At 41.1% G+C, this 144,179-nt stretch overlaps 2 protein-coding genes across 7 annotated transcripts; both read left to right on the forward strand.

Moving 5' to 3' along the window:
- The first annotated feature begins 16,393 nt into the window (after positions 1-16,393).
- On the forward strand, positions 16,394-101,055 carry dchs1b (dachsous cadherin-related 1b). The gene is made up of 28 exons (XM_079650656.1): positions 16,394-16,893; positions 30,558-31,397; positions 31,515-31,712; positions 31,838-32,611; positions 76,541-76,729; positions 78,368-78,599; positions 78,721-78,957; positions 80,294-81,352; positions 81,586-81,773; positions 81,952-82,048; positions 82,156-82,313; positions 87,011-87,451; positions 87,861-88,156; positions 88,296-88,411; positions 90,354-90,593; positions 90,916-91,041; positions 91,184-91,393; positions 91,915-92,171; positions 92,522-92,728; positions 92,836-93,232; positions 93,360-93,473; positions 93,619-93,982; positions 94,326-94,456; positions 95,127-95,413; positions 95,932-96,073; positions 96,211-96,382; positions 96,469-96,878; positions 96,988-101,055. The coding sequence occupies exons 2-28, from the start codon at positions 30,576-30,578 to the stop codon at positions 99,033-99,035; spliced, it is 9,912 nt and encodes a 3,303-aa protein (XP_079506782.1). The 5' UTR covers positions 16,394-16,893; positions 30,558-30,575; the 3' UTR covers positions 99,036-101,055.
- Positions 101,056-127,738: 26,683 nt separating this feature from the next.
- Positions 127,739-143,908, forward strand: arfip2b (ADP-ribosylation factor interacting protein 2b). 6 transcript variants are annotated; one of them, XM_079649725.1, is made up of 10 exons: positions 127,739-128,064; positions 131,752-131,862; positions 134,879-134,935; positions 136,479-136,587; positions 137,606-137,662; positions 139,161-139,279; positions 139,461-139,682; positions 140,166-140,323; positions 140,795-140,969; positions 141,083-143,908. In XM_079649725.1, exons 2-10 carry the CDS (start codon positions 131,764-131,766, stop codon positions 141,236-141,238), a joined length of 1,152 nt encoding a protein of 383 aa, XP_079505851.1. In that variant the 5' UTR covers positions 127,739-128,064; positions 131,752-131,763; the 3' UTR covers positions 141,239-143,908. The 6 variants fall into 6 exon arrangements, with proteins under 6 accessions (XP_079505851.1, XP_079505852.1, XP_079505854.1 ...); XM_079649726.1 differs by having other exon boundaries at positions 134,879-134,911; XM_079649728.1 differs by lacking the exon at positions 134,879-134,935.
- Positions 143,909-144,179: the final 271 nt, after the last annotated feature.

Genomic DNA, 144,179 nt, shown 5'->3' on the forward strand with positions numbered 1-144,179 from the left:
TCATGCTCAAGGGTGACTGGCAGCTCACTGTCTACCTTACAGGCACCATTACTGAACTACAGAGAACAGGGAATTGAAGAATGCCACTTACATTTTCATGAAAGGGGCTTCGAAATGGGGAGAATTCTCCTGAAGCACTTAAAATAAGTCAAATGTTGCAGTGGATCAAAAGCACACAAAGGAGGAACTATTCTACTGTTTTATTCTAGCACAATTTCTACAGCAACTTTGTATTGTGTGCAAACACCAGAGCAGGCATTCTGCCCAGTCGTCGAGTTATGCTGAACCCTCCACTGCAGTTTAACTAATAATGATAATGCAGTGTTGTGATGTAAAAAGATATTAGACACACAGAGGTGAAACTAAAACCACTATTCTTGTCCAACAACAAAAATGCGATCAAACGACTCCTCTGCCAAGATGTCAGAGTAATCTTTTCAATCACTTTTTCAAATTTGCTGAACCATGTAACCGCACGTATTATATTCCACGCTCATCTGGAAGAAGGCATGCTGGGGGAAAAAAATGAAAAATTAGCTGCCAGTCCTGGCTTCTTTGGACATTCATATTGATCGCAATCGTTTGCTATTTTTCAAAAGAAACGCTAGAGAAATAATAGCTGTTGGAACTGTAATGTATGTGTATTTACCACACTGCAGAATACCATTTTTTTCCTTTGCAAATATCTACAAGCTCCATACTTTGTGTTGCGCTTAACTGTTCATAAACATGGTGTTATGCACGCTGAAAAACCAAATGTTCTATAAACGAGAAATACGGCTGTAAATTAGAGAATATCTCCCCTGTGGTAGGTAATCACTGGTAGCTCACACAGTGCTCTTTGTGAAGCCTACGGCCTTATTCCAAAAACCACCTCACCACACTGTCGACTCCAAGCGGCCTACCTGAACCTTGAATCGTGCATAAGTAGTGTTTAGGATTTCCTCACCAGTCAAAATCGTTTACAGAGTATATTCAACAAATGTCAGACATGCATCCAAAATGTCTCTCCGTCTGTTTTGAATCAAAGCCATAGGGGACTACACAGTTGTTGGTGGAAAACACTCACAACTCGGCTCAAGATTTTGCAGTCTTTTTTTGGTCTCTGTGAAATAAAGCATAATTGAATAAATATGTCATGTGGAAAGGGTGTTTAGATGGCAGACAGGCACCGTAAATATTTGGCTCTTGCGGACTGCCAAGCTGCGAGTGGACGAGTGAATTAAAACCTCTGAGGACGAACTCACCGGTCAAAGCACAACACAAGCTTAGTGCAGTTTAGTCATGATATCATAATTCCCTAAAAAGCAAGACTATACATTCATTAAATAAGAGTTGATGTGAAGCTATGTGGTCCATTATTAGAGTGTTTCTTACTCTTACTGTATATCCAAGGCATGAACAAGAGTGTTGGTCTAGTGAAGAGTCACAACTGGCAGTAGAAATTTGAAAAACACACACCGCATCATCAGTGGCTCCTGTCCGTCTCCAGCTTTTATCAGTGTGGAGTCTGGACTTAACCTTGTTAACCATGTTTACTATGCACACAAGACTGGACTAAATGCGCTTACAAAATTATGTTCGTCTCTCCCTTCACAAACCATTTAGTAAACGGAGACCTTGAATGATGCAGACTAAACGGTTCAGCCGGTCACATGCCCAGGGATACGCACAGGTCACAAATTTAAATCGCTTGAAATGTATTTGATGAAGAGGAGATGAATAACCCCCTGTTTAGTGGGATAGATTTTAGTAGATATACTGTAATACCAACACTATGCAGTGCTGAGGGGGATTCAGAAACAAAAGTAAATCAATCTCAGCTTGTTATTTATACTGCTGGAACACAATTTTCTTTGTTTTTCTTTGTCATATATTTCGCTCATCCATGCTTTGTTAGTGGCAGTTGAGAAAAGAGAGTCCTTTCTGGAGTCCATAACATATAAAATATGCTTTTGAACAGGCCTCCAGTGATCAGTTTTCATAAACAAGCCCCCTGTACAGAACCTAAGCCTCTTAGGTTTGTCCTGGTTTTCCAACTGTGGCCTCAACTTGACTTCACTGTTGTTCTATATCTTTCTCCAAGTCTGTGTATACTTGTCCATTTGCCAAACTAGCTCAAATGTCCTTATGAACAATAATAAGATGTGCTTTGTTGGAGCCTTTCCATCTCCTGGCCTTAATCCCTCTAAAAGCTAACACTGCCTTCCATAATGTAAACATATTGTGACCTGTGCTGTGTGTGGCTAGAAACCTGCATTACCTTATCTTGATTATTGTCGTACAGCAAGAGATTGATTGGAAAATAAGTCCTAAACTCTTCCCAAAAAACAAACAACAAAACAAAGCCGGAGCAGTGGGAGGAGAGTGGTTTGGAAATAAATCACACTCCAGGAGGGACTCGGAAATATCTCCAGCTCCTGCCCTGGCTCCACAGCTGTGAGAGTTACAGAACAGATCTTTGGGGTTTTTCTTTTTTCCTTTTCCAGGGAAAGATTGGCCTTAAGTTTCTTCTCTCTGATTCCAGGGAGATAGGCAAAGTATTGAGAACACTGTATCATAAAACATTGAATATGATCTTTAAACCCCTTCTGCATGAGTGTAAACTTATACCCTCAACTTTATTGCTTTGGGAATCGTTTTGTATCTTGAAGCCAGTTTCTGTTAAGGTTTATTCAGTGCATGAGAGGTATTTGAAGGCCTCTGTGGAAAATACAAGCAACAATTCAAATCATTGTGGTAATTTATAACACAATGTTAAGGGATTTAATATATAAAGTTGCTTCAATAATCAGTGAAATAAACTGGATTTCTGGATGACTGCTTTTGAGAAATGAAATGGGAGTCGTAATGAACTTACATTTTTGTAATTAATGGATTTAGTAAACGTACTTACAAGATAAAACAAAAACAGCCGTTCAATCAAAATACTGCACTATGAACCAGAATGACGTACAAACTGTACAAATGTGAGTCGGTTGCAGGTCAAGCTGGTCATGTGACGAGGTGTGACGAGATACCGAACAATATGGCATCCGTCGCAGGATGTGCTTCTGTTCCGTCGGAGTCGGAGGTCACAGCCCTGTTATCTTCATGGCACAACACTTCAGGGCAACAATAAACAGGAAGTGGCTGATCCAGAAAGGCAACGTGAGGAAGGACTGATCTCTCTCGACGCACTTGACCCTCTCATCTTCCTCTTCCTCTTGAAGTCTCTGACACACACTTCACAGCCTGAGGCATGACGTCTCATAACACACACGTACACACATAAACAAAAGAGCAACTGTTGTCACATGAAGCTGCAACGTTTCTTCAGGCGAACTGGAAATGAATGGAAGGCAGTGTGTGTATAATTGATTTGCTCTCGGGGTATGAATCTGAATCATAATATTAACGTTCGGCATGCAAAGAAAGATCAGATTAGTTCAAATTATACAATTTAACAAAAAAGCTTTGAGTAAAATAACTCATGTTTCCAGGTCTCTTTTACAGTCCCCCCACAGACACACACTTGATTAACTCTAAATTGGGAATCACGATGGCACATTAATGGCATAATTTCACAACAGTTCCACACAGCCAAACATCTGGCTCGCAACACCCACTAAATCTGCCCCCCCCCCCGCCCCCCCTGTCTCTGAGGCTTTATGTGTGTGGTGAGTGAGCAAGGGGTGGTGTGCAGAGGTGCGACTCGCTCTTTCCCACGATGCCGTGCATCAGCGGGCCAGGGGCAGGGAAGGAAGCAAAGGGGATGGAATGCTAACACACACACACACACACACCCACACACACACACACACACACACACACACACACACACACACACACACACACACACACACACACACACACACACACACACACACACACACACACACACACACACACACACACACACACACACACACACACACAGTGCCCATATAGTGCAGAAGCTGGCCAGTAGATGGGCTTATACAGGAAGTTCTCAGCTTTGGCTACTTCCTGTTTGTTAGACGTTCGTATTAGAAGAACATTGTGGGGTAGGAAAGCCTTTCAGCAGCTATTGACTAAGTGTAATGAACCAGTTTGAGTGTATTTGAGTATTCTATAGCTGATCTTTGTGATTGTCCACTTTCTACAGACATTTAAGAATCGTTTGTAACTATCACTTCAGCTTTCCCTCATTTTTTCCTTATGGATTATACTCAGGTGTTTAATAGCTTTTATATTCTCACCAGTGAAACATAGTAACATCTGCACAAAATCCTTTCCCAATTACAAAATAATTCTGGAAAAGAGTCATTTTTGTTTCCCATTTTTCATGGTCACCAAGGTTTTATAGAAGCCAGTCAGCCAACAGCTAAATAGTTTCCGCACAGCCTGAAAAAAAGAAATAATCTAATGCCGAGGTCGCCCTGATTTAGTGGATCTGCCTGCTGAGGTTATTTGCTTTGTAACAATAAAACATTCTGATAGAGGGAGGAAGGGATGTCTCATTGCGAGATAAATAAGCGGGGAGGGAAATGAGTTTGAAGACATTGCAGGAGAGGAGGATGCAGTCTGCAGGTATTGTGTTAATGTGATGTCCAAGCAAATGGAAATGGAAGGAAGAGGAGAATTATAAAAGGTGTCATCATAAAAAAAGGCCCAAGGGAAGAGATCCACTGTGATACGACCCAAAAAATAGACTACATAGATGAGAGACATTGACATTAAAACCAGCCTCCATTGCGTCCCAATTATTTCCATGGAAGGAAAAAAATATGAATCTTTTGGTTTACCAAGTGGCTTTACTGAACCATACAGAATTGATGATAATGTCTTGTTTTCAACATGAAACAGAACAAATTAATATAAACCAGGCTGATACCTTCAAGGTTATATTCATAAGAGAAATATAGGAGAAGTGAACCAAGGAAAGGAAAAAACCTCAGATCTCACGCATATATTTCCTCCATCGTACAAAACCTGGAAGCTCGTCAGAGGAACTGTTTAATCTCCCTCTCCCATGTCAGCCTGCATAGATACAGAGAGAGTCAGGGGAAATACAACCTGTTAAACCTGGACTGCCGCTTTCCTGTTTTCAATCTTTACCTCAAGATCACTGCTAGAGAAGTTACAACTTTCATGCTTTAATGTATGAGATAAGATTTTCAGTAAATGATCAGCTAATGCTGGGAGGCCTTGTTCAGGTGGAGCTTGCCAAGTGGAAGCAGGCCAGCCTCTGAAGTTATAAAAGTTAAATCAGAGAAAGATGGGTTTTAACATTTTTTTTTACCCTGAGAATATTACAGAGATGACGTAACTCAAGATAAGGCTGAAATATGAAGCTCAGAATTAGCAGAAATCTTCACTGAGGGAAAAGGGTGTTTAATGATGGATTTTGGAAAGTACTTATTTTATGTGTGGGTGGCTGCTATGATGATATCATAACTTTACATTTTTTATGTCCAACATAATTTCCACTTGGATGTGGAACACTTTGTGGGATCTCCTTCTGCTCCGGGGAAGTACTAGCCCTGGGCTCCTAATAACAATGCCCTTTTCCTGCTCTGTCAACCCTGGGTCTATTTATCCTCAGTCCCTCCCTAAAATAGTCCAAAAGCTGCACACGTACATACAGACTAGTTGCATAAACAATGCACGTGCAAAAATCACTGAAATGACTAAAAAGGTCTGGAGGAAACCACACAACCAGCAGGAAATGTGGTGCCAACACCCGGACAAAATGGAAACAGAAAGAGCCTTTTTCCCCTTCTGTTGGCAGAACAAAATCAATTCTCCTCAGATTTATACTTTATACATTTCATGTCTAACTCTTGGTTCCAATTTTGGTGACATCTGTAGAAATGCACAATGTAGTAGCTTTGAAGAAGAGCCAAAGTCATGGGGCCGGTGTGGTTGCATGGTAGGAAGGCTGGCCTAAGAGCAAAGTAAGCTATAATAATCTCCCTAAGAATACCCTTCAGGCACAGATGAAGACAAATACAACTCTATTTGTTGCCTGTGGCAAAAGAAGGCACTTCAGAAAAAAGGAAAACGTTTAGAGAAAGTTTTACAGTGTTCTGAGTAGAGGTGAGGCTATAACACATTTTCAATTAGGTTTTATAAAATCCGGGACATGAATAATGAAACAGGCTCCCTTCTCGCATGAAGATTCAACTTGCTGTTGAATTCAAGCGTGTCATTATTTTATATTTTTCTTTATTTCAAAGAATGAAAATATTTTTAAAAAACAGAGTCTCTCGTCCTCTCACCACTTTCTGACTTTTCTATGGCATTCAGCCCCAAAAGGACATGGCTCCACTTTAAAAAAATGCTAATCATTTCCTGAAACAGTAAATAATGCTTTAGAAAGAGACCACTTTTGGCCTGTTTTGACATATTTGTGCTTGTATTAGCATTTTTCCAGCAGGAGAACCGCATACTGTATGTTCAATTGTTCCAAAATGGATGGTGTCCACTTGCATTGTACTGAATTAACATGTAACTCAGTGCAAAGGTGTTGCTAATGAATGTGTTTTTAATAGATTTTGGACAATAAAGGGCATCTACAGCAGGGGTCCCCAACCCCCGGTCCATGGACCGGTACCGTGCCGCGGAGGTGTTACTGCGAAATAGCTGTGAGTTTATCGTAATATTTGCAGAATTATAAATATATAAACAAAATGTATAAAAAAAAATTCAATTTTTAAAAACATTTTTTTAAAATTTTATACCAGTCATATTATTTCATCCAAAACATACACAATAAATCAAAATTAGTTAGCATAAGGTCTCAGCCTCTCGTGCGCAGAGAAAGTTACAGGTGGTGCACCAATAGGAAGTGGAGCACACAGGAGACAACCGTTTAATCGCTTCACACATCCGATCACCTCTTCATTTCATTCTCTCTACCCCTTTCCAAAAATAACGAAAACACCTGTCCGCCGCAAACTTCGTTCCCTCTCCCCCTCTACCTTTGCCTCATCGGTGCTCTCAGCCCTCCCTTCCTCTGACTCGTTCCAACTCCTGCCTCCAAACTCTGTTTCAGAAACCCTCCTCTCTACTCTCTCAACCTCTCTGTACTCGCTCCGTCCTCTCACATCTCGGCAGGCTCGTCAGTCCCCTCCGACTCCCTGGCTAAATGATGCACTGCGTGCTAAAAGAACCATCCTTCGGGCAGCAGAGCGGAAATGGTGGAAATCCAAACACCATGACGACTTCTTAACCAATCAGGCTCTCCTCTCCTCTTTCTCTGCTTCGATCTCTCAGGCAAAAAGCACTTTCTTTCAAGATAAGATCCAATCTTCCTATTCCAATCCCAAAAAACTATTTTCCATCTTCTCCACCCTCTTGGACCCCCCCAAAGCCCCTCCCCCCTCCTCCCTTCTGTCAAGCGACTTTGTTAACCACTTTGAAAAAAAGGTTGATGATATTCACTCTTCTTTTTCTGACTCAGCTTTACTCACCACTGGCTCACCAGACCCACCTTTCACCCACACACTAACCTCCTTCTCCCCTCTCTCTCCAAGTGAGGTTCTTACCCTCATTACCTCTGCCCGTCCTACCACCTGTCCTCTGGACCCTATCCCTTCAAACCTCCTTCAGACTATCGCTCCTGATATTCTACCGTTTCTCACCCATTTCATCAACACTTCTCTAACTTCTGGTCACTTTCCAAACAGTCTCAAGGAGGCAAGAGTAAACCCTCTCCTAAAGAAACCCACTCTCAACCCATCTGATGTTATAAACTACAGGCCTGTCTCTCTCCTCCCGTTCCTGTCTAAAACACTTGAACGCGCTGTCTTTAAACAACTCTCCTGTTATCTCCATCAGAACAACCTTCTGGATCCGCACCAGTCTGGTTTCAAGGCAGGTCACTCAACAGAATATGCCCTCCTTGCTGTCTCTGAGGAACTGCACACGGCTAAAGCAGCCTCCCTCTCCTCTGTCATCATCCTTTGGACATGTCTGCTGCATTCGACACGGTGAATCATCAGATCCTCCTTCGCACTCTCCAAGAACTTGGAGTTTCAGGCTCTGCACTTTCCCTCCTCACCTCATACCTCAAAGACCGCACCTACAGGGTAACTTGGAGAGGGTCCAAGTCCGACCCTTGTCAATTAACTACAGGGGTCCCTCAGGGCTCTGTTCTTGGTCCCCTCCTCTTCTCCTTGTACACAAACTCGCTTGGATCAGTCATTAGCCCGCATGGTTTTTCATACCACTGCTACGCTGACGACACCCAATTAATTCTGTCCTTTCCCCGCTCAGAGACCCAGGTCGTCGCACGCATCTCTGCTTGTCTAGCTGACATCTCTCAGTGGATGTCTGCTCACCACCTCAAGCTCAACCTTGACAAGACTGAACTGCTTTTCCTTCCAGGAAAAGATTGTCCCACTCTTGACCTAACAATCAACATGGGCACCTCTATTGTTTCCCCGACTCAGACTGCAAGGAATCTGGGTGTGATCCTAGATAACAAACTGTCCTTCACTGCAAATATAGCTGCTACAACCCGCTGCTGCAGATACACTCTTTACAACATCAGGAGGATACGTCCCCAGCTGACCCAGAAAGCGACGCAGGTTCTGGTCCAGGCTTTCGTCATCTCTCGCCTAGATTACTGCAACTCCCTCCTGGCTGGTCTACCTGCATGTGCCATCCGACCTCTGCAGCTCATCCAGAATGCAGCGGCTCGTCTGGTCTTCAACCTTCCAAAATTCTCCCACACCACGCCGCTCCTCCGCTCCCTTCACTGGCTTCCAGTAACTGCTAGAATCCACTTCAAGACACTGGTACTTGCGTACCATGCTGCGAATGGATCTGGCCCTTCCTACATCCAGGACATGGTTAAACTGTACACCCCAGCACGTGCACTCCGCTCTGCATCAGCCAAACAGCTCGCTGCACCCGCACTGCGAGGGGGACCCAAGTTCCCATCAGCAAAAACACGTGGGTTTGCTATCCTGGCTCCAAAATGGTGGAATGAGCTCCCCATTGAAATCAGGACAGCAGAAAGCTTACACATCTTCCGGCGCAGACTGAAAACTCATCTCTTTCGACTCCACTTTGAGCGATAGAACTATTAACAAAGCATTTATATACTAATAAAGGACTGGCTTATCTAAAGCCAGTTGAGTAGCACTTGAAATGTTTTAGCTCCATGAAACCTGATGTACTTCTATGATTCTGTTTTCTTCAAGTTTGTACTTTGTTGGTCGAACGCACTTATTGTAAGTCGCTTTGGATAAAAGCGTCAGCTAAATGCAATGTAATGTAATGTAATGTAATGTTATGTTTGTGGGGGAATGGCAGTGCTTACATTATTTGAGATATATTTCGAACTCGGACTTCATTTTAAGGACATTCCGGCCAGGGGTGTAGAGCTATTTTTTTAATTTGTAAAGCCTCCTTCACTTCATGAAATGGCTGCATCATCAGGAGGCAGCCTCTGAGAAGTGCAGCACCAGCGCGTACACACCGCCTTCACTGTGTTCCCCACTGCAGGCTGCTACGTTTCAACCACACACACCTCTACACACACACACATCGAACGGCCCGATTATTCCCCCTATTACTCGTTGTATGAAGGAAATGTCCGGTCACAAAGGCGTATGATGTGTGTGTATGTGCTCTGCTCAGCTCCGCTGTGTGTGTGTATGTTCGGTGTGTTTGTGTGTGTCCAACAACGCCATTTGTTTTCAAATTACCATGAACAGTAATTTACACAGATCTGGCCAACTCCATAGGTATGTGGGTGTTCCCAAAAGAAGTTAGTTTAATCTTAATCTCAATGTAGTGCTAAATGCTGTCGGAGTGCACCGGAACGAACGTCCCGGTATGACGTTATTATTGCTGGCAAACAAGCCCAGGGGTCTCCCTGACATTTCAGTTATATCAATATGTGTACAGTGGTCCTAATTTGTTTGAATTGTATCCTGGTTTTAAACGGTGTTAATATGTTTTGGATGCATATTGTTCTATTATTTGTTCAGGCTGTTACATACAATTAGCCACTGTTGACACCTATATTAGGCTATATTACATTATATATTATATTAATAATGGTAAAGCGGTCCTAATTTTTGTTTTAATTGTATCCTGGTTTTAAACGTTGTTAATATGTTTTGGATGCATATTGGTATTTCTTCAGGCTGTTAAATACAATTAGCCTCTGTTGCCACCTGCTGGTGAGTAAATATTCAAATCAGTTCAAATTGACAACCGGTCCGCACATTGTTTTTTAATGTATCTGCCGGTCTTTGGCACAATAAAGGTTGGGAACCCTTGGTCTATAGCACCTAGGAACACACAGTATCAGGTTTTGTCTGCACAGACAACAGTCATTTCATTTAGAGAATTGTCCTAAATTGTCTGGAAATATATAGAAAATTGGCAATATTGCCAGAAATATATTTTAAAACAGTGAACTCTTTTGTCTTTGCTCACAAGAGTTACAGAATATTTGTTTAGACTGAAATCCTCAGGAAGGCGAGTCAGTGATATTATGGTCATGGCAAAGGAAGGTCTGATTGAGCCGTTGCTCTTTCCTCTCTTGGCAAAGACTCACTGAGTGGAGCTGTGACCTCATCCCATCCTGCCGCACAGGAAAGGTGGATCAGATAGCAGAGCCGACACCTGCGCGGACACAGACTCGTCGAGGGAGAAAGAGGCAGAGTCAAGTGACAAAAATAAGAAAGTTGATGTATTTGCAGTAGGCCTACTGTAGAACCTTTTTGTGTAAGGAAAACAATGGAATCCAGAGAGATGAAGTGATAGCAATTGAATGTAATAAGACATGGTCGAAGGAGACACATTAAGCCACCTTTGGGAACGAGCTGTCGGGATATACAAAGCTCGGATTTTGTGTTGCTTGCCAGTTAAAGAATTTATTCAGACATCTTTTCCAGACGATTTTGCAGAGTGGAATGTGAAGCTGACCGTTGAGCGGCCCGACCAAGCAAGGAGGCAGAGGCAGAACGTTCAAAATACAACCCGGTGTGGGCATTTATTAGTCACGGCACAGGCACATGACACAGCCTCAATCTCGCTGTTCACGTGAGCACAGTCACAAGGATCTCACACACCAAACAAAACAGGAAACACAGAGCCTAAATACCCACACTAATTAACCCAACAAGACACAGGTGAGGGGGGAGGAGACAACACAGGGCACCAGGTGAACACAATCAACAGCAACAGACATGGGGAAAGGGAACACTTTTCAAAATAAAACACATGTGCAATATACAAAGCCCGAAGCCGTCAGTCCACAGTGACGAAGCCATCTTCGTCACAGGAAGAATTCTTGTTATGTTGCATTTTTCACTAGCTTTTTCTTTTCTGAGCAATGGCATCCGAACATGTCTTTTAGTCCACTGCTCATGTAAACATGCCAATTTGGTTAACTTGCTTCTTTGATTCAAATCACAATCATGTGGTCAACTGTGTGTGTTTGCAAAGGAGCTAGAGAGATACCCAGCCAACAAGTCCGATCATACAGCCAATATAGAAAGGACCCTCCATTAGCCACTAACTATGCATTTCCAATGAACTCCACAGACTTGAGTTGTTAGCTAACCACCATGTCACACTCATTTCTATGGCGTGTTCACGGTGACCATACAGTAGGTCCAAAGTAATTAAAATATATATTGAACATCAGATGATGCTTGAAAGGCTAGATTAAGTTATTCCTGAAGGTTCTCTGGTAATTTAGAGACATGTGACCGCTGGTTAAATCATTTCCGTTTTGAATGCATGGGGTTGGAAGAAATACAAGGGTCATCTACTTGACAGACGATAAATCTGGGAGGCGTGCTAAAGGTTTGAAATGTGGACTGAGGTTATCATGGTTGTGCTGTGGATTTTGGGGTTAGAGGGAGGAACTGACAAACAGGATAGACACAGGAGCCAAATAAATCCTTTGACAGTACTCCATGTTCATGATATATGTTCATATTTCTACATATTTGTGTGTGTTTTTGCGTGTGTATTTGACAGAGAGGCAGAGAGAGATTTGATATCTACGAATGTGTGCGGCAACAATATAAATCTTCCGTTGGTCTCCTCCTTCGTGGGGAGCCCCTCCAAAAGTGTCAGTCCTCAGCCATCTGCTATTGGTTAAAGCTGTGTAATTGCAACTCTGTGGCAAGTTTTCACACAACCAGATCGATGCAGAATAAATTCACTCGCACACACACATACAGAGACAGCCGAGTTAGACACATGCAAACTCAAGGACAAATGCAGATAAGACAGACATTAGATGTTAGAAATAGTAGTATTTATCTCTAGAAGTAATCTGAAGGCTTGTTTCAACAGGAACATTTATTTTATTTATTAATTCTGGTGATATGAGAGAGAAGTTGCAGTCTGATTGACATGTGTTTATAAAAAAAGTCATTAATCAAGAGTTGTGAGATTTCAGGTGTTTCCAACAAACCTGACTTTTTCACAAAAATATAATAATTCCCAGGACATGTATAGGGCAGCCCTCATAACTCACAGCTAACAGGGGCAAAGGCACAATCAACTGGTGGATCATTTTCTATCTCAACTATAAATTACATCTTTCATGTTAACCCTTTGGTATGTTTTCTTAGAAATGCAAGCGTATCGTGAGGCCGGGGGGTTCAGACGGGAGGTGAGAACCAAAGGGTGAGAATAGGAGTTGGATTACACATTTTATCCTTTGGTATTGTTATCTAACACGAGCCATCATCCTAAACAAAATAAGGCTCAACATGCTATGATAACAACAAAGGGCAGGAATCATTAATTACATGTTTAATATTGTTGAGGATCGTGTAGTTGGCCTCCCTTTACCCATCAATAATAGAATGTTTAAAGCTTTGAATATCTTTTGTTTAAAGTGTAAAACGTGGAGATGTCAAAATAAAGAAGACCAACACACTTTCTCAAATGGCTATTCTCATCTCCAGCTGTCACTGATTTCTTTATTCTTTATTCTTTATTTCGAACAGATTAAAAAATAACAAATAAAAAAATAATAAAATGTGAAAAACAGAATACCGCATTGTTAAAATATAGTATCCATCCACATTCATGGTAATATCTGTATTCAACAAAAAAACAAAAAAAGTATGTATAATAATAATAATAAATCATATGTGTCCGAAAGGGCACATATGATTTAGGAAGGAGGAAGCAAATGCTTATTAATTCCCACCCCTTACTTTATCAATGATTGTCCTTTAAAATCACGATGCAAGTTATTCCTACATACATTTACATTTATACATACATATACAATAATTTCTCATCTTCAATAATTTTTCTTCATTCTCATAGTTTTTCAAAAAAGATTGATTGATTCATAGCCAACAAAGCGAGTCTAATTGGTACAGAGTGTGAAAATAAATTATGCTGAGTGAAGAACTATCCAGGCACAAAAAGGTACTCAATAGCCGCTTTCACACCGCAGGACTTACGTACTTCAGTGCCGGCACTGAATCCGCCAGGAGGCTAGTGCCAATCGCATTCACACCGCTGTACTTTCCCTGAGGCAAGATTACGCTGACGTCACTTCGTCTTCTTCTTCTCTGGGTTTACTGGCAGGACGCAAAACCACTTCGCGCCAAGTACAAAAAAAAACGAGAGAAGAAGAACTACACGGGGAGGGGGTATAAAGCTCAGCAGACAGACCGTAGTGCAAAGATAAAGTGTCACATGATTATCTACTTAATAGTGAATTCAGCATCAACTTCACCAAGATGAAGTTCATCCATCCATCCATCCATCTTCTCCCGCTTATCCGTGGTCGGGTCGCGGAGGTAGCAGTTCCAGCAGAGAGCCCCAAACTTTATTTTCCCTGGCCACATCAACCAGCTCTGACTGGGGGATCCCAAGGCGCTCCCAGGCCAGAGAAGAGATATAATCCCTCCATCTGGTTCTAGGTCTACCCCTTGGTCTCTTCCCAGCTGGACGTGCCTGGAACACCTCCCTAGGGAGGCGCCCAGGTGGCATCCTAACTAGGTGCCCGAACCACCTCAACTGGCTCCTTTCGACGCGAAGGAGGAGCGGTTCAACTCCGAGTCCCTCCCGGAGGGACTAAAATACGTGTTACTTTATGTCCCTACTAGAATCCGAGCTCAAATGACTCAAAACCAACAAAATGTCCAAGCAAAGAATCATGTGCACCATGAGGCTGGGTTATAAGGGCAATTTACAAATAAAATACCCCGTTATAACAATGGACTTTATCTTTATGTATTTATTATATATTACCCCCTCAGGCTGATTTTGGAAAAGGAAATTAACCGTTGTTTGGTGTTTTTCCCTTATTTATCTAAAACAAATGACATGATACATTAATTGTGTTTATGTGTGACACGACTTGTGTTTCTGCCCCTGCCATTGCTGCACAAGGTTGCAACATTGTAGATAAATTCAACCACCGACACCTGTCTGCTCTCACATTCTTCTATTCTGCAAATTTGGGGTGGGACACAATAAATAAAGCTTCGCCAGTTTGTTTGTTTTATTGCACAGTCAAGACATAACAATAACGGCATCACGCCGCTCAAGTAGCTTTTGCGAATATCGCTCAAAACATTTGGAGTTGGGAACTGCTTTCTGTAGAAGCTGCTGCATCCCGTCCTCAGAGTAAATTGCCAGAAGCGCCGACACTTCCTCATCATTCCACCACTCCGGTGTTGTAGTACGTGTGGTCATAACTGCTTTAAAGTAGAAAAAAACTACTCGCTCAGGTGTGGATGTGGTTTTGTAGCGAGGAAAAAAAAGGCTGCCTATCAAAACAAATTCAGAGTCTAACGGGGCGTGGTTTGCAATTCGCCCAGCCAATAGAAATAGAATAGAAATTGGCACTCTTTTATCACCAGGTTCGTACCACCTCTCTAGCAGGGACTGAAAATGGCCAAAAGAGTTCCCGGCACTGAGTAGTCCCGGCGGTGTGAACGCGACATTATTGGTACTAACGGAACTAAAGAACCAAAGTACCAGGGAAAGTCCTGCGGTGTGAATACGGCTAATTAAAGGAAGAGCTTTACTGTGTGTTGACCCATTTTGGGGAAACCGTACGTAACTGCTTCCTCTTGCTTGTTGCTCCTCTGGGATTAGATTTTATACTTTGTGTTTTTCTTTTTCTAACCAAACAGTCTTTGATGTAAAATGGGTCTCCTGCAGAGGCAAATGAACCTGTATCCATGGAGTCTGGTCATTATGGTCAATGTGGGTAAAGACCATAGGTAAAGACACTTAGGCTACTCGTGAACGTGTAAATGTGCCATTTCCCTCCACTGACTGCAACATACACACATTCATCGGGCATGAGCTCTCCCATAGCAGGAGGGGAAGGATTGATCGCTGTCCTTGGCCACAGCCTCCAACACCCCTCCCCATGTTCACACCTCCCACCTCCACACAGCGTGCCTCCCTCGCTCTGCTTCAGTGATGCAGGTGGAGGCTTGACCTAAAATCTGGGGTGATAAATGACTCCCGTCTTGCTGATGCTAGCAGTCCAAAGGGGTGTGTGTTTGTGTGTGTGCGTGTGTGTGTGTGTGTGTGTGTGTGTGTGTGTGTGTGTCTCAATCTCAGCCCAGCCTGCTTTGCTGCTTCGTTTCTCAGATTGTAGCCATTAGCTTTTAGATCCATGTATATTGCACCTTGAAATCAACTTTAATAGTAAGCCTACTTTAAATGATTCATTTAGTTATTTATTTAATTAAAATAAATATTGTAGTATTAAATCCCATCTGAACAAAAATGTATAGGCCTATGTTGTAAAATGTGCAGTTGACGAAGGTTAAAAATAAAAGAAATACAACAAAAAACAGTGTTATTTTTTCTCACATGATTATGTACACATTTAGATAGAGATATACTGTATACACCTTATACCAATTTTTTTTTCTAAAAGCAACCACTTACAAATACATAATAGGCACACCAATCCATACTTATAAGAATGATAAGAAAAAGAGGATTTGCATTACTTAAAATATTGATTCTTCAGAAAAATATAAAATCACAAGATAAATTCCAAAATGTCCTTAAATGTTCATACAGGGACTTACATTGAAATGTGTATGGTTATCCTTCTGAATAATATAATAACAGTAAGTCGCCACTAAGAGGGTAAATAAGAATGATGCTTTTAATGACTAATTTCCATACACAATGTGCCATGCTGAGCTCTTTTGATGCTGCATGGTGCACCCCTTTGTTTCAAAGACTACTTCCACTGCACGGAGCTGGGGGGCACCAAAGTCTGCTCTCCAATCTCCTCTCTCCTCTCTCTCCCCACTGTATTCCACAGCCTCCCTCTCATCTGTCCCCCCTTTTGTGTAGCTACCCGAATAAATTAGCAACCCAAGTCGCTGAAGGGAGGAGGAGGGGGAGGAGAGTAGGGGGGCTGGGCCTTGTGGCGGAGGAGTCGGCTTTCAGTCGGTGAGGTGCACGGTGCCCTGAAGCGGCTCTGTCTCAGCGCATACTAACACACGCCGAGTCTGAGTGACTGGATGCTGAGGGGGGAAAAAGAGGAGAGAAACGTTTAAGATCAGCGAAAGAGCCGGCAGAGCACTGCGGAGCCACAGACGGATCCTTTCTTCTGCAGACAGCGAAGGAACCGGAGAGATTCACAGCTGATCTGAACGCGCTCACCTGACACGGGGACCAAAAAAAGACCCTTCACTGGAGGAATAACATAACCTACCCGTCTATCGGATTAGACCATCTGTGGAACTGTCATTTTTTGTGTGGATATTATGTAAAAAGAAAAAAATAAGCCCAGTCCAGCTGGCCAGAGAGGCTCCATTCAAGATTTTTGTCCTGGTGGATTGTGTGTCGAAAGGGGGAATTGGAAACCCGTTTGCATACTAATCAGTTTTGGAGAGGAGATCCAGAGCAAACATCCAGAGCTGTGGAGTGGGTCAGATGAATGTAAGTGACAGCTGCTTTATTTTCATCATGTGCACTGATGCTTCTGATCAATAAGGGGGAAAGGTAGAGATATTTGCTCTTTTTGGGTGGGAGCTTCTGGCTCTCCCTATAGATGGGTGCACCCTACATCTGCACCTTGCATGCTTGAGCTGGTAGCTTGTCCGGGTACTGAGATGTAGGGAAACCATACTACAGAGGCAACAATAGTATTAGATCAATGGATCCTGATGATGCAGCATCGCCTGGTATTGATTATTGATCCATTTTCACAGACAACCTGGCTAAACAGCCAGATAAAAAAAAAAAAAAAAAAAATCTCTTTTCAAAATATATGCTGAACATGAAAGGGAGGTTAGTCAGTAGGCCTGTATATATTGTAGGCGTCTTATTATGTCTTATGGAACTATATGTTGACTGTAAGTAAGTGGTTTCCTCCTCAGGGATTCCTAGTGTGTGTGAATATACTTAATTATGGATTGAGGTCCGGACCACTTTAAGGGAAACAACTATAGTGGACCAATCTACTTAATATTTCCTGGTGAGACCACTTAAGAAGACTGTGAGGTATCACTAGTGGAGAGCATTTTAAATACTGCTATTCACCTTTGAGCAAGGCACTGAGACCATTAACTACAGCAGGGTGCGCTCTGCTGTTGGTGTAGGTTACCATTTTTCTGTACGATTATGAAAACAGAACCAAAAATCGCAGAGGGACTATCTAAGTAGACATTAAAGATCATGTACCTGAAACATACAAATAAGAAGTCCAGGAGGATTTTAAATAGTTTTAATATCCAGCAAATACATTCTGACACAGTTGTACTTATTTTAATCACAAAGTGTATTTATGGCTGCCAGTACTCTCTGTTTACATGGCCAAAAGCTAAACAAGGGAACCCAGGGGCATATTTAAGTGCCTAACCACAATAGTTATTCCAGTCATATCTTGTGTCCGTTGGCATCCACAGCTCGTAGTTTCTTGCTGTAAAGAAGGATACGTATCTTTGCATTATTACACTTTCCACTTACATGTTTCCCATGTGCTCTGGCTCTGTAGTATTCTCAGCCTCTGGTCTGCGTACAACCAGTCAGAGTTTAGTTTCTTGTAGAGTTATGAGGCGTGCAGCAGCAAGACATGTTCTAATAGAAACCATACGGATATTGGTGCGGCTGCAACTGAGTAGAGCTCATGTTTGTACAAACAACTCATAATTACTCACATCAGCTGCTTAGTGGGTCTCCTTTACAAAAGCAGGATTGTAACAAACTCTGGATAGGCTATTTTCTATCGGGGATTGATTCTTAAATATATTGTACATTAAATGGTGGTATGGCAGATAAGGTGTCCACCTTGACCCCTGACCTCCTTCTGATAGACTTATCCTCATACAATAACACCGCATAGAACTGATAGGTCTTGTCGTTCACATTACAAACTGGGTTTCTAACACTATCTATAGTACCAAGTGTGTCAAGGCAGAGAGGTCAATTCATTCAATTAGTGTCAAGTCTTTTGGAGGCGCTTATCAACAAAGTAAACAGTCAGCTGTTTACCTTGCTCTCCATTTGGTTCAGTGCAGCTGAATGGATGAGCATTATACTGACTGCCACTGTCAGTGTATTCTCATCAGGGCTTTGTTCCAAATAAATGCTCTTCTTAGACAACAGCATCCACTGTAAGACAGAAATATTACAATTACTTTTGGGGGAGGTGACTGCAGAGTCCCCTCTACCCTACAACCCCCATCCCTTCATTGTTTATCGGATTATTTGGGGTTCATGTTGGCAGCAACGTGGCATAAGACTTGGCTTGGTTTCTTCATATTTTTCTAAAAAAAACAGATGCTACTATGAATCATGCTGGCAAACATTGTTAAATCTCTGTTTCAAGCTTGAATACATTTTGGCTTTTGGTTAAGAAGAAATATAATACTGCCGTCCACAGCCTTAAAGGGTCTTTTTTTGTTTACTTTAATGGTATTTCTCCAGGGGATGTCCAAGTTGAGGCTTTATTCTTCTCCAAATCTCAAGCAATTATGAGAGTTTACTTTAAACTCTGGCGATATACAGTGTAATCAAACTGCGCCTTCACCACCCACATTGACACTGAAGTCATGCCTGTAATGTACACACTGTTGTCCTCTTTTTGTCTTCCAAAAAACCCAACCCATAACAAGGGAATTTAGTATTTTTAAGTCAAGTTTAATTATGTACATGGATTTCTCTATAACTCCTTTCTCACAGTCGAATGTCTGACTTTTTAATTAAAAATACAAAGACACCACACAAACAATATTGCAGAGAAAACTGTAGAGAGTGAAGGATTTGTTGTAATATCTCCAGCTCATCGAATCATGGAGTACTGCCAGCAGAGAAAAAAAGAGTGAGGGGAAAAAACACAAAGCATCTTCCCACCCAAATGTTGCAGCTCAATCAAAAATCTGTCATATTGTATCCTAGAATAGTTTTTTCCTGGGTATTGTTTTTTGTGTGCAAGAGAAATCAGTACACCAATCGGAAAGTGACTCAGACACTTCCTCACACACACACACACACACACACACACACACACACACACACACACACACACACACACACACACACACACACACACACACACACACACACACACACACACACACACACACACACACACACACACACACGTAAGCATACTCAGAACTGACCTTACTTCACCCAATTATATTTCTTTCTTTGCCCTTACCCAATCCTTAAACTATACAGAGGGCTTTAAATGCTAAATTGGCACAATTAAAAACAAGAAGAGTCAAAATAACCTTTTTGTTTTCAGAGTTAAAGAAATGGAACACACACTCCTGACAGTGTTACATTGGTAGCAGATGACAGCAAACCGAGCAACTAACGATTGTTTTCCTCTTGCTTGGCTCCACAAGTAGCTAGTGGAATTATTTACCCTCCGTCTTTCACTAACTGCACTTTGCTGATGCCTGGGGTTTGTGTTGGTGTCTTTATTTACCTCTCGGACCACCGTCTAAGCCATTACATAAACCCAAGACTCAATATTGAGGGGATTTCATGAAATGTCTGTTTATTAGGCAGCATGTAAACTATAACCAGTGTTAAGCCTCAATATGGCGTGATGGAGTAGCTTTGATTTCCTGGAAAGCCACTTTTGTTTGCATCATCCATCCACATGGTAGTAGAGTTGGAAAATAAGATTCCCATTGATAAGAAATCCCCAGTGCTGATTGCTCCACATTTCATTAACTTCACCCCTTCAGGGCCTCTTGGTTGCCATGGCAGCTACAATCACTAAGTCTACCATCTTGCTGCGATTATTATCATGAAATTTAAAGTAATTCCCCAAATCATATTGTAATTATAATGTGGCTGATCAGGTTGGTTTTAATTACCTCTGTAGCAGACCTTTAGGCATATTGGTGCATAAGCAGAATTTCTTAAATATGTATTACACAAATTAACAAAGATAAAAGCATGGTTTCATAATTTGTATTCTCTCTCTTATCCTCCTTTAGCATTAACCTTTCGGGCTTGTTTCACTTTTCATTCTCGCTTCTGCAACAGAAGGGAGAAAAAGTTTGAATTATGAGGCTTGAGTTCATTCTTTGCAATGTGTTATCAAAGAAACGTGTTAATAATAAATCAACTCTGGCAGAATGAATCAAACCCCGATACCTAATCATCCTGAGTCATACCTCATATTTTCGGACTGCAGCTTTTTCTTTTCCTGACAGTGTACTGTAGCCTTCCCAAGAGGAAACACAGATGTTACCTTTATACTTACAATATGAAGACCCATCTATCTGCTGTTCTGGAGAAGATATTACTGTATGACTGCCTCAACCAATCAAAGGAAATGACTGCACTCCCCTGTCAGATGCAAAGTGATTGACTAGCTAGAGTTTTTAGATGGTGAAATTCAACTTTTGTTTGTTCTGATGCCCAGTTCTGAAGTAACCGCCTTCATCCTTATTCATGATCTTTCTCCAGGCAGTAGGGAATGGATCCTGTTAGTGTAATGATCAGGTCAGCTGAATGGGAAAGACTACAGACACTGGCTAAATATTCAAAAACATATATCTTTCCATTGGAAGGCAGTAGATGCTGTCTGTCTATAGTGAGACTACTTTTGGAATAGTTCCACTTTCCTTCAGATAAACCAAGTCTCCAACGTTTTGACTTACTACAGTGCAATCTTCAAATTTGGATCAAATGAACTGGCCCCGACCACACCTTCAGATTCGGCTCTGGGATAATGACCGTTGGATATGGGTTGTAATATTCCTGGAGGAAGCTGCAGATGGAAGTTCTCTAAAGTGTGGTGTTGTCTCGAGTTTCCCATCCTGTGCTTCTCAACCGTGGGTTGGACCTGTGACATTGGCTCCCGCGGTTGCCAAAGTGTGGCTTAATCTGAGGAACTCTGGGTTTCTCGTTGTTGCTATAGATGGATGGAAGCAGTGAGTTGGCTTCTGTGCATGTATTTTGCACGCAAGGAAGTGTGTGGCCTCTGAATATACTTGTGTAAATCTCATTTGTGGTGCAACCAATGATTCATATCATCAACAGTAAATCTATCAATGACTTTGTTCATTAATATAATTGTGTAAGCTATAAAATGTCCAAAAACAGCAGATGTTTAAAATGTTGGCTTGATTAGTCTCTTAAATGTTGTTTCTCATTATCAACAAATTACATAATTTAGAAATAATGTTAAATCTAATCGGTTCTCATAATCGATTTTGTTATCTGTGTGCAGTATATGCAAACATGTTTTTGAATGAGCTGTTGTATTATTTTCATTAATCTCATGAATATATGAATGTTGGACCGGTTCTGAGTGAAGATGAATGAAATGTGGTAACCGCTGCCCTTCTGGGTTCATGACTGATGATAAACTTCTAAGTTCTGAGGCAAGCAGCGAGAGGAAGAGAGAGCCGGTGTGTGTGTGTGTAGAGTCTCATGTGTTTTTAATGAAGTAAGTGAGATGAGCTTCTGGTGGCTTCAAACACTTGCACAGAGCTGCGAGCTGCATGTAGGGCACCGCGGCTCAGGTACTACAGCGTGTTATGCAAATTAAAGGATTCAGATCCTGGATGTGTGTGTGAGACAAAAGCAGTACAAATAAAAAGTTGGCTATTGAGAAATGTTTTTTGTTTCATGGCATCTTAGAGATTGGGAGTGGCCTTTTAATAGGATCAAACATGTAATTAGTTTGCCATTGATATTACTGTCAGAGAATCAAAGCGCCATTGATCAGTACTGAAGTTAATTGTTGATTTGAATCCTCACACCATCTATCATATCTCTGTATTATTTAGTCATGATTTGCATCTGATGTTTATTGATGTCTGTTTGACTTTGAAAAACAAATTAAAACAAAGACGGACAGACTTAATTCCCAGGCTTAGCACAAGAAATATAATGGAGTAACATGATACAAAGGCTTTCTCTTAGAGAACAGCTGCCGGCGCGCCACTAACTCGAGGGTTGACGGATAATTTTATTACTAATAAGCTAAGTCGCCACCCCATAATCTGAGATAGAGATGCCAGACTGTCTTTCCAAAAAAACCACAGAGTATTTCTGTTCGGAGGATACTGACCTCTTTTCACCCTAAGAAAACTTTGCTCCGTTAACCTTAACTGGCAGGCTGTTCAAAAAATGTTTTATCGCTCTGATTAATGTTTATGTTTTTTCTGCTATAAAACCATGACCTGAGAAAACCTTCTGCCCGGTTTGCTATTAGGCTGTGCCACTAATTATAAAGTTTGCTGGAATGTGGAAAAAGATTAAAGTGTGTGCTTGCCCGTGTTAGTGTGTGTATGTTACAAGATGGATCTACGGTTTCCCTTCTCTTGATCCTGTTTTGGCTATTAGCTCAGTGTTTTGTCTGTTCACTTATCCTCTGTTTGTTCAGTAACACATGCTGTTATTCTTCTGATATAATACTGTATGTGTGTGTGTTATTGTATTCATCAATAGTGGGGACTTAAGTTCTTATTTCCAAATTGGGGACTTACTTCCCATATATCCCCATAGCAGTCCCCGCAAAGTTAAGCATTCAAATCAAGACTTGGTTAAGTTTACGTTTACGTTTTGAGCTATACATTTACGATAAGGATAACCCCACAGGTAATTCAAGTTAGCAAATTAGCTGACTCTCAAAACTGCTACACAATGACAAACGGGAAAATAAGTAATTTAGTATTCATTACAATCGAAATGAAAAAAAACAACAACCCTAGAGTGGTTAGGGGTCATTCACATCAAATTACATCCAAATCTAATCCATTTCATAAAGGCATTTGTTTGAGCCAAATAAGCGTATTTATCTAATTTCACCAGTGAGGTAATGGAGTTGGAGTCAGGGTCTTGGTTCAGCTCGACGTTTGCCCTTGTGGGATATTAAACATGCTCTGATGGGGAGGGGTGAGGAGTGATGGTAGATGGCAGCTGTTGCTTCACCTTCAGGGATATCTTGCCTCACCAATCTTTTTTTCTACCCTGCTGACCTTGTACTCTTTTCTTTTATATTATTCTCTTTTCATATTTTTCCTTAATTTTCAGCCAGTTTCTAAATGTTTCTCTTCAAATAATATACATTCAAAACACACAAAGACTCACTCATTGTAGAAACCAAACCCGCTGCACATTCACTTGGCAGTGTGGCCTTGAAAGTTGAGGGGTTAGTGAATCACCTCCGGCTGTGTTTTCACTTGCTGCATGGCTTCACTGACGGTCCAGAGGGTACATTATTTATGTGGGTGCGTGTGAGTCCGCGTGTGTGTGGGTGTGTGTGTGAGATTCAGCACTCACTCAGCTTATGGTTAACTTATTTATATTCCCGTCTCTGACACCGTGGCAGTGTTTCTTTTAGGAAACCTCATTCAGAATCAAACTTCTCTTCTGCATCTCTAGTTCCACTTCTTCCTCTGTTCCTTCCATCTCTGACAGTCACTTTCTTTCTCCCTCCGCCTGTTGGGAAAAATCTAGGACGTTTTGTCACAGGGGACCTGATGCAGTTTGTAAGCATTATGTGACTGTATTCCAGCCTGACATCCACAGTGAGAGTAAATAAACAAATCTGAGTCATCGCAACAGCCTTGAATTGTCTTGCCTCTGCTACAGAGTCTCGGATTCTTATGCGGTTGTTTTTCCCAAACTCATATCCACATGGAGTTCAGTAAGAACTTTAGTGAAGAGATGCAAGTCTTTCAGAGAAACAAGTTGAGCTTAAGTAGGAGCAGCATAGCGAATTGTGACAGATTTGATAACTTAAAGGAGTCATGATTTAAAAATGTACAACGGCTGTGAAGAGCATTTTGATGATTTTCTTGCAGGTTAAAAACGGGATGCAACAGATGAATCACAGATTTCCAACATGTGGACACTCAAGAGATGTTTCTTTATGGCTGAGGATGAAACAAAAAATTGAAAAAAGTCTGCTTTTATACAGTACATCACTTTCCCATCATCATTTTGAATCCAAAGGAGAGTATAAAGCCAAACAATTAGAACATATCTCTCTATGATACCTTTTTGAATTGGAACAAAACATTTCACATGCACGCAACATTCACTTCCTTATCCCAGAGAATAGGACATGTGTCTTCTAGTTTATTTTTTCTACTCTGCTCTTCGGAATGGAACAAAAACTGCAATATGAAACGAAAGTGTTCAGTCTCAATAGGCACCTGGCACAGAGGCACGCTCTCAATGTGAACTGACCTACTCTCTGAGATGACGTGCCCCCCCCCCCCCCTACCTACGCTCTGTGTCCACTGATGTCACTGACATGGACATTTATGTAGGAAATAAGTAATAAAATAAAACTCTAGAGCACAACTTCAGGGACAGAATTAAACAAAGACTTTCACAGAGTTATGCTAAACTGGGAATGTTCCAGTTTGGTTCCCCGGTACAAGAGATTTTAGTTACTGGAAAACGTTGGATTAGATATTATGATGCAAGATCAAAATATTATAGGACTCTTGGTTATACAAGGGCGAACCAGATACAATTTGTATCTAATGTCAGTTGAGTTTTACCAATGTTTCTTTCACATTCCCCTTTAAAGTATGCATTTGTGGCTGGGTTAGTTTTCACTTTGTATCAGATCAACCAATTGACCTCCGGCGTAACCAAGGAACTCACTTCATCATAATTAATTCAAAAGTGCTTACTTGTATTTTACCCGTCTCCACAAACCAGATACATAGGTTGGGTTTCTCAAGTTGTGAGAGCCTTTACGGCCGCAGGGATCCCCTGGGTGAGGTAACCCAATTGTATGACAAAGCCATGAACTCTCTTGGCACATAGTAGTATTATTATTGAATTATTGATTGTGCTTTAGTGCAGCACGTATATTTCAGTGTGTGTATAAGTGTCCAGACAGTGGACGTCTGGCTGAGTGAGGGGCTGGTGTTACGATACTTTAAGATTTCATTTTGCTTGAGTAAGCTATGGAAATAAATTGAAACTGATATCCAACTTTAGTGTAGTCTGGATGAAGTCTGGGAGGAAGGAAAAGGCAAAAGTTGAACTGAGGAAACGTAGTTATAGATGAATTGAATGGGATTTAAAAACCAACGCACACACACACGACACACATGCATATGGTCACAGTTCTAGTGACAGCTGGTTTTCAAACGGGACGTCTATATCCAGAGATCCGGGATAAGGCGACTCAAGGGGGGGACAGGGGTCATAGTTGTCGTCCCCCCAAACACACACACACAACCCAAACGACATGAAAACTGAGATGCTAAGCATTCCTCCATCCTTTACCCCCCACCAGCCTCCGAGCCCTCCTTCCCTCTTCTCACAAAGCCTGCTTCACCACAGCCTGGCCTAACCTTTTATTCTCAGTCATTTAATGAGTTGGTGTCACTTTAGCCACCCTGTAATTGTACACTTGCTGAGAACTGTCATAAAACTTTTTTTTTTGTTACGCTATCAAATGGCACTAAAACTACAACCATCTCCAATCCTAACACAATATAGGGCACAGGCTTGCAATGGTTTGCAAGAAAGCTGTTGCAATATGAGAACATTTGTTCTTTAAACCTTATCCTTTTTGCTGTTGGGGTTTTCAATGTGTGAAGACAAAGTTCAATCCACTGTCTGGCTGTATTTTTTTTGAATTTCTCAGCCTTTTCCTTTACTTCTTTCCCCTGTCTGACTTTACTGTCAATCATAAGACTTGGCCAATGTTTGTTCTGGGTTACACAGAAGCAGTTGCAGGGCTAAATGAGTGGCTGCCAGCTATCTACAGTCAATGCCAGACCTCTCAACCGCTGAGGAACTAGCTGAATCCAATGCTGTTCCATCAAAGCACAAAAACATGGTTGAGATAGAAGCGGTAGCGAGTGGCCGTTTCTTCCTTGGAACTACGTGACTTTTGGTCCTGTTTAGCTTGGCCCACAGGTAGCTATAGCGTGCCCTACTATATCTGCTTAGTCCATTAGAGGGGACTGACGGAGGGAAGGAGGAGGGACAGACATGGGAGGGATACGGAGATAGAGGGGCCTGCTCAGAATTGGAACTGCATGAGGAAAAGCTATTCCCCACAACTGAGATACGACAAAATGAACACATTCACACACATCCTCGTACACATACTCTTTCAAATAGTCACATCCTATAGAAAAAACACTATGGTTTTCTATTATATGGTTACAGCACTTAGGAGTGGAGGCCCGTGCATTTGAGGCTTTGAGGCTTGCGCACAGCAGAAGGAGATTATGGGGGTGCAATGCCAGATATAATGTGGCTGAGACTGCATGGAGCCCTCCGGGTCTGACCTGCCTGTCAATGTGGTCGCACAGAGATGATGTCACTGCTCGCTTGCACATGTGTTGTGCAGCCGTACAAAGACATGGATGTACAAAACCCCATTCAAGCAGAAAATACAGGTTCAAACTGATTTGTAGTTTATAACTTTGTATTGAAATGAAGTTAGAGATACACACATTCATGTAAACTTTAACATCATCTATCATTATAAGCAGAATGTTATGAAGAGTGCCACTAGAGGGAGTGAATCAGGTGGCTGTCTTTTCAACTTCCCTTCTCTTCTGCCAGTTTCCTTTCAGCACAAGCTATATTTGAGGCATTGCTCTATCCATTCATCATCAGTTAGTGTTTTCCAATGTAAGCACAAGAGTATTACAGCACACGTCAAAAGGGAGATGATGTCATGCACCGACTGCTTAATGACAGATTGCTGCCGTGCGATGTGTTCATCAATATAACCTCTCACTGACACTCAACTGAAGCAATGAGGGAAAGAAGATTTAAAGAGACACACATGTCTCTCCTTTGAATACACCCTTTGTTTCTTTTTGAATCAGCTCATTGGTCCCTAATGACAATAAGGCAGACGAGACAAAGCCATAATCACTCGTCAAAATGTAACTTGTCCAAATCCACTTTTTCCTGCTATCTTTGTCCTCCCTGTTGTTCTCAATGGTTGCAATATGATACTGTATAGGGTATTCATTTTGTCACAGCAGGGTCTCCAAAGGCAGCAATAAGTCTTTCTTAACATCATTACCCCCCTAATTATCTCTGAGGCTTTTCCTTTTTCAACTTTTTTCTTTTCCTCCTGTGCTTATTTCAGAAAGACAGTCACATAGACTCAAACACACACAACTACTCTGACACCCAGCAAAAAACAACAAAGGAGAGGTGTTACGTGCTCAGGCTCAGCTCAGCTTCCCTCTTTGCATAGGAGTTCAGCAACTGTCCGCTGCACACGTCTGGACCAGATGTAGAGGTCAGCGACCAGAGGGGCCAGCCTCAGTGTCCCTCTCTCTGTCCCAGTGGAGCTATAGACTTTATTAATCCCTTCTCCTTGGAGGGCTCATAAACTACCGCAGAAGGTCAGGGTCAGGAGAAGGACTTGTGGAAAGGATGATTGGAGGAAGATTAATAATATATACAATAATGTTTTTCATTTGCTTTTATATTCTGCTCATATATAAAGAATTTAAATATTCTTTCAGGAGTCTTGTACATTTAGAACCTTAACAACAAAATAGTTTTCACTCAATATTGCCAATGCATGTGAATAATGAGGTACTCGTGCAAACATACATGGTTTTTTTTGCACTACAGACTTGAGAATACTTGAATGAAATAATTACATTTATCTGGAAGATGAGAAAATATTTCAGCTTTTGTATGTGTGTCACAATATATAGTAACTAATTCAGTGAATGTTCTTTGACTGCAGAGTGCAACCTTACTCTGATGCTTTATTAGAAAACATCCTCTTGATCTCTTTGGAGTAGAACTCAGTTTTTCCATCAACCTGCAGGAAGGGAAGTGTATGGTCTTTTGTGTGTATGAGGGTGCTACGCTTTAACTCAACGTATGTGCAGTCAGACACTGCAGCCGACACCAGGCTGGCTTTCCCTCTAGAGGTGAAAGACATTCCTAAAGTTAACTGTCCAGACCGTACATGCACTAGGGGAGTGATTGTCTGTCTGAATGTGGCTGGCCAGCAAAGGCCAAAACGTAGAGATGTCCCGATCTGATCACGTGATCGGGGATCGGAGGCAATCACGTGATTTTCAAAAGATCGGAATCGGAAAAAAAATCGGGGATCGGGATTTCTTTTTTTTTTTTTTTTTTAAATACTTTTTTTTACATTTTGTATTCAATGCTACAAAACAAAAATGACCATGTTCAAGTCTTAAAGTCATCCTGAGGCCTTAGTTTTGGTTTCAAATTACACAACATCATGTATGTGTTGCTTCTTTGGGGCTTGTTTTCATAGACCTGGTTGCTTATTTCTCTCAAATCTGGCAACAGAGTGGGCAGGGCGCAGTGTCTAATTGTAGCAGTAAGCTAACGAGTACTGAAAGCTTTATTTTGTTTTGATCCAATGCTGCACAACTGAACTGATCCAATGCTGCTGTGAAAGAAAGAAGCTATATCCATGTTGGATAGAATATCTAATTTAAATAAAAAAAAATAACCTTAAGGGACAACTTGAATGCTTTTTTTTTTTTTGATGCATTGCATAAAGATCGGATCGGGAAAAATCGGTATCGGCAAATTATCAAAATCAAATGATCGGAATCGGATCGGGAGCAAAAAAAGGTGATCGGGACATCCCTAGCCAAAAGCCTCCATTGATAACTAACCTCCTGTCTGCTACTGACCCTTTGCCTGCATCACACATCCATAGTGTTGATCATGTGCACCAAACATGAGCTAATCTAAGCAGGACTCTTTCACATTCCAGAGGGTTTAGGTGTTCAGTGTTGAAGATTGTTAAAGCAGCATCCCTCTGGACTCCAACTGTGATGAATGGGTTTTGTTAGGGCTTGATGGTCCTCCACATTGCAGGATGTTTTCAAGAGTTACACGCTCAATAAATCTTTCCTTGTAAATGGGAGAGGAACATGCATAAACAATTGGTCTGATTTTGAGCACAATGTAAATATTTGTAGACCTCATCAAGGGGTAAAATGAGCCTCTATCTCGTGAGAGTTGGGAGCGGCCATACAGGTTCAATTTGTATTTCCAGAATTATATTACAGTGAGCTAAAGTATGTGTGTCAAACCTGGGTCAAATACCATTTTCAAATAATTATTGGTGTTTGTTTTAACTTGCTGGAAGTACCAGATGGTGGGTCAGCTGCAGGATAATGTTCACAGTGTCAACTGAGTTTTAGATAGCCCTTTAAACTCTTGCGAATGCCTTTCTTGCAGTCAATTTGCCAACTGATGAGGCAAATCCACACTTCTGACACACCAGGAACATAAAGAATGTCTTGCAAAAGAGTTTGACCCTAGATTGATGCATGCCTTTGTGGATACTTACAGCATGTGAATCTGTTCATGATTAGGACCAGCCTATGACTGATAAGATTGATATAGCATTAGCATGAGGAGGAGATTATCTTTATGGATTTGTGCAAGATTTAGAGTTTGGGGAACATAGAGGCTAAGCTTACAGTCTTAAATGACTGCTTTTACCCATAGAGGCTCTTCTGAAGCAGCCATATACTTAAGCTCCCATGCATTCCATGTATTTTTTAAGTATGTCTGTGTTTTTGTGTGTGTGTGTTTAAGGATATTATGCAAACATCAAATCTAAATATTACTAAGGATCATTTCAGTGTCTTTAATGTGTTTTCCCTTTGGATTTCAGTTTATGACCACTCTGGACACTTTAAAATGTTTTCATCCAGTGAATAAGATGTGTTATCCTTCAGCTACATATAGTTTATGACTCTGTCCTCAATGTGGTCCAAGCAAATGTGGATCCTGGACAGATTTAGCCTTCCATTTATGTGCTCTTTCAAATATTCCCAATCCTGCTGAAGAGTTCTTTCCAAACTCTTATTTATATCCATATATATATAATTTTCATTTGTAAAAAAGCTCAAATACATCACACAGTGTCTTTTATAGGTTGTGGATTATTTAAGTGTTAGCACATTGTTATTCAAGGATTACAAATACATACTAAACAAAAATAACAATTTGTTTTCATTTTGTGCTAACGGAGCAAGATCATTTTCAAAATGTATTTAAATAGAGGATAAGGAAAGTAGTTCCTTCTCAATTTACACATCATAAAATATATCTGTAATAATATTTTCTCTAAAGTGTTTTTTTCTTTCTCTCTTGTTTCCGTCTTACAGTTGTAGCAGAGCCCAGCCATGACGATAACCAGTAAAGGGTCAAGACGGAGGGTTTGGGTCAGCGGACCTTGTTTGTGTTCCTGGCGAGGAACGCAAGTCTTTTATTTATGCATGGTCCTTGTTCTTGTTCAGTCTACAACTGTCTTCGGAGCACTGGAGCTCCAGCTGGATGAAGAGCAGCCGGCAGGGACCATCGTTGGTGATATCAGCGCTGGGTTACCACCTGGTGAAATCGGAGGTCTTTACTTCATCTCGGACCATGAGAGCACAGGCGTCAGCAATGATCTCAACATCGATGAAAACACAGGCATCATTACCACTGCACAACGTCTGGATCGTGAGCAGAGAGACCACTATAGCTTCATCGCTGTCACAATGACAGGAGTCACTATTGAGGTGTCGATCACCGTTAACGACATCAACGACCATGCACCTGTGTTCCCCAAAAAGAAAGCCGTTCTTAAAATTCCTGAGCACACAGCAGTTGGCACAAGGTTTTCCCTGGAGCCTGCAACAGATGCGGATAAGGACCAGCTGACCACTCAAGGCTACGCTATACGAGAGGGTAATGTAGGCCAAGCCTTTAGACTGGAGACCAAGAGAGCTGCTAACAAGGTGTTGTATCTGGATCTCGTAGTCAATGGTCTTCTGGACAGGGAGAAGCGCTCATTATACACCTTGGTCATTGAGGCCTTTGATGGGGGCTCAACAAAAAGGATGGGATCCATGACCCTAGACGTCACTGTGACGGACATCAACGATCACGCGCCACTCTTCAATCAGAGCAGATACCATGCTATTATCTCGGAAAGTCTCCCACAAGGCAGCAGCATCCTACAGGTTAGCTCAAGTCTTATCAGGGTTTAGACAGTGATTTGTTACTTCAATAACAGTTCCTGCGCCCGTAAATCCAAATGTTTCAGGGTATTTTCTAATTTCAGTTTCTTATCTTTCCAGGTGTTTGCAACAGATGAGGACGAAGGTGATAATGGTCTTGTCCTTTATGAAATCAACCGGCGTCAGAGTGACCCTGATCGCTCCTTTGTCATGGATATCAAGTCAGGGGTCATCACTTTGAATAGGCCCCTGGATTATGAACTGAAGAGGGTTCATGAACTGGTGGTCCAGGCCAGGGATAACGCCAGCCAACCTGAGGTAATTGCATTATGGGTATTCCTAAGATTCCTAAAAGAAAATAATTAACCGTATTTGTCCTCTACAATAATGCAAAGTAGATTCATTTCAGTACTCACTAACACGAATCATGTGCATTTTCTCAGGTTACCAATGCATTTGTGACCATTCATGTCCGTGACTTCAATGACAACCAGCCAACCATGACCATCATCTTTCTGAGTGAGGACGGCTCACCAAGGATCTCTGAAGGGGCCCAACCAGGCCAGTACGTAGCTCGGATTTCTGTCACAGACCCCGACTATGGAGAGTACGCTAATGTGAATGTATCTCTTGAGGGGGGTGATGGGAAGTTTGCCCTCACAACCAAGGACAGCATCATCTACCTGATATATGTTGACCAGGTCTTGGACAGAGAGGAACGGGATTCGTATGACCTGAGGGTTATGGCCACAGACTCCGGCACGCCTCCCCTCAGAGCAGAGTCATCTTTCACCATTCAGGTGATTGATGTGAATGACAACCCCCCTCTATTTGACCAGCAGGCCTACAGACAGACTATTCCTGAGGTTGTCTATCCTGGCTCCTTTGTTCTCCAAGTTACTGCCAGGGACAAGGACCAGGGCCCCAATGGGGACGTACGATATAGCCTCCTCAAGGGCAAAAACTCTCACTCTGATTGGTTTTCCATTGACCCGGTCACAGGGATCATTACCACAGCGACAGCCCTAGATTTCGAATCAGAGCCAGCACCTAGCGTAACTGTGGTAGCAATGGATGGAGGCCGCCCGCCATTGTCTTCCACAGCCAAGGTGGACATTGTGCTCCAGGATGTTAACGATAACACACCTGTGTTCTCCAGCAACTTCTACAATGCCTCCATAAAGGAGAACACGCCAGCTGGGACCTGTTTCTTGGAGGTAAGAGAAACCATAAATACGTTTTTTTATCATTCCTTCGTTCTCTCTCATTCTTCTTCTAAAAAAATCTCTTTTACTCTTCTTTATTTTGAAGGAAACTTGGCATTTATAATTCTCATGAGGCGCACCTTGTTGGCCACAACACTGTTGTCCTACTTATGCAGCCAAAACCAAGTATTCTCTGTCTCCCCTGTACTCTCATCTCTTTATTCACTCTTTTCTCTCACACACTCCCCTTAAGCTCTCTCTGATTACTCCCCTGGCAACAGCCTGATTTATACATCAATGTAAAAGAGTATTGAAGTCAACATTTTGTCTGAACTGAACATCTGTCTCAAAGTCCTCTTTCAGGAAAGATTGGTGCACTTGGAAGCATGTGATTCATAAAAACTAGGGTATGAGATGAGTAGCCAAGCCATTCTACATGTTCATTTAGGGTTAAAAAGATGTGTAAAGGTACTAGAAAGAAGAAACAGAGAAAAGGAGGCAGTCTATACCTGCATTCCTGAGGAGATTTACTCTGTGCACGTATGTCCTCTCTCTCACCTCATACGGTTGCCGTGGTAACCAAGCCATCAGCGTAGAGTGAGCCCTTGGTATCTCGCGGCAGCTCGGCTGTATTGCTTTTATCTTGATTCCAGCAGCTCTAATATATAAGGAGGACTTCTCTTGAGAAATGAAAAAGGATGACTGGCTGTTTGTCTTCCAGCTAGGTCTTAACTTGGTATCATGCACCGTTTAGACCAACTGTTTTTACGGGTTGGCTAAACCCCTCTGCCGTGACGCGGCTGAGAGGAAAAATAAAAATGTCTGTTTCGTAGCACTTTCAAGAAAGACTGCTGCCTGAACATAACAGTGCAATGGCTCTAATAAATGTCTTTAAACCCCCAATCATACCAACTGGAATTAGATAAATAATGGTGGTTGAATTTCACATTCTTGCAAGTTCATTAAGCATGTATTTGGAAAGGATGGCTGGTATTCAGTGGAAATTGGCATATGGGCTTACTCCTTAGGGAGGATTGGAGATGAGGGAAATAAAAAATATAATCAAGAGGAATGAAGATGATTTTAAATAAGATTATGAGAGGTGGAATGACCTTTGAAAGGAAAGCGGAAAGAAAAAAAGGGATGTGGTTAAAAACGGCGAGGTGTCTTTACAACCACTGATTGTCCATTGCTGAATTATTGAACCCTTTAAATTGGTCATAATGAGGCTCTGTTGAATTATTATGTCCCTCAATCAAGAACCCCATCATGTCAATTCCAGCTGTTGCCACCGTTGTTATAATCAACATTTTCTAATCCTAGCCAGCAGTGATTCTGGCAGTAGGTACATGCGTAATCCCATGCAACACGCTACGGCTGATTCTGATGCCAGAGTGAGTGAATACGGCTTGAATAGCTCATTCCGGCACGTTCCTCAAGGCTCGTTTAAACAGAGCCAAGATTCCCTGGACAAGAGTCTCCCACAGGGCCTGCCATTTACAGGATAATGGTATTTGGAGTAAACTTTTTTCCTGGGCTAATGGAATATATTGCCATTCAGATAGGACACACACACTTATGCTAGACCTTTTCGTTTCAGTTTTGTTCTGTATTTTCTCCATTTGCCTGCCAACCAACTGTCGAGATTGTGGAGCATTTGGAATTTTATTCTGTCAAGATAGTGACAAAGTGAAGAATTGGGTCCGCTGGTCTAGTAAGCCTAGTTTACATTTTTCGGTGACGTTATTTGGCAGCTGCATTCAGGTTGTGAAGTTTCATCACGTTCCTTAAAGAGTCAAGTTGAAGGCACAATGTTCTCAGAATTGTGCTAATATTTACAATAGATAACAATCACATTATACTCTTTTGGCTGGCTCGGTCAGACTTTTGGACACTTTGTGTAAAAATTGTGGAAACTCAGCAAATGTTTCATATCCAAACAAGGAAATATGTTATCAGATGATGTTTTTGAATAACTGGGACACACATAGTAGTTTTTCAATCCTTACGCTCTGTCTCTGTTGTTCTTCTTTATTTTCTCTGTTTCTCTTTATCTTTCTTAATATCTTTTTCATGATGTGTAATTTTATTTCACTCCACTCATGCATACACACATTTATACATGCATCAACAGTTTCAGGAAGTTTCTTATCAGTTGGGCTACTATAGTAATCTGTAATGTGCTGCACTGTTTATACAGTCGCGACACAAAGGAGTTATTTATTTTTTGGTTTGCCTGCTTTCCTCTTCCCCCACTTCCTTAAAGTATTTCCCAGGCAGGAGATGTTAGGCTGCTTCACTCAGTTTATATGTGTGTGTGTGTGTGTGTGTGTTTGTGTGTGTGCCGGCATGCACATTCATCTTATTTGGGTTCATATCCTGAGAAGGTAAGGGTCATGAGAACAGCGCAAATTGCGGCTGATGATGATAAGTGACAAGCATAATTTAGAATGAAGCATTTCCATTGTTTAAAAACTCTTATTTGCAAACATAGCTGAAATAATCTGATCTGTGTATGGACTGATTGAATCAGGTGTTTTTCTTGGATAAAATCTAAGTTTTTCAGAGACTAAGCGTATTTCCTTCCTGTGTGGGTTGTACCTTGCACAAATTAAATAAAACAATGCAAACAAAATGGACAATAACATTTTAAAGATAGCTGAGAACAAGACAGCAAAACGGAAGCAAAAGATGACCGTGTGTGTGTGTGTTATGTACGTACATGTGCATATCTCTGTATGTCATATACGTATGTGTACACTATTGAAGCCAAGAACTATCTTTCAGCAGGTGATGCATCTCCCCTGTGATGTCAGCATGTGGTTTCTTGATCAAGCCTGTTATACAACACTCAATCATCTGAACAGATGTACAGATGTTCTCAAATGGGAGATGTCCAAAAATGTAGAGAATAGCTTTCTGGCATTACCGTCTAAGAGTCGTGGTAGTGCACTGTCTCTAGTAGAATACATTTTTCATTTCAAACCTTTATTTAGTCAGATTGGTCCCATTGAGATCATCGATCTCTTTTTCAAGGGAGACCTGACTTTGACACCACACTTTAAAAATAAAAATAAATACATCAGAAAACATAACAAATAACTGAGTGTTATACATGTTTTGTTATTATTATTTTTTTGATGCCCCATACAGTCCAAGATGGTGGACAGTATATGAAAGACACACTCATAATTATTCTATGTGTACACCTTTGCTTGCACTAGGGATACAATTGTGAAGGTGGCAATAGCAGAAAGGAGCCATAAACTCAGAGAGACTGTCCCCAAAGGAACATGAATACGCCCCAGAATACATTATAAAAAAAGCTTGCAAGCAAATCTGACATTCGGACTTGAGACTTGCAAAAGTGGTTTGAGGAGTATGGAAAATGGAAATTACAAATCCTTAAGGGAGCATCAATGTGCTCACTGAATAACATTACAATATTCCCATTACAATTAGAGACGTCCATATATAGACAATGAATCTCCACAGCTCATTTTGCACCAAGCATCTGGTCAAGGGAAATGTAAAGCTGATGGTAGGGATTTAATCTAACCAATCAAATGTGCTGATACTGTATCTCCCTATGGACTTCATATTTTGACCGACAGTCTACACACAAGAACATGTGAGGGTGGTGTTAAGGTGACTCAAATAGAGCAAAAACATCGGAAAGGAGACTGGTTTCTTTTGACAGGTGGAATTAGTCTGCCTGTACTTCCCTCAAAATCCAAATAAACACAGCGGGTCTGCCTGTTAAAGCAATCAGCCCCTTTTGGTGTGAAGTCCAAAGTTTGAAAACATGTGCCTGAAGTCTATATAGTTCTATAAAAAAAGTCTAATCATATTTATAGCATACACACATGCCTGCACACTGAGACTAATCGCATTTGATGAGATATTGTGATGAATTGAAAACAGGAAGCTGTTCTGCTTGAGCTTCCTGTAACACCGTTCCAGTCTCCTGCTGGTGTCGCACTGAAACCAGAGCCAGAACGAAACCACAGCTTCTGCTTGGAGCTTGCGCACTCTCCTGCAGCCTAAACACACACTCCAGTTTTTATTAAGCTTGAAAATGTGGGGAAAATATGTAATTTATTGTCTGTTTGATGTCTTCCCTCAATGGTTGTTCTCGAACAGTGGCAGCTGTGCTTTAATAAGGCCCCGCTCTGTTGAAACTTTATCTTGTGTGTTTTAATTAATCTGTCAGTGTGTTTTGAAATGGGAGGATCAATAGATGAGTGAAGAAAGACTGCAGGTCGAAGCGATCACTTGTCACCACATGCCTCGGTTGCATCTAACAGGTGATCAGCCTTGACTAATGTTTGGGTTTTCACACTAACGGACATCAGCGAGATAAAAACTGTAGTGAATCGTTTCATGCTGTTAACAGCTGGACCCTGTTCTGTTACGCCTACTTTCTCTCCGGTTCTGTGTTTCTATCTCTTTCTCCCACCGACTCACACATCTCTCAGCTGTCAGCCATGTTGACAGGATGTGTGTGATGATGGTGTCTCTGCAATGCAAAGTATTCTCATAACATCCATCATCACTTACTGTGAGCTCATCACCTGTTGTCTACTGGAAGCTCAGATATCGCTAATAAAATCCATCTTGGTTTTACACAGATGCCTTAAAACAGCTACATAACGAAGTGGGCTTAATTTATTTATATCATAGTGATAATGTTTTTCTTCAAAGAAATACATTAAAAGCTGTAAAGATGGCAACGCTGGTCTGGTCTATCAGTCAGCTACGCAGTTTTGTCGGTCCACCATTTTGATACAAACTGTAGTATCTCACTAGCACTACTGGATAGATTTCCATGAATTCTTTTCCAGACGTTCATTGTGCTGGGAGGATCAATGCAAACTGACTTTAGCAATATACTGACATTTAATCTGGTGCCACCATAAGGTTGACATTAGTTGTTTTGAGAATATGCCCCCCTCCGAATGAATGTAGTGATTTTGGCAATCGCTTAATGTTTGCACCTAGCATCTTCACGTCCAAGTTGTATTATGCCTTGTCTGGAGCTATGTCTTAATTTCGTTATTTTAGATTTAGTGTAGTATGCCTTTCGTTTGGTTGGCTTCAAATTGATACACAAGCAGCTCTTCTTCTGCATTTCTTACTGAGTAGCTCCTCAAAAACTGTTTGCTTCGCCAAGGGGTTTGATAAAAACGTCTATTTGAATGAAACTGAGAGATCTGTATGCGCAAAATGCACCTGGTTTAACCTGAGGTAATGACACTGAAACTGAATGGTCTTTATACTTTTTCTGACATTTCGTTTTTTTGGCATAACCACCAGTTCAGAGTCTGGATCCCTGCTGATCATGAATCCCTCTTCTTGCTAGAATATTTTCAGAAGCAATGAGCTTCAACATGTTGAACTCTTATGCTGACAGATTCCTTTTTCTGCCTGAGTATTTTTCAGCTCTTTGGAGGGCTGTTGGATTGTGGCCCGAGTTGGTTCAATCCTCCTTTATTCTTTCTTTGTCCTCCTAGCAGCAGTAGTTTGGTTCCATATCACTAGCTGTTGGCATATGCTGTGTTTTAACCCTATCAGAGTGTTCATTCATGTGTGATCTGACTGGCTGATGCTCTGTGGAGAGGATGGCCTCACGCCTCATTAAGCCAAATACTCTCTACCATATGGCAGTGAAGGGTTTTCTTCTCACTCTTTCCTTCTGTCTCCAGTCTGACTGGTTTATATTCCAGTTCTTCATCTCATCTGTTAGTGAGTATCTCAATTTCCATTCTTTCTTTTTTCCCCTTAACTTTATACCTCACGTCTCATGGGCATTTAACCTTATGGCTTATGTACTGGTCTCAACTTTATCCTTTCCTTTGCAATTTTAAAGCAATCAATCTCCCATCAGTGACTAACACTATCATGGAAATAATTTATTTATTTGTCTTTTTCTGCATCAGTGGAGCTACACAAATAAATGTTTTATTGCATCAGTTTTGCTTCTCAACGTTCTTTAACCTACCTTACTTTTTATTATTATTGGGGTGTTAAGTCTAGGAAATGCCACAGAATCATCCTGATTATTCATACACAATTTCCCATAGCATCTAGTTGTATATACACATTGTTTATTTTATCCGACCAAATATTTAGAACTCAAATATGTTACATTTATAATCGAATGAATAATCAAACAAAGTGATTTGCGGTTTTGGGTTCAAGATGATGCTACACTTCCTGAGAATCAACAATTATACTCTCTTCTAATGGAAAAAGGTGTATGGAAAAGAATTGTATCAATCAATATGTGCGGCAAGTTCTTACAAGGTGCAGTCAAAATACTGAAACTCCTCTAATCTTAGCGACACACAGATATTAAACAGCTGCAGGCACAGGATCTTCCATGGCTACAGACAAATCTGTAGCCATTCACACACACATTTTCTATCTGTCTCTTCTCCCCATCCTATCTCTCTGTTCCAGCTTTTGCATTGTGTTTCTCTTCAAACGTATCTGCCGTCCAGACGTCCCTCTCTATCTCTGTCTGGGCCTCCATTCTGTCCGTGTCTCATCTCTTATTGCCTCTCACTCCTTCACCGAGTGAAAGGAATACACTCACAGACCTTACACGCACACACACACACACACACACACACACACACACACACACACACACACACACACACACACACACACACACACACACACACACACACACACACACACACACACACACACACACACACACACACACACACACACACACACACACACACACACACACACACACACACACACACACACACACACACACGCCACACGCGAGCGGCAGGTGATCTTGAGGCCCTTCAGAGTTCATTTGGTCACACTAATCTAATTTCATGACACGTTGAGTTAAGTTGGTGTAAATTAGTATGTTTCCTGTGTTTCTCTAAATTGTATTTGCTTTGGGAGGGTTCCTACAGTTTGGGAAAGCAGGTGGTCGATAAGTTAGGGGTGAAGGGCGGTGCAAGTGCTTGTTTCCCAGTGTATCAGATTCTGTCATTTCAGCTTGAGATGGATGATAGATTTGAAGTCGCAATTGGGTGTAACCAAGAGTTTTGTGTCAAAGCCAGCTAAAATGATATGAATGGTTCAATTCATTTAATTCACTTGCCTTTGTTGTTCTTTTTTGCACTCCTCTAGGGCATGACTTTGTTTTTGCGTCTGCGTGTGTGGGTGTGCTTCAATGTTGAAGCAGCTGCCCTGAAGCTATTGTCTGGCTGTGTCTGTTCCTCTGGTGTTGTGTCTGTCCCAGCACTCTTCACACAATTTATGTTTTCCTCTCAGGGGTCAAAGACTGTGCAGCTACAGATATTTGTTTTCTCAAATGAATCATTCATTTAATCATCTCACTTTTACTTTTGACATCCTTTTCACCTCAGGAACTCAAACGCGAAGAGATGCTGAGAGAAGCGGAGAGGGAAACGTTTGTATTGCAGATCTAGTGTTGCGTTCGTGGTGCCAAGATACACAGTATTAAACAATACCGCTGGTCTATATGAGATCACAGAAATGGCACCGACTGACAAAAAGGATTTTATATTCAATATGGTCCATATCACGTCCCTCGCTTTCTTTACATGTCCCAGAGGCATTTCCTTCATGCGTGCACCTCATATTGTCTTTCCTTGGATTTGATCTTTTATAAGGATAGTTCTCACCATGAGTTGTCTATTAAAGGTTAGAGCAAAACCAGAGAGAGTGAAAAAAAAGTTTCCACTACCTTAGAGTGGAATATTTTACTACTTCCCACCTGCCTACTATACCCTCCGCTAACCCCCATTTTCCCTCTTTTTTTGGATTGCTGCCTGGTTTTACCGAGATGTACTATGCATGAGCTGAAGTGGGGCATTTCACTGTAAATACATTATGCACATTTCTGATGATGAAACATAGGATTTAGTAGTATACATCTAAATAAAAGCATATACAGTGCCGCACATACAGTAAGCACAGGATGAAACTGAGGCCCATGAGCTTTATGGGTAAAAACCACAGAAGAGACATTTCCACTGTGGGCCTCCATACATGTGAGCGTGCATGTGTGTTTGTGTTTGTGGTGGCTGGCTGCGGTGTGTCCGACAGGGTTGGAAGACCTAAAGAAGTGGAAATAACTTTACTGTGTGCATGGGCAACTGCTGTGATTTGTTTCGTTGAACTGCAAAAACCCTGAGCTGTAAGGACGACCGCACGACGATGTATGGAAGAGTGATGAAAATAAATGGAGAGGTGATCAGAAAGAGAAGGGAAATGTTGGAAGAGAAAATCAATACACACAATAAACATTGATTAGAGCTTGATTATTAACCTTCTCTTAATCCCTCTGGAGGTTCCTCTGAACTGCAGCCTTCTGGACTCAATGAACCCACGCAGGACGAGCAGAATATTAATTTAATAAGAAGCTTTAGGATGAGTAATAAAGTGTTGCTTGGAGTTCTTAGAAAAGTATACTCTGTTTATCGAGTCTTCTACATTCTTTCAATGTATTGGGCCAAGGTCAATCAATTCAGCACAAAAAGCTGTCATATTTCCTAATATCCACTCGCTGTAATATGTGTAAGGTCCAATGACATTAACACCATTAATATAACTATAAATACATGCCTCTGAGTTTGCTATTCATCAATACATTCTTTGTTTATTTCTCTAAGATCTTGAGTTTAAACATTCTTGACAAGGCGTGTGGCTTTCATACTCTGGTCATTGAAAATGTTGCTTTCAGGGTGGTCTATCTTCTTCTGTCCAACCATACTGTAACTCTTTAGTAAGAAAAGGGACTCTCCATCTTTCCCTTACCGTGCCTTTCAGTATTGCCACCATACAATTAGGACACCGGTCTTATAAGGATGTTTTAAAAAAAACTTTCATAGGATCATGTCTTGCAGTCAGATCATGCACACAATGTTTATGTTGGAGTTGTGTCAGGACTCTAAGATGAATCTATCTCACATGAAACATTGGTCGCTTTGTATTTTTTCAACCTCACACTGAGTACATTTGCAGGCATTTGGCCTGAGCAATAGGTGTTGCCTGAGGTTTGGTAAATCATCTGATTTGGCCTGTGTCCTGTGTCGCTGTTGCAAGTGATTTAACTTTTGGACTAAGGATGTGTCAGATTTATTGTCAATTTAGGAGAAGCAACATTTCTTGTGCATGTGGCCCAAATTCAGCTCCGTGGTTTTGGACCAGATTTACTGCGGCCTACACACGCCGTTTAGGAAGTTCTTTATATTCCTTGGAATACATCTCTTAGTTTTTAATAACATATCCATCCCGCATAATGTCGCAGTCCAAGTGCTACTAGAAGATGTTCTCAAATCAAAGTGCAAAGACGTCAAAAAGGCAGACGACATCTACTTCACTCTAAACTGATGTCGCAAATTCAGGATTTTTGGACACACTCAGCTCCATTTGCTTGAAGATGTTGCTGTGCTCCTACTGCAGGCATCGGAGGAACTGAATACAGCAGGGAGTACACCAGCCATCTTTAAATGTCAACGTCTGTTTTCACAGCAGCAGAGCGGGACTGTTGCGGAAAGTGACAGCAGATGGTTGGTTGGAAGATGAAGAGAGATACATTTTTCATTGAATCTGATCTAGTATTCATTCATTTTCACACAAAGGGAAGAAATACATATTTTGGGTCTTTTGGGTCTTTTCCATGTCATGACAAAAAATGTTTTGAAGACGGGGATATGAAATATTCTTCTCAATGCCAACTCAACTTCATAAAATAAATACATTCAGCCACAAATCACAAGAAATACATGTCAAAGAAGATCAATAAAATAGATCTTGCTTTAAACAAGCAAAACAAAATAAATCATCATAGACTTCAGAAAGCACCGTCCAGAACCCGCCCCCCTTCACCTCAATGGAGAGAGAGTGGAGAGGGTCGCCACCTTTAAGTTCCTGGGGGTTCACATTTCGGAGAGCCTCAGCTGGACAGCACACACCACTGCAGCAGTTAAGAAGGCCCAGCAGCGACTACACTTCCTGAGGGTGCTTCGGAGAAACCGACTGAACAAGAAGCTGCTGGTGTCCTTCTACCGGGCGACCATCGAGAGCGTGCTGTCATACTCCATCTCGGGGTGGTATGCAGGATGCTCAGCTGCGGACAAGAAAGCCCTGCAGAGAGTGATCAGGATGGCAGGGAAAACCATCGGCTGCCCGCTGCCCTCTCTGGAATACATCTCCACCTCCCGCTGCCGCAACAGAGCTAACAAAATAATAAAGGACAGCTCTCACCCAGGTCACAGACTGTTCTCTCTCCTGCCTTCTGGGAGGAGATACAGGAGCTTCAAGTCACGGACAAACAGACTCAAAAACAGTTTCTACCCCTGGGCCGTCAGGCTGCTCAACCACCACACAAAATGCAATAACCGTAACCATTCTTACACATACACACACTTTTAATGCACTTTATATACTATTTTTATATCAATATTTTGAACTATTTATTCCCCCGTATGATTGTATGTTGTCTGTCATATTGCCATGTTTTTTAGTGTTATGTATTTGTTTGTATTTTTTGCACACCGGGACAGAGTTGCACTCTGAATCTCGTTATACTTTGTGTATAATGACAATAAAAGGCTTTTTTAAAAACTTTTAAACAGTATGCATGAAAACATACACAAAATACCTTTTAGACTTTATGTGAATCATCTTACTAGGTTAGTCATTCTTTTTAAATGGTAGTTGTGGTAGCTTCATGTCTACACAGGAACATTACAGGTGGGGTAGGTAATTTTGGAGAAACCAGCTTGAGTGCGCTAGAATTTGAAGGTGGAAGGCTGACAGGCAGGTAGGCCATCCAGTTATTTTAGCCGGGCCGTCTCAGATGATTGGTCGTGCTTTTTACAGTACTACGGCTTCCACAGATGACATTTTTTGTCAAAGCAGCATGTTAAGAGCATTCCATGGAATATAAGAACAAGTGTATCTCGAGCCGGTTTCTCAAACTTACCTACCCCACCTTTAAGGGCTGTATCTTTTGTAAGATGTGTGGAAGAGACTGTGTAAACAGTGTCTGCGGATGATTGTACAAACCATCCTCTCAGGACTGTCAGCCTGGATTGTAAATGGAGAAACCCTGTTCTATTGGTGATGGACAGACTCAGTGTAGCTAGTAGAGGCAGACATTTGTATTGAGGGAATACAGCCTCTCTTGTTCACACATCCAGGACATATACCCAAACACACACACACACGTACCATGTTCCACACAGACACTCAGACACGTGCACGTTGTTAAACGCTCACAGCACTGGCGGGCTGTTGAGAGTTTCGTACGTCGCTCCAGGGGACGATTAAACAAGAGCTGCTTGATTGCAAGAATGTTGGAGTGCCGGATCTGCCGCTCTAATACCGGATACAAGGGCTAATGTGAATCCATAGAAGGGTATTTTCTCCTCTGAAGGGTTTGTTTCTTATCTAAAGACTTGTTCTTTCAAGTCATGCAGACGGATAAACTGAGATCACAGTAAGTGCAGAGCAGATGATACTGCTTAGTTTGTGAATGATGTGTAATGCCATTTGCACAACAATACACCCATGTTGTAATGAGGCTTGCATTGGCTACAATGAAGTGCCAAAGTCTGATCTTGGATGATCAAAATCATGGCTGTTTGGTACGTCACCACAAAATGCAAATGGTGTTAACCTTTTTTTTTTTTTTTGGAAGTTATTGAAATGTCAAAAGGATAGTGAGTAAGTAATCAAATATATTCAGCTTTTAACCGTTATCTTTTTCTATATAGCAGACTAACAATTTCACAAACAATTCTTCCTTTTTCTTTTATCTACTCAACTGATAAGAAAGTAAGATGCATAGAAATTATAAATAAATGCATGTAGAGTTTATGGGAAAACATACATTTAAATGCAGCCTGCTTACAGAGGTTGCTCGGTAGTTTCTTTGCTCACCAAATTATATACAAAATAATGTCTAATGTTTTAAGCATGAACATACATATTTCATTATGATGAGCTGAATATATGGATGATTCAGACACGAAGAGCTATACAAAGAGACTCAGCACATTTCATTCAGCAAGTGAGGGTACAAACATGAAATAGAAGAGAGTGATGAAAAGCATGGCTGCATGTGGTGTGAAAGCATAAATGCAGGATTCAGCGGAGGTGCTGATGGTTACCATGACAATGAGATAAGTAGAAGGAGGGTCAGAGGAGGTGGGGCCGAGCCAATTCATCACCGTTTACTCTTGTGTGTGTGTTGTGTGGCTTCACCTCTATCCGTCTGGGTACGTCCTTGAAACAGGCTATTTCTCACTTTCATACCTTGCTTGCACAAACGTTTACACATTCAGTAATGAAAAAAGTAGAGCAGTGCAGTGGAGAATTGAATGGGAAGCAGAGAGGTAGAGGGCAGACCAGCCAAGCAGGAAGTCTACTACAGTATTTTCCAGGGAGAGAAAAAAGAAGACAAATGATTCCTTTCAGTCGTCTGTCCTTTTAAACAGCCGGCCATTCACTACATTGTTTAAAACACATTATCTTTAAGGACATACACAGTGAGAGTGGTATCACAAAATGCCAAAGTGCTACTGATTAGATGATAATGGCTGCCATGTAGGGTCCCTTTTTGTCTTTGCAAATTAAAACTGCCAGATCAGTGCAGATTGGACTCTGTGTGTGCATGTGTGTTGGGGAGGAATCTTCCATCTTGAGGTATTTTGCATTGCTGTCAGGGGGAGAGCGGGTTCATGTTATTGTAACTGGGCACAGCGAGGAGCAGGCAGACAGTCTTCATATGAACACTCACCTTTGTGAAGGATGATCGCCATTACTTCATACAAATAGCATGTGAATGCTTGCACGTGTGTGGTGGGGGGAAGCTTGATGGTTTTTCAAAAGGTTGGATCCATCGTTCAGCCGTAGCCATGGTAACAGGACTCTCAGGACCACATGGAGGGAAGAGAGGGAAGAAAGGGGGGGGGAAAGAAAGGGGAGACAGAGTGAATAATGGGGAGTAGTGTCAGCGTCTGTCTGAATCTTATGATAAGCGATGATGTAAATCTGCACCTCATAGAGCAAAAATGGAATGCAGTTTATCTAGCCACATCACAAAAGATAGTCACATTTCAAATGTATACCAAATTACATAAAAGGTGTCAGAAATACACAATGAAAACAAAATATACAACCCGAAATTGATGCTGCCCAGGTTATATGTAAGATACATAAAAATAAGGCAATAACTCCACATTCAAGTTGTAAAAGTATGTGTGCTACAGAATTATATGCAACTTTACCTTTTATAACAGCTCCCACAGTCCCCTTTGGGTAAGAAGTGAATTCTTGAGGCCAAAAAACATATAAACGTCTTTATATAACTCTAAGGAAACAGAACCCAATTCTGTGTGTGTGTGTGTGTGTGTGTGTGTGTGTGTGTGTGTGTGTGTGTGTGTGTGTGTGTGTGTGTGTGTGTGTGTGTGTGTGTGTGTGTGTGTGTGTGTGTGTGTGTGTGTGTGTGTGTGTGTGTGTGTGTGTGTGTGTGTGTGTGTGTGTGTGTGTGTGTGTGTGTGTGTGTGTGTGTGTGTGTGTGTGTGTGTGTGTGTGTGTGTGTGTGTGTGTGTGTGTGTGTGTGTGTGTGAGCGCTCAGCCTGCTATTCCAAAGCCTAAAGTGTGACTTAATTTGAGGTTAACAATTCTCAGCCAGCTGAAAAGAGACACCATGTGCGGGTTTTATTTGCAACACCTTTAAATCCCTGTGGTCCGCCGCTGCTTTGAGGTGAACTGAGGTAATGCTTTATCCTCAACTGTAAATACTCCATGCATGAGCCAGCTCCACTGGCACAGCAGTAGGTTAGACATAGTGGTTTGAATTAGCAGAAAAGTACATTCTTGATTAAGTTCATTCTCTGCTTTTTCTCGCTGCTTCTTTTCTTTCTTGCTTATCTAAACTGACGGTTCAGGTTTTTCTCCAGCTTTTTTGTCTGCTCAATCCACAATACTTCCCCTTCTGTCTCTTTCAATTCAGCAGAGAATTTTGACAAGCGCACACACACTTACGCACACAGTTTACTCAGCCTCCAACCGTGGCTCTAAATGGAATCCTTTGTTTTCCTAATTGTCAAATTAAACATGTCACTATTTGAATAGGACACACATACGCCAGCTGCCAGCTCACCAAATGGAGAAATGGGGGGTTTGGCCCTTATTCAATTAAGGCTCAAGCCCCTTCCCCCTCAAAAAAAGAAAAACTACTTGAAATATCTTTCTTTCACATACACATATATGCATTCACACACACACACACACACACACACACACACACACACACACACACACACACACACACACACACACACACACAATGAGGAGAGTATGGGCTGCAATCTTTTGTCTGTCACAGAGTGAGGCAGGATGGATGACCCCCTCATCTGGTAACAATCACCTCGCAGGCCGCCTCAGTCTGTTGCTTGTGTGTGTGTATTTCAGCTTGTGTGGTGCCCATGAGCATGCATTCAAGTATATGTGTGTGTTTATGTGTGGGTTTCTAATCCCACAGTGCCACTCGAAAGCCCCATCTATCCTACTCCTGTCTGTTAAATATGAAGAAGGAGAAACGAGGGATCAGCTTTCAAAACGGAAAACTCACAACATGTAATAGAGCAGGCACTTTCTTAGTTTCTTCTATATATGTTTCCTTCTTATGTGGGTGATTATGTTTTTATATGACTTTGCTCAGTGGATATTCTGTTCACAGTCCAATCAGACATCCTCCATTTTGCACATTAGTCTGGCCTTTCCTCCAGCTGCCTCTCGCTCATAGTGAAATGAAGTGGACCCTGTAGTGCTGTCCAGGCTGCCCCGCAGCTCCATACAATGTTCATCCAATATTTCACACTGCGAGACCAACACTCCTGGTTTTTCCCTGATGAATGCTGCGAGATGTTTTGTATAGGAAGGATCATTTAGCTTAATTAATGTCCTCCTGCTGCACGGCCCCCTGAAGACACATAATTAAGGCTTCGAATTCAGAGCCGTCTTTATTGGTTTAGGATTCAATAGAGCGGGGACTTGAACCTTGGCTTTGTGTGCAATCAGTGGCTCATTTAGTATTTCTGAAACAGGTGTATGTTCTCCATGGGAACGATTTTTCAGGGAGTTAAAGAAAATCTTATTTAAAAAAAGACTTATAAATCATAGATTTGCTGCAAAGGTAATATGTAACATTTTAATCCATATCCTTCAGTTAGATTTACATTTATCCCCAGGGGAAAAAACTGTTTCTCAGATTTTTGAAGGAAAGCTTTTTACTTTCCTAACCACCTTTTGTCACATCATCTTTTTTGGTTGGCTCCAATACCACTCATCCTGTGCACTGTGTAATAAAGTGATTTGGCTTCTTCTTTCCCCTGCCAATTCATCCCGGTGATTTAAAGGACTGTAGTCAGGTCCACATTTTCAAAAGTTTAGTTTTGATGAATAAGACTTCTTCTGGCACAGCTCTCTGGGCGTCTGAGAGATGATCTGTGTGTGTGTGTGTGTGTGTGTGTGTGTGTGTGTGTGTGTGTGTGTGTGTGTGTGTGTGTGTGTGTGTGTGTGTGTGTGTGTGTGTGTGTGTGTGTGTGTGTGTGTGTGTGTGTGTGTGTGTGTGTGTGTGTGTGTGTGTGTGTGTGTGTGTGTGTGTGTGTGTGTGTGTGTGTGTGTGTGTGTGTGTGTGTGTGTGTGTGTGTGTGTGTGTGTGTGTGTGTGTGTGTGTGTGTGTGTGTCTTGCTACTCTCACTTTCGACTTACATTGCCACGGCATGATGTACACCAGAGAGCGTTTGGCTGAAATCCTAAATGAGATACATTGAGTCGCCAGGGAAACAGATAAAAATGATGCTTGAGTTTTTTTTTATTCTTACTTTGAGTGTTTAAAATATACAACCAAAACAAAAAAAGCATACACACACAAAAAGAGAAAGAGAAGAGAATTGAGAGACGAAAATGAGATGGACAGGCGTGCAGGTGGACCTGCTAACAGGCTCATATTCAGCTATGTGCACGATTTCATGGTCTTTCTGTCTCAGTATACGAGGTAATCGCAATGCTGGTGGTCTGCATTCAGTTAGCGTGCTGAGTGTTCCATTAATCCTTCTCTGTTTCACGTTGCCTACTGCAACACACTCACGAGCACACACACACAACGAACAGCAGAGATCTTTGGCCAAGATAGAAGAGAGCTGTGGCAATTATACACCTAATAAATCAGTCATTCACTCATTTTTGGATGAGTGCCTATTTGTTTCTAGACACTGCTGACCTTTACACATACACATGTTCATGCACATATAGAAACTCATATGCATGCAGGCTCACAAATAGAGAATTTTATAATAACATTCATCCGGAGGTCATCTTGGCAGGATTTTGTTCATTTTACACACACAAAAACAAAAATATTTCATAGCTGACAGCTGGATTATGAATTGACTTGACTGTGGTTCCAAAAATGCCACAGTGGACACTACTTTCATTTGTCGGAGGGTTGAACCGAGACCGAGACAGGCTCCTTTGGATTCCATTGTTGGGTGGAGCGATGTGTGTGCGAGACCTGGATCAGGGGCGTAAACATATAGCCTGTTTTAGCCATCAGTCTCTCCCACTTTTGGAAACCTATAAGACGAGGGTTGGGGTCCCTCCCTGTGTCCCGCACTAAGCGAGGGATTGGGCCTATCTGGGCAAAACAGGATGACTGTGTCAAATGTACTGGCGTTTTCTCAGGTGTGAGAGACAAAGGTACATTTACATCCCAACACCTGTGACAGAATTACAGCTGACAGCTCCATCCTCGAGGCTTACCCGCAACATTCCCCACAAATTCATATTCATGTTCGCCAAACAGGGACACACTACAGTATAATTGAAAGAATGCAGCAGGGCAAAGGTTTGACTGACATGCAGGAGTTGCCAGGTTTATTGTCAACTTAAATCTTGCATTGGTTATGACATAGGATGTAGGGAATACGATGCCAGGCTGATATCAGATAGTCTTCTTGACATCTCTCAGACATTGCAGTTTGCATTAATGGCATGCTATGGAAAACGGAAGACTATGCAAAAATTGGCGAGGTAAATGCAGTAAGCAGACCTAGATAGATTTATTGTTATACAGTAGCTTTTAAATCCTTGTAATCACACATGGAACTGATTTCACTATGAATAATTAGTGAAACTGAACTGGACTACTCGTGGAAGTTGACTAATTATGTCGCAATGTTTTCCCATTCTTTGTTTTGGTCCTTGGCGTGGTTCTTTATAGAGTACTAAGAGGTTGTGATACAGTGCCCAATATGGCGCCATAGTCATACCAATGAAAGTGGCTTTTGGGTGCATAAAATGTTTTTCAGGCTTTTACCCATTTTGGATCAAAGCACATGCGCATAAGTCTTTTAAAGGTGAGTGGATTTAATATTTGCACATGAATGACTGTTATATAATTAGAACTTTCGTGGTTCTTGAACCTAATAGCTCAAATTTGAAAAGTACAAAGAGTAAATTCTCTATGGGATCAGATGAGGAGATAACAGCAACTACTTAAACCTTAACAACTGAGGCCCCAGCACATTATGTAATTGTTCTAACCTCTATGGACTTCAATACAAGTGACAACATTTTTCTCCTCTAATGGTGGCGGTGGCCCCTCTATTTGGTGTCCGCACCCCAGTTTTGGAACGACTGCTTTAGGTTGAACGCCACCTTTGAGACATAAGAGGTAGAAGTCAGGTTTGGTTAGCCAACCGACCACAGAGCCAGGACAGAGGTAATGTGAGATGCAGACTATAGCAGACCTATGGAAAGAGAGAGACGTCCGTTTATAGTCCAGCTATAGAGATTTAATCTGTGCTATTAAGCTGGCCAGTGGCGTCTCTTCTGGTCCTCTTATTGGACATTTCAAAGGGAGCTATAACTGTGATTTACTGTGATCATTTCTCAAATAGTCTCTGTTCTTTTTCCTCTTTTTGCTCACCACCCTTACTTAGTCCGTCTTATCGTACCGTTCCTATGAGCCCTGACACACACATGCATTCAGTTTGATAATGAAACCACCATTTACAGTACAGTATGTGGTGTGTTTATACATGCAGTAAACCTCAGAGACTCTGTGTACACACTTGAGTCTGTGTTGTATTTCCCAGCAGGGTCTCTGAGGTTAAGGTCAGGATCTCATGTAACCCACCCCTCCCTGTTTTTAACTTCAGTGCCCCCCTCGACCTCACTTCGATGTCCTGATCAATTACAGCCTCGATAATCACTTGAGGAACCCCCCCTCCTTCCTCACCCCCACCACTTTCCCTTCTCACTCTATCCCCTCAGATCCTTTTGGTCTTGGGGAAGTGAAGCATGAATGTTGGCTGCATATCAACTGAGAGTGCTGCATATCTGGATTGGCACTGTTATTTGTATTGTTGGTACATCACTGTTCTGCTAATCATTGCAATACATGACATCCATTTTGGCACATATCTTTAAGTTTTAAATTAGTCACTAGTGGTATTTGTTAATGGGAACAATTCCCTTTCAAGTGAAGAAACTAATGTGCGATAAGTAGCTGAATATTTTGGTCATCTTTGTCCCATTTTCTCTTTTTTGCTTTTTCAATCGCACACTTGGAAGCAATCACATAGCCACGCGAACACTCCCACATGTTCCATCACTCAGTGTGTTCGTGTATTGAATGGTGGGAAAAAGTGAATTATCAACAATGATCTCAGTGCTTTTGCAGTGTATTCTCCATCTGGCATATGGTTTAATACTGACCACCTCTAGGGTGAGTCATCTATGAGGAAATTAGTCTAATTACTGTTCTGAGTTTGCTGCAAGTAACTGCTGCAGGGACATGGAGATTTGAGGAGGGGATACAAAGAGGGGTTGAGAGGACTTTGATCTGGTTTAGAGATGTTAGAAAACTTGTGCTTATGAATTAAGATTTTCCCAGTTTCTTAGGTCAAGCTTTGTCCCACTACTCATGTCAATCTTGTTCTCCGTCCGTTTCAAACCTCTACATCCTCTCAACCCTTAGGGATGGATTTACCAGATGTATGTCAATATCCACATATGTGTGTCTGGTTTATCCATCGCTCTGATTGGGTTAAGGCCTGTGTCCAGGTCGAAGACTGGGGTGAGAGTTGGGTCTGAGGCCCACTACTCACGCGAGGTGGTGATTTGGGACCCTAAGCCATCTGTCAGCCCCGTCGATCACACATAATGTACACATACGCCTGAGGTTGACTCTGAACTTCGAGACAATAATGCAGCCATTCACTGGAAAAGGTTAAACTTCCGTTTGGTCTTTTTCTTGGATTGCAACATTTGACAGTAATGTGTGTGCTGATTAGGTTTCATGGCTATAAGGCCTGTGTAAACCCATTTAGTCGAGGATGTCATGCATTGGCACTGATGAAATCTAACCCTCTCAAGTAGTAAAGATGTTGGTTTTCATTGGTCAGCAGGCTTGAGGTGAACATGCATCACATTTAGGGCTGCTCTGGTGTTAACAGAGGAATAACAACAATTAAAAAGATGGAGATGGAGGACATTCACAATTAGGACTGGGATTTTGACACCTAAGATGAAGTACGCGCATGCTTTGAGAAGATGAACATGTGCTTCTGTTTCTGTGTCCCTGCTGGAGGGCGACAAAGGGTCATGTAGGTTAAGAGGGTTGGGGCAGCGATTGGGAATTGTGGAATGTGGACTTGGACATGAGCAGTGAGAGGGGTTTCTCCTACTCCCTCTAAATCTGGTTGATTACAACTTGGTATTATTTACATAGTTGTACTGCAAACTTTGTTTCAATTTTTTCTAGTGATGTCAGCTGTTGGCATTTCTGAGCAACTGCTTTAGTGAAATGCTATCATAAACATTTGAACTCTTCAAGTCACCCTATGCTAAACTTCCTGTTGAACATAGATCAGTTTACGTAGTCATAAACACATCCTCTCATGTTACTCCATGAAGTTTGACTCACATCCAGACCCAACGTCCAGTGCCCAGTTGTCATTTAACACCCATAGTAACCTCAGGTCAGCTCTACTTCCGCACAAATGGTTGCATTTGAAGTTACCTGATGTAAACGTGTGTGTGTGTGCAGGGCAAACAGTAAGTGAATGAGCACCGCCATGTTTGGGTTTGAGTTCCTCTTGTGTATATACATTCAAGTAAATCATGTGGAGCCTGGGCTGAGTGGAGTGTTTGTGTGTGGGAGGTGAAACAGTGGTTAAAGGTAATCTCTCATGTCAGCAGTTGTTGAAAGGGAAGCCAGAGTTTGAGCAATGTAATGGTTTATATGTCAACAAATAATACAAAATCTCTTCTGTTTGTGTGTATTTCTGTATAGCCTGTGCGGACGGATAGCATGTTTTTATTGTATTACCTATGACAAAGGAAAGTATTATTAATGAGATGGTGAAAATGAAGTACAGTTTGTCAGCTTATCAACATTCTAATCACTTGCCATCTTAAAAAGATCCATGTAAACTAATCGTAAAATAGTTTTAGGCTAAATTGCTTTGACATTTACAATCTCTCTTCCTTGTTTCTCTTTCTCTCTTCTTACAAACACTGGTGTAGAGTGACTGATAGGGTAGTTTATAATGCTGACTGGCTCTCTAGTGATACTCCCATCCCTAAAACACACACACACACACACACACACACACACACACACACACACACACACACACACACACACACACACACACACACACACATATACAATCCCTCCCTCATTGCGCAAGATTGTGTTTCAGCCTGTCGCTTCAATATTTTATGCCCCTTGTAGCGCCAGTGCTAAAACATTTACAGGCCTATTGATCATGAAGGAATGAAGGGGGCAATTTAGGAGACCACCTTACCAAAACCAGACACAATTCATGAAAGCACCGACCCTGAATGTTTATGTCTCCACTTGCTGTAGCATCTGTCTGTGTAATACAGTGCATCTGCAACGCGTGTGTAGCCATAACCTTGGTGAGTCAAGCACCGGGATTATTCCCCATCTCTCTGAACTTAACCACTCTGGAAATCATTACCTGGAGTTGCTTTTGCTTCAAAGACATTTCTCACTCCTAAACACTGATGACAAATCCACCCGTTCAGCTCCCCTTGGCCTGGGCTGATAGAAGGCCGTAAACTTTTTATGTTTCTGGAGAGTGTTTTCTGTCAGGAAAGTTAAGCATCCTTGTTTTGCCCTGAGAATTCAACAGCAGGAAAACAGAGCTAAATATTTAACTCCGGGAAGTGTTGTTTATTCCAAAGTAAAAATCCGCTGATGCAATGAAAGTTGTGTTTCTGCTTTGTATCTTATTCCTTCTCTTGTTGGACCCATGCTGAGGGAGGCCCTTTGATTTGAAAGTTTAAAAAACTGTGGGAACATTGTAGTTCCTCCGAATAAACGGCTGATGAGTTCGAGAATACTCCAAGCAGTGATAAGATGTTGTATATATTGTGCTATGCATTATAAACAGAGCAATCGAAGCATTTCCCCAAGGGGAGGTGGAGCATAGAGAGGTAATTATACAAGGTTTGATTTATATTACCCACTTCCTCAACTGTATACATGAATAACAACACAAAGGGGTAGAACAAATCTGTATTGATCAGGAAGAAGAGCTCCATTCAAACACCAGCTAGGTTTGTTACAATAACACTTTTTAAATTGTGTCAAATTTCATTTTCACCTTTTATTTTTTCTGAATGAATCATACACCCACATTTCCAATTAGTGTTTTAAACCATGAGGCACCTAAGGGACATAAGACAAACAACCAAAGGACATGTATATTTACCAATAACATCTGATCCAGTTCTCTCCTGTGGCTTTTGTGAGTCAGACCTCTCTCTGTGTGACATCATGTTGCCTTAGTAACAAACAAGGAGACAGCGGATTGACTTTCACCATCATTGAAGCAACCTTTTTCACACAGTTAGCCTCATTACATTATGAAAATAACTGTAAACAAGATGCAGATAAAAGCGGACACACATTAACCTTGAATTCTCCTCTGAACCTCTCTGAGTGGCCAGCTGTCTGATTAAGGCTGAATGAGGAATCCAGATGTGTTCTCAAGTGACTCGGCTCCCATAATGAACAAATGAAACCTATTTCGACTCAGCCTCTGTCTGCAAAGCTTTTCTTCTTTATTATTTCACCCAGCTTTGGTCATGGCTGGTTGAGATCAGTTTTCCATCCTAATCCCTGACGCCTTGTACAGTCTGGCTGTCATTGCCGGGCACTCACACATACTCATACATTTAAACACACACGCACGCAAGCACGCACGCACACACACACACACAATTTGTCTGTCTCTGTGGGTAGCATGCTAAAATGCCATTTAATCATGTTCTCATTGATGAGCATCCTTTTTGTCCTTGTTCATAAAGAGGTTTGCCTGGTGAATACAAATGGCAGAACTGTTGGAGCAAAAGAAAACCAAAGCGAACGACACACAAAGGGAACATGCTCTACGCAGCTAAACATTGGCTAGCTCGAAGCCATTTACAGGCTACATGCTGTGTTTTCTACTAGTCTGCCTGTGTGGATGATTTCTACATTTTAAGCATGGCTCAGATGTGTAAATCAATGATGTGCAACACAGACTTGAATGTAAGAGAGAAACACATTTCTGTCACCGATCGTTTCATGTGTGGGGAGAGAAGAGGAGGGGTGTGTTGAAAAGCGCAGAGTAGGGTGTGTGTGTGTGTGTGTGTGTGTGTGTGTGTGTGTGTGTGTGTGTGTGTGTGTGTGTGTGTGTGTGTGTGTGTGTGTGTGTGTGTGTGTGTGTGTGTGTGTGTGTGTGTGTGTGTGTGTGTGTGTGTGTGTGTGTGTGTGTGTGTGTGTGTGTGTGTGTGTGTGTGTGTGTGTGTGTGTGTGTGTGTGTGTGTGTGTGTGTGTGTGTGTGTGTGTGTGCGTGTGTTACTCCTGGGGCGATACTGTAAAAAGGTCTAATTGAATCTGCGGAGAAGAGGTGTCAAATGCATGTCAGCAAGCTGTAGCAGTTGTTGAATCAGACCAGAATAACTGCCGGGTTGTCATCCTGAATGTGGAGGTTTAAAAAATGTGAACAAGGACATTATTGTTTGTCTGCATGTGTGCTTTTAAGAATTAGCATATGGTGTGAGAAAATGAGAAATCCAATTTGTCAATATACCTGCTCACGACAAGGAGCCCTTCATTATTAACAAAACAAAAGTCTACCATCCGCAGCAACAGTTTGCTTTACTATCACTGTTAAATAATGTTTATTACCATAACATTTAAAAGACACATGTGTAATTCCTTAGCCAGTAATGTAAGTATTTGTTTATGCTTTTTGTACTTTTTATGTGATTTATACATTCATTGTTCTTTAAACGTTGTCATTGTGGTGATGAACTCATGATGGTCTTGTTTGTTAAGTTATGACCTCAGTGTTTCCACCTTGTGCAAAGTGGGTGTAGGTCAGTTAATATTCATTTCTCCATCACTCAACTTCTGCAAAAAAGCAACTATAGAATTTGAAGATGAATATCCACATTCAAAATAACATGTTGAAGTTCTTGGAGTAGGCATTTTTTGGAGTATATACTACCTAAAGCTTAGGGTTATGTTGAGATAGAGTGTGTGAAAGTTAGTGTTTGTGTCCCCATTTGCTTTCTTGTGTGATTTCTGCATAGAAGTCCATTTCCTGAGCATATCGTTCTAAGCAGAACTTCCGTTTCCATTCCTAACAATAGAGGCAACTTCCTGGTTTATCGCATCATTTCCTGTCTCAGTTCTAATACCGTCTCACACCACTGTGTCCGCTGGAAGAGAGACTGGGAAATCCACCCATGACCCACAAAGAAATCAAGGACAGGGTAAAAGTTGAAGGATCCGGCAAAGCTAATCTGATTTCATGAAATTAACGCAGTGATTTCAGTGTTTTTTACCCTATAACTGAAAAACATGTGAACTCTTGTCCTTTACATTACATGTAGCCCAAGGATCATATCTCGTCATCGTCATAGTGTTCATAATAAACTCAAATGCTACATTTATACAACAGCAATTTCTCATTTTTCTCACATTTAAATGCCATGCATGTCAAATTGTGTTTCCATTCATCGGTCAGCTATTTATGGAAAATGGTTCGATAGGAAGGATGTAATGATCTTTTCTTTCATAGAGACACATTTAGAGTTGCCAAGTGAGTGATTTAATATGTGACTTGACAGGATTTTAGGAGGATTAGATTGGAATAAAATAATAACATTTTAATTTACACTAGCAGATGCAAGCTGTACAATCAATATGATGAAGGGCCGTGTTGGCCAAAATTCAAACTCACCTCGCACACACACTACTGAAAACATCTGGCCTTGCACACACACTACTGAAATCCTCTCACATTCACTAGTGAACACCTCACACACACACTACTGAAAACATCTGGCCTTGCACACACACTACTGAAATCCTCTCACATTCACTACTGAACACCTCACACACACACTACTGAAAACATCTGGCCTTGCACACACACTACTGAAATACTCTCACATTCACTACTGAACACCTCACACACACACTACTGAAAACATCTGGCCTTGCACACACACTACTGAAATCCTCTCACATTCACTACTGAACACCTCACACACACACTACTGAAAATTAACCTCACCCACAGACTACTGAAAATTAACCTCACACACAAACAACTGAAAATTAACCTCACACACACACTACTGAAAATTAACCTCACCCACAGACTACTGAAAATTAACCTCACACACAAACAACTGAAAATTAACCTCACGCACACACAACTTAAAGGTGAGTTTGAATTTTGGCCTACACGGCCCCTCGTAGAATATTGATGTGCTTGCTGTGTGTTTGTGTTATTATGCACAAAGGAAGGATCTCAAGAAGGGCTTTCACTGGGATTATCTGCCATCTTCATGTTTTCGCGGATCAAAGGCTTGGGTAGCTGCTCGGGTGGTCTAGCGCGTCCAGAAGAACAAATGAATCTTCTAGTCCAATTTTTAACAGCTTGCTCCTCTCTCTCTCATCTATGGTTTTATTTCAAATCCCATGTTAGGCGTGCATTCAAGAAAACTCAACAATGACAAAACTATGGCGCTCTACTTAGTTGTGTTTCTTCATTGTTGAATAGAGTCATGCCAGCAGGGCTGAATCCCTATAGGGTTTGGACTGGGAAGTTGCTGATACACCTGGCCCAGAGCCTTGTTTACAGCAGCTGCCGAGTGTGATGAAGGCTGCGAGGACTAGCTGTGTGCTTCGGGACATGATGCAGGCAAGTCAGAATGGGACAGGCCGATCTAACACACTGCTGACAAGTTCATCTAGTCTCTGCTCTTCATCCAACACTCGCGCCCATGCCAGTGATGTAGAGAAAACTGAACCCAAGGGTGATGACAAAGACTTACATGTGGCTTATTGTTGCCTTTAAACTCTCTCATACATTACATCTTGCCTGGGGACCCCGTCTAATGAAAACCTTCTTATAGTGCCATGTAGCAATGATTCACTGATTGTTTGTAATCTTCCTGGCTGATTTCAGCCTCCATCATATGTAATCATATCAAGTTTGGCATAAAGTAAATGTAGAACATCTTAGAACATTTGGTTTGGCCATGTATGGGCTCATCAGCATCAAGTGAAGGGCTTGATACCAATATGGATTATACAGTACGCCAAAAAGGAGATGGAATAGAGCTGTTTGTGTAATTCTATAGAATAGGACATTTGTGTTAGCTGGGCTTTAAAACTGTCTTGACTTTTACAATGACTCAACTTTAATTTAAAATCAAAATCCACCTGATAGGAATTACATCCTGCTGTTGCAATGATTTTGGGCAAATAACCTACAACAGCCTGTCCTATGAAAGGCTAAATTAGAGCGTAGAGACTTTTATTGAGGATGTCATTAGGTAAAACTGTTTGCGCCCATTGGCACCGAATTAGTGACTCATAGTGTGTTCATAGTTCAAGTTTCAGAAAAATGCAATTCCTCATAACTCATAAAAAACCTGTGCAGTCATAGCACCATTGCAATTATTCCATTAATTAAAATATTTGTAGTCATACATTTGTGAGAGTGGTGGATAATATTCTTGCAAAATAAATCTTTAAGTACGTTTCATTCTTTGGCATTTGTTTACTGTCAGTGCAGGAGGTGTAAAAGGAGACAAAATCAACTCTTCCAGTCTTGTGTAATTGTGTGCAATCAGAGACAATGGCGATGACGAACTTTAAGCAAAGTAATCAACTTCGCCTGGGTGTGTTTCTAGCTCCACTCAGCCTTTCTTCATTCTTCGTTTTCTGAACCTGACACTGCTCAGTTGGCTTTTCTGGCGAAAGACTGAGCGAGGGGAAACACAGTACCAACTGATGGAGCCAGTTCTTTAATGGGAGGCGCATTGCAGCTGGCGATCTGCTGGTGTAAGCCTTAATATGAGTTGCCCATATGCATTATGCTGATGGAAGGATCAGCTTTTGCCTTATTGTTTTGTCCCTAAATTGTTCTGACGTGAGTAAGTTTGCCATTTTAGAACTATGTATTTCTTTGTGATTGTTATAATCTGTACACACTGAAGCCTGGATCTGTTTGTATTCTTCTCCTTTGTTCTGTGTGTGTGCAGTCCTGTGTGCATGTGCATAGTCACAGCTTGTGTAGCTCTGTGCCAGTATGTGCCACAGTGAGTGCTGAAGATTAGCAAGAGCATCAAAGCGCAAATCAGCGAAGCAGTGTTAGAGCAATGGCTGAGTGTACTGCCCCCTAGCCTTCTGTCATCGGCCACACCTAGTGGGGAACAAAGGGAGCGGAGGCTGGCACTGACTGGATTATGGAGAAATGAGGGAGGAGAGTGGGAAGCAAAAGACAAAAGATCAAAAACACTTGGGATAAAAAAGACCTGGCAGGGATAGGAGTGAGAACGAAATGAAGGCTTATTACAGGGTTTTTCCTGCTTTGAAAGGGATTGTTGGCTGTTCTTCAGATGATGTCACTCGTAAACGCTCATATTAGTAATGGCATGCGCTGCCCCAGTGTTGGGGTAGTGTGCTTTAGAAAGGTAGATTCAAGACATTTCACAACCTTGTTAATGTCATATAGATTGAAGTAAAAGGTCAATGTCACCATTCAAATGAAATAAAAGGCTCAAATGTTTCAACACTTTCAATCTTTAGCTCTGAGGAACAACAGTTGTAGCAACTGTGATACTGGGGCTAGCTACTGCTGAATGTGTGTGGAACCACAATTATGTGAAGAATATATCAAAAACAAAGCTGGATTTTGTGGAAAATCTTGAACAAAGCTGATCATTTCCAGCTGTTCATCACTGCAATCCATTGTTTACAGTATGCGTGCTGCATATGTGTTTTCTCTTTTTGCAACAACAGGAGCTGAAGACAATTTTGGTTTGAGGTTCATTTGCAAACCACTCACCATCCCGTTTCCACTCTCAGAGCTGGGTGCAGTTCAAAAACCTAACACTCTTAAATGCTTGGATTAAGATTAAGATACACACACAAGTTAACAAAAAGACAACAGTGTTTTTTCTCAGGGTCCTGGGAGGTCAATGAAGCTGTGGTTTGGTTATTTCCCAGCTGGGAGGTACCACCATTGCTAAATGGATGTAGCAGAGGAAACACAAGGCATCCTAAAGTAACTAAAATAAAATGAAAATATTTGTTGGGTTCTATTCCTTGGTCAAAACCAAAATGAGAGTTGACCGTACCAAAAAACCTTCAGAAATGAATGTGACACACCCCATCTTTGAAGAAATGAACAGCAAACTGTAACCAAAACTGAAAAAGGAAACAAATGTAAAATGTACATACTTATAATGCCGAAGTATAAAGTTAAAGAGTTAAATGAAGGTATCATAAAACCAGAATGAGTTTAATAAAAGAGAAAAGGGGGAAGGGAAAAGAAATCATTGCAGTTAAACTAAATGTTAACTCTCTGCAAGGAGAATTGCACATGTGGCATTAGGAGTTTAAACCAGTGGGAACACATGTCAATAAAAACTGAGTCAGGAGACTGGATGGGAGCAGACAGAGAGGCCAAGGAGATGAGATTGAATGGACAAGGATCAATACAGAGACTCAAGGAAGAGATGAGGAAATGTTAAGGGAAATGAGTGGCTAAAAAAAGGAAACACTTTTAAAGGAAAATACCCTTTCAGTGCAGAGATGGGCCAACATGGAGGAACCTTGGTAAAGTTTTAGTTGGCCCCAACATACAAGGCACCATTGTACGTCTATAGTGGCTTGCTAACTGGCTTGTTTTTATTTGCCCCTGGGGGAACAATGTGTTTGAGATAGAAATACAGGGGCATTTTGTGTCTACATCATCCAAGAAGTTTCCTTTCTTTTCCTTCAGTGCAATCGCTTCTCATGCTTCACTCAGGAGAGACGCAGGAGGGATATTTATCTTTTTATCCTAGAGTGAAATTGTTTGCTTGCTGGGGGTTTGCTACCAAGTGTGGAATCAAGTCGGTCCATGGACGTTTTTCTTTGTAATTATGAATTCAAGTAAACTAAATCGCTGCTGAATGAGATGCCACAACAGAGGCATATACAGCATGTTCCTGTATGTATTCAGTCAAAATGAGCACTTCATTGGGGGTGTATGCACGTGTCAAGGCAGTGTAGTTAATCCACAGGGGGAAAGCAGTGTGCAGAGTCAACACAGTATCTGTAATGAAAGAGAAAACCAATACGATTTTAAAGACAAGGGGGACCTCCTCTTCCTCTCCTAACACCAAGCTTGGTTTTCCTTCTTACCCTCCCTCATTATCATCCCTCCATCCCTATCTTTCTCTTTCTGCCATTGTGTCTTATCCCTCTTTTGTTGTTGCAGTTGTATCAGTTGTCCCTCTCTCATTCTCCTTTGTAAGTGCTGAGCTGAGCTAAATGTGACCCTGGTGATGGGGAGCTGTGCCTGCTGGCTAAGGTACGAAGCTGCTATCTAAGCCGAGGGGGGGGTTTGGGGGTGAGAAAAACACCATCATGTGGATGCCTCTTGGAGGTCAAGTAAATACATTAAAGGGTAAGCAAATGGAGAGGAAGCATGGACAGAAGCTGTTTTTGGCAGCAGTGCATTGAAGTGGGGGTTGGGGTAAAAAAGGAGGGGGGGCTACGGGATGCAAATCTGTCATAGCAGGTGCATGTTGAAAGAAATGGTGAAAGCTATATTAGGGGTTTAATTACAGAGGCAAAGTAGTCCATCCAAGCTTTTTTACTTAATAATATGTGTTGGAGGTGCGCAATTACTTCTTTGAAACACTGTTTACTGAATCTTTAGATCTCCGCCCTCCCTTCATCTTACACTCTGCCCCTGCTCTCCTCCCACTTCTGAAATCCAAATCCACTCAAACGTTGCTTTGATCTGGGTAATAATCTGCGCCAACCCCAGTCCACCGCCCCCTTTCACCCGTCTCCCAGGCAGCCATGGTGTGACCAGCCATGTGATATCTGGGACCCCATCATTTCCCATTACCGTGTGGCTTAGTGCATCTTAGTCAGAGCCTCCTACCTTGACCCCCTTGGCTTACTGTGCTGGAGGTCTGTTTACCCCGTGACTTCTAGATAATCTCACCTCTAACTCACAGCTAAACCCCTCAACCTTCATCGCCTGTCCTTAGATCTTTTATGAATGAAAACTATGTTAAATGAACCACTCACATCTTAGTCAAACAAATACAATTCCTATTTTCTACAGTGCACACGATAAATCACATTCCGTCATCAACTTTTTTTTGGTTTATTGCTAATTCATCTGTATTCTCTTTGACTTTCTGTCCTTCCCCTATGCTGTAACTTCCTATACACATCTCCTCAACAGCACATTAGTTCAGCTCACTTTCTCCCTCCCTGGCTATCTACCTTTCCTCACGCACACTTCTTATCCTAACAATTTGCACTGCCTCCCCGACGCATATTGTGCCCGACTTTTTCACCTCATCTTTCAGTATCAAACCCATTAGTGGAATCTTTCTATCATCCCTTACAGTCATGACTTCTGTTTACACCTCCTTCTTTTTGGCTCTCTGGAAAGGCAATGACAGGTGCATCGTGATTTACACAGCAGAGTGCAGCTGAACCTGTCCACTGAGATGTGGACTGCATGCATTGGAAAAGTGGAAATAGCATCTGTGTTAGCACTGGTCTCCCCTTTTTCTTAGATTTGTACTCTTCAAAACACATTTTCACATTTAACAAGTAAAATTGACATTACATTTCCCAATTTGGGTTCAATAAAGTAAATCTGACCTAATCTTTTCTAAACATTTCTAGAAACATGTTTTTCCTATGTTCTAAGAAGACAAATTGGCAGAAACGTTCTGCATGAGGTAATCAGTTTAGAGCTTTAATTGTTTTCTTTGCTGAAATGATGTCATGGACGCTGTGGTAATAATTCAGCACAGCATCAGAGACACAGATAACATGAAAGATGGAGTGATGAGGATAGAAAAGTCCCCCAATTAATCAGTCACTGGAGTCTCATTATTTCTTTCTTTGAAGCTAAAGTCTCTCTATGTGGAGACCATTCAGCCCTAAATGAATCTTCATTCCATCTTATCTTCTGCTTCTTCGCCTCTGTTAAAGCAATTAAGATTTCCAGTTTCCCAACACTCAGACAAAGCAACTGTCTAAGCATTCAACATTCCTTTGAATACCTGTGGTGTGCTTTTAAAGTTTTTTATTGGAGACAATGGAGCAATCTGTGGCTCAGGCCTTGTCTGCACAGTTCATGTCTGCATGTTTGTATTCGGGGGTACTACTGTGCTGTACTGTGTTTAGAGGGTCTTTGTGCTGAGGAGTCATTTCCCAGGGAGCTGACTGATGAAGTGCGGACGTGCAGCTGATTTAGGGCTTCTTTCCACACGTCTGTAGGTGTGCAACACTAACCCCCTTCTTTTTTTTTTTTTTCACATTCTGTCTCTTTCCCCTTTTTTTCATCCTGCCTGATTCGCTCACGGCAGGAGTTGGCTGTGTTTCTGACCCCAGGGCTGCATCATGCCTAGACAACCTGTTTTTCTTGGAAATTCCAGTTGGCTGAGCTAGCTGTGGAGGATGGGATGATAATGTGAAGGCAGACTGTGCACATGTGCTGTACTTCTATCACTCATCGATGTCCCTTTAATGGGTGTTCTCCATCACTGACAACCTGGTTTACCAAGTGTGTTTTAGGGTTTTAAGCTATCACGGTGCTTGCTTTAATCTGTTAGATTCCCTGCTGTTTTGCCGAGCCATCACTGTCCAAAATGCCTGTCTTTTCTTTGTGCTGAAATCAAAGGGACGGAGAAACAAAAGCCAATGAAAATCGCAGACCCAAAGGAACAATTAACTTCAATTCTCCCGCAGCAAAATTGTTGAGACGAGATACAAGTGTGAGGACCTAATAAAGGAAAAACAAAAAAGCAACTAAAGTAGCTTCAGACAGAACAGTTTATCCAGAGAATAACTTGGCTGGCTAAATAAGCACTGTCAAAATCAGGCTTTTGGCCCACAGAAACTTTGATTTAACAGGTGCTTTAAGAATCAGGACTGTGTTTCCCGCCACATCCTCATATTCTCCTTATTATGCAGAGTCAGGAAATGTATTTAACAAGTGTGTGTGTGTGTGTGTGTGTGTGTGTGTGTGTGTGTGTGTGTGTGTGTGTGTGTGTGTGTGTGTGTGTGTGTGTGTGTGTGTGTGTGTGTGTGTGTGTGTGTGTGTGTGTGTGTGTGTGTGTGTGTGTGTGTGTGTGTGTGTGTGTGTGTGTGTGTGTGTGTGTGTGTGTGTGTGTGTGTGTGTGTGTGTGTGTGTGTGTGGGTGGGTGGGTGGGTGTGTGTGGGTGGAACAAGGGTTTGGATAGTGGACCTTCAGCAGAATACAGTTAATCAATAGAATTCATTAAGATGTAATTGCTTTGACTGCAAGTAGCAGCAGTTTGTGGCTCAGTATGAGTGCATACTTTGCACGAGTGTGTCTTTGCGTGTGTGGGATAATGACATGTATCTGCTTTAAAAGTACCTAGTGGCCTTTTGAATCTCTAAAGCGTGTAGCAGCTAGAGTTTGTGACCTTTTCATGGGACCAAGTTGTTTAATCTCCTCAACATTACATTTGCTAACTGTGTTTAGTTTCATCCTGCCTTCGACCCTCACGGTAAGGAGTGTTAACGCAGACAGAGGATCCTCTATTTATTTCTCTCAACGGCCATTGAGCAGGTGACCCATCTTTGACTCTGGCTGCGGTTCAGGCCTGGGTCAATGAGAGGCTAATCCAGTTATCATTCATAGCTGCCTTTTACTCCTAACTGCACAATCAACTTAACTCCATTGTCAGTCTAAGGTCTAGTGTTAGCTGCCGTTAAGCTTTGCTGCTTGTTGTTTGACCCTTGTCGTGCACATGACAGCGGAAAATGCACAAGTTCAGAGTCACGTACAGTTACATACAGCCTGAACAGAAAGGATCAGACACGCATGCATGCACATGAGTTTTGGTTACACAACATTACTGTGAGCTGGGGAAGATCTTAACAGATGTCTGCATTCATTCAGAATACAAATATCTGCACATAAGCAAAGATACTGAGGCATAAAACGCATCAGGCAAGAACACCTTAAAAAAATGACAATGCTTGTATCGTGCAAAGAAGAGTTTGACTAATAATGTCACATGGAAATGGATTGTATTATCACATACAGGCTAAGGGTTTATCTTTCACCCTTGTTTAAGTTACTTTAATAATGCTATGTTCACTATATATTCTTACTGAAGTGGATCACTGATACAATCTTTTATGTTTTATTTTAATGTTTGAATTATGCCAATTCAGTATAAATCATAGACCTTTGATTGATTTGGAGCTCTCTGCTCTCTGCAGTCAACAACTACCAGAGAAACCCAACTCCAGATGTCAGCTCAAAGCTTAGAGGGGGTGCTCCTGCTATCCTTTACTATTGTCACTTCACTGAGGCGGGGGTCACTAACTGCCTGACCTCAGGCACAACAAGGGAAAGAGGGAGAGACATGGAAAAACAATATAAATAGTCAAGTTATTTAGGTGTGAAAATCAGAAATACACCAAGATGAGAGAAGACAGAGCTACATAAGTGTGTTCTGTGTGCTGGTGTGCCTTTCTCCAAAACTTCACCCTGCTGAAGTGTGCCACATCATGCAGGATTTGACTCATTGTACTCCAGGCTGCCACACTTTTCCTTTTTGTACAAAGTAACAGGGTGTTGCTTTCTCCAATTTGTTTCAGTCACACATTCGTGCACTATTCATTGTGACATGCTACACACACACAAAAACACACACACTCTAGGGGTCAAGAAAAGAAAGGCACAGCTGTAAGTTCGGTTCACCTTTGACCCTTTAGAACCACATTGATTTGATCATACAGATGTCACACTCATGGGCACAGACTTGCAGTTGGTTTCCTTGTACCTAACCTTGACAGATGAGTTTTGTCTCTTTGTATCATATCTGAAAGACAGAAAGGTGGTTTAGTCTGTCCCCAATAAAGCCTAGCTAACTCATAATGATAAACACACTCTACCTTATTAGTGTGAACCTCCCACATAGCTGCGTGTTGGTTTACAGATAGAGCAATAACATGACTCTGAAACGTAAATGTTTATATGGAGAAAGTCAAATAGCGTGGAAGCTTGTATGCATCTTGAAAAGAAGCCCGCTGCTCCACAGAGGGGGACTTGGTTTCAATCAGATTCACTTAATAAAGCTATGATTTAGTTTGAATTGGAAACATGTCAGTGTAGAATCCTTTAACTCAACTAGATGTATTATATTCTGAGCCCTTAGGCAGTGAAAGTAATAGATAAATAATGTAATAAGTCTTTGAGTTAAAGGCTTCCATCTGGCAACGTATGACAATGCCCTAACCATGGAGTGCCGTAGGCGTAGAGTAGAAGGAGTCGTTGCGGTGGTGACAAATAATTTTGGGAGTTTACCTCTGTGTTTGTATGAGCTTAGCCATTTTTTCCTGCCATGTTTTGAGTTTTTGGTGGAGAGTGGGGAGAGGTAGAAAGACATTTGTGGCTTTTTAGTGAGTTGTGTTTAGGTTCTCTGCTCAAACAAGTCTGAACCTCAGAAGAAAAATGCCTAGTAGCTACAGTCAATTGATAGATCCAAAAATCCCCAAGTTTCTTGAGGTTATACCAGCAAATTACATTTTCAAAATAGCACATTAAAGAAAAAAAACGTTTTGACATAGAAAAACAATTTTCAAATACGTAAGCTAAACCTCACTTTGTGTTGTTCCCCAGCCCAAATTAGTATACAGATGGAAATGCATAATTGTTGGCTTTTTGAAAAATGTAGCTATACTCGTAACTCCACAAATACACAGCGAGGCTGGATTGTGGTGTTAATTAACTTACCCCCATTGTCCTAGTGTTACAGATCACTGTTGACATGGTGACTGACGGGACTATGATGAAACTGTCCCATGCCCTCAGGGATCACATCCAGGAAGCATGCCTAAATGGGCGGAGGGTTGCAAAGGCTTAGAGACATGATTTTGTTTTAGTGGAGCGCAGCCGTGCAATCAACAGGGATAAGCATGGACCTTTGTACAGCGTGTTTAGAAGGTCTTATGGGTATCTCTATTTGCTAATCAACGTTCACCTGGTTGTTGAGCAGGAAGGAGTTTTGCTGTTGGCCACAGATTAAAACACTTTCTTTAATCATCTGTTTGCAAAGTGGGTAATCGTGTTTATTTGAGACTGTAAAATATCAGCTTTATCAGAAAATGCTCACCAACTAAATGTAAACAGGAAGATAACATAAAACCCCTGCTATGCTACTAGTTCAAAGATTTTGTGAGATTTTGTTTTTATTTTTATAATATTTGCCGATGACAGAAACATACTTGTGACATGATTTATGACATTGACTTCAGCAGCTGTGTCATGATAGATTGTTAAAATCACACCTATTGATTTCCTTTTTTGTGAGTTTTTTGCTCTGACAGATGGACTAATCAATACCCATAACTGCTCACCGTGACTGCCCACGAAACACACACGCACGCACGCACGCACGCACGCACGCACGCACGCACGCACGCACGCACGCACGCACACACACACACACACACACACACACACATGAATTCTATTGATTAACTGTATTCTGCTGAAGGTCCACTATCCAAACCCTTGTTCCACACACACACACACACACACACACACACACACACACACACACACACACACACACACACACACACACACACACACACACACACACACACACACACACACACACACACACTTAAATTGGGTGTCATAACACAACATTTACAAAGCCCACAAACTGAATAATGGCCGACAGATGGATCATGTGCTTCACAAGATACCATCTTCTAGTCTTTTATCCTATTCCCTTGACATCTTTTGAAGAAACACAAATTGGTAACAACAATCATCAACGGGACGCTCAGCCCCAAATTCCAAGCGCCTGCTCCCAATGATATATTCTTAAGTGGTCTGAGAGTCCCACACACTTGTCAAAGCGTAAATAAGATCCTGTGGTGTCCCAGTGTAGGAACAGATTCCACACTCTCAGTCTCTTTGTCATGTTTTTATTGGCTAAAGTTAAACCACTGAAATGCCCGACATTTATATATAACACATAGCTGCTCCCATTCTGGAAGAAATGCTGCAGCAGAAACACAGATGCATCTTCCTAAACACATACTGCTATTTTAGCTAGTTAGAGGATTCAAAATGACCCCGAGCGGTGTCCCAGAGGCAACGGTGGGCTGTCAATCATCACTGCTCTCATTCATCCAAAACGCCCAATAGCTCAGACAGTGTCACACAGCTGTCTGAGTTCCAAGGCGAGTCAGCCTGTGTGCTTTCTCTCACTCCTTAATTACTGTTTTCTCTTCACCTCTGGAGATAAATTGCAACTGGAAGACAATAAGTGATAATCATCGCTCACTTTATATCACAGACCTCACTGTGAAAACGTTTGTGTTGTCTCTGTTTGAGCAGCTTTTGCTTCACTTCTGCCACATTTTGATATTTCTGAATACACAAAACAGAACGGTTGTGCTGATCGTCAAACATTGAACATGGTTGAGCCTCATTAAGCACAGATGTCTGAATTTGATTGCTGATGCAGGTTCAGTTACAACGGCGCAATGTTGACTTACCTAATTATGCTTCATGAAAACAAGAGTCTTAATAATTGCGAGCGATATTGCCTCGATCGCGTGCAGACCATTTAATGACCACAACCATGAATATGCAGTTACCATTTTTATATTTCTCTCCATGGGTGGGCAGCAGGCACATTTACCCATCGACTTCGACATCTGACCTCAAGCTCCTCATTAGCTTCTCTGTTAGCGGGTAGCGACAATAAAATGTATGGTATTTCACACATAGCCACGTCTGATGCTGGCAGCTGCTGCACCAACCAGAGTGAGTTTTGCTGATCCCATGGACACAGACAGCGACAGGGTTTAAACAGCTATAAATATTAACAGTAAGTAAAAAATAGGGTTGATTTCTGCGCTGATAAGGCCAGCTGTCACTCAGAGCCCAGGGGATTTACTTTGAAAACAATCTATAAAGGGTGGGTGCCCGGACACACACACACACACACACATAGTGGACAGCACACACACAGTGTTACACTCAGGTTAAGGGTTGCCACATTGCAGGGCTTTGCACAAGATATGATCGCTACCATCTAAATCCCCCTGCGTCTCTTATCACTCCTCCAGAGTCCAGTAAGGTGATGTCATCCCTCATTGTGTTCCCTCTAGCCCTCTGTCCAGCCCTGTAACTAGCTTTTTATCTCCCTCAGACGTCACTTTAAACCTCCATTCACCATCGAGTCCCTTTCCTTTATTCATCTACCTGTTTTCAAAAAAGGAATGACTGCTTGTTGTTGATCTATAGATGTTATAAAGACAACCTTGGTCAAATCAATGGGTTGCAGGGCTTAGGATTGTCTAGATAAGAATGGTTTGCATCTCTGATAATTCCCTTTTCCAGTTAAACATGATTATCCAATAGGTTTTGCCTGTGTGGTCAATCGTATAAGTCGACTATAATACTAGAACCATATAGATACAGGGATGAGAAACAATCTTCAAACATGAATGTGAGATGACTCGACTTGTTTATATATTGCTGAACAACAGCTCCTGTGTCCTTTAACATCAAAACAACATCCTAACACACACCACATGTCTGCGTGGTTGACTCCATTGGCTGAAGCTGTAAGTCTATGGTATAGTTTACTGTTTACGACTTTGAGTGTTGAACATCAAATGTGTCCTGCTCTCTGTGTGCGCGTGAGAAATGTATGGAGACAGAAAGAGAAAGTGTTTTTAGAGAGAGACTTTTTAGCGGTCATCATGTTCATTAATATTATTAGCATTCCTTTTTCCAAATATAGAAGTAATTCTCTCTCGCCCTTTCTTTTTCGCCTCCCTCCCCTTTCTCTACCCTTCGGTGGTTTGATGTTCCTAATCATTTCCAGCCGTGAACCCCACATGAAGGACAACAAGCACTTGCCGTAATAGGGTGGTGAAAGAACGAGCGAGGGAGAGGACAGAAAAGAGGGGAGAAGCTAGAAGAGAAAGGGGAGGTCAAGGGAGGAATGGAGATTGAATGAGAAGGGAGATGAAGCCCCGGTCCTCCTCGTTCCCATTTCAAGGTCTTATGTTATCATTAGCCTTGCCTTTTGTTCCTTTGCCAAACTATTTCCCCCTCTCTCCGACCTTCCCCTCCCTTCTTTTCTTCCCTGCCATATATCTTAATTGTACCCGTAGAGTCTCAACTCATTGGCCACAGAAAGGCAGAAATTGATTTGAAGACTTAAGAATGTCTAATATAAGGAATGCAGCTCACTGGAGAGCAAAGGAATGTGTCAGCAAAAAGAGTAAGAAGTTTAAATGAATGCTTTATGTCTCTCACACACATTATTGCCTTCAAACTCAGACTCCTATTACAGTTTGTTGTTAATAACTTCAGCTTGTGTGCAATTATCTAACAATGATGCATTCCAGTCTATCATGCTCTTGTATGGTCATTGCTGCTGCTTTAAAGGATTATTCAAGTTTATTAGAAAAAACAATTTGGGACTAATTTTCATAGTTTCTGCCATTTCTCATCAGTAATAAAACATATTGTCAATCAAGTTAACTTCCAAGATCTGGTAATGCAGTGACATCCCCTAATATTAATTCAGATAGGTAGGAAAAATGAGCAGTCATGGTAAACGAACAGCTAGGAAGTTGAGTTTAATAATAATTAAAAACCCAAAACTAATAGTTTATGTTTTGTGAGTACTAGTACAGTAAAGTAAATCGAAATGCTGCACCTTAATGTTTATTTTATTATATTTTGTATTTCTTTGAGTGAATACATTATTCACAGTTTAATAATAATTTAAAAAATATATATATATATTTTATGTTTTGTGATAATTTTTTCAGCTGTACCAAAAACGTACCGAACCGAACCGTGACCTAAAAACCGAGGTACGTACCGAACCGAAATGTTTGTGAACCGTCACACCCCTACTAGGAACCAAACTTGAAACATAAAATTAAGACAAATGGCAAACAACTTAAACAATTAACATTATTATTTAAATGGAAAATATCTGAAGCCAGAGTATATTATTTATAGTAGGAGGGCCCGTAGCTGCATAAACGATATAAATGATTGCCAATACTAATAAGTAAGACACAAGTTGCAATAAAATTGAATTATCCTTTGATTCTGCTTCATGGAAAAACATTTGTATTAATAAAAGGCTTCGTCTTGGCCTATTGGACCTCTTGGATGATGATTGCTTCATAAACATGCGGGCCTGGCACCAGTCAGTGGAAGAGTAGTTTAGATTGGGACGACTGTCTGTGTTTTACAGGTTTTACTATTAAAGCCTATAGAAGCCTTCTCACTCTCCCCCTCTCTATCATGAGAAGCTATAAACGTCCAGAGCCACAGCTGCGTCCAAGGAGCCGCGCGCAGACTCCCTCCGACATTAACTGATGTTTTACAGAGACAAACTGCGGAGAACAGCAGGATCCACCTGGACCAGCGCCCACATCTGGAGAAGCTGATAATGGAGGAGAGGAAGGGAGAGAGGAGGTGCAACAGAGCAAAATGGATAAAGTCATGAGTTTAATGAAGGCCAGGATGTGAAGGAGGAAAAAAAAAAAATCCAGTGTAGAAGTAAAGGCCAAATAACACCTGGAACAATTCAGTCTGTCATTCACTGAGGTTTGATAAGATGTGGACGTTACAGTTTAGAAGGTTTGGGTCGGATGCCTACTGGTTTCAGGCTGATTTTAGAGGAAACCAGGGGTATATTGTTTTCCGAAAATAACTGACTTTTACCCATAGAGGCTGCTTTTCTTGTCTCTTCTAAAACTAGAAATCAATGTTGACTTATTTGTAACATAACTGTATGTAAGTAATGCAACGTATGTAGTTATTTTATATTAATTGTAGTTTTTCCCAGACCTAAACAAGTAGCATTGTTCCTTAAGATTCGTGGACATTAGTTGGAAAATCATAACTTTTTTGTAATATATCATGCCAACTGTTGTATAAGGAAATATGCCATTAGACGCTACCTGCTAATCTGCACCACATCTCAGACAGAAAACCACTTCTCTTCAGGATGAAATACTTCGAGTGACTGACACTGACTTTGGGGGATGTGTATGAGCCTTAAGAGGTTTAGATGTGTATCTCAGATTTGAGTGTTCTCTCGTATAGAAGCCTGTCCGTGTTTCTGCAGAAAGAGAATGATTGTGACTGTGGAGCGGAGACTATACGAAGGCTAAGTGGAACGGTAGAGAGACAAAGAAAGGGAAAGAAAGAATGCTTGTAAAGACGACTGGGGCAAATGAATGATGAGGAAGGGATCTTTGCTAATGCTCCAGTGAGTGATTGCTCCTCTATCTCGGGTCCCAGCTGGAGATGAATGGCTCTCTTAGGACAAAAACCTTCAGTCAGGAGTCCTGGCAGAATCCGATACTCGGCACGCTCTTCCTGACTGTTTTTCACATAGCGGATGACTTGTGCGGAGCTACAGTTTGGCTTTTAACAGAGTGGTCGCTCAATGAACTACACGATAGGTAAATCAAAGTACAGCTGAACAATCTTAAGCTGAAAGCACACTGGTTGAATTTATGTTTCATGTATTACAAGTTCAGATGGTTGGCAGATGCTTAACAGAAGTATTTTCTTGAAATGGTTTGAGTTTCCATGATTTTTCCATTGATAAATGTTTTGAACGGCCAATACCTCAAAGTGAACTCCACATCTGGTGCGTCATATAATGCATGTTAGAAGTGATTTTAAACTTTAAATTATCATTTTGTCGTAGGTCAGCTATTGTTAAGAGACATGTTCGAGCCATGTTCCTGTCATAGGATATTTATAACATTTGTTAACATCAGGTGTGATATCAGAGCCTCCACAGAAAAGAACCACATTCGCAGTATTGCACGTCTAAGCCCATTAACTTCAAATTGTGTATACTTAGCATTACTGTAGACCATTTTCCAAAGTGAAACCACACTCCAGGCATTCACCACCTTCCAGGCAACCATCAGTTTCAGTTAAGGCCAATAATGTATGAAAGTCAACTTGCAAAACCACCATCATGACCCTTTAATATAATAATGACCACCATAGGATGTGAATGTTATTTTTTTCTTGACTACATATAAGTAAATCCTGGATCATCCAAAATAAAACACAGCCAGAAATAACTTTAGAGGTTCAGTGGCATGCTCCAGGGCATTACAAAAACAATGGGACCAAACTTTTGACCTTGCAGTTTAAACCGGGCCTTTTTAACGACTAGACCACCCTGCCATTGACGTTTGCATCCAAAAATCTGTGTAAATGCAGAAGATCCCACAAATATCAAGCAGACAAGTAAGCATGTTGTATACTTAAGGGCAGGGGAGATTTAGATGTTGAAAGGCATGAGCTGCTGTCTGTATGTATTGCGATGAAGTTGTGTGTTTATCACAGCAGGAAACCTCCGGAGAGCACGATGAGGAATAGGTGTACAGAGTGGAGACTGGCTGGCTGCTCATGCCTCTGAAAGCAGGCTCTGGCGTGGGAGTAGTTCCCCCTTGGCAAACACCGTCGTCTGGCTCACCAGATCGCTTGATTTAAGAAGACATGTTGCAGTGTGTGTTTACTAGATAATCTTATTGGCTCAACACTCGACTACTTTTTTATTTGAGATAAGTGCTGTAAATGCAGGATACTAAACCTTGGGAAAGGAGTTTTTTAGTAATGGATCGGCATGTCATGTCAGATGGATTGACAGGAGGGAAATGTACCGATGACAGACTTCTTACAAGCTCCTCTTTTTTCAAAGAGGGCTGACAGGACTTTCTCCTGCCATACATTTTCAAAATGTTGTGCTGTGACAAAAACAGTCATGTATTCCAGCCTTGGGGGATTTCTCTGTGTCTTTTTCTGTCCCTCTGCGTTCGTTGTTCTTTTTTCTACTTCAACAGTCACAGAGTATGAAACCTCTAGTTGTATGTTGGAGCAGAAAACCCCAAATCCTTATATATTTTTATTTTATAGCTCCCAAGGTTTCCATTAAAATGTGCAACCTTTGTTTGGGTTTCAACATTTTAGAGTGTGTGGAGAATCAATGTCCTGCTCTCCTTCTTGTTCGCAGCCTATATGCGTTTACCAGTCCAAGCATCTATATAAAAATGTACCCAACCCATTTATTTTCATATAAAACCTATAAATTACAGTCATGTCTCCTTTGCTCCAAGTTAGAACACCAATAACTTAGTCTTTGTTTGTGATCTACAACCGACTTTGTGGGGAAGAGGTGTCGATGAAGTCACTCTACGACCAGGTGGGCGGTCATGGGGCTTAAAGCCTCTTTAATTAGATTAAGTGAAAAGATGGGGTCATCACACAGTATGCAAGCATGTGTATGTGTGTGTGACCATGTACACGATTGTCCAGTTCTCATCACTGCAGGTGGCTAATCCATCACAGACCGTCAGAAAGATATGACGAACACCCAGACATGTGCATAGATCCCAAAAGATTGTATTAGTCTCAACACTGTACTCTGAAGGAAGTCCCAGCAATGATCTAAAATCCCCAGCTGTAAACACTGACCAAAGGCAGAGGTACAGTATGACCCCTCGGAAACAAAACACGTCTAGCCGCGGTAACACTAAGACCTAAAACTCTAGAGGAGCTTTTCTAATATTCCCATCTTTTAATATCCTATAGGATCAACAGCATGAGTCAAGGTGGTTGTGTTTCTGCCATCTGTCTATAGCCAGTAGTAGGTAGGTGTAATGGTGAAGACATGTGTTGGGGGGGGGCGGAAGAAAGGTCATTGCCGGATGTCTGCTGCGGTGGTCCTGTGTTCGGTGGGGTTCAGGCCCAGGGCAAGTTCACACATAGGATACAGACGTTTGATAAAATCATATAAGAAAAAGCATAGGCAAAAGAGATCTGACTTCTTTACGTCTGTCTTTTTCCAATTTAGCCCTTTTTTGTAAATTAGATTCGGTTGGAAAACATTATTGAACGACAAGTAGACTTATATGTACTTTAAACTGTTTCAATATATAATAACACTATATTCGGGTCAGTATTGGAATAGAAAACAAAATGGTGGTTGAGAATATCGATATATAAGAACACAAATATTTTTCTCAACTTATTCTCCTCATATTAAGACTAGTTTTCTTATACTCACTAATTCATGAAATATAACGTTTATTCATAAGATACAAGATACTTTTTTGTCTTTATTTTTGCCTTTCTTTTTAATTGTAATAATCTTTTAATATTCAATTTTTCTATTCTTATATCATTTTCATCATTTTCTAGACCAAGTATGTTATCCTTTTCCTTCAGATAACTAACCTGTCTTTGCCCCTTAAACAATTTGAAACTAAAGGTTTCTGAGACATCACTAAACATATCTTACTGTTGCTGTATTAGAGATGTCAATAACAGAGAGGAAGTGATGTCATGAGGCCTCCTGGATCTTGGCTCGCCTTCAAGACTTCTAGATCAGAGGGAGAATGCTTCTTTAACAAGCGCCATAAACGCCACCAAACAATGTTATGGACCTGTGTAAAACTTCAGTCAGAGGCAGGACCCCATGGAGCACAGAGGGCATTTCCTTTTTGTGTTTTGCAAGGAAATCTTTGTTGTATTATGGGATTTTTCTATGTTTTATTAGATCTGGTTAGAGTTTACAAGTGTGTGCAGTAGAAAGAGGGATTTTGAGTAAATGAGACAAAAAAGTCAAAGGTTATGTCAAGACCTGTGTCTGTTACATGTCTGGTGTTAACATGTTAAAGCCCTTTTGTAGGAGATAGAATGGAGAAAGAATTTATGTTTGAGGTGTGCATTTAAGTGGCAGTCTGTATCTTATTTAAATGCCTTTTTTAGGGCCTCTTTTGACCCCTGAACTAAATTCACAACCTCTGTAAAACTCTCTTCATCGCTGTCAGTTCCCTTTATCTGTATCCATGGTAACCACACCAACTGTCCGTTTTCCACATTCATCATATTGGTGATTTATAAAGGTGAATCACTCTCACAGATGCTTGGTTTTTATAGTGCTCTGGAAATCATAACAAGTAGTGCTATGGTGTGTGATATTTTGACAACTGCAGATGTATGGGAGCCTGTGAAGTTGCTGCATTATTGGACATTATTGTGATAACAGAAAGGCCCTTAGCTCGTATATAATAAGTATGACGCATGTATGGTCCTTTCACGCATATTTCAGAACCTGCTGTGTGTGTTGATGCGATGCGTTCTGAAATCTTTATGTTTCACGGGCAGTTTGGCACCGGTAGACCGTCCATGTCTTAACCTTGCGTGTCTTTTCCCTCAGGTGTCGGCCACAGATGAGGACCGTGGTTCCTTTGGCGCGATATCTTACGTCCTGGGTTCTGGCTCTGGAAGTGCAACACCAACCCACTTTACCATCAACAAGGAGACCGGCCAGATTTGCACCAGCACAGCTCTGGATCGTGATGAGGGACTGGAAAAGTTTGACCTGACCGTCACTGCAACGGATGGAGTAAGACCATTCTTACCTTTTGAAACTATAAAGAATAGTAACAAGTAGACGTAATCTCTAAAACCTTTCTAAGGAATAGTTTTTAATTCGGGAAATAATATTGTTCTAACTCACCAACAGGGCAGACAAGCTTAGTTTAGCACAACGACTGAAGGATAGGAAAAAAGTCAAGAAAAGGAACAAAACTTATATTATATTATAGATTGGTTTTTGGCGATCTTTAGAGTTTCTGGTAAGTGTATTTTTTGTACAGATCCAGCTAAGGGGGACCCTGTTTCAAGTCGTTGTGCTAAACTGAACTACGTGGCAGCTTCATAGATCAGTTGTATCACCCAATTCAAATAAGCATACCCCACCAACAAGTAATTTTACTTTTGCAGTCTTCTGTACAATCAAAGCCTAATTTACTTTGATTACATAAACTATAGAAAAGACCATAACTTCAAAATAAACTAAAGACAAAGGACTTTTCTTTGTGTTGCTCCATGACCAAACACAGTGTGTAATGCTCCTTCTGATCAAAGCTGCAAGCAGAAAGCAAATTAAAGATGTGTAGCGCAGCTCTCGAATAAATCTGATCAAAGAGACATTGGGGGACATGTTTGAAGAAGACAGCATCCTGACTCTAACTGTGTGCCTTAAAAAAAAAAAAAAGAAGAATCAAGGCCACAACAACATGGCAAAGCAATCAGAGCAAACAGAGAGGGAGTGTGGGGATGGCAAAGGTAAAGAAGTGCAACAGATCCATTTACACACACAACTCAAATAACCTTATGTACGATAAACTATTTAAGATAAAGTTGATGCCTAATTTTACCACAATTACAGTCTTTTCAATAGCCTCTTTCTATAGGACACATACACATTTGAAGTATCAATTAATCCCCCTGGGCGCCCTTACATAGCCATTAAAACTTTCGTTAAGAATAATAAAACATTCTTATTGTGTGTGTATTAAGGTTACATGAAGAAACATAATGCACTACCATTGTTTTAAATGTATCTTCATTAGTCATAGAGGCGGCAGTGTTCGTTCTTTGAGTTCCCTTTATTTGGCTCGGGTAAATATCGGGTCTATAATTTACCAACCCCCAGAATGTTTCTTTCCCCCCCGCCCGGCACATTCCCGTTTCTCAGTCTGTTCGCTCTGACTCCACTATCCCTGTTTTTTAAAGCTCTCATAAAAACCAAGCCAGCAGATATAGTGTAATGACTGCAAACTCTTCTCCTCGCTGACAAATGCACACAATGGTTAATTGACTCCATATTTCAGGGATTTTCAACAGAGGACTAATATTTCTGTTTCCCTATGCAGCTGCTTCATCTTTACACTTCGACATAATTCTATTGTGGAAGTTTCAAAACATGAATGTCCTGGATTGTCGCTTTTCACCAAGGGATAAAAACAAATTGAATAATGTCTCCAGGGATATATAGTCCAGGAAGGGAGTGAGGGAGGGAGGAATGTTGTTTAACCAAATAGCTATTCTTATTGTTTAGCCTCCCTTTGTCTCAATAGACCAGTCATTTAAGGACCATAATATCATTACAACATTTTTAGTCTGACCTTGTGTGCTCTGCTTGGATCTTATTTTAATGCAAACATCTTAAATCTAATCTGAAGCATTTCTTTTTCAGGGTGGCTTGAGTTCGGTTGCACGTGTACGGGTCACGGTGTTGGACATCAATGACAACCGGCCCACTTTCTATCCAGTCCTCTACACAGTCAGTCTCAGCACCCATAGCGCCCCTGGAACATCTGTCGTCAAGGTGACAGCAAATGACCCAGATGCTAGGGAAAATGGCCGGGTGACCTATCGCACGGTACCTGGAGGAGGCTCTAATTTCTTCACTCTCAACAAGGATACAGGTATGTGTGTGTGATACTATCAACAACACATGATAGCAAACAGGAATGACCTATTGTGAAACTTTCTTTGGAGTTTTTAAAAACCACAACCATCAATCTTTGATTCTCTTTTCTTCTACAGGTGTGATTTCTCTTTCACGCTCGCTCCACGGTAAAGCCAACACGGTGATCTCCCTGGTGATATCAGCTGAGGACGGCGGTGGTTTGACGGCACCGGTAAATGCCAGGGTGAACGTGAGTGTGGTGGGAGGTTCCGTGGCGTCTCCCGTGTTTGACCAGGCCCAGTATTTCTTCACCGTGTCAGAGGACGTTCTCAGGGGGACAGCGGTGGGAGTGGTCCGAGCTGCAACAAAGACAGGTGAGGACGCATGTGTTGGACGATCATTTTCTCCTTCGCTCTATGTCAATATATGTCCGTGTAACACTTTATATTAAGGTACACTTATTCACCATCAAATAGTTGTTAATTAACATATTAGAGTCAAACTACTAGCTTATTTGTTATGAACAAGACGTCACTTTAAAATAGGGAATTGAGTTATACCACATTTGTTGTTATTTTGACAGACAATTAACCCTTTTAGTTTCATGTCTTGTTACATAAGAATATACCATATTTGTTTGGTGTAATTATGGGAGAATTACTATTTTCGTGTTACTACTGCCTTATTAGACCCATATTGAGCATATTAAGACCAAAACTCATGTACAACAACTTCCTTACAATAAATAAACACTAATTAGACGGTTATTAAGGAAAAACTCTTAACTAATGCCCTAGTACTTGTAGAATATGGTCATATAGAATAAAGCATTAATAAGGGTTTAATACTGACTAATAAAGAGCCAATATACTGCTAATATGTATGTTAATTAACAAGTAGTTGATAGTGAATATGTGTACCTTAATATAAAGTGTTACCTATGTCTGTATACCAGGCTTGTTTTTATCAATTTACCCCGAATGCCATAGGGAAGGTTTCATCTTCCTGATGAATACCAGGACAAAAATGCTCTAATGGGCTGCAGAGTGCATGATGTCTAACCTCTCAGTCCAGCAGTTGTGCAAATACGCAAGCAACAAGAGTATACACTCCATTAACAAACACATCCATCACAGAGTGTGTGCTTTACTTAGGATTATTTTTACTCCGGCCAGACTTTTATTTTCTCTCAGTATTATTGATGGAGAAATGAATTTGGATGGGGGTGTAATTGTGAGTGGGAGTCATAATGAAGTGTTCTCCGTGCTGCAGCAGACAGAGAAACACTTGTCTCTGTCTGTGTAAATGTACAAAGCTTTCCATGATTCTATCCTCTCACCCACTCGGAGTGAATCCAGCTCTTTGTGAAGACTTGGAAAAATAATAAACACACCACTTCCATGTCTTCTTAAGGCGGATATGGATCTGTCATATGAATTTTAAATGTGCCGTGTATGTTTTCATTAAGCTAAAGACAGTGCTTATCAACAGCCCTATACATTATTTTTGAAATGCTGTCCTCCCTTCTAGTAATGAAATAGTAGTATTTGCTGCTTTCAGTTTGTCAAAAAGAATATTTTTCTGCTAGAGTTTTTTAACATTATGACATGCTTGTTCACTTATCTATGATTACAGCTCTTGTCTCTTTGTCATTTTCATTTTCTCAGAGTTTTTTGTTTCTCTTGCTTTCTCCCTTTGTCCTCCATGCAGGTGTTTCAAAGGATATCTTCTACTCCATCTCCTCTGGGGACCCTGATGGTTACTTTACAGTGGACCGTGCCTCTGGTACCATCCGCTCTGCTCTTCCTCTGGACCATGAGACCTGCTCCAGCCTCGACCTGGAGATCCAGGCCCGCTCCGGCTCTCCTCCAGCGTATGGAACCAGTCGGGTACGAATAACCATTTCAGACGTCAATGACAACGCCCCGACCTTCCTCCCCTCCTCATCAGAGTCCCTGAGTTTACCTGAGATCACCAAAATGGGAACTGTTATCTACAGCATTCAGGCCACCGACAGGGACTCGGGTCATAACGGTCAGCTGAGCTTTGACCTGGTCTCTGCTGGGTCTGCAGGCAGCAGCGGACAGAGGACGTTTGGTGTTGACCGAGGCAGCGGAGAGGTGCGTCTGATTGGTAGTCTGTCATACGAAAGTGTGCCACGCTATGACCTGCAGGTGGTTGCCAAGGATGGTGGAGCGCCTCAGCTTAGCTCCACCTTCACCCTCGTGGTCCACATCCAAGCGCAGGATGCACAAGGCCCACATTTCGACACGCTGACATACCGTGTGGAGTTAAGGGAAAACACAGCTCTCAACACACGCTTCCTCCAGGTTCGAGCGCTCAACAGAGAGGCATCAGGGAATGGTAAAAGCTCCTCTTCATCTTCTTCCTTCTCTATTTCCTACCGCCTGAGGCCTGACGGTGATGCTGCCGGTTTTGGCATCATGCCAGACAGTGGGTGGCTGTTTGTTCGCAGCTCTCTGGACAGAGAGGTCAAAGACATGTACCTGTTGACTGTCCTGGCCACTTCAGGCCCCGGAGGAGTGGGGAGAACCGGCAGTGCAACAGTCAGGGTTTCTGTAACCGACGAGAACGACAATTCACCAAGACTGAGCCAGGAGAGGGTGTTCCTGGCTGTCAGAGAGAACCTGCTCGCAGGGACCGGCTTTGGCAGGGTGTCTGCAACGGACAGAGATGCAGGACTAAACGCTCGACTCACCTACAGGCTGCTGCACACCGACAGGCACTTTCAGATCAATTCACAAACAGGTGAAGACAAATCCTAATAAGCTATTCATTGTAATGGAAGAATGCTAATAGTTCACTTAACTCAGTTTGTAGTAATTGTGTCACACCGGCTGCAATGTAGATACAACATTGCGTGATTTCCCTGAAGGAACTAATTACTTTTCTGTTTGTCTTTTCATGAAAATAGTAATCAGGCCTAACTAATTGCAAATAATGCAAGCTAAGGGCTCTGTCTCCTTCCCTCTCTTCTTTAGGTGAGATAAGCACCCGCCTCGCCCTGGACAGAGAACAGCAGTCCAGCTACCAGCTCGTTGTAGTCGTACAGGACGGAGGAACTCCGCCTCGCAGTGCCACCGGCACCGCTCACATCTCTGTGCTGGACGAAAACGACCACGCCCCCAGTTTCAATCACGCAAGGCCAGACAGGGAGCTGCTCCATCAGGTGAGAAGAAAGGGGGATTTGATAAAAGTAATTAACCTATTCTATGTGTCTACCTTTCCTATCACAATAATAAAGTAACTAGATTAGAAATAAGGATCAACGTAAAAGGAAGATAGTGCTCATAGAAAAGGCATTGGAGAGAGACATTCCTGTGAATAACAATCCTTTCTCATTGTAGGTGAAGGAGGGGCTTCCATCTGGGACTTTCATTGGGACAGTGACGGCTAAAGACCCAGACGAGGGAGAGAATGGGACCATATATTACTCTTTATCAGGTGAGTGTCTTAATCCTCTTCAATCACTTCCCTCTGTACGTTCACAGTGTTTCATCATTATGACGTTAACCGTGAGCTGAAATTCATACCTGTTGCATCCTCTGCAGGCTCCAGAGCAGAGCGGTTCTCACTCAACCCGAATAGTGGCGAGCTTAAAAGCGCTTCCCCTCTGAGATGGGCCGAGCGAGCGGAGTACGAGTTTACTGTGACCGCTGCTGACCACGGTACCCCCGGCCTGAGCTCCACCTGCCAGCTTAGAATACAGGTATACAATCTCTAAATGTAAAATATCTTCATCCACCTTACAGCTACAAGAACCAAACATTGTATGTGTCTTTAATTCATTTCTAAGGCATTGGGCTATCAGAAACAATGGTCTACCCGGTGGCCAAAACAAAAGAAATTCTCTTCCTTACATTACCTCAGTCATTTTGCATTCCTTGCTGCGAGTAATTTCCTCAAACTGTGCACAATGTGAACAGTATAACTGTCAAAGGAATTTTAAAAGGAGATAAATAGGAGAAGGAGAGAAGCTGAAGCTGTGCCTGTACAAACAGAATCATCTATTCAATCTAGTGTGTGCTTCCTGCTGCAAAGGTTAGCGGGGTAACCAAAACCCAAGGTGAGAAACCCTGAGCTGCAGGAGGGAGCTGTTCTGGTCTGAGTTATTGTTCTGAACTTTCTGTATGAGGGTCAATCCTGCATATCAGTCTTCAATATCAGGAATTCTACAGCAGCGGGAAAAAAATGGCCTGCCAGTGAGGCATTTAGCCAGAAAAGGGTGGTGGTTTGCTTTGAGCTCAGTGTTTTCATGTGATGTGATTTCAGAAAGGAAAAGGATGCTAATTACAGCGGGAGAGCTTGCCTTAGATTTTTCCTGCTCCGTGCTTGTGCGACACTGAGATTAGACAGAGGGGAAACAGGCACCTTGGAATCAAATGCTCCCAGATGAGATTTGATGAGAGCCAGCTGCATCAAATCACACACAGAGAGAGAAAGGGAATACTCCATTGTACGGTAGCAGGCAGTGATACATACATGCACTCAGGCCCACTATAGCTGTAACGATACATTCAAACACTCTCATGAGGTAACATTTCCAGGTAATGATTTTGAGATAACATTTCATATAGCTGTGGGTAAAAGCAGCCACTGGGATGTTGCTGTACACCACAGGTGCTACAGAACACACACTAGCTAGCGTACTTGTACTATGCGTAAAATCAAAGGATGTGCAAATAGTACAATGCAGTTTCTGACACTTTCTAGTAAATCATCTAATTTGAAATTATGTTAGCCCTTTGGCAAGCGGCTTATAGGGCATTTTAGATGATAATGTCTCAAATATAGTCAGTCTTTTGTTCATATCCCCGTCACTTCCCCCCTTCCTTGCATTTTACGTTTGATGAAGACCAATAACTTGCATATAGACTCTTATTGCACTATTTCACTTTTTTAAACTATTTTTCTTTTTGTATTTACTATTTACTTCAATCAATCAATCAATGTTTATTTATATAGCCCAATATCACACATGTTACATTTGTCTCAGTGGACTTCACAGTTTGTACAGAATATCAGTATGACAATACGACACCCTCTGTCCTTAGACCTTCACATCGTACAAGGAAAAACTTCCAGAGAAAACCCACAGTTTAAAGGGGAACATGAGAGAAACCTCAGGGCGAGCAACAGAGGAGGGATCCCTCTCCCAGGACGGACAGACGTGCAATAGATGCCGTGTGTAAATTGAAAAGATAATACATTTGCAACATAGGTAGTCCAAATGTTTGGAAATGCATGTGTGTATAATAGGAAGATGAATCCATGAGGATATCCATCCAGGACCTATGATCCTGGACCACAGCAACAGGCACAGCCACGACTCAAGATCCAGGGCTCGCAATCCAGGACACAGGACCGCAGCAACAGGATCATCCATGACTCCTGATCCCGGCGTATATAGACACCAAAAAGAAAGACATTTGGGGAAGCTGGGTTAATCGGAACATGAGAGTACACAGGTATAGACAGAGAGAAGGAAGAAGTAAGATGTCCCCCGACAAACTAAGGCTATATCAGCAAAACTAGGGGCTGAATCTAAACAGCCCTAACTATAAGCTTTATCAAAAAGGAAGGTCTTAAGCGCACTCTTAAAAACGGATAGGGTGTCTGCCACCCGAACACAAACTGGAAGCTGATTCCACAAAAGTGGAGCTTGATAAGAAAAGGCTCTGGCTCCCATTGTACTTTTAGAGACTCTAGGAACAACCAACCACCCTGCATTCTTGGAACGCAATGCCCTAGTAGGACAGTAGGGTATAATGAGTTCTTTAAGGTAAGATGGTGCCTGCCCATTAAGGGCTTTGTAGGCGAGAAGAAGAATTTTAAATTCTATCCTGTGTTCTATAGGGAGCCAGTGTAAAGCAGCCAGAACAGGAGTAATGTGGTCCCTTTTCCTAACTCTGGTTAGTACACGAGCCGCAACATTTTGAATCAGCTGAAGCGACTTGACTGACTTCTTGGTACAACCTGATAATAAGGAGTAACAATAATCCAGCCTTGAAGTAACAAATGCATGGACTAGTTTCTCTGCATCGTTTTGAGGCAAGATATGCCTGATTTTTGCAATGTTACGTAGATGGAAGTAGGCGGTCCTTGAAATTGATTTTATGTGGGCGTTAAAGGATAAATCCTGATCAAATATAACACCAAGATTCCTTACAGTCTCACTGGAGGCCAAATGAATGCCATCCATAGTTAGTATATCTTTAGATAATTTGTTTCGTAGATTCTTCGGGCCGAGTACAATAACTTCAGTTTTGGCCGTGTTTAACATCAAAAAGTTTAAGTTCATCCACGTTTTTAAGTCCTTGAGGCAGTCTTGAATTTTATTTAGATGATTAATTTCATCAGGCTTGATTGATAAATATAGTTGAGTATCATCCGCATAACAATGAAAATGTACAGAATGATGCCTTATAATATTGCCTAACGGAAGCATATATAATTTGAACAAAATAGGTCCGAGCACTGAGCCCTGTGGCACTCCATGTCTAACTTTGGCTTACCTGGAAGATTCATCGTTGACACGTACAAACTGAGAGTGCTCAGATAGATAGGACCTAAACCAGCCTAAAGCAGTTCCCTGTATGCCAACTAAGTGCTCTAGTCTTTGCAATAGGATATCATGGTCGATAGTATCAAATGCAGCACTGAGATCGAGCAAGATAAGAATAGAGACAAGTCCTTTGTCTGAGGCTATTAGAATGTCATTGACTCATTTGTGACTTTAACCAGAGCTGTCTCTGTGCTAAGATGTGTTCTAAAGCCAGACTGAAAATCTTCAAATAAATCATAGTTTTTTAAGTAATCACGCAGCTGTTTTGCGACTGCTTTCTCAAGAATTTTTGAGAGGAACGGAAGATTAGAAATAGGTCTATAGTTGGCTAAAACCTCTGGATCGAGGTTGTGCTTTTTAAGAAGCGGTTTTATCACTGCTACTTTGAATGATTGTGGAACATAGCCTGATAATAAAGACATATTCATAATATTTAATAAAGAAGTGATAATTAATCGAAAAACTTCTTTTAACAGCTTAGTTGGAATCGGGTCTAAGATACACGTTGATGGTTTAGAAGAGAGAATCATTGAATTTAATTGTTCAAGGTTTATGGCTGAAAAGCATTCAAATGTATTATCTAGTAATGTAATATTAGAACTTACCTTTCTACGTTTCTAAGCATTTACTTGCACTATATTGTTCTGTTTATCTGTTTTATTGTGTTGCACTATTGGATGAGACTATGACCTAAGATTTTCATCGTCATAACTACACTGTGGCTATGACAAAAAAAAAACCTTGAACCTTGAACCTTGACTCCAGAAAGATGCCTTTTAATTGCAACAGATCTTGGTGGTGAAAGATGATGAAACGAGAGCCTGTTAAAATCAGCTTATTTTTGCTGTCTCCAGGGCTCTTTGATCTGTCCCAGAACTATTTCAAACCCTGAGGCTGTTGCTCAGAGTGCCGAAAGCCCTCTGGCACGTACTTGTTTCCCATCTGACCGGACGGTGCCTTATGGAGGCTGCACTTATTTGCTCTGTACCATTTGAACTGGAGCACCCTTCATTATATTGTCACAGGTCACAAACCCTGACTCTCATCTTGCAGCCAGAATGCCGCAGTGTCAGGATATTTACTGGAAAGATTGTAGATAATGTCTTCATGCACAATGAGAATGCCTGTGAGGATTATTATATTAATAAGCAACACAACAGAAACAGATTACAGCCCAAGGCTATGTTTAGGGATGGGCTTGGGTGAGAGCCATACTGTATGCTACATTGTCTGCAGAATACCAAAGGAAACCAGATCCAGTACAGCTCTCTCTATACTTTTTTACTTACATTTGTGGATATTAAAGGGGGACCTATCATGCAAAATGCACTTTTTCATGAGTTTTATCAGAAACTTTGCTATCAGAAACAATACCGGACATTTTCTGAAGGTAATTTGGACTGTGTTTGTATTAGCAAGCATCGCTAACACTCAGAGCTAACCTGTACTGGAGAGAGTATCTGAAAAAAAGCAGGAAATAAGAAAAAGGAACTCACTTGTGGTAAACTCGTGAGAGAAAAAGCATTTGAGCTCCATACTGTTTCAGAAATAATCCGTGATGTGGTTTGGAACATGATATGGCATTTAATCACGGCAGCATTTAGCTGTATCTCGTAGTATTCTGAGCAGGCACATGCTCCCGCTCCTCTTTTCAGGGCTGGAATAGAGGGGTATGAGGGATGTCTAAAATACATGATCTATTTGGTATTTTGAGCAAAACAGATCATAGACATGTTTTTTATATTTTTATATATCTGAGACCCATAATATATGCCTAAAAATAGCATAATAGGATTCCTTTAAATCAAATGTGTTGATTGTTTTTGTTTTCTTTTGTTCAGGTTCTTAGCTCCTCTCGGTCCAACACAAACCACAACATGCTCTCCATGACCCTGAGTACAGTGGAAGGAGCTGCTCCGGGCTCCATCATTGGCTCGGTCCGCCCTCATGACCACCATGAATCTAATGTGTTGGAAGGTCAGGTGACCTACCTGGTTGTGGGGGGGACAGACCAAGATGGGACTTTCATGGTGGACCGATTAAAGGGCGATGTGTATCTGGTGCGGGAGCTGGACTACGAGAAGGGTTCGAGGTACATGCTGCACATCGAGGTGTCTGACTTCTCCAAGGCGTTTCCCAGCAGCCACCTGGTGCAGCTGGACATCATCGTGCAGGACAGCAATGACCATTCCCCCCAGTTCACAGAGGACCCCGTTACCATTGTGATCCCAGAGAACTTAGACACAGGCGCTTCCATATATACATTCCAGGCTTTGGATCAGGTGGGAACCAAATATGTTACATGCTAAAGAAGAAGTGTGATAACCATGGATTTATGGTTTAAAATCTACTTACAAGTTTTTCGGAAGGAATTTTCTTAGATGTCATCATGTTCTTCCACTGATTCATAATTTTGCTGCAACTCCATCATATACAATGTTGTTGTTTGTTTTTAATCTGTAAAGCCCACTGAGACAAACGTGTTTTGTGATATTGGCCTATACAAATAAAGTTTGATTTGATTTGATCAAATTCTGAGATAAGGATGGAGTATTTTAGGGACAAAATAGAAAAGGAAAATATTTTCTTGAAGACCAAAAACATATTTATCACTTGAGATTTTAAGTCAATTTCTTTGCTGTATCAACATTTCCCCTCACCGTCTGATTTAATTAATTGTATTTTTGACAGGATGGTAGTGGACCCAATAGTGAGTTGCATTACTCAATTGAGCACCACTGGCCTGACACTCCAGACCTCTTGACCCTCGACCCCTCAAGCGGGGTCCTGACCCTGGGGCAGAAGGTAGATCGTGAGTCAACACCCTCCCTCTACCTGGTGGTGCGTGCCACAGATCAGGCAGTGGATCCTTCTCAGAGGCGCTGGGGTTCAGTCACTGCTCGAGTGTTTGTGACGGACGAGAACGACAACGCTCCGATCTTCAGCTCTCCGTCTGCGGTCAGCGTCATGGAGGATCAGCCTGTAGGGTGAGAGACATGTCTAACTGATTATTCATCTGTCATTCAAGGACAAGAACATCCAATAATTGTGCTGAGAAGTCTCCACTGTTATGGCCCCGAGCTAAAAGTGGTCGTGTTAATCTAACGTTTGTATTTCTACTGCCAGGTTTGTGATATTGTACGTGATGGCTCGAGACGAAGATGAAGGAGAAAATGGCCGAGTATCATACAGAATCCAGACAGGGAACAACGCTGGCCGCTTCAGTCTGAACCCCAACACTGGTAAGCTTATTTTTAGCGTGAGAGTTGACTATTCAAAGATATCCTAATGTTCCAATAATATATAAAGGTCTGTGGAAACTGTGGATTTTTCATGAATACCCAATTTACACTCCATCAAGCGATGATTAGGGTAAAATTCACCACATCATTTTGTGCATTAACAATCCTTTGAATGATTTAACACAATGGGAGTAGTATGTGGCCCTCTGCTGTAAGGGTTTTATGATTGATAGATAATCAGCATCCCACCCGTGGAAGCCCCCCTGGATGAACAAAACTTTCCACAAGATCGTAATTACCCAATGAAGTGCTGTTTCTACAGGTTTTCAACTGTTAAAACACTCATAACCCCTTTAACACTCTTTACTAAATGATCTGTCAAGGCCTGAGAGCAATATTTCACTTGAGTAATACTTCAGGGTGTTTTACTTGACGGGTTTCTTCATGGGAACTGATCTTAATTTGGGCTGTGGATGTGGACACCCTTTGATATGTTATATATGTGTATGTGCAATCTCTTCATCATCAGAGCTGATGGAGGCGTACTAAGCACCGGCTGAGATGGGATTAAGAACCATGAGACAGACACTTAATGCAACTTCCAGATGGAAGAAAGTCTTTAGCTCATTACTGTCAAGTGTCTGCTGCATTAGCGGGTTGATTTCACCTCTGGTTTGTTTCTCAGGCTGTGTGTTCTTAAGCTTATTGTTAATAATAGCGGATTAGCATTGTCTTGCACAGACATTTACCAAACTTCTTCGATTATATGAGAGTATCAATAGTATGAATACTGCCTATAAATTGTGTGTTTGCTCTATATTTTATTCTAAATAAGTTTGTTCCATCATTGAAGCCACGTCAGAGCTGCATGGATATAAACGACATGTGCGCAGGACTGCATTAGATTGAAACAATATGTCTGGATTTCTGTGAAATTCAGTCTGATATAATTAGTCTCTCTAGAAAACCTTGAGAACTACTGCAGGACTAAATAAGGGTTTTGTGTGAGTTTGAGCATATTTACTCCAGAGAGTAATAACACCTTTATCGTGTGGTGAATGCTGTATCAGTAACAAAGAATTGGCTACAGAAGAGAATGAAACCGTAAATGTTTTACATCTGTTTGCATTTGGCTAAAAACCAATGGAGCTAGCAAAGCCTCACAGGAACATCAGAGCCTCAGCTTAACACACCAGTAAACACACAATGAATAGGTTTGGCATGCTGCAGCATTAATAAAATACACACATCTTTTCAGCTACATTACACAATGTTGTGTATTGTACACACACTTTTATATTTCCTTTCACTTTGACTGACCATCATTGTATTCAGGGGGGTGACAGTTGTGAGCTGTTGGCATTAAAGGTAGGGGAGTAACTGAAGCCAGAGTCTGAGTAGTGGTGTTTTTTCTCAATAATCTATGTGAACGAGTTACATTAGTAATGTTTAAGGGCTAACAGATACTGCAATTTAGTACAGAGCAAAACAAAAGAGGTACATTTTAATAGAGGTCAAAGGTTGATTATAGTTGGCTACTATGTACTTTCAGGTTGTAGTCTGGACTCTGTGTGTGGTTGCCTGAGTACCTGCACACACAATAATCCTACATGTTCACTGATAAAAAGCTCTGATTCACATTTGTATGCATTTTCAAAGTTCAAGAATTCGTAAGCTTGGCTGTGGTCTCTCACTTACTGTGGAAACTCTCATAAAGCAAAGCTGTAAAGGTTTATTTTTACTAGTCCTTCCAGGCATACAACAACTGCCTCTCTCAGGTAGACACAATTTCACGTTCACACAAATAATCTGACACACATTCAGACCCGAACACACCGACACACACAATTCAAGACCAAGGCATTCCACTTGAGAATAGGTATTTAAAGTGAAGTAATCCAGGAAATGGGGTTTAAAAGAAATCCTCTTTTCTCTTTTGTAGGTTCTCTCTCCATCCTTAAAGCACTAGACCGAGAAGAGCAGGAGGTGTTCAATCTGACCATTATAGCAGAGGATCATGGGATGCCTCAGCTTTCCACAGTTCAGGTGCTGAGTGTGCAGGTGATCGATGTGAACGATGAAGCTCCAATATTCCAGCGGGCAGAGTTTGAGGCCCAGGTGATGGAAAACCAAGGACCAGGAACAACCGTGCTGAAAGTTACTGCCACTGACCGGGACCAAGGTTGGTTTGCAAAAGAAAAAAGAAAGAACCAGGCTCTGTTCACTTACTACTAAAATTCACTGTAGCATTGAATGATTAAAACGTTACAGCTGATTCATATGATCTACATATGCCTCCAGTTTGCCCAGAAGGCCACAGAATGAAACAATAGAGGCACATAAATGGTTCTGTGAACATAATGACTTTAAACCAAACCACATGCTCATGCTAATGAAAATGTGTGGTCACACACGTTCACAGCCTCATATTTCTGCATTGGAATTTGCTTCAAGTTTGCCCTGGCTTTTTTTCTAATTTATGTCTGATTTGTGTTTCAATGCAGGTTCTAATGGCCAAGTGACATATGGAGGTGTGACAGAGGAAGGCTTCATCATCAACCCTATGACAGGAGTCATCACCACTACGAGGGAACTAGATGCAGAGCTCCAGGATCACTACACACTCACTGGTATTATTATATTCATCGTCTCAAACAAATACATTCAACTAGTTATATACTAATAGAGTTCAAGCTCATTAAAGTACCTTATATTAAAATGTTGTATTGGTTCTAACTTCTCATCAGCTAAACAATGTGCATCTCTTTTCAGTTTATGCCAGGGATGGAGGTCTGCCTTCTAACTTTGCCACGGCTGTAGTCCGTGTGGCGGTGCAGGATGTAAATGACAACACTCCAGTCTTTGCACAGTCATGGTACGGACTGGAGGTGCCAGAGAACCAGGCGCCCGTTGAGCTTTGCTTCCTCAAGGCCACAGACCCTGACACAGGTCCTGGAGGAGAGCTGGAGTACAGGATCACTGGTGAGGAACAGCATTGTGTGTGTAACCAGAGTATTTTATTATAATTGATTTAAGGGGCAATTTAGTTCACCATAATTGCTGTAATTGCTGTTTGAGGGTGTGTCGGATGGGGAAATAACAATATCCTGGGATAGTCAGTCAATTTTTGTCATTTTTGGTGTTTACAGTCTTAAAACTGTGGAGTTTAAATTAAGAGATTGTTGACAGATTATTCCAGTTGGCACTGTGTGTTGTTGGTGATATAGTTATACTGAGAGTGTGCAGGATTCGATTGAGAGGCTATACATGGAGCATTCAATCTAATGTTTTGATTTTGACAGTTCTCTTTCCCTCCCATATCCAAAATCCGATCTTGCTCATGACTTTCTTTTGTCTTATTTCAAACAAAGTATGTTTCATACGGTTTGGAGCCCATTCAAACTTAAGTGCAGTGTTGGCACAGATGTTTTGAACATTATGACCACAGAAATTCTTGGATTCTGAAAGTTTTACTTTCTTTTCCCAAAAAATTCTCCATCCAGCTGGAGACCCTGATGGAGATTTCCACCTCGAAACAAGCACTGGAGCCCTGTCCACGTCACGCGGCCTAGACAGGGAAACCAAGACTGAATATATTCTGGAGGTGATGGCCACGGACCGAGGCAGCCCTGCTCTCAGCGCTACTGTCACAGTGGAAGTGAAAGTGATGGATGTCAATGACAACAACCCTGTCTTCAGCAGAAGTAGCTACTCTGTTGAAGTGTCAGAGGATGCTGCAGAGGGGTTCAAAGTTCTGGAGGTAAGTGGAAAGGGGAATTTAGATAATACTATGTCCAAACATTGCACAAACAAACTGGATATCTCACTTTGCTTACAAAAGTAGGGCCGTTACGGTATCATATTCCACTACAAGGATAACATGGCCAAAATAATCCATAAAAAACATATTATTGTGTTTTTAAAAGAACATTTGGAGAAAACCGGCTCATTAAACTTAGAATTTTACTAACACAATATTTATTTAACATTGTTAAATATCACAGTTATGGTCTATACTTTTATATCATGGACATGCCAAAAGCAAATATGTGCATATCTTAATACAGGTAGTACTCATTTAATCCTAAAAATGCATTCTTCTATCTCCAGGTGTCAGCCACAGATGCAGACGATAACCTCAATGGGAAGGTTTTGTACTTCCTTAGCCCAGAGGCGCACGGAGCATTCAGTGTGGATGAAAGCACCGGTGTTATCACCACGGCAGCACCTCTGGACCGTGAAAAGAGGGCGTTATACAGCTTCCAGGTGTTTGCAGTTGACCTTTCACCCGCTGAACCCAGAAACACCTCTGCTCAGGTAAATAAAGGGGTGGAAAAACTTTACAAATGTGTGATTTGTGAGTATTTATTTATGTTAATTACATTTTCAATAAACTTAACCCAGATGTGATTTATTCCTTGTAGGTAACAGTCACCATCCTAGATGTCAACGACAACACTCCCTTCTTCATCCAGGATCCGCTGGTCATCGAGGTGTCCAGCAGGCGTTCCCAGCGAGTGCTTGCCACCATGAAGGCCGAGGATAAAGACTTTGGTGCCAACGGTTCTGTGTTTTACCGTTTCGCCATGCCAGTCAAAGGCTTCAGCATCAACTCCCTGACTGGGGAGATCCAGGCCACTGAGCCACTGGGGGATCTGACCCAGGCTCAGAGGACCCTGATAGTGGAGGCCATGGACCAGGGCAGTCAAGCTCAGTCTGCACAGGGAGTGGTGGTGATTTACGTGAAGGAGGTGGAATACAACGGAATTCGCTTCTCTAGGAATGCCAGAGACGTCAGCCTACAGGAAAACGCTGTGAAAGGTCTGAAATTAATGTATCATTAGAGATAAATTCATCATCTAGGTTAATAAGTCCTCCTTTATACTGAGAAAAACTCTCTGCGATCACATTTTACTAACTTGTTCTCTTCTGTACTTCATAAATTCAGGCACAAGTGTGGCTCAAGCTCAGGCTCAACACCCAGATGGCACACGTAATGATATCAGCTACACCCTTTTCAGTGGAAACAGAAGGCAGGCCTTCAGCATCACCTCCGCAACAGGTACAACTCACATAAAACACAGTCATTATTCAAAGTGTTATGCCCTTTTACATTTTAATCAAATGTAGATTTAAAAGACAAAACATATTAGTTTGTTTTATTTTTTAATGGTTTTCTGATCCTCATTTTGCACTCGAATCTTCAGGTGAAATCCTGGTGAAAAGTCCTAATGGGCTGGACTTTGAAGATACCCCCAGGCTCCGTCTAGTTGTGAAGGCTGAAACCTTGTCCTCCACGTCTTTCATGGCTATAAACCTGATCCTGCAGGATGTCAATGACAACCTTCCTCGCTTTCAGCTGCAGAATTATGTGGCCTACATGAGAGAAGCACAGGGATATGAAATGCCCATCATACAGGTGATGGCTGAGGATGTAGATCAGGGCCAAAATGGTCAGGTGACATACTCCATCCAGTCATCAGGCGTGAGCGGCCTGTTCAAGATCGACCCGATGACAGGAAGCATCACCACAGCAGCCATCATGGATCGTGAGATCTTTACCCAGACCAAGTGAGTACAGATCCACTCTCTTTGCACATTTTGTTGATGGATATATATCTGTAACCAATGTTTGAGCTGCTGCTTGAGTGTACGGCGACCTGTGTTTGTACGGCGACCTTGAGAGCCTTGAAAGGCGCCTATATAAAATAAATGAATTATTATTATTATTACAATAAAAGTATCTATACACAGAGGTAAATATGTACTGAAGAAAGAAAAAAAAAGAAGACATTTCATATCACATCATAATCGCTCTGGTGCAATTTCTAACTGTAAATCACCATCATTTGAATTAAACTTTTAAGAGCCATAACATCATTTTGGACAACCTTTTTTTAACCCCCTTCCACAGGCTTGTAGTTACAGCAACTGATAGAGGAATTCCAGGGTTGGCTGGTTCGGCCACATTGACAGTGATAATTGTTGACCAGAATGACAACAGTCCCACTATCCCTCTGCCCAAGGAAGTCCGCATCCCAGAGAGTAAGTGCTTTAAAGGTCCCATGACATGCTTTTCCGGTTATTACCCGTCCCCTTGTGTGTTATGTAGCTTTTTATGCATGTAAACGGTCTGCAGAGTCAGAAACCCTCAAAGTACACCCTGTAGCGAGTAAAACTCTAACACATAAAATACCTGTCTATGCTGCCCCAGAACGCCTCGTTGGAGATCTTTCTTTTTCCATTTTTTTCTTCCTGGTCATAGTGACGATGTCCAGCTGTAACGGTGGTTGACAAATCAGAACAGAGTGGGCGAGCTGACCAATCAGAGCACAGTGGGCTCATAGGGGGGGGGGGGGACAGGAGCTCCAACAAGGCGTGTAGGACAGAGAGTTAATACACATACTATACAGAGATGCTGTATGAGAAAAACAATGTTATGTTGGAACAATGTAAATCTATTCTAGTAGACCTCAACAATGGAATTATGATCAGTAGAAATGGCCATGTCGTGGGACCTTTAATTTGTAGTCCATCTTATGTAGGTCAGTTTAAAGCAAAATCTTACAATTTTAAAAACAGACAAGCCCTGTGCGAGAATCTGTACTTGTGCATCACAACTGTGCATTGGTTCAAAAACAAGGAAGAGCATACTTTAAGCCACAGTTGGTAAAATACAACTTACATGTTTTTGTTCAATCCCTTTCTCTACCAGATATGTTGATTGGCACAGAGATCACTCTCGTGACGGGTAACGACGTCGACTCCAGTCCGGCCCTGTCCTACTCCTTACAGCTGGACCCGACAGCATTAGGCAAGTTTGGGATTCACCGCTACAGTGGAGGCGTGTCACTCACTGCCCCTCTGGACTTCGAGGAGAAGACATGGTACACCCTGACTGTCAGAGCCACGGATAGCCAGCACCAAACTGAGGCCAACATAACAATACTGGTGGAGGATATTAATGACAATGCACCTGCATTCACCAACGATCTTTATCAGGTAGGAAGGCTTTTAAATCAAGACGATGTTCTGTTTTTGCCCCGGTACATTTATTCATGGTACAAAATTAGATTAGTTTCCATTGTTTACTACTTGCTGCCTGAGGAAACTGAGGAAATGCCCAGAATAATTGCGTTTATATTTCTGATTTTTTCACACCATATAAAGTTTGATAGGCAATTAGACTCCCTAAGAAATCTTTTTTTGTTATCTTAAAGAACAAAAACTGCAATATTACACACACGGTAAAAATCCCTCATGCAAATTCCCAAGGTGCACACAGTGATAAAAGTTAACTGCAGAATGTTGCCTGGGGAAACGTTGCAGAGATCAGCTTGTTCCTTCTTTGCCTAAGGAAAAAACAGGAACTACAATATAAAATTCAATTTCTCCCTCTGTGAGTTTATTGCCCTTCGGGAATTTTATTAAAGTGCCGTCCACTTTTAAGTTATTTGTTTGTTTATTCAAGTCATTTTCTCTGATGTTAATATGTTGTTATTAATATCTTTGCACCACAGGTAACTCTTCCTGAGCACACACCACCAGGTAGTGTTGTTATCACAGTAACAGCAACTGACAGGGACTCTGGAGAAAACGGCAAGATCACGTACAGAGTGACGTCATCAACCCAGGAGGGATTCTACATTGACCCTAATAACGGTATACAACCTTGGTTTCCTCAATGATATATATTAGCGCCATAAAGGGTTTTTTAAAAAGGTCATATGTTATTCATTACATTTTAAAGATAAGTTCCCCAGCACAAAGTCTGACTTTCTGTCATCCTCTGTATCCAGGAACACTGTTCCTCAATCACAGAGCGGAGTTCGACCCTGAACGTCCGTCGGTCAGTATTGTTATTGAAGCTAGTGATGGAGGCTCTCCTTCACTGTCCTCCCTCACCACTGTCCAGGTCCAAATATCTGACGTCAATGACAATGCTCCTGTGTTTCACCAATCAGAGTACAGGTCAGTGTACTCTCTTTAACATTCTGGTTGTGTTATGATGTAACCTCAACAGCTTTTTACAAATAAATGCTTTTCTCTGCCTGCAGGGCTACAGTGTCCGAGGATACCATCCCAGGGTCCACAGTTCTGACTTTCGAAGCCTTTGACAGTGACCTTTCCCGAGAAAACTGCGGCTTTGATTTTGCTATAGCCAATGGCAATGAGGGAAATGCATTCCAGATTGAAAGCAGCGTGCGGTTCCTGGAGGGGCGGGGCTTTCAGACCGTCGGGACTCTGCTGTTGGCCGAGGGGCTCGACTTTGAAACCAAGCCCCTTTACAACCTCACTGTGGTGGTGTCGGACCGTGGTGTGCCCCAGAGGAGCTCTAGTGTTGCTGCGGTGATAACCATTGGTGATGTGAATGATAACCCTCCCGTGTTTAGCCGAGCAGAATATACCGTGTCTCTGAGTGAGGGAGCTGCCGCTGGGACTGAGATCATACGACTGACTGCTACAGGTGAGCAAACGTCTACTATTATATACCCAATAATCTTGTATTTTCCATAATCCCCGCTTACTTTGTCCTCCAGTTAATTAATCATACTCTGTTGTTGTGTTTTTGCCAGACCCGGACTCAACTCCCAATGCTGAGGTCCAGTATACTATCAGTTCTGGAGATGAAGTGAACTTATTTACCATTGACCAGTGGACTGGAGCCTTGCGGCTTCAGCGAACACTCGATCGTGAGCACCAACCCACACATGTTGTCATCATCCAGGCCACAGATGGACAGGGTCACTTTGCGCTCGCTCCAGTCATTGTTGAGGTCAAAGATGTGAATGACAATCATCCGTTCTTCCCTGTGGAAGTCCTCACAGCCAGTATCAAAGAAAACCGGCCAGCAAACTCAGCTGTGACTGTTCTTCATGCCATTGACCACGACACAGGTGTTTTTGGCCAACTGAAGTACCACATTGTGGAGCGGTCTGCGGCGGGAAGAGACAGCTTCACTGTGGACCAGAACACCGGAGAAATCAAAAGCAAAGTTCCCTTTGACTTTGAGAAGGTCAACTCCTTTAACTTTGTAGCAGTGGCAGTAGATTCAGGAAACCACTCGGCCACTGTTACTGTACAAGTGTTTGTCACAGGTGAAGATGAGTATGATCCACTCTTCACATCCTCTGAATTCTCCTTTGAAGTCCCAGAAGGAGCTCAGAAAGGCCAAAGCATTGGACAGATCCAGGCAAATGATGAGGATGAAGGGGTGGATGGTATTGTTCTCTATTCTCTTCCCACCAGCTCTCAGTACTTTGATGTAAACAAAACCACTGGGGTCCTTTTCTTAAAGTTGGACGGTTCAGGCAGCAGTGGCAGCAGCGGCTCAGGTCGGGGCAAACGGGAAACCAGGCTGATGACCGTAGATGTGAAAGCTCACAGTCCTCTAGATGCATCTCGCACCACTACAGCCCACGTCTCCATCGACGTCTCAAACACCAACTTCGGCCTGGCCCAAGATGTCAACATCCTGCTGATCTGCATCATTGCTGTGTCCCTCGGTTTTATCGTATTGCTTGTGATCATGGCTGTGGTGATCTTCCTTGTCAAGTCACGCAGAAAGAAAAAAGCCCAAGATGCAGGAAACAGGACTGTTGCATCAGGAACAGCTCTGCAGAAACTAGATGATTGCAACTCAAGGTCAGGAGGGGAGAGGATTTACCACCAAGCCTTGCCGGGCTATGCTGGAGATCAGGGTGTGGCTGGAGGTGGACCCTACACTAGAGGGGGCTCCCTGGATCCCTCTCACTCCAGTGGAAGAGGATCAGCAGAGGCAGCGGAGGACGATGAGATCAGGATGATAAACGAGTATCCCCGCGTTGCCTCCATCACCTCGTCCATGCAGGAGCACATCTCTGCCAGAGGACCAGACTCTGGAATTCAGCAGGACGCCGATCAGCTCTCCGATATCTCCTGTGAGCCGGCAGCTTTGGAGGGCAGCACTTGGTTCAAAGGAAAGAAACTGGGAGGCAGTATCAGTGGGACCCTGCTCTCTGGTCAACTACCGGTCTATAGGGATGAGGGAGGTGGGTACCTAGGAGCAGGACGTGGCCTCAATATTACACTCCCCAAGGATTACGCCTTCCCAGAGGATGGTAAACCTAGAGTGGATGGTTCCCTCACGGCTATTGTTGCCAGTGATGAGGAGCTACGCGGTAGCTATAACTGGGATTACCTACTCAACTGGTGCCCTCAGTTCCAGCCTCTGGCTAATGTCTTCACAGAGATCGCCAGGCTGAAAGATGAAACTGCACATCAGACCCAGAATCCTCGTCAACCTTTCCAGCCAAAGCACAAAATGGATCCCAAACCTAGAATTGATCCTCCGCCACTCATCACATCAGTGGCTCATCCAGGGGCCATGTCAGTTCCCCCCAAGGTCCCTGTGATTGGACGGACATTCCCCCACTTGGCCTCACTCCGCAGGTCCCCTATCAGTCATGAGGGATCCATTTCCTCAGCAGCGATGTCCCCAAGCTTCTCCCCTTCGCTGTCCCCTCTGGCAGCTCGATCTCCTGCTATTTCTCCCTTTGGAGTCAACCAGGGGCCGTCAGCGTCCATGATCAGCACCAGGGAGCCCTCGCTGGACCAGAGTCCAGATCGTGAGATGAGAATATGATCTAGAAACTAAACAAATATTTAAGTCAGACAAACTGAATCCTTTTGGCTGTTCTTTTGATGGAATGAAAAAAAGCCAATGGAGGGGGCAGTTGTACTCTCATTCTCAGAAACAAAGTTTCAGCCTGAGAAAGGAGCTTAAAAAAAATGAGGTGTGTTTCAAGTGTCTGACCAAAATGAATTTTGGAAAATAAACACATCCACAAAAACATACTTAACCTTCTCATGGTAGAATATGTGCATACTTTGAAGTATTTCCATTGATCCGTAGTGTCACAGGAATATACAAAATGGGAACATGTGCCTGGGTTGACAGGACGGCCCACCCTCACAACAGTGACGCAGGTCTCCATGAACTGATCGGGCTTAAGGGCTAAACTGACCTCTTCATCGGAATGTGCTCTTACTGCTCTTGCAGTCAGAGATCCCTTAGTGTGTAGATAGATACATGTGTAGTTTTCATGTCCCTCGCTGGCTGGCCAGGGAGCTAAGGACCTTGCTCCTCTCTTTGTGTCTGTGGACATTTTTACACTCCAGTATTAATCTCATCTAGTGGCTGCGTTTAAAATGGCCTCTGGACAAGTGTGTGTGAATCCCATGGACATACAAACAATGTGTGTTCACAAAAACACTGATTCATTGAACTGACAATGCATTAAACAGTGGAGCAGCACTGGTGATTAGGGTTTTTCACACCAATTCAGATGACAGTTGTTTTCATTTTACTTTTATATATTTTTATATACAATTATTATTTCAGATCCAGAAATGCCATTATTCCACATGGGAGGTTATTGTTATTGTGTATTTGCATATGTGTATATTTGTATGTATGCAGCCTACGCTATGTACTGTATGTGTCTCCTAGGTTTTAGAGACTCTTGTGATGGTTCTGATGTGAGTGAGAGGGGGATGTTGTGTTTTTAGCATTATTTATATAAAAACAGGACTTGCTGCCACATTTTGACAGTAGGAAACCAAGCACAGCTCACACTATGCTGTGTTGTTACCTTAAGAATTTTTCTTTTTTTGTCAAAATTGTAGATCATCCAAAATCCAAAACAGAAACTGTATGGAAACCTGTGATTGATCTTAATGCCTGCTTCTCCAGTAGCTCAGCACTCTATTGTGGTGTGCAGTTTTGCACGGCAGCACATTCCCTTTGTTATTCAAGGGCAACTCAACTTGCTGTTCACCTCTGTGTCTTTGACAGAAAAAGTGCTTCCTGAAATGTACACCAGTCATTAACTTAAATGCATTTTACTGTGAAGTTGTTCATCTCAGCACAACGTAAATAACATGCAATGCATGGGCTGGGCTTTTCATAGGAAAGTGGAATAACTTGGAGAAACACGTGATTACGGAGTAGCACGTGATACAGACAAGTGGGAAGCAAATCCCTGAACTCATTAGCCCTGATGAATGTACAAAGATTAAGCAACCAGTGCAGTATTTATTTTCCATGTTAACTCTCAGTTCTGTGCATTTTTATTGCTATATGATTCACTCTTCTGTATTGCCACCAACATGATGAGGTGTTTTCTGGTTCCATGTGTTTAACTCATCATCTGCACCCTTTCTTCTGCTCTCATTGTTCAGATCGAGTTTTACAGATCTGATTGCCGAGCACGAGGCAACAGGCTTCAAATGTGTCTTTTCATTATCTCATGCGTATTTATCCTATTTAATATTTTTCGGGTATTTGCAGAGATTGGAAGACTTTTGTTTTCAAAAGACGGCTTCTACCTCTGTTCTGTGTTCAACAAAACGCTGCAAAACCCCTCATTCAAATTTGGCATTGGTTTAATCAAAAACTTCACATCCAAAAAGCCTAACTCTAGCACATCATCTTTCCAACTCATAATCATGCTGCAAGGACATTTTCTGTATTGGAGGACCTCCATTTGGACTTCAGTTTGAGAAGACTGTCGGGGACTGATCAGTGAAGCAATGGCAACAAAAAGAAAGCTGTACATGTATTTAAAGCAAATAATAAATTCCTACTGATCTCTTTTGACAAACTAGAGTCAGCCTCATCTTTTTCAGAACTCATATCAAGGCTTTCAGGGAAGAACTGAAAATGTATATAAGTTTAAAAGTCTTACAGTTATCTTAGCTGGGAATGGTAACTTTGAAGCACTTTAACTGTAGAGAGCTTTTACTAAAATGAAGGGAAGACTTGGCTTTGGGCAGAATCACAGCCCAAATGATGACAGCAGCAACAGACAGAGACATACATCCAGTATGGTCACCATCTGGCTTCTGGAAAATTACTACATGTTCAATAAACTAATCCAGTTTATTATCATTATGATATTGAATTTGGTTTTATTTGTTTAAATTCAATCCAAGGAATTACATTTAAAGGACTGATTTCCTACATTGTTCCAAGATGTTAACAACCAATACTGACAAAAAAAACATTGTTACTTGTTATAACTTACAACGTAACATTTAAGCGTATCTTAAAAGTATGTTTTTGATCAATCATGATGCACATTAAACAACATCAAATTGAGTAAAATGATCTGCACATTTAAACCCTAAATTGACAAAATGTGTACATCCTGAAAATTGCAAACCACAAACAATTTCTTATATTTGCTCCTTACAAAAAGGCATCTATTAATTTTCTATCATAAGATACATTCAAAGTTAGCCTTTAGAGGTATTGGAGAAAACTGAGGTCCAGCCAAGATCCAGTCAGCAGTGGATTCAGTTCTCCCAGCTCATATAAAGGCATATGATGTTGACGTAGCTGAATAATTGCACATTGTTTATTTCATATGGAGCACAGACATGTTTGCATAGCTGCTGAGGATTTCTGCCTCATTTGGTCATCACACACAACCGTGCAGTGGTTCTGTGTTATTGTTCTGTACAGAAGGAGCTGGACATGGATTTTGACAAGATGGTGGAGAAGGAGCCAGATCCAAGCTCCTGCGGAACCAGTGAGAAAGGCACAGAACGTCATGTGAAATGAAAGGTGATGATGAATTACACATTTGAATGTTGATTCTGCTAGAAAAAAGAAAAAAGAGAGGAAGAACGGGCTTGCTGCCCTCGCTAGCGCATCCACCGTAACACACAGCTGTGTTTACAGCCTGCTGTCTCAAGACTACTTTTGCACCGTACTCCTTCACTAAGTCCTCACATTTTTTAATAATGACACACACACACACACACACACACACACACACACACACACACACACACACACACACACACACACACACACACACACACACACACACACACACACACACACACACACACACACACACACACACACACACACACACACACACACACACACACACACACACACACACACACAACTAGAGGCGACTAGTGACACGGCCCATAACAATAACATGCGCCCATTTCCAGCTGCTACAGGCACATGTACTTCGTAGGTTATTTCGGTAAATCTGTGAGAAATTTCTCTGGAGCAGACGTCTATCCCCTGGAGATGTTGAAGACAAATATGAAAATTGTAGGTACGCTATAGTATTTGTGTGTTATTATGAAGTAGTTTCATGTTAATCTGTGAGACAATGGTAATCAACTGCAATACCCAATTCAGTGTCATAAATCTCATTTAGCTATTAACTATTTTCACCTGAAGACATACTGTACAACACATTGGATTTGATTACAAAAACAATGTAACCTTCAATTTGTTAGAGGCATCTGTTTGACTGTTTTAGAATGCTTAAAAATAGCAAAAGTCGTGTTTTGGAGAAGTGGAAGGAAGGCTATTAAGAAACTAAATTATGTAATTTAATGAATATCTTTTTTCAACAAATGTCCCTTTTTTTAAACTTTCCATCTGCTAAAGACCTTGTTTTCTTTCTGTGTAACCTGCAGCTGCGCTCTCTGGGAACCATGCCTGTAAACATCATGTTAGACGTGGCCTTCGATGTAGTTAGTATCCAGCTGCTCTTTCATTCTGACTTTGATCAGTTCTACTTTAATAATAATGACTACACTCTCATTAATATGCAGCTTCTTAAACACCAAGCATGCAGCTCTTAAGTATAAAGTATCATTGGTGTATGTTAGAGAGAAATGTTGATGCACTGCATTAGTTGTTGTGGTTCAATTTAAGTAATTCTTATTAAATACTGATGAAAGAAGAAATGTTTTGTAGTTGGTTTATACAGTCGGCGTTTATTTTAAGAAAAGCTTAAGATAAGTTGATAAGCCCCAAGATGAGTGTTTGTTCAATACTCTGTTTTAGCCTTTCGTGACCTTAGCCATGTAAATTCATAAAATCTAAGTGAATGAAAATGAATATAAATGATTTATGTTAGTAAGTCAAACTGATCCCATCTTTTCATGCACAGCCAAGTGCTTTCTTTATCTTACCTTCAAACTTTGTTTTTCACATACCTCAGTAGAAACGGACTAAATCTGGCATGCTTGAAGACATGGTTGCACTAACATCATCTTTTCTTATCTCCTCACAGCGTTCACACAACTTATTTGGTGACTAGATATTTAGCAGGGCATGCTACCAATGTTTCAGTTTACTTGTCACAAGGAGTAGTGTGTCTGTGAAATTAGTTATTTCATGTATTTTCGTGCACTGTGAGACCATATATTAAAACTGAAGGTACGGGACTCCCATAATAGAACAAAAACTGACACATTTTATCTGCATTCATTTTTACACATGTATTGAAGTGCAGTATGAAATAGTCAGTCTTTCCCACATAAAATGTACTAATACGTTCTTGAAATCACAAGTTTCAATTGTTAGTCAGGTGATTGTTAATGAAATGTTGCATTTATCTTCATTTGAATCAAATGTCAAAATTCCATGTGAGGTAAGATAAGGTATTCATTATGTGCTCTTTACCTAGAAATCCCTTTGAACAAATTCCCAGAGCTACAAACAGGACCTGTTGAAGTTGGCTGAGGTAACTTATGCTCCAAGGTCAGGCTGGCCCCTGCAGTGAATCTGGAATCTGGTATCCCCCCCCAAGGAAATTACCATGAACACATACATCCCTACACACTGACACTCAAAGGCTCTCAGCCGTCCCTCTGGTGCCAAGATCCAGTTTCTCGCTGTTTGTCAGTTGTTATCTCTGCTGGCAAAGCAAAATATTCTTGATCTTTCCCCTTGCTGAGTCCCTAGGGAGTGTGTGCATGCTTGTCCAGTACGTATGTGTGTTAGGATGGTTTCATGTTTTCTTTTTCTTGGTTTGTTTTTATGTTCATACTGGCATGTAGTAAACCTCCACAAATAAGCCTTGAATTATGACTTCAAAACTTACAATGTGTTAAAGTTGCAGAACTCTCTAAAACCACAGTGCGAAGGTAAACTGTGAATTCACAAAAAGCGAGCTTAATTTCTGCCTACCTTTTGTTCTCTTCCACTTGCGTGACCAACATGATTCATAGAGGAATAACAGTTGCCGAGGCTCTTTGGCTCCTGGCCTCTGGTTTGCTATTTTTTGTGAGTTTTCACTTTTTTTTTTTCTGTGGCGTCAAGCTTAGAAAAAAGTGACAGGAGAAAGGAGCCAGCTGAATCAGTGTGAGCCTGGTTCTCATTTGTGCTGACCTTGCTTTACAGGAATCCCTCACTAGTGTCACTCACACTTCACTCTGCAGGAGGAGCAGGATGAGCTGGAGGGGAGAGGAGTGGAGATGTGAAAAGGAAAAACAAAACTCTAATTACCACAGTACTTGTTGAGATGTAATCAAAGTGTGTTACCAAGCCCAAACAACATGTTAGTGTTTGACCTCTGCTCAATGTTTATTAGTGAGTAATTACAAGAATTGGAGCAAAACATTCCAATGAGAGTTTTGGGCGGTTTAACCCTGTCTAATTGCAATTTTGACTCCGCATTGTTTGTATGTTATTTAAACAATCGCATAACTAATCAAATATTTCAATGCTAAAAGTGCAGCGCAATCAGTCAGAAAAGCAATATATAAATGCATGAAAAAGCTCCCAAATGTGTGCAGGTGTCAAATACTTTTGTGTGAGCAAAAACATTTCAGTGTATGGTCAGTCAATCAATCTGTTGGCATTAAGAAGGCTGGAAGTACCTCCGGCTAGGAATGGAATATAAACTGCACATACATTTTTCCAGGAACTCTTTAAAACGGTTCAAATGCTAAAACTCTATAGCATTGAAGTTAGCTTTCAGAACAGCATAATAATGTTGGTGTTTTAATATCGAGAATATCTAATAAACTTATCAACAATGACAAATCTCCTAATATTTTGGACATTTGTATCCCCATGTTTGGAAATTGTACACAACCAAGCCATCTAATGCTCAATAAACTCTTGTAGGTAACACACTTTGATAAAAGACATTATGATTCCAATGGCCCTACCACATAAGATGACAAGATTTACTGTGTCATGGTGATCTTGAAATATATTACGTACATATATTTCTATCTGTCACAGTCGCTTCCAGCATCCATGTTTGGCTGACAATCTGACAAGGTTGTTGATTACTTTTACTGGCAGAGGTTTTTCACTTTGTGTGTGATAAATATTGACTAGCCACTGGAAAACAAAAATTCAGACAGCTGAACTCCAAATAGATCAGCCTTTCTGACAACACAATCCTATGATGAAGCCGTCCATCACTTTTACTGATTGTGAAGAATGAAGAGCAGTCACCCATGTATCCATGATCTAATTTTCAGAGCCTGAATGGGCCATTCAACCCTGCACAGATTGCGAGCTGCTAGCCAACACATTTAAGGGCGGGGTCCCTTTCTTGTTAGTATTTCTTTATTTGTATAAATGATGGGCCATGGTAACTAAGACGGTGTTCATGTGGATGGCACCCAGTTGGAAAGTACACAGGAAAGGGTGGGAAGCTAATGGAACATTTGCCAGTATTATTTAATCTTCCCTGTGCTCTGCAAAAGTCCTAATGGACTCCATTCCTCTCTGTTAACTCTCTTCTGTTTTTCTCTCTCCCTCGCTCGGTGTTTCTAAAGTAGGCCACTGCGGCAGGAGAGCTGTTCGTGGTCCGACTGCCTGTCAGACTGTGAGAATGTGAGAATTGTCAAAATGTCAGCAGCAGCTTAGTCTGAGTTCACAAAAAAGTCCTGACTTGCCATTTTTATTTATTTCATGTGTCCTTCTACGTCTCTGTGTGTTATGAAACCTTACTATTTTTGCATCTAGTTCCCCTCTATTCACTGCCACACCACCTTCCTATCCACTCCCAGTCTGAGTTCTTCGTTGCCGTCTTCGTTTGTATTCAAGATCTGAGCCAAAGGTCTGATTGAGATAATAAATGTAAGAAAACACTTTTGACCCAAAAGGAGGCTAAACCAACCCCAAAGGCTGTGAGGAAAAAAAACAGGACCACAAAACACCCTCTTTTTTGTACTGCAAACAGAAAATGGTGCTACATCGTGCCTTTAGATTAGGACACATTGATTGTGGAGGAGACGAGACATGTTTCACATTAGAAGCCATTATGGTGATTCATGGATGATGGATGGCTAAACTGCAAGTGAAGCCTTTTCTCAGATGGAAACATGTTATCAATAATGCTGCAAATGCTTTTTCAGCATTTAAAAACACCACCGTTTCCCAATGGCTCTGCACACCTGATGTTTTTCCACCATATGCGGAGCAAATCCCAAAGCTCCAAAAGGTCACTGACCCCTCACTGTCAAGGAAACTTCAGGCCTTATATCCTCTGCAGGTTTTTCAGATAAAAACAATGATGGCAAGCTGTACCTGTGGGGTTACAAGCAGGATTCCTTCTTGACTATTCTTCTGCTGCTCATTCCCAAGCAACCCATGCATATAAACCTTTCTAATGGATTCAATAAGGGCAGAACAAATCAGTGGAGACGTCTGATCTCAGAGCATTCACTTGGCAATACACAATAAAAACATCAGCAGGAAGTAGCTGCTTTCCAAAGGAACAGTTAATTAAAGTGGAAACAGACCTGATTTTTGTTTATTACTATCATTGTGAAGTAAATGTTGATTGCACAAATGTGATGGCTCTAGTCTAGAATAATGGCACCATCCAGCTTCCACTATGTTATCTGTTTGCCATCTGGTATGGTGAAACTGATAACTCGTATTTTTGGCACAAAGAAAGTGTGATAGCCGTTATCCAACCCAAACAGGAAGAAGACAGTGATTGAAGCTCGGGCAGTGGGTGTTTGCATGTTGATGATTTTTTCTAAAAGTACAGCTAATTTGGTCAGGTCTTTGCTACAGCTGATGTTTCTGGCACTTTATTCAGGATTTCTTCCCCCAATTCTGTCTTCCTCCAAACTGTGTCCAATAAAAACCTTTCTCCAGCACTAATTTATATTTAATGGCAGTGTTTATTGTTAGTGCAGAATATAGTGTGATATATGTAAAGCAAGAGTGAGAAGGTTAGTAAGCTTGGATGACATTTTATGATTTGGAGGAGTAAAGTACCACAGTAAAGAAATCAGGGTGGTTTAATTAGCCTTACAGTACAATAAGCCAAATATACTTTAACCAAGGTTCAGGTAAAATTCACACATTCTGATTTCTTTGTGGTCATACAAAAATGAAACCTGGGTCATTTGAAATTGCTTTACAATACAAAGACATATACTGTCCTTCAATAATAGGTTATATACTGCTCCCAAGTGTCCCATTTAACATCATAACAACTGAAACCTGTGCAATGTGTAGAAACTTAGCACATATTTTATTTAACATAATTAATATTTGCTGCTTTGACACACTTTACAGAATGTGTTTCCTAACTTTCTCTCCTTCTCACGCTGTTCTACAAGTCTTAGCTTCTGATGAGCCGGCCCAAAGTGGAGATGTAAAGCGGGGAATTAGGGAGTATTACAGTAAGAGGGAGATCCGTTGTACGGAGCTTTTTGGCCGGGAAGAGACGTGGATCAGGCTTATCACTGAGACAAGCCAACTTCTTGTCGCTTCAGCTTAAAGCCTTGGACTGTCTAAGTATTCCAGGCACTGAGAAATTTGCTCAACACTTGTTTAGATTAAGTTTTGGTGAAAAGTGTTGCTAAGCAGAATGGCTTATGTCCATGATATTTGCACTTAAATACATTTACTCCGAGGTGGGAAACACTGACTATACAAGCAGCAGCATCATGCTTGTTGCAGAATGACAAAAATACAAAATTATACTTTAGTGAGCAATATTGCACTATTGAAAAGTCAATAGGTTATAATGACAGTGAGTGACACTTAGCAAAATCCTCCTTAACATTGAAACACATCCTTAAACATCCTTAAACATGTTAAATCTGACTAAACACTCATAAGTTAGTAAAATCACATAATGTTAAGGGTGCTTCCATTTGTGGCCTTCTTATATTCTGCATTGGCAACATGATTGTTGATATCTGAATGTCTGATCCACATCCAGTGTGTGCTCATGATGTGTGTTGAACCCAGGCTTGATCTGCTGACTTTTATTAAAGCAGAAATATCTGTGAACGTGGTGTTTTTAAGTGACTGCTTTATTGATGCAGGTAAGACTGATGGCCCACAGAAAGCTGACACCACTTTTAAAAAAATCTGCAGGAAAAGTCAGTGGTCCAAGTTGCTCATTACATAATAAATCATTACTGTAAATGGAAGCTAAGTGTTCCTTTGAAAGGTCTGAGTCACTGCAGCTGCCAGTAGTAGTAGTAGCTGATTCAGAAAAGGCTCCTGTGTTTGATTATTGCCCAGAGTCTCAAGGCTTCTCAAGTCTCCCAGGGTGTCTCTCACAGGCTGTTTTTTGTGAAGAAAATAAGCGAAAAAGAACAACGTGTTTTGGCCCGCATGAGTAATGAAACCACATTTCTTCCCTCTTGCACGGAAAGTAGCAAGAGAGACAGAGATTGCGGCACTGCAGGGACTTAAAATCATATAAATTGACGGCTTTGGGTTTTCTGCTTCCAAAAATGTTGCTTTCTGGCTGATAGAAACCTGGATTACTTTCACTGATTCATTACAGAGTTAAGCTTCGCGTGATACTTATTCCGCAGCTACTTATGTGCTTGAAAGGTCAAAGATCGGAAACTGAATTGTCCCAGTCGAAGTGGGTGGTGTAGCTGCAGATTAAATGAGTCTCATTTAAATAACATTGTTTGCTCTCATATGGAATAATTGGTATGGCTTCCTAACTGACGACAGCCACAGACCACAAATAGAGATATCAGGCACGGTGAGCTGTGACTGATGAAGATTTACAGGGGCGTAGTGGATATCTTCGATGTGTCCCCCATGGCTCCCACGTTTCCTGTCATGTCCAGGAAAAAGACTCCCTCCATAACCTCTGCATGCGAGTTCATTCTCATCAGCGCCACCTCCGCCTACCGGGTCCTCTGCTGCGCACTCCCTTTACCTCCCCTTTCCCTAAACTCTTTTAGAAATGTAGATAGATGCATCAGGTTACTGCACCTTTTCTTTCATACTTATACAAGGCACTGTCATTTTGAATTATATCTAATGTGGAAAAATGTAACCTTAAACCTTTGCTGACTGAGGAGGAACAGGATCAGGCTGTGTCTAGTGTAAGGAAAGGACAGGAAAACAATATTGCAAAGAAAAATGTAGATGTTACATTGCTGCTGACGTTTGGATCCGCTTTTATGTGCTTCTGATTCACCGCAGTCTTTTGATTCTGGCTTGTTTCTTTTCACCCATATTGTTAAGTCTAAACACAGTAAAACACGGTCAGTCCATCAAAGTTTGTATTCCAGCAGTGTGAAGGATGGCTGCTCTGCAACTCTTACCCCTGCAAATACAGGAAATATTTGGACGATGTTTGGTTAGCTTAATCTTTAATAGTAAAGTGGAATAATGGCTTCATTCCCAGGGGAGTGGAAACACAGGGAACAGTGATTAAACAGAACTGTAGGTCAGGTTGACAAACACAATTCTCATACAAGAAACATCACTCCTGTCAACAATTATTTTCATACTTTGTACTGATTTCCATACTTCCATCCTGTAGCTCGAATAGGTTTATTTTGGTGTTTGAATTTGATGTATTATACAAAAGGTTTTGGCCCAATTTTTATAAGATTTTGAATGGTGTAGCATGATGGGCCAATACATTTAAAAGTGGATCTTAATCCCAGGCACCTGTTTCAAATCCAATAAAAATAATCGTATTAGTTTTTATCAATACCATTCCAAAGTTCAGATGGGACAACATTGAAAAACAGATAATATATTGTGTTATTAAGTAAGTGTGTAAATATATCTTAAAACAAGTCTTTTAGAAGAAGGAACAGGCTCTTTCTAACTCAAACCCATATGTATGTGGCTGATAACCACTGATAATAGCACATCCAATAGGCAGATAACAATTGGAGTGGGTGTCACGGGAAAGATACACAAATTATTTTTCACTCTCATAAATATTCCAAAATATAGGGAACATGACTTCTGTCTGCACTCTTTAAGAGACCTTCCAGTTGTTTAAAGGCTTATTTATGGTATTGATTTATAGTTACAGTCCTGCAGTCTTGTGTTGACAGATGTAAGTAGGACTTGGTATGTTAAAATACTGATGGACATTGAAAAGATTTGTAAATACAACAATAGCCTTTGAAAAATGTCAAAAATTGGTTGTTAACTACAGTAGGTGAGACCTGGTTCATGTTCTGATTTGTTCATTGATTTGAATGTGAATTACAGCATGAAATTCACTGACCCTCAATGTTGACCTGCCTCTTCATACCACAGTGGAACATCCAGCCTTGTGGCATTTCATCCAGCTCTCTGTTGAGCAGCAATCAGAAAACCAGCACTCAGCACTGCGGTTGCTATTTGTAGACATACCAGTATACACAAAACACTGTCCCTCACATTTCACAAGAACTACAGGGGGGGTTTCTGACAGGAGGTGAGTTTTGCCACGGCTCTTCCACTCTCCGAACCTCAGTCTGCCTTTTTCTCTTTGCTCCTGCTGTGTGAGCCGTTTAGGTTGTAAAGGATACAGGTTGTGGTTGTACATAGTTCAGATGAACTGAATTCCTGGCAGCGTGGCATATCACTCTGAGTAACAGAAAGATGTCAAGGCCAACAAGCTATGAATGAAGGAGAGAGAATGAGAGAGAGAGGGGGAAAAGCCCATGAGATTGTGTCTTGGAATAAGATGGATGAGGTGAGAATTCCATGTCATTATAGGAGACGGACAAAAAAGTGTTTCTACTGCTTGGACATTAAGTATTTTCTGCTTACTTTGAATTCTTTTCCACATCTGCAGGATGTTGAATATCAAAATGAGTGGCTATGTTACAATACCAGGCAATTCCAGAGTTTAAAACTACTGCCACTGAGATGTACTGTAGCAGGAACATGAAGATAAAAGTATAAAGTAGTACCATAATATTTGTTTATTCAACACATAAGGGCTAGACCTATAGTTATAATGTAGGACGTTTTAACTACCTGGTTACAAAGTAGAATATATAAGTATTTTTTTATGTTTTGCTTCCCTTTGCTAACAATCCCTATTGTTAATTACTTTTTGGTAGGACTTAGGTTGGCATTGCACAAATTCTTTGTGAGCTTTCAAGATTGAGGGAAAAACAATGTAATCCTCGGGGCAGCAGACCCCGCGATTTGTGAAAAAATGCATATAATGAGATTGATGATTGAACTAGTCCTCTACCTCGTGAATGGTATAGTGTAGGAAAAGAGTTGAATTCAGACCCACAGCAGCAGAATTACTTGATTCCCGTGCTGTTGTTTTCCAATGAAAAATGGTCATATGGTAGACTGGTCACAAAAGAATAGCTTGTGCCATTAATCATTAGCTAAAAATAAAACTTACACTCAGAGTGATGCAGAAGGTGACCGAAATTGTGTCTCTCTTGAGAGTACAGCCACAGATGTAGAAAACAGCTTAATCATTCCCTAATGTATGTGTGTGTCTGCCAGTGTGTACATGCTGCTATACAATGTGCACACAGTAAATGTGTTTTAAATTGCTAAGCAAAACAATCACTCATGGCCAGACCTGTGTGTGTTAGGAAAACCCAAGATGGCGCAGATTGTACGTATTTATAGATGGCTATAAATTCAATATACAGTTCTTTTTACATTTAATTCAAAACTGAAGGAAAGAGACACGCAGACTGTTCACTCTCAGGCTGGTTAATGGATGGGAGCGCGGCTTGTCCGTCAAATCGTGGATACAGGCGGAGGACACATCCTAGATACTTGTTTTCTCTGAGCTGAAATCACGCACGCTTTGTAGCGCTTGATGTACTTGAAGTGTCTTGTGCATTTACGCACAAATAAATACAATGGTTGGTTATTTGCCTGACTTTGCTTCTCAGGGTCACATTACAGACGTGCATATTGCATGTACATCATTCTTGTCATCTGAAGGGGGAACAAAATAAACTGTCTCAGTATTGTAAGCTGTTACTGTAAGTTATTGCTTGCCAGTTCAGCAACACTGTCAACTGACCTGCCTTGAACCCAGCTCGGCATTGTTTAGCCGCAGCATCGAGCCAGGCATCTTGTTGTTTTGGCTTTTGGGGTTTCTCTCACGCTCACCCTGTGGAGGGTCTTTCCAAAAACCGGCTGACCTCACACAACGAGCTCTGGCTTTGTTATGAAGTATTATACTCCCTGCACATCTTTGTACACATGGCAGGGATTGCTCAAATGAGTGTGCATTTCTTTATTCTTGTGCAGGCAGGGTTTGTGTTCCTAGCTGTGATTCAAAGTCTCTTGTTGAAGGCCCAGAAACACAGGTTGAAGAAAACTGGAATGGGCTCAAGATCAGGAAGCAGAACAAACGAGTCAAAGACTTCAAGTGGAAACTATTCCAGACTATAGAACCATCTGCTTTTACTTTAGAGTCTGAGTCCCTAACTAAATAAAGATCCCTCCTGAACACTTTTATTGCCTTTTTTCTTTCTTTCTGTCCATCTTTCTCACTCGCCCAATTCGGAGTGTTGAATGTGAGCAGACTATACAGTATGTATTCCCCTATCTCTCCCTCTGGTAGCAAATAAAAACTGTCCCATGGTGTTACAGTATGAGTCAAAATGTCCCAAATAAAGGCCAGACCTCATCCCTCTCTTCAACAATTGAGTTTATTTTGTTCTGATGTTTGCAGAAATAACGTTGACCTTCTTCGCATCTACAAAGGTCTTCTTGTTGGTAATGGTGCATATCTGATAACCGGTGTCTGTTCCTAAAGATGTTATATAACTCGATTGTTGCAACTCCAATTGGAATAGAATGTCCCACTTTTGTGGAACGAAATTACGAGGTACAAATAGTTCAAATAAAACAACTTGAGAGGAAATTGGATCTTGGCAGGTCAAAGAAAGAACTATAAAAGATGTCCTGTGTTATTCGCTTTTCAGCACATTTATATGTTTACCCTTTCATCTTGCTGCCATTTTTATCCGTCCAAAAGAAGAGGCTTGCTGCTTATTAAAAGATTAGTGTCTCACATTTTTATTTATTGCATATTTCCGTGTGTTTACACAGTAAGCATTTGTGCATGTGTGTTTCACATCAGTGGTCATGGCCACTTGCTCTTTCTTTCAAAACTGTGATGTGGGAAAAGAATGGGGACAATAAAGTGATGTGCCTAAAGTTTTTTTGTTTATGATGTTTGAGACCCATGGAAAAAAGAGAACATGTTTTGTGGGACAAAGGCATGATTTATCGTCCCTTTTTTTAAGTGGCTAGAAGATCATCACTTGATATAGTAAACTACGATTCTCTTCACTTTCACAGAGGTTACATCACATAAATGCTTGTGTCTGAGGCCAAGAAGACATTTATCAAAGACATGTTTTAAGTCAATGCTGTTCCCAGCAGTGCAAACAACCACAGCATTAAATATTCCAATCAATTCAACAAACAGAATTGCTGAGTGCAGTCTGCCCTCACAGGGCCCTACCATAATGAATAGTTACCACGCTAAACCAAGACAATGCGATTGAGTCTACACCACAATTTAAAGTCCTATTAATCTCTCACTGGGCTTAAAAGTACTACAGCCTTGGTGCTGCTGGAGGTAGACCGAGGTCTGTCTAAATACATGTTTAAGTTTCTGTGTTTTCAACGTCAACCAAGGGAGCTCCTACACAGTGAATTACATTAATCTGCTAATGTCATTCCAGCATGCTGCCTAGCTTCCCCCTGCATGGTATGTTTTGGATTGTCACACTGCAGCCAATGCAATCACTTGGCTAACTCCCGGCTAACCCCTAGCCAACAGAGGCCATGTTTTTGTTTGTCGAAAAAAACTCAGTCCATTTTTTATGTTGGGCATGTTTGAGTTTCAAATAACAGACAACGGAAAGGAGGGACTGGAGATGTTGGGCATTGAACAAAGACTTCTCCATCCATACAAATAATTCATAAATGAATGAAATGCTATGAAAGTCCACACAGATCTGGAGAGACATCTGCTGAACAAAGAGATGATGATGAATGTGTGGCTGACCGCATATCCCAAAGAGACATTTACTGTATATTTATGGTGAGGTAATTCTGTTTGCTGATGTGCAGTCTAACAGGCTGTCTGAGGCTTGGTATTACAGGTCATGGAGGGCAGTCTTGGCTCAGAGTGCTTCTGCGTATTGGCTGGGTCACATGTGACCTCCTGGTGTTGGAGACATTGACAGGACCCATCTAATTCTTCCATTGGGACTCTCACCAGCCACACTGGGAGGATGAATTAATCATGCGTACAGACGTCTGTTCATCTGAGGTGACGCTCCTCTTTCTCATTGCTATCTCTTTCTTTTTCTCTGCTTCTGGCTTGTTTAAATTCAGAAAGATATCCATTACTGTATCTATTTATAATAAAGAAAAATAACCTTTGACATCTTTAGAGGGGGACGTTTTTTGTACGAAATGCTAACTGGCCCTTCCTCCAATCTACTCAATGTGTCCTTTGGGTCCTCTTGTGGTGAAGAGTACAATTTATTCATCTATTGATTTACTTGTTTACATGTAAATCCCATGTGAGGACGAGCCTTTCACTGTGGGCTCTATGTCGGTGGGCTACAGTGAGGCTGGATTTGGCCAGCCCAGTACGATCAAAGTGAAAAATGACGAATGTGCATCAATAGAGCAAGCTAAGAATATCAAATCACATCACAGTTTTTTTTCCAATACAGATTGTGACCAACCCTCTGGGAACAAGATCTGCATGATGTGGGTAGAGAGGTCAAAGGTCAAAATACAAAGGGGTTAAGAGGGGTGAGAAAGGCTTCAAGGATGATTATGATTTTGAGGCAAAACAAACTAATGGTAACCTGAGGCTACTTGGAACTAATGTATGCATAAAATGTGCAGAAGGTCAGAATGCAGCATGACTGAAAAGAAGAAATACGGCCTCTGTGTTTTTCACGGCACAAACCAGAAATGGCCTCACACACCTGACTTTTCCCATCACAAATAAAGCAGGATTATACCGTTTATTTGTTATCCAACTAGCAAAAGGTTGAACAACGAAGAGTTTGTTATTCAAATGTTGCCTTTTACATGTCTGTGATATCTTTAAAGCCATTTTGTCAAACATAGAACCCACATGCAAGAAAACAGCAATTGTCCTTCTTGTGACATGTGACATATTATAGTATTAGCTGTTACATTGTCAAAGCCTGATCCACAATATCGAGGGGAAAAAAGGATTGTATTTATTTATCCTGCATTTTTACTTTGATCCCATTATACCGTCTTCCTTTATGTTTGTACTGACAAGTGACACACTATGTGTATACCAACAAGCAGCAAAACACCATTTCAGAAAAATGATTTTAGAGCAAGCAAGAGGCTTTGCAGGGAGAGAAAGAAATGAAATATACAATCACACAGACAGGAGGTAATAAATCAGGGTTATAGTAAAACGTGGAGTTTGAATCTGGTGCATCTATTTTGGGTGCATGTTTTGCCAAGTGTGACTCAAAACACAGTCTGTTTTTCATATTTATGACATTTAGGCAGCTGGGAAAGGAACATTTGCACTGGCTGTTATTTGTTCATCACAAATGCTGTCTCTATCACTAACAAATACGTCATTCTGCGCCCGGGCTCTCATGATGTGTGTATCAAACTCCAAAACAGGATATCGGAAAAAAGGAAAATGTATGATTTCAAAGTTTCCAACTCACAAATATAAACTGATGGATCGTTTGATCTACCAAGAAACATGGCTCCAAGCGTGTCAACTGATACAAGTCATGCAGATTGTTCCTATTGACAGTCAGTTAAAGATACGTCCTATTTGCCATTTGACCCATTTCTGTAAACATAAGTGATAGTAAATTAGAGAGAAGGAGTTCATAGAGGGGGTTTGAAAAGAGGACATTAAAGTTTACTTTTCACTTCCTGGTTATAATTCAGGATTTAAAGAGCCTCTTTGCTGTATCTCAACACTGGCAGTATAAACCTAGCTGAGCCCAAAGCAGTAAGAGGTATTAAAATGGCTCTTAAGCTTCCACAGCTGGATATACAGTATGGTAAGACCCGTTTGTGCTCTACCCTAGATAGCTATACTTTTAGATGAAGTGGATGGGACTTGGGGAACAATAAACACTGAGCTGAATATATCACTGTGAGCGACAGTTGTCTCAGTATTATCAGTGGCTTACTTTTACAGTAAGCCACAATGAAAGGTTTGGAGACGCCACGATGCGCAGCGTTATAAGCTGCTCTCGCCCAGAATAAAGTTGAGGCTGTTTTCTTAAACTTTCTCTTTCCTTCAGTAGCATACGGATTTGGGAGAGAATGTGGGGATCACTCTGGTTTTATGGCTAGTTTTGATTGGTTTAATCTGTACAGCTGATCCAGTGAACATACCGTCTTTGAGGGGTCTCAGAAGAGGGAGGAATTTGCAGAAAAAAGCAAGGGAGATGATGAAAAAAACAATGAACTCATTTATTAAAAGACATCCACAGAAAAGTGTACCACCACTGTGTAGGACCACAATTCGGGGTATAGTGAAAACATTTTGGCAGGTGGAAGTGGATTGTTGGACGGATTAAAAATGCTAATGCTAATGATGTGTTAATACAAATGTCAATACAACTCCAACCATGAATTTACTAAGAATTCAGCAAAAGTTTGATATTGTATACTTTCACTGTGCATCAAGGATCCTGGGAGTAACATGTATACATCATCACATTGGATATACAAATTACACTAAGCTGTTCTGTTGTCTTTTACTCTCAGCCATCTCCAGTTCACAGGTTTCAAAAACTCCTTGAACGCACTGAGATTTAGTCCAGGAGGCAGAACTGAGAGACCATATAAGGACATTACGTCTCCTGATCTGCAATCTTGAATGCAGCTGTGTGTGTGTGTGTGTGTGTGTGTGTGTGCGCGCGTGTGTGTGTGTGTGTGTGTGTGTGTGTGTGTGTGTGTGTGTGTGTGTGTGTGTGTGTGTGTGTGTGTGTGTGTGTGTGTGTGTGTGTGTGTGTGTGTGTGTGTGTGTGTGTGTGTGTGTGTGTGTGTGTGTGTGTGTGTGTGTGTGTGTGTGTGTGTGTGTGTGTGTGTGTGTGTGTGTGTGTGTGTGTGTGTGTGTGTGTAACCACCGTTCATTTGAGCTTTGGACCTTTAGAATGAGGATATTTTGGGAAAGGGAAGACATTGTTTAACTGATGTTTTAACTTCAAAAGACAGGTTTTGGGTTAAAACAGGGTTTGAGGTCAGGAATAGGGTGAGGTTTCAGGTTCATGCTAGGTTAGGGTTACGGGTTAAACATTGGGATTGTTTTTGTAATGGTGCAGGTTTGGGCTCACAGCTAGGGAATGTACTTTGTCAGTGAGTGTCTTTACAAGTGTTTGTGAAAGAGCGTGTTTTGATGCAGTTGCTGTTTTTTTTACGTCAAAATGAAGTGAACATTCTGGTTTTTCACATTTTGGCACTTTGCAGGTGTATGACAGTGGGGGAGTGACAAAGAAAGAGAGACAGAGACAGTTTGTCTGGTTGCCGTGCATACCTCTATCAAAGCACAATACTGCATCTTACCATGCCCAGTAAAATATCTACCTTGTTTCAATGTTCCCTTGACTTATTTGCAGTATCCTGTCACTGTCCCAAATAAAGCAAATGGGCGCCCACAAAAAATCTATGAAACTCTCAGTGTAATATAATTTCTCCATTTTACAATTTCACATGTGGTGCTCTCCATCCAAACTTGTCAGAATCAAGTTGTAAAGTTCGAAAAATCGTACCCGTTTCTCATCCCCTGGAAGCTTTTCTGGATCCTCATTCGCACCGTGTTTCTTAAAGGAGTCCGGGGATAGACCATGGAATGTGTTTTGGAGGGAACACAAGAATGAGAAGAGTGAAAGTGTAAAATCTGCTAGTAGAAGGGGGAGCAGGTGGGCTGAGTGCTCGCGTCTGACCTGTAAAACTCGCTGCAGGATAACGGCAGCCCACTGTGCCAAATCTGACTCACTCCCGCTTCATGCTGAGAGCGGGGAGGTTCACAAATGTGCTTATCCTAAAAATTCTTCCAGGAGAGACAAATAGAGAAAGGCAGACACAGTGACATACATACAGAGGCCAACATTTCGGAGGTAGGGGATCTCTGGAATGAGTTTACCCCATTGTTGGCCTCCTAATTTAATAGATTTGACAGGTAAGTTCATTTTGATGAGCTGTCTTATCCACAGGAGAGAGGCTTAGGAAGTGGCCGTTTGGGTGGCTGTGGCCCCCGGTATACTCAAATCCTTATAAGCTTTCAACAAATTAATCCTCTTGAGGAATTTGCTTCAGATGAGCTTTTGTGTTTTGGTATCTTTAGAATGTATTTGAGGTATTAATGGCCCTAACAGGTAACCTAATGTATTTTCTCTTGCACCAGTGCTGCCAAATTCTAGTTTATTAGTAGTTTTATTGATTGTGATGTGTTTTCAATTTCAAATGATTTCAAGACTATCAACACAGTATCCTGTTTCTGTCTAGCTCTCTCTTCACCTCAAAAGCAGTTAAAATGCAAAGGTAAATAAGTGGCTTTATTTGGTGTGTTCTCATCTTAAAATATATTGCAAATGAATTAAGGAGAAGGGGAAGTAGCAGAGGAAGAAAGATGAGGAAAATAAGGAACAGCAGGAAAGATTATTTGCTTTTTTTGCAGAGGGGGAAGATGGTCTTGTCATTTTAAAGGGTTTCGAGGGGATGTTTGCTCACCCTCTTAATGGCTTTAAGGGACTGGAAGCATCTATCTTTCTCTCTGCGCATTTCAGTGGGGAAAGCCCAAGAGGTATGAACCAATTCTTCCCTGTGACTGATTGCACAAACTCCAACAGATATGCCCCGGCACACATGGAAAATCCCATTATTAGAGTAAATATCACAATGGAATTTCCATTATGCTGACATCAAGTAGGGATATACTCCATATTACTATAATCCCAATAAACCAGTTCAGATTTGAATGCATTTATTGGAAGTTCAGGAGTAAGGGGTATCACCCTTCCAAACTAGTGTAAGGACATATTTCTTCTCATCGCTCTGTTGAACATGGAATCAGACTGTGGGTGTATTGTTTTTGCATAGTTGGATACAGCTACTTGTGACGGCGTGTGTATGTGCATGATATAAACTGTATGTATTTCAAGTTATTTCATTGCTGTAGGAGTACTATGTCTCTAGAGCAGGATATACTCCAAATAAATGTTAGTGTGCATGTGTTGTGAAACAAAGAATGAGGAAACAGGCACAGAAAATGCTGCATATAGAAACAGATAATAAAAGTATAGATGTCAGGGGCTGCATCCATACACTTGCATGTAAATCATTCACACTGGCCGCCAATGAGCATGACCAGTGACAGCAGCATGTCTGCCAGGCCTCCGTCATGTGGAGCCTGGCACTGGGGCTGACGGCCGAGCCTGAAACATGAGGACTAAATGGACCCGGGGGTCTCTAGAGGGGGCTGGGTAGGATCTTTCTGCACCTCCATGTCCTAGACATCTGGCCTGCTGCACTGCTGTTATGGCTGTATGGCACAGGGGGGTGATAAAGGTGAGGGGAGGGTAATAGAGGTGCATTCTGGGGCAAGGGATGAGGTCGTACATAGTACAGAGGCATGCAGCTGTTCTGTGATTACTTGTTTTTTTTGCATTTCTAAAGACGTATGTGAAGATTTACATTAAAGGGTTAATTTTGTTGTCTGCAAATGAAGTAGAGTTCATTGACGTTATTTATGTGTATGTATATCTATGCAGTTGTATCCCTGCTTTCTTAATAGCTGGAGTGCCTGTAATCACACTGGGTTTGTCAGTGGTCTGTTTGACATAATATTGGACATTATCCTTTAAGACACATTTTCCAGTGAGGCTCATAATGTGCCGTTGCCTGGTAAACAGACACATTCTTGGCATATTGGGCACATTACTTACTGCAAGTTTAGATTCAATGTGTCTACAGCACAAAGAAGGAGTGTGTCTGTTTGACTGCATGCACAGGAGTGTATGTGAACTTTTAGATTTAGTTGCCTCTCTATGTTCTTGCCAAATCATTTTCTACAGTGTTAATTCTCAATCTTAGTGATAAAGCGCCGGAGCTACTCCTACTGTTGTTGAGGTCATTTATTTAGCATGTTTTAAGTTGTGGGATGCCTCCAAGACTGAACACACGGAACTTTAAGGTCTGCAAGTTTTTCATCTGTCCTACTTCTGTCATCTTAATTTTTTCAGTTTTTCTTTTTTTCCACAAGCATCTCCCTACGGTTGCAGCTGACCAGTATAATGGAAAGCTCCGCGCCAAACCAGACCGGACTGCAGAGGGCTTAATGGGTCTCATAAGGCTGAATAATGTATATGTCACCAATGGAGCTCAGACAGAGACCCCAGCCAATACCAAAAGGGCCAGTGTTCTAACATCATTGGGTATTGTGATCAAAGATGTAGGCTAGAAGGGCTGAGCCATGTAACAGGGTTAACTCATCCCACCCTTACATACACAGGCATACATTTTTCTCAATGTATTAATTCCCTGGGATTTGAAATGGAATATTTATCATTTTCTAAAGAGATGCTAACATTTCATAAAAGCTCAGGGCACCACGAGTAAAGCACATTTCTAAGACAAAGACCAGCATGGAATGTCTGAGAAGCTAAGGTGTTTCCTTTTCATTGTTTGTGGTCGACTGCATGTGACTGCCTCGTAAACCCAGTGACGCTTGGTGTTCTTGCGGCGGCTCCATTGATAACCGTTTATTTCCCCTCTCCCACAGCCCCACCAGGTGGCTGAGCAGCTCTCCACTGAGAACCATGACCCACTGAGATCCCGCAGCGCTGGTACCTCGTGAAGGCGCTGAGGTTAGTTTAGGGGCTTTTGGGCTTACTGCAAACAAGTATGTTCGTCAGAACTGTTTTTTAAAAGAACACCAACAGATCAAAGAGATGCCTTCGAGCGCTTTGATTTTTAGATGACTCCTCAGAATACACAATATGTTGGAGGTCCTTATTGCAACATTGAAATATTGGTTTGGAAGGAGATTCAAGCTTTTTTCTATGATCATGGTCCACTTCCTTCTGCTATGCATTCTTCATAATAAATCTACTTTTCTTTCAAAAGTTGCATTGTGTGTTTGTGCGCTGCTCATGTTACATTTTACACAACTTAATTAAAAAAAAAATAGATGATTAATTATTTGTGTTTGCTAGACCATTGCCACTGCTTATCATGAGATTTAGCAACAGTTTCTTTAAATTATAAACATTTAGTGTTTATCATTCTGCTTCTGTTTTTACTCCAATGGAGATTATTAAAGTTTGACCTCACTAATATATACATCTTTTTGAAGACAAATTACCTTAAAAGTCTCTTAAGATGTCACAAAAATAAATGCAAGGGATTATATTTCCTCGCATAGACTACTGATTAACCACAGCTAAAGTAAATGTTTAGGAGATCAGTCTTATTTATTTTTATTTAAAATGCATTCATGATTAGGCCTATGGATCCCCTGTTTCCTGGTGGGACTAGTGCAGTTACTTTGATGTGGGTTTTGCCCTGCTTAGTATGTGTGGGCAGGCCTCTAATTCCTGTGTGTGTGGCAGGGTTGAGGTGAAGGGGTACGTGCAAGACCCCCTTTTTACTCTGGCAGTGTTTAGAAGTTGTGCGTGACCTCCAATGGACCATAAACCAGCAGATTCAGGAACAAAGACAGCTGTAAAACACCAATGTTGGCAACTCAGACAAACACATCTGATCACAGCTTGCTCTTTTGGCCACATCTGGGTGTGTGTGTGTGTGTGTGTGTGTGTGTGTGTGTGTGTGTGTGTGTGTGTGTGTGTGTGTGTGTGTGTGTGTGTGTGTGTGTGTGTGTGTGTGTGTGTGTGTGTGTGTGTGTGTGTGTGTGTGTGTGTGTGTGTGTGTGAATGTGTGTTGTTTGTGCGGTTTTTAACAAGCTATGATGTGTTCTGCCAAGTACAGGTAGCTTATTTCAAAAACAAAATAAACTGCGGAAGCATTAATAACATCTCTGGCTCAAGTAGGGACATTGAATGTTTCCAGCATTGCAAAAGCCTCAATATAAATTACAATGTCTTCAGTGGGAGATAAAAACAGCAGTATAATGTTCAACATGCAGTTATATTAATATCCATTTATATGTTTAATTTATTTATGTTGGTCAGAGAGTTTATTATCAGACTGTCAGTAGAGTTCTAAAAGTAAATCACAACTTTGTGTTAAGGCCCAGAAGTTCATGCTGATGTTTTAAACTGTGTTGAGTATGATTAGAATTGGACAAAGAAGTTACCTGTCAACAAGTTGAAGTTTAGCATTAATACAGCATTTGAAGTATGTATTAGTGTTTAATCACTAAAGTGTGTTAAGGCTAATGAATGCTATTTATTCTAAAGTGTTATCCAAACTGTAACCTTATAAATATCTATAGCGTTAGAGTTTATACCAGAAGACTATTAACTCCAGGTCCACTTTTTACATTTATTATTATTTACTTGGTTTGGTGTAGTTTGCTAGTGTTGTCATGGAGATAGCTCAGTTGTCATTTTAGATCATATGATAAAAACGGAGAATATGCATCTCCACCACAATAGAAGACACTGTTAATAAATGCAGAGATGAGGTTGAAAGCTCCAGAGAAAGCTAGAAGGTGGACCTTGACTAAAGATAAGCCGTTCACACATATAAATATGTGTTTATAATATTTTAAAATGTATTACCAAGAGGCAGAAATATGATAATCTACAAAATACGGAATGTTATTCTGCTGTAAATATGTTACTGTCTAAATAACTGTACAGTCTCTTATCACTGGAAGCGGAGGGAAAGGATTTACACTACTGGGCTCTGAAAGCTCCTGTGCTAATATTATAGCTCCACAACACACACGCTTTACAAAAGCAGCAGCACGATATCCTGCAAGGGAAAAGAAAAACCTTGAATGGCACTGACCTGTCATATTTACCCAGGGTGACTCGTGCATGGCTCACTCACAGCTATAGAGGGCCGGCACACCTCAGGGCACAGGTCGGGTGTTTGTGTTGCTCCTGATGCAGAACAAATGAGACTTTTTATAAAAAAAAGTGTTGCTATTGAAGATTGGAACACCGTGTGTTCAGTAGCCTTGTGGTCAGTCAAAAATGTAAACAGACATATGCCTTTTAAAATACAAAAGATACAAAAGTGTGTTGGAACGTCTGCTTTACAGGATTTTGTCTATGATTAAGATTGTTAAGTGGAGTTCACGCAGCTTCAGTGTTAAACAACCCCTGGGAGGTCAAACTCTTGTTTGAAAAGAGGGTGGGGTGTCTACTCCACAATGTAAACACTTCAAATTGAAAATCAGTCTATTAGCAGCGTTTCTGATTAGTTGATGAACAAAAGCAATCAAAGGCCGCCGTGGTCTCTTGATGACTATATATCAATGTCATTTTGCTCAGGGCCTGGTAGTGATTGGCATGTCATGTGTCCTGTTTACAATAAGCTGAGGAGCCCACATACCAAGTCAGCAGATGACTCTGAAAGGCTGTTAGTCATCCAGTAGATCATAAAAGCTGCTGTAGTCATCATCATGTGGCCACGCCGTTTTTACCTCACAGAGAGGATATTCAAGCTCTTGAACATTAGTTGTCTCTTTGTTGGCGATTGTTGTCTGCAGGGGCTTATATGAAAGCTGCTTTTTGTATATTTATATACACGATTATATTTGACTGTCTTTAAGTTTGGGATTTGGTGCCATCATGAGGGCACGTCCGGTATAGAAGGAATCCAAAGTGCTTTTTATCCAGTATTTAGTGATTGTTTTAGCGAGCAGTGGACTGAGTGTGTGCTGCAGCTTAGGAAAAGTTCTCATAGTGAAATATGATATCTTTCGATTTGTTTTGTTGTATCAGAGTTTGTGGAGAAAGTGTCTGCATGAGACTTTTCCTAAGGTTGCGTGAGTCTTTATATGATTCGACAGGTGAGTATGCACATTAATGAGTGAGTAAGGAATAACATCCCCTGATTCCAGTAACTAGTCTTTCAACGGCCAAAGCCATGCCTCTTGTGGTCGCTGACGAACTCAAAGAGTTTGAAAACGTTCTCCACCACTTTCTATAACCATGACATTTAACAGAAAAATAAGTGCATTCTTCCATGCTTCAGACTGCGAACTCTGCATTTTCCATTACAGTGATGAAATTACACAACTGGATGTGTGTGTTACCAATTGGCTATCCCTTACGTTTTCCCTTTTTAGGTTTTAGTTGATGTGCTTATTTTTTATGAATTTGCAATAAAAGCCACATGTTAATTAAAGAATAGGCACAAAGTGCAAGAGGTAAACAAATCATGAATTGTGGTCCCTGATTTAAAGTTCAGTTGGCAGATTTAAAAACAATACATTGATACTTCAGTCTTTGTGGAACCGACTCAATACTAGCACATGATGTAATAGCTAGATGAAAATGTCTGCTTTATTTATAGCATGTCTCTTTTTTTCCGTCTTACCTACCAATTGTTGGACGAATTACAAGCTAAATAAATTAAACAGGTTTATGCAATTGTGCATTTTTTGGATAATCTACAATTATTTTTGAAATATTTTAACCCCATTTACCTTAAAACAAAGGGCAAAAATAAATAGTTGACATTAATAAGCTATTTTTTAAATATTATTTTTAGTAATGTATTATTAATATTATTATTATTATTATTATTATGCATTTGTCCTATTCATTAGCCTCTAAAGTATTTTCATTTTTCCTCGCGTGTGTGAAACACATGGAACTAATGAAATTGTAGTATGTCAAGACGGAGAGTCAATACATCCTCTCTATCCAATAAAGCAAGATTCACTGCACAATAAAAATGAGTCATTATCATAATTAGAATAAATGGTAACTGGCCAAACTGCAGTGGGAGCTTGACAGCTGTAGGCTGTAATATGGGCGGACAGCACTGCGCACACACACATCTGCAGTAGCAGCAGCTGGGGATAATTACATTTCATGTGATTATATTGTTCACATGTCCGCAAGCTGTCAAACATTTTTGTTGTTTTTAAGTTTCTTAGGATAGAAAATAAAAATAAATTGCTTAAAAACAATACAGTTTGTTCCGTGGATCAGGTAATGACCCAGACTGGCATCAAAAAACACACCGACAGCTTGAAAAAATGCACTCTAAATTCAGGCAGACTTCCATTAGTAAAAACATTCCCATATGGCATTTCACGCCACTTCCAAAAAAATACCATAAGAGTTTCTTTTGGCTCCACACTTCTTTCAGCGTCCAATCCATTCATTAATAAAACTTGCTTTCACTTTCCACCTCCTTCCTTACACTCTGATTGACTGCAGAAGCAGTTTGAATCCCCTCAGCCCTTTAGTGTGTTTGTAGGAACTCATCCAGGATGGTTAACATTGTTCACAGTGCTTCATTCATAGCGTACAGACTTGAGGGTAAGAAGTGTTTGCTCTAACTGCACGTGGTATGCTCATGTATTCATTTTGTTGCATGGATCCATATTGTGACATTGTGAGAAGTATGTGTGAATTATGTTGCCGTCCTGATATTCAAATAAAAATATTTAGTTATAGAAGTCTTCTGTGAATAAGTATTGGTGTGGCATGGGTTATCCTGGTTGAATAAAAAATTACATATTACATTACATTGCATTTTTTACATATTTGCAATTTGTCAGATTATGTGTGTGTTGGGCAACAAAATGTAGTTAAAAAGGACTCAAAATGTCTATAAAAAGTATATGTTCAGTGATGGAAAAGCAACAAGACAATAGAGATTCAGCTGTGTTTTCCTCCTCAGGAGATCACATACTAACGCTTACCCACAGAGGGCAGTATTGTAGCAGTAAGTTGTCTATAGGCCTATATAATATGTAAAACATGCTGGTTGGGGCCTTTCTTTAATCACACCTCCACTACACTGGCTGTCACGTAGTATCAAGCTACTGTATGTTAATGTGTGGCAGAGTGTTTGTGGTGGGATTGGGCGTTTTCATGTTTTTCCCCAGACAATGAGTATTCTTGTACCCATATTGTACTTTATCTGTGAGAATGAAGCAGTACAGAGGTATGTTATAAAAAATACAACGTATTCCACACATACAGTAAGAATTGTTGTGCCCTCATAAGGCTAAATTATCAAAGGAACTTGATGTATGCGGCTGGCAGGTTGTGTTTTAAATAGGCCGACTAGAGTTTGTATTTAAGTTTATAGCATTCCTTGGGGTTCAATGTAACCCTCACACGCCCCTGAGTTAATGTATAGCCATCAGCAGCTTGCAGAAACGTGCATGCTTCACCTGAAGGATGCTGCCAAAGATAGGTTACAGGCGTCTGTAGGAAAGAATAAGACCACTCACTCCTTTCGATTTCCAGGTACAATTCCAAAGTGTGATGGGGACATGTGATTAAATTATGCTGTATACATTGTGTCATCATAAGCATCAAACCGAAGTAGTGATTGTTTTACCTTACTGTATCCAATGGTTGTTTTCACTGAGTGAAAGCAAGAATGTTCTCTGTGAAAGGTAAAAAACGATATGTCTGATTCATGCTTCATTATATTTCTTTGTACGAATAAAGAGCGACACTCAGAAATGACGGATATTACACATTGGGTTTATCAGCTTACACATTTTGATGTTTTGGTATCATAATTTATTTTAGTCTATTTTGTGTCACTGTTATTTTTGGCATTTCATTGTCATGCGTTTTGCCCGAAATTTATTGATACAGGGAATTATGTGTTTGATACCTGTTTATGTATAATCAAATGTTTCACTTTCAGTTGAAAAGGAGTCTTTATATTCAGGCCACTATTTACTTGTTACGTTTCATCACACAGGCCATAAGATTGTTAAACACCTGAACTTTTGAAAGAACATCCATAACATGCACCTGTTTGCAACTCATATACATCAATATTCCAATTACTATAGACTATTCTGCACTGTTTATATTATATTTTATTTTATTTTATTTAGGCTACCATAGGCTACTATATTATCTGTTTTGTTGTGTTGCACTGTTGGAGGAGCCTGTGACCCAAGATGTTCCTTGTCATAACTACACTGTATGCACACATGACAATAACAGCCTTGAAACTTGAAACTACTATTAAGAGTAGTATAAATAAATGCATACGAAATAAAAATATATACCCTAATGCTAATAGCTGCGTGTCTTCTTAGCACACCAGGCAGCACCACGTGAGTTTTTACCTTTGTAATGAGTGATCCATCTTCTCGTCAATAGACGCTCTTCGGATGGGAGCGCGTCTGCAAAATGAATTCCATGGTGTCGTCAGTTCCGTAAAGCGTTGCTCCTGGCTTCATTAAAAAAAAGGGAAGAAGATAGAGGATTATTTACGAAGAGTCAGGAGACAGGCACAGTGAAAACAAGGCTTTTACTGGCTATATTAGTGAAATATTCCTAAACAGGAGCGCTGCATTGTTTGTGTTTTCCTCGGACTGACAAAAGACACACCAGTCTCCTGTAAGCCGCATGAACTGTGATGCACTGCTGTTAGCCTGTTATTAGCTTGCTGGCTAGCTTCACGAACTGCACTGTTTTTACCCCGGGACCAAGTAAGTCAATTCATAAATTAACGATATTTCATTGTGTCTGTGTTTTGGGATGTGGCATTAAAGCCATTGTTAACCAGCCTTTTGAACACTGGTTGGTTTTACCCGGCTTCCTCTTCATGTGAGAACTAGAAGCAGGCCTTTTTTTCTCTAGAAAGCATATTAATTTCCAGCCGGAAAACCTGCTTCAATATTTTTGCAGGTTCAAAACAAATAGCACTCAGTTTGTTTTGTTTTATCCCCAAATAAACCCCCACCGTTTGGTGCAGATTGAACCCACAGGGGAGGCCTGAATCTAGCGTTACCTGCTGGTGAGAGTACACCTGTGCTGCTGCACCTGTCATGGCTCCCAGGATGCTCGAATTGTGCGACTGATTTCAAATTTAAGACTCCACACTTTTACTTGCATAGCAATGTATAAGTCACGTTTTTTTTTCTTTAGTTATAAAGATAAATAATACAGAATACTGTCTCTGTTGTAGCAGCATTTTGGAACATGCCAATTCCTAATCAAAAAACTGATAATTATTCATTCTCACTCCATTAAACATTGATTTAGCCTGGTTTTAGTGACATGTCTGAGAGACATTTTTTGGAGGATTGAGGCATGTATTGTAACAAGCCTCGTCAAGTAGCTAGGACAGGGCGTATTTTAGACGAAATGTTATGCAAAGCAGCTGCTGGTTGCTCAGTCTATGAAGACCTTTAAGTCTGACATCCTAGCTGACTGCTTCCTACTGCAAGAGGGGAATCATGCATATGTTAATTCAGTCCGTCACGTTTCTCAACCCAAAGCCCTGACACGGTTTCTGTGAGATGTCTTAAATGAGTGTTTTCTGTGTTCATTTCATTTCATTTCAAACCTTTGTTTAATCAGATTGGTCCCTTGAGATCATAGATCTCTTTTTCAAGGGAGACCTGTATAGGTTCCACATGAAACATAAAACAATAAAGGACATCATACATTATATTTACAGGATACATTTACATAGTTATAGACATTTACAAGTGCCCATAGTATCAACGAGCATTTCATTTAGCCTAGCTTTAAAAACATGCAGAGGAATGAGATTGCTCAGTTTCAATTCTTGCTGAAGATTGTTCCAAGCAAGTGGAGCTGCGCACATAAAAGCTGTCTTACCTAAGACAGTCCTTGCTCTTGGCACATCTAACAATACTACATCATGCGATCTCAGACAATAGCTGCTTGCAACTCTCTGTGTTATCAGAGAGCATATACGGGAGTTTACCCAACAAAGCTTTATAAATAAACGTGTACCAATGACTGAGCCTCTTTACAGTAAGTGATGGCAAACCTGCCTTGGTATACAGGGTACAGCAATGTGTAAGTGCTTTACAATTTGTGACAAATCTCAGTGCGCTGAGGCGGCATCTAACTTGATCAGGCAATAGGCAGGTGCATTCATATACAACAAATCACCATAGTCCAGCACAGGTCAAAAGGTCACAGTGACTAGCCTTTTCCTGGCCTCAAGCGAGAAACAGGACTTGTTTCTGAAAAAGAAACCTAGGCTAACCCTCAGCTTTTTAAGCAGGTTATTGACATGAAGTTTAAAAGTAAGACAATCATCAAGCCAGATACCAAGGTATTTGTAACAGGTAACCACTTCAAGTACTTGTCCTTGCATAGTAACAATATCTAAAACAGTCTCTGGTGTCTTTTTAGCTTTTGAAAATAGCATTACTTTGGTTTTATCAACATTTAAAAGAAGCTTAAGCTCAGTGAGCAGAGTCTGAATAATGTTAAAAACAGCCTGTAATTTAACACCAGCCTCCTTAATGGAGGGACCTGCACAGTACATCACGGTATCGCCCGCATAGAAATGTAAAGTAGCTTCATCCACATTTTCACCTAAACTGTTGATATATATGGAGAATAAAAGTGGACCTAAAACAGAACCTTGAGGAACACCATTAGCAATGTTTAACCACTCAGAAGACAGCCCATCAAAGTGAACACATTGGGACCTTTCAGAGAGGTAGTTCACAAACCACCCCACTGCATGGCTGGATATGCCAATACTGAGTAGCCTCTGCTTTAAGATGCGATGATCGACGGTATCACACGCTTTGGACAGGTCAATAAATAGAGCTGCAAAACTCTGCTTATTATCTAAAATACTCGTAATGTCATTCACCACTTTCATTGTGGCAGTGATGGTGCTACAGTATGTTGCTTTCTGAAGCCTGACTGATGTTTTGACAGGATATTATTTGTACATAAAAACACCTTTACCTGTTCACTCACTAGGCGTTCGAGCACCCTCGCCAGAACTGACAATCTAGAGATTGGCCTATAGTTATTTAAAATAGTTGCCTCCCCTCCTTTTAGTAAAGGCAAGACATAAGCTGACTTCCATACTTTTGGAATTGCATTTGTGTTGAGGGAGAGGTTAAAAAGAGTAGTGAGAGGAAGAGCAATAAAATCTGCAGCTATCTTTAAAAAGAAAGGTTCTACGCCGGCCAGCCGGTTTCTTAGGATCTAACTTGGAATGTGTTGAATATTGTTGTACAAGACTAGCACAACTTCTAATGTCTACAGAGATGTGTCTTTCCTCAGGGAATGGAGTGGGCATGGCCCAAAAGCCAACTTAGGCTAGGTCCAAGCAAATGTAAACAACTGCTACCTCACTTCAAACAAGATGTGTGCTAGCTAGTGATCTAACTGCCATTACCCTGCCATAAAGTCACATAGTCTCAAAAGGACATCATGCAAGTTTTTGCTCTTAAATGTTTGCCTTAATACTCATTTACCATATATGTATTATTAGCCATGCAGCATTTGAGTTATGTTTTATTTTTACATCATTCCGGGTTTCTGCTTTTAAGAGTTTATAATAATTCAAATCCCTGGAAAATACACGTCCATACGATTTTAAAGCTTAACACACAGTCGTTTTTGTTATGATTATCTGTTAACATTATTTAAACATTAATAAAAAGAAAACTGAAAATCCAGAGAAGAACTAAAGGAAGCTACCGTACATGCTCAAGTTTATTACGTTTTGACGTTTCTGGTCACCCTTGACTGCAATGTGAAACCAAACCATGTTAACGTCTTTCGGCACTTCATTATTTTATCTGTGGTCTTGTCACACACGTTTACATTACACAAAGACCCCCCTTTTAATGTTTGTCTGAGTACGTTTATTTAGCTGTGAATTCATTACCCCATTGTAAGCCAAAAATAGTAGCGATAAAGCTGCTTGTCCAGTAATTATTTGCAAACACTACATGTATACGAGTGTTACAACATCTTTAATGTGTGATGAGTAATCAAACCAATATCATCTGGTTTGATCTGTTAGAATGGTTAGACTATGTTCAAATCAACATTTGAATCTCCTCTTCACTCTGTTCGTGTGGAGCAGCCCTGTAATGAGCTGTAAAGTAGAGTAGCCACTTCGACAAGCGGCCGCCTGAGTGCAGGGCTTTCATAGGTGTGTTGTTTTTATCTCAAGTGATAGCCTTGCTCTTTGAAATCCACCGCCTCGCTTATTTGTGGCTATTATATTCCCATCTTCCTTATGATTTGGCTGTTTGGACTAACCTCTCTGGGCCCTCAGCTTCAAAGCACCAATTAGGCTATTTCACTGTATTTACATAAAGTAGTGTGTTGTAACCACTCTTTATCTCTCTCTCTCTCTCTCCTTCTGCTTTTTCACACAGGCGTAGTGCATTATGACAGACAGCATTATGAGTAAAGCTGCCACAATGGAGATTCCTATCAACAGTAATGGAGACACAGGGACACTTCCAGAAGATGACAGCCTTGAACAGGTGGGTCACAGCTACTAAATCAGTGACCGTCCACTGTGTGTCACATTTGAAGACCATCATGTGTTGTTGCTGGTCATCTATTTAAAGCTATTCCACAAGGAAACAATCATGAATCTGTTAGTGTTTACCTGCCCGCTAACCCAAGCTGACAGAAGATACTTTGCATATTTAAAACCAGGCAGCAGGAAACAAAAGAAAGTATGGAGAATACAGAGAATACAAATGCTAGAAATGTCACTACATTTGTATTATATAGGCTAAGGAATGGTTCCCATACTGCTAGATCATTGTTGACCCTTTGTAGTTGTTTCATTACTTAGAGACTGTTGCATTAAAGGGTTTTACAGCAGTGTTGATGTGATTTCTGGGTAAAAAATATATAAAAAATGATATATATTTAAACTTAGTTTCCTTTAGTTATGTAATACATATTTCTTTCATTAATTTCTTGTCACTTTTAGTGTACATTTGAGTCTGGTCTTGAAAATGTTTAGTAGGTGGCGCTTTATAATGAGATCACGTTCACATATACACAACATTTCAAAAAGACAATATTTGTACTAAGCTGTTAACATGGCTAATGAAAAAGAATATTCCACTCATATTCCCATTGCATTTTTATTTTATTCACAATATTATCATATCTGTAATAATATTGTAATATTAGTGTGCATGTGAACATGGCCATTGGCTGTCAGCTTTTCTTCCCCTAAGAAAAATGACATTTGAACAATAGCCTGAACTTGATGATGTATTTATTGTTATAGTTCTCTCTCTGAAGGTTACATCACTCACATGAGAGCACGTGAAAAAATGAGACCTAAATACTTAAGCCTGATGGCTTTCATGTGGTATTACGGTTGGTTTCTCACAATGTGACGGATCAATGAGAGCCTGTATTCAGTTGTTGGAAGTTGATATTGTGGTTTTTGGCTATTGTGAGCCGGTGCTTTTCAGACCTTTTAAATGAACCCTACTTGCCACACTGCCATTTGATAATATGTACAGTACAATTCAGGTCTAATGCTTTTAGTAAACACAGTCTTGAACACTGGCTGTTTAAATGTGGCCAATCCCTCACCACAGATCTCTCATTTTGCATGAATGTTTCAGATGCTCAGTCTCAAAAGATTTGTTCAGGTCTTTGCCTGGGTTTAACTACGATTGTATTATGGGTTGCTTTCATACTCAACCAGGAGTTCTTGTGTTTCTCAGCTTGCTTAGCTACAACTGAACAGAGAGCCTACTGGGAAATCTGGTGCTGCTATCCAGCTGTTGGCATGGGAACCATGTGTTCCCATTAACAGTTAACAGGTTTCAGAAAGATCTGTGCTGTGTTTGACCTCTTTACTATGCGCCAAACTCTCAGGTGTAATTGTTGCTCTCCAGCTGAAGACTGTTCATTTACAAAGCAAATAGGCACCTGTGAGCGTCGTTTGAAAAAGAAAGATATACGTATTTGAGTGTCTTAGTCAGAGCCCGCAAAGGTGAACTAACAGTGGAGTTGTAGAGTAAGTAAGAGGAACAGTCTGTTAATCATCCTGGATACAAAGGCACACCTTTTGGACAAACAGACTGCAGATCCTGGAGGGTTGATGCTGTTGTTTGCTCACCACACTGTGTTCCACTCGAACAGTAAAAGAAAAGCCAACCTCCTCAACAAGCTTGCACGGTGAAGCGAGTATTCAACCATGTGCTGTGTCTACCCAGTTTTCCATGTTCATGTATGAGGAGTGTTTAGCTGCACTGTTTAGTGCTGGATATTAACCAGTTGTCATAGCAACTCATAGCAATTAGTCTGAAACTGGCTGTTCTTTGTCCTTGGGTGAAAGCCCTCTGAATTCAGATTGCTATCTGCTGTACAGCACTCAGTTGAAAGCTGTAGCAGTCTACTGTTTATGTACAGCCGTGAAGATTGGCAGGTGAGGGAATAGCAGAAGTCTGTTTTTAGATGTTGTAGCTTTCCACTTTTTTCGTAACAAGGACGGTGACTGGCAGCTTGACAGTGGCAGAGACAGGATTTACTGCTAGCAGCATCCTGGCCAAAGCACTGTGTGGCTCACTGGTTTCAACTCAGACAGTCAACAACCTTTTAACAAACTTATACTCATCTACAAAATCTATGATAGATGATTACTTATGCTTTACATTTGGAGATATCCCAAATATATTGTCAGAATTTCTAAGCTGCCCAGGGAAATAAGCTTTTGTGGCATTTAAAAATGTTGCCGTGTCAATTTAAACCAGCCTTTTTTTATGATGACACAACGTTCTTTCGCTTCTCTTCCTCTCAAGAAACAGGCACTTTGTCCTGGGAGGGGTCAGTGTCTGCTTCAGCTTTCAGATTGAACAGATGCCACAACTTGAGGCAGGTCTCTAAAAGAAGAGACTCACTGATTGAAGGAGAGAATGTGGTTAAACAGGCTTTGTCCTCGTGTTACACAGGTCTTTAAGTTGTTGGTTCAGTGTCTGTTTGGTTAAAATACAAGGAAATACAAATTCCTCTGGTGCTCTAATGAAGTCCTGACCCCAGACATGACCCACAATCATTGTTTAAATAGACACATCTATTCTTATGGTTATAAAGTAGATTGTAGGACCTGGAGTTTTGGCATTCAAATGTAGTGTTTGTGTGTTTTTAATTGTATACCCCCTTATTATCAATGTCACCTTTTTAATGTCTGTAAATGTCTTGTAATTAAATGTCTTTATTTTTTGAATCTGTTTGCCCAGACAGTGATTGAATAATATCATAACTTAGCTTTGTTAACACATTATAAAGAGAGAGTTGATCATAGGCTAGCTAAATGATTATCAGTCATCCCTGCTCTCCATCCTACATCCCTGCTGTCTGTGGACATTAGGATGATTCCCTAGCCATTTATTTTACATCATTCTCTCTTGTTTCATGATTTCAGTCATGGATTTTTTCTTTTTGTCTCCTTTCTTTTTCTATTTGTTTCTTTTTTGTTGTTGTTGTGTTTGTCGATTCCCCCCCTCCTCCATCTCTGTGCAGGCTGCAAATCTGCAGTGGAGCTTAGATGAGCAGGTAGGGAGCTCCAGAGGCACCAGGGTGAGCAGTGCACTTGTGTGTGTGTGTGTGTGTGTGTGTGTGTTTAATGTTGGTGTGTAGTACTGCTCAGTGGTTTGACTTGATGCTGCCTGCATTAGATTCCCTTGCATCATTACGTGGGTTTATTTCACAAAGTGTCATATGTTTCATTTTTACGACAAACCACTGTGCAGATTTAATTGTTACAGTGAATTATCCCCTACTAACTCTAGATAGAAGGCGTCTCTCAAACATGTTTTGAGAGATTTCCCTCAAATCTAGCACACAGCTAACACTTATGACTCAACATTGCAATCTGTTCCTATTTGATTCTTAATAATCATTTAGTGTGTGTTTTTGCTTATATAGCCTAGACTCTGTGTGAACTTGGGTGTGGTACGAGTGTGATTCCCTAATTCTAGAGGGTGTTGTTGAACTAAACAAACATAGCAACTTACTAATAATCATCATGTCATACTGCTGTAATATTGATGTGGATTGGTTGTGCTTCTTATGTTTTGTTTTGTCAGTCATAATGAGAAATGTATTTACAATTCAAGAATTGAAGAGAGCTGACCAAACAGAAGTGAAGACAATTGTAGATATTTTTAGAATAGACATTTAGCATCACGCTGCTGTCCTCCAGCAGCCCAAATAACTGAAGTTGTATTTTTACTTCCTTTTGGTCGTAGCAAACATACTCTTTGTGTTTGCTTACAAAAGGAAACCGCCACCTCCCTTCCAGAGCTTAGGAGTTTCCTTATCACAATCTTACTTTACAGTGTAGGCCTAAGGATTCAGGAAGTCTCCTATATATTACCCTCTCGTTCACATTTTACGATGGACGATACGGGTCTGTAGGTCAGTGCAGCATTCGTATGAAACATATAAACACAGGCAGAAGTTAGCATATTTATACATGTTGATAGTAGCAACCAAAGCTCACATATGGCTTGCCAAAGTACGACATCTTTTCACGCTCGATTTTCCTTTGCCCAAAATTCCTCACAAATGTTTGTTTTTCTAAAATAGCTGATACTTGAAAGTATGGCAAACAAAAGAAAATTGTGAGTTAAGTTAAGGAAAACACAAAAGATTCATGGTAGCACATTTCCCCTCACGCTTCTTTGATTATTTTGAAAAGAGAAAATAGTTAGCTTGAGCATTTCCTGCTGCATAGATCAATGCAGCCACTGCTTGGGTCGGACTGGTCTATTTCTGCTGTGGTGTTTTAGTGTCCTTGCTCCCAACATGGCAGAAGATTCATTTCTAGTGGTTAGGTGGGTTGATTATTGACTGGGCACTTTAGTTGTGTTTTTGGTCTTTCACACTCTTTATAGTGTTCTCTGTTGACTTCCCGATAAGGGCCTGGTGATCGTGTGTACTCACTAACCTTTCCTAACATCGTAGTGTTTGTCCCCCTCTAGTGACTTAGCCTTTAACCTACATTGTCTGAATTTAACACTCAAGCCATAATCTCCTGTCTACATACCCCCACCCCAAAACCCTCCATCCCTATTCCCTTTTTTCTTGTTTTTCTTGTTTTTCCCCACCAACCTTGTAGGACCTACAGCAGGTGATGGTATCGGGCCCCAACCTCAATGAGACCAGCATTGTTTCTGGAGGTTATGGAGGAACAGCAGAGGGAATCATCTCCACCAGCTCAATCAAAGGTACAGTCCTACTCCTTACTTCTGACATCTTTTCAGCCTCCTCTCATCTATGCTGACACTGTCCCATTTTGACTTCCTCTATTCAGCGAGTGTTTGATTTCTCTGCCTCCTATCATCCCTCCCATGAGATCATGCTGCAATTAATATGTTGTCAATTTATGCTGATTCATCCCCAGCTTCACTACACTCTGCTGTAGCTCAAATTATGCCTCTGTGGTCTCTGTTTTTTTATGGTTATTTTTATGTACATGCAGATATGGAATGAAGAACCGTTCAATGCTTTTTCTAAACCCACGTGAGCGCCAGTGTTGAGTCTAAATGTAGTTAGGCATACATTTGATTTATTTATGAAACAGGATCATTTTCGCTTTAACTACTGCAGTTATCGTTAGTCCTAATGGAAATAATGTAACTTACTGATTTAAAAAAAACTAAACCTTTTCTTTGTTAGCTTTTATTTCGGTTTCATTATACAGCCCTGTTCACGTTTTAGTCAACAGTTTTTCCATTTTCCTTTAGCTGTATCCACAGAGCCAACATATAACAGTGTGTGTGCTAATGTGCAGAGTAGTGTCATTTAATAAACAAAAATAAAGCTTTTAAAAGATATCTAAAACATCTCCCAGACCTCGAGGCAGCCTCAACTATCTTGTTCTTACGGTCTGAACAAATTGTATTTTCTCATGACCATCTCAAGTTTTCAGATATACTCTCACCATTCTCAGCCACCGCTAATCGACAGGTAATCGTCAAATATGTCAGGCAGGGGTTTGAAGCTATATGGCATTAGCAACCAACACAGCAATAATTTAATGTTTTGATGTAATCTTAAACTAAATGATAGATCCAGTACACTGTCTTGGACTTTTTTCCACATTATTCTCGTGTTCAAGGCAGTGACTTCAGTAGTGTAGCTGAATACAGCGTGTCAAAGGGGAAAGGACACTGCTCTCTTCTTTACTCATCATTTATTACTAATATTTCTGCGTCCCTCCCTCTCTCTCTCTCTCTCTCTCAGGACCTGCTGTGCGCTACAATGCAGAGTTTAACAAAAGGATCTCAGTTGAAGGAATAGGTGGCTCCTTAGACTTCATTATTATTAATAATGGAGAGCTTGATTCCAAAATGTAACGTGTGTGGGATGTTTAATAGGATCCACAACGTCTGTAAGAATTAAGAATTGGCAATCGAGAACTTTTCTCCTGTTACTGGCATGAAACATGTTTGATTTAAAAAAAATTTTTTTTAAAAAACCTGCATATTTATCACATGATGGCATTTTGGAAATACGCTTTTTATTTAATTTACTGCTCCTTTTTGATCTAAATAACTATTTCTCTTTTTGTATCAGCGGAGAGAAGGGCCTTCACTTATTTCTGGCTTCTCTTCTTCATGGACACATTGTGCATTTTTTTTTTCTATCCCAGCATTTCTCTCTGTGGTTGGTTCTCTTTGTGATTTATGCTCATCTATTATGGGGTCTTCACTTTTATGTTTTTCCCAAAATAACTTGCAAACCTACTTTCTGAACGTCTCAGCCAAACAGAAACCATCTTCACTTCTGTCACATTGTATATTTGTTATAAGACCTTCAATATTTATGGATCAAATACGTTGTAGTTGGGAGAACCTTAGTAAACTTAACGCTTTTAGAGGCCCCTATTTTTCTGATTTTAATCTTTTCCACGTACTGATGTGAAGTGAAAGGCTCTGAAGTGTACTGCTGCATTTCAACGTTTCATCATCACTCATTTGTCAGCATTGTCATTCACTAAATGAAGTCTTTTCATCTTTGTTCTTCCAACTCCTTGTCTCCATTCCCTCCTACATGTTCCATATCCTGCTCTTCTCCCTTTTGTCGTCCTACATTTCTGTCTTTCCTGCTTGTGTATGTTTAAACCCTTAACATCCAACCGTCCTTTAAAATCCTGATCCTTAAAAAAACATTCCCATAATGTAAAAATTAATTATCTAAATCCCGGTCCAATACCTTTCCCTAATTCATCATACTCACCCTGAACCATTCATCCATACCCCCACCACCCCCCCCCCCCCCCCCCCCCCCCTCCATCCACTGTCACAGACCTGCGTATGAAGGCCGGACGAGTAAGCCTTCCCCCGAGCAGTTCTCTCCTCTGCCACATAGCAAGCCATTCAAATGAATACCAAGGTACTGGGGAGGGAAGGAGGTGAATTTGAATGCTACACACTCGATGTTGGTTAATCAAGTTATTACCATTAAGGCAATTACCCAAACTATTCCTACAGGATTTTCAGCTTTTATTACAGCTCAATAATTAGAATGTGGTGTCAACAATTTTAATATCATTGTTCCTTAGTCCAATATTCCTTCTCAGCTCACCATTCTGCCTTTTCCTGCTCTTTTCCCGCTCATTAACTCCTATGCATGTCTAACAGCGGTTTATGGGTTAGTGTGGTGATGCACACGGGTTAGCAGATGGCCGACAGGCTGCATTGAATGCGGCAGTTTTAATGTACTTTTGAATAATGTGTGATTTCCTACATGAAAGTGTTTCTTTATTAACCATGTTCCTGTGTTTCTTCTTTCTCAGGTTCCAACATGCACCACAGCAGCAGCAGCAGCTCGTCCATGACTGCCGAGGAAGCGTCCCGCGGTGTGGCTGTGGAGAAAATAGAAACGGTGAAGAAGTGGGGTCTCAACACTTACAAGGTATCTAAGGTTCTTTCATTTTACACTTCATGATAAAGAGCTTCTTGATGATTTTAGTTTTTCTGTGTGCCTGAGGATTTTCTGGAACCAGGCACCACCATGTCCCTATCCTGCAAAATCCAGTCATAGAAGGGAATGTTGTTACTAATGCCTCTGTACGTCTTCCTCCTTATTCTTTCAGTGTACGAAGCAAATGATCTCGGAGCGTTTTGGTCGAGGTTCCCGGACTGTGGACCTGGAGCTGGAGGCCCAGATTGAAGTGCTGAGAGACACTAAAAAGAAATATGAGAATGTACTACGATTGGCCAGAGCGCTGACCAATCACTTCTACAACATGGTGCAGACGCAGCATGCGCTTGGGGACACCTTTGCTGACCTCAGTCAGAAATCTCCAGAGCTGCGGGTGAGGCCTCAGAATCTGTTCATGTAGCTTTTATGTCTCATCTCTTACGGTACGTCCACACGGTTCCGTCGCGTTGAAGCTTGCCGGTGGGCGTGTCCGGCACGCGACCAACAACCAATCACATTAATCTCCCGCCCCGGACACACAAGCACGTGGTTTGGTTGGCTAGCGCTTATACTGGCATATAATTTGATTGGATGGCGCTTCCCGTCGATGCTTGAAAAGTTGAACTTTTTTCAACTTTCGAAGCGAGCAACAGAGGCAAAGCGACGCGACGGAACCACAATGCAGTTCGGCAAAGCTTGACGTCACCCCATTCAAAGTGAATGGGAAGCGTCTCTGTTGAAGCACATGACGGAACTGTGTGGACGTACCGTTACATATTGATCTGCAGCTGGACGTTAAATAATATGTTTATGTCGACGACATTGAACCGCATTAACCCCATTCATGCTGTAATGTATTTTATTAATGCATTTACAGGATGAGTTTGGCTACAACGCAGAGACTCAGAAGCTGCTGTGTAAGAACGGGGAGACTCTGCTTGGTGCCGTTAACTTCTTTGTGTCCAGCATCAACACACTGGTCAACAAGACCATGGAGGACTCCCTGATGACGATCAAGATGTATGAAGGTGCCAGGTAAGGACATGCAGCCCATTAATAAACCATTTCACCAAAGAAACTGAATGGAAACTCTTTTAAAGGAAGATAAGCAAATGGATAAAGTCAACATTTTGTACACAAAAGTATATAATGATAATATAATTGTATTATTATTATTGCAAGGAACTTCAGATGAAATGACATTAAAACCGGCATTGAGTCTAGATCTTTTTGATATATCATCTATATATATCCACATTTTGTTATCTCAAATGCCTGAACTTCTGGTGAAAATCTAGTGAAGAATTTAACCCACTTAAAGCTACTACTAATCTGTGATTTGATCGGATTTGATTCAAAGTGACCATGCTTCCTTTTAATATTGTCAAATCCTGTTTGGTGCACTAAAACACAATTACAGTAATCTGTCATGTGATACAGTGTACATCCAATTAGAGTTGAAAGACATGTTTTAGGGCCTTTTTTAAAACACTGTATTTTGAACAGACTGGAGTTTGATGCCTACCGGTCAGACCTGGAGGAACTGAGTCTGGGTCCAAAAGACGCTGTAGCCATGGCCCGCATAGATGCTGCTCAGCAACAGTACCAGGTCCAGAAGGACAAGTATGAACGCCTCCGCTCGGACGTCATCATTAAACTCAAGTTCCTGGAGGAGAATAAGGTTAGTGGGCAGGGTGGGCCTGTTTGATCATCATCCTCCAGAGCAAGATAAGTTACAGAGGTTTGACTAGATGTCCTGACATGTTCTGAAACCCCCTTATTTCTCTTTCCCAGGTGAAGGTGATGCATAAGCAGCTCCTCCTCTTCCATAATGCCATATCTGCATACTTTGCTGGCAACCAGCAGCAGCTGGAGCAGACGCTGAAGCAGTTCAACATAAAGCTGAGGCCTCCAGGGGCCGACAAGCCCTCCTGGTTAGAGGAGCAGTGAGAGGTTCTGCGGGACCTCCTGCTGCTGCCTCCTCCTCCTCCACCTGTTACCTGTTGAAACCCCCCAACTTACAGAGGACCACTACAGAGGGAAACACATACTTGGATAGATGAAGATATGAGATGAGTGTATGGCAGGACGATTGGACTGATGGATTGCAGGGTATTATTGATGGGATAAATGCACCAGGAATCCAAGTGGCCAGTTTCAGAAACAGTCAGGGGGCTTTTAGTGCCTCTTCCCAACTCCCTTATTTCCACTCTAACCTTCTCTTTGTGCCCAAAAGAACTGTTCATCTCTTCCTTCCCTCTCCCCTATTCAACACTATATTGCTGTGTGAGCTTGTGTTAGTCATGTTCACGGCCATTATTTTACTTCTCAACTGCTACCAGTGCTTGGACTTAAACTTCAACCCAACAACGTAATGGCTACTGAGACAGATGACAGAAGGAAAAACATGATAAACCATTCATACACACTTGGATGTAACCAAACACTTCATCAAAACTCTTCCAGACCTTATCACTCTCATTGTGTGCCTCCTTATATATGAGCGTGTGTGCTTAATCAACATGTGGCCTACAGGAAGAAAGAGTAAGTTCAGAAAAATATTCAATCTACACATGCAGAGGATTTGAATGGTAAACTGGAAAGGAATGTGCAGATATTTCAAATCAATGTACATTTCAAATGACGTATTATTTCACTTTTGAAATAAATAGTACATGCTTTTGGTAGCTTACAGTATACAGAGAAATGCAGTGTTTAGTTTTGCTTAATTTAACTGTACTCTTTATTTTGTACTTATTCTGGTTTTAGTCGGCTTCTATGTCATATGAAGAGCAGTTAACTGTCAGGGCAATGCGTGCTGATGCTTTAGATTGCAATACTGTACGCAGCCTAACCATCAGTAATGCTTTCAATCTTAACTTTGACTTCAGCTCGTATATATGCAACAATCATTTAAGAAAGACTGCCACAGCTTCCCAAAGTTATACCGGTTGGGGTCTTTACTAATTGTATTTTATTTACCCAAAGAGAATTTAGAAATATGTTTACGGGACCCTATGTTTTCATTGTTTTTAGGCAACATTGGTTGGTAAAGTATCTCTATAGGCAGAGGAGGCTTTGACTGACAGTTGAACTATGAACGATGTCAGTTAAGATCCAACAAACTCAAATGGATTTACTCCATTATTTAATTGTTAATAAGGACTGTATTTAATAGGAATTAACTACATCTTTTGTTCTCACATTGCAAAGTTTTTTTGTCTTACGTTTTTTTTGTCTTTTTAAAGGACACAATTAACATCGTTGGTCATATCTTTCAGCCTCCCTACATCAGAGTATATTTGTCACACTAAAGATTGCTGTTGCTCTCTAATATTACTAATCCTAATATTTCAACTTCATTTTAGTTGTTCGTGAAAGGGGATAACACTAGTGATTCATCATTTGTCTCTATTAACTTAAACATCGTTGTAGAATGGAAGTAAACAATCATCTGTTGTTGACAATTAGGAGAAGGTTTCACAACAGAATATCAGCATGGTACTATATTATGTGATGTACTTTTTATGCGTCACTGTATTTATTATGCTGATTGTACGTGTTGGAATTAACATATTTGTACACTGACATTTCTGGTTCATGCTAATTACTCAATTCACGAGTATGGCGTCTTGCAGATGAACACTAACGTGAACACATTCCTCAGGCTAACCATATCTGTAATTGATTTACTCCAAAAAGATATTCTAAACTATCTGATTGAAAGGAGTTTAGTTTGCCTTTGTCAAACCTGTGAAGTCAAATGAAGATAATCTGGTATAATAAATGTTTTTACCATGCTGAATTGAATTCTTAATCAGTTGATTTTTTTTTTTTCCTCCAGCATCTTGTCTCTGTATTTGCATGGCAGGCAGTAATCCAAAGTGCAGGTGCAGATATGTGTCGATGCACCGATGCTCTCTGGGCCTTCTGCTGGTCAGCTTACATGGACTGGGATAACGCCATGCCATGCTGGTTGTTGATTATGTTGAAACTGGCTGAATCCAAAATGTGGATTTGCACTGTTCAGGACAATTATTGACGGGAGGTGTTGAAAAGCAGATATCAAAAAATGTCTAGAGTTCTTTGGCTTCTGAATTTGTATGTTGCAGTGTGTACGTTTTGGTGTATTTATCTGGCTGAAATAATAGCTCAATGAGACCTTGGCCTCTCTTACGACTGAAAATTACAGTTCCACTTGGTCCCCTGGACTGTTTGACCATCACACAGCAATATTAACAACATGTGACTCCCCTTTGAAATTCCTAACCCTAACACCAAAATGAATGGCAATAGGATTTGTTTGTGTTGTGGTATAGTTGCACCTCCAGTAAATTCAAACAAGGGTGAGAACTATTTAAAGTCACTCTTACTAGCAGTCTTTAGATGCAGAGAGAACCAAGATTTATAAAATGAGATATTTTATTTGTGTACAATCAATATTTTCTAGGCTGAGCTGGTGTATTGTACTGTATGAATGATTGCAGATAATGGTATTTAAGATGATAAATGAAGTTGTTGTTGTATGGGTTGATGTGATACTCTGCCTTCATTCCTCTCTCAGACCTGAACAATCCCACCTTACCCCGAGGGAAAAAAATAAAAGTACACATTTTCAAATGGCTCCGGTTGGGTTTTTTGTTCGCTCGTTCATTTATATTGTGATGTGGCCCAGTGTGCTTTCTATGTGCATGCAAACCGAGAAGAAAACATCTGGATTCATTCAAATACAACTTTAACTGTGTGATTACAATTCTATAAAGGAATGCATGATGTTATTTTATTCAATAATTTATCACAATGTTCTGTAATTAAAATTATCCAAACCACTGGAACTTTAACAAAAGTTATTAATCGAATGTCACTGATAACTCTCTGAATCGGCCCTCTT

Source organism: Notothenia rossii, assembly GCF_949606895.1.
Source record: "Notothenia rossii genome assembly, chromosome: 9".
In the NCBI taxonomy this organism is placed as follows: domain Eukaryota; kingdom Metazoa; phylum Chordata; class Actinopteri; order Perciformes; family Nototheniidae; genus Notothenia; species Notothenia rossii.

What these genes read in the sequence shown, in the direction of transcription:
- dchs1b (XM_079650656.1), top strand. Translation starts at nt 30,576, where the DNA reads ATGACGATAACCAGTAAAGGGTCAAGACGGAGGGTTTGGGTCAGCGGA. An exon ending in AAGGCAGCAGCATCCTACAG is followed by an intron (nt 31,398 to 31,514) that starts GTTAGCTCAAGT and finishes TTATCTTTCCAG; the next exon opens with GTGTTTGCAACAGATGAGGA. An exon ending in CTGGGACCTGTTTCTTGGAG is followed by an intron (nt 32,612 to 76,540) that starts GTAAGAGAAACC and finishes CTTTTCCCTCAG; the next exon opens with GTGTCGGCCACAGATGAGGA.
- arfip2b (XM_079649725.1), top strand. Translation starts at nt 131,764, where the DNA reads ATGACAGACAGCATTATGAGTAAAGCTGCCACAATGGAGATTCCTATC. An exon ending in AAGATGACAGCCTTGAACAG is followed by an intron (nt 131,863 to 134,878) that starts GTGGGTCACAGC and finishes ATCTCTGTGCAG; the next exon opens with GCTGCAAATCTGCAGTGGAG. An exon ending in AGAAATCTCCAGAGCTGCGG is followed by an intron (nt 139,683 to 140,165) that starts GTGAGGCCTCAG and finishes ATGCATTTACAG; the next exon opens with GATGAGTTTGGCTACAACGC.